Below are 144,179 nucleotides of genomic sequence, written 5' to 3' on the forward strand. Positions count from 1 at the left end.
AACTTCAACAGAAAATAAAGGAAGGTCCCATGTCTGCCCACAGTAATTACCTATCAGATACACCTCTATTCATGTTGCTCCTGTTATTACCACTATTAATTTTATAACTATGGTTGAAAGGGATCAAAATCACATTATGTTTGAAATAGTACCAATGAGAAACCAAGGCCATCCTTATCCAAGAGAACCTCTAACTGGGACAAAGAATTCAGTAATACATGGACAAATAGACTAAGGTGCCTGTCAGGTGCAATGAAGTCATCAGTCTAGCTGAGGGCAAGGCTGTGCCTGAGTGCACTGTAATTGAATGGTCAGGAGTCCAGATGATCTGAAGATGCCTACAGACAGGACTCTGGTTCAGGAGTATCATTCCAACAGGTCAAAACTTCTGTCATACACAATTTGATGATACACCATAGTTTGATACAAGCTATAGGGATGGCAGGCAAAGAAGGAAAGAAAGGGAGAAAAAATAGAACCTTCTTTCTATTCAACTATGCTTCGCCAAAACCTATCTTGCTGTAGTACTTTGAAAGCTGTTTTAAATTAACTGTAACTATTTATGCAGCTACAGTCTACAAAATTTTTAACATATTTAAGACTTTCTGTAAAAGGTGCTATATCATTTATCATTTCCCTTCAGAACACTTGAAACTGATTAAACATTTCACTTGAAAGCTACTTCATTTTATTTTGTATTTTAATTTATTTCACTGCATAATTAATTTGTAATCAAGACTTGTTTTGATTTTCCTAACTGTATTTTAAAACCAACCATGAAGCAATAACTTGCGAATGGCTTGCAAAATAGTAAAAATGTGTTCCATTAAGAAAAAAATGAAGTTAGTATTGTGCAAATTTCATGCACCACAGAATTAACCATTCTTTAGTAAGACTTCTGAAAGTATGATCAAAGCATGCCAAAGGTCAGGTGTTGTGAGATGGTGGTAAAATTTTAAGGTCTACAAAGTCAAGAAAACATGAATGACTGCATAGGCACAAATGACCATTTTATCTTAGATAATTGCCTTTTTAAAAATTTGACTGGACATTTAATGTAGTTGTGCTCGCCAACTATTTGAACTTTTGACAAATTAATCTCCTGCAAGTATGCATGCTCCTTGCATTGTTTTTAACAAAAATATATGTAAATCTCCTTCAATTTAAATTATTCAACAAAATATCATCCCGTTTCTCACAACCTTTGTCCTTATTGAGACTGTGCATAGGCAGTGTATAAAGTTAAAATCCCTTTTGGTTAAAAATAATGTTTAATTCCTTCTCATGTTAAAAAAACCCAAAACCAAAAACAAAACAAAAAAATCACAACAACAAAAACAAAATACAGACCAACTTTGCCTCTTAAGATTTATACAGAGCTGATTCTTGCCAGAGATCTTGGCAAGTGCATATCTTCCAAGATCACGTGCTCAGTGCCATTCATCCATTAGGCTTGCTGGAAATGAGCAAATATTGTGGCACTGAGTCAATCGGCCAACAGAACATTTCAAACTGCTCCAAAGAGATAATTGACCAGCTGAAAGTGTAAGGTAACACCAGAACCAACATCACCGAGTAATGTGATCTCATACTGAAAGTGGGTGTTTTATTTGTTTGATTTTGGGGGGTGAGTTGGAATGAGTATAAGCCAAGTTTTGATTACCAAGGGCTAGGAGTGGGGAAAGGGAGTAGGTACAGAGGCCCAAAGGAGAGGGAAAGAGGCCCAAAGTTTAAATAGAGATGAACCAAGCTCAGCCATTTATATGACTTTCCTGTAGAGAAATCAAGAGGTTGGAAGAAGAAGAGGGAGTACAGAAAAAGGTCAAGTCCCCCAGTGGATTGTTTAAAACTTGTTCATTTTCTTCCATAGTGCTTGGGAAGCAGAGTGAGTGCAAAGTCTTCACTGCCTTTATTTAGGTTCTCTCTGGCTTCAAAGATTGGCAAGTTCTTACTATATTTCTACAAAGCAGACTGCTTTTCAGGCAGGTTTTCTCAAGTTCTTGCTTTATGAGTTTTGGAGAAAGATTCTGGCTAGAGATGCTCAGAAGAAAAAGTGTTTGCAGTCTTTGGAGGTTGTTAATTCCTGGAAAAACTTCTGGCAAACTCCACCTCACCAAAATTTCACAGAAAATGTTTGTTAGAATTTGACCAGTTTAAATGAGTTTCTTGTGTCAGTGTCTTTACCTAGTGGAAGTTCGAATCGTGCTCGGTTTTACACACAAAGTCAGGAAATACTGCCAACATATACAACCCTCTTCTCTCTGAAATATTTTATTTATTTACTCTGGAGTCTGAAGACAGCTTAGAGACGTGTCTCTTGCCAGTGGCATTTGCAGTGGTATTCAGAGAGTTGTCTTCTAATTTTTAGAGTCAGTTTGCACTTATTTCTTAGACTCATGTAGAGATTCAATTTTTAGTAATAACTCTCCTAACCTTGTCTGAGGTTTCCACCATTGTTCTGCTTGGTCATTGAGCTGGCCATCAGCCTCTAATGTTAGAAGGTTTACTAAACTCCCATGTTTAGTAAGTAAGAAATGCCTTAGAAAGTAAAGAGGACATGAACACTCTGAAACCTTTATTTAAAAATAAAGATAAATAAAGTACATCTTCATATGTTGCAAGTTATTATAAGGATGGAGGATGGGAAGGGGCACTTGGGAAAGCAAATCCATGTGACTGTTTCAGAAGCAAGTTGAACATACCTTTTCAGGACTGTAATAGGCCCCATAATGAAACTAATAGGGCTTGGACCTGTGTCGTGATCTTTAGGTTACTAAGACTGTCATCTGAAAGCTCTGACCACTAGCATTTTCTTGTTGATCACAGCAGAAATATCATCAGAACTGGCATGTACTCATCTCCCCATTCATTGAAATAGCCTGAAATGCCCTCTTCCCCGCAAGCACTGAGGGAGAGGTTTTAAATCTCTCATCCTCTGTATCACTAAGATAAACATACCAATCTCATTTTTCCCATAGAAGAGGCTCTCCAGTACTCTTAACAACCTTATATCCCATTTGCTATGTTTCTTTCAATTTGGATAGAACTTTCATAACTGTGGCATTTTCCAGCGATGACAGATTTAATTTCTGCTCTTGAAAAGGAAACCATTGGTGAATTATATCTTGTAACCATTAACTCCATTTAGGATGTGAGGAAAGATCCTTCCAATTTGTCCATCTGTGTGCAACTTGAGACAGTGCTCTTGGACATAACAGGCAAACAAAAAATGTCATTCAGGTGTGGCAATCTGGAATGACCCTCTATAGCTAAGGTCCCACCCTTGAGTTTAGACCAGACCTTTATATTTTAAAATAGGATTTTCATCTGTAAAAAGATAATACAGATGCATTTGTGTATATTTTTTTCTGGGCAGTTTAATATATGTAATATTCTGAAAAGCTTCCTTTAAGGTGTAATTTGATTATAACTGGAATGAGAACTATGTTAATTTCTGCTGGGCATTTGTGAAAATTATTTGTAAAAAATCCTGGTTTTGAAAGCAAAATTATTATTCTCCAAATATTATTTAACAATTTAAATAATAAATTATTCTTGGCTTTTAATTTATATGAAATACATAAGTATCATGAAAAATATCTTCCAATAAGACTCATATTCAAAATAGCTTTGCCAGTTGCTAACATCTGAGGATCTGTCTCTTTCCTGCTCAAACACATATTACTTCTAAAAACTTAAAATCCACAAGACAACAGCTCCCTACCAGGAAAATGAACTATCCACCAAAACGGAAAAAAAGAAAGAAAGAAGGAAAGAAAAACAAATCTGCTTCACAAGAAGAAAACTAGACATTTCCAAGGCATTTCAGGATGACCACACACCAAGTGAAAAAAAAAAAAAGGTTCAGAATGCCTGCCCCACACAAAGGATAACTTCACTTGGCAGAATAAAAACACTATCTCCTTTTACTAAGAGCTACTCACTCATCAGTCAACACCACTTTAACTACTTTACATATTTTTTTCCACCTTTCATAGAGTACATCAAAAGTTCAACACATACTACCAGCCAAGTAGAATATTCAGTAGGCTATATATATCCATCTATATATATATATGTCTCCACATATGTGTGTGTATATATATGCATATAGCATCAGGTATTCAATTTTGAGATAAAAACAAAATCTAGACATTGACAGCAGGTATATGAAAATGTCCATTCTATTATTTATTTAAATTTCCCCCTATTTTAAAGCTTTACATAGCAAGATGTGGAATATTTGCCTTTCCCATCTCGTGCTGCCAGTCAAATATATATACATATACATATACCAAAAACTTCATGCAGTCATAGAATCTTCAAAATTAACTACTGTACAATTGTGACTTATTTTTTCTGCTTTTTATAGATGTTATAATTAGAATGTAGTGAATATAGATAGAATAAAAAAGATGAAAGTATCTGAAAAAAATTTCACTGGTTGTCTAGGGTAAGCAATGGAATAAAACAAAGGCAAAGAAAGAAAACCTGAGACTTTAGTAGCATCACTTTAAGCTGCCTAACTGGGCTTCCCAAAGGAAATGGATTTAGAGAGGGATTTGAGGCAAAGCAATGAGACAGCTTTACAGATATTTTACAGGAAATTTGGCCATCAAAACCACAAGGATCCTTGTCTGGGAAGTTAACAAGGGGGAGCAGGAGTTCATAATTTATGGCAAATGGAAGTAGGTATAAAGAGCTTTGACTCTGACAGTAGGTAGTGCTCTTATTGATGGAATAAAGAAGAATATAACTGAAGGCTATGAAGCCAGAGATACATGAGAGATACACAAAACACCCCTAAACTTTGAAGTAGGGATATTGTTTCTTCTCCTGCTTCCTGAATGATCATTAGGGGACCAATAGGGGTTGAGAAAAATATACTACATAGCTTGTCAGGAAAAAAGAAGAGTAGAAGGAAAAGGCAAACTTTTTAATAGAGGTCACAGTGATAGGACAAGGGGTGATGTCTTCAAACTGAAAGAGCATAGATCAGATATTGGAAAGAAATTCTTAACTGTGAGGGTAGTGAGGCACTGGAGCAGACTTCCCAGAAAGATGTTGGGTGCCCTATCCCTAGAAATATTCAAAGCCAGGTTGGAGGGTGCTCTGATCAACCTGATCTAATTGGTGTCCCTGGTCATAGTGGGACCATTAAAGATGCCTTCCAACCCAAACTATTCTGTGATTCTCTGATTCTGTGACAGGAGTTACAGCAACCTGCATGGCTAGGAAGCATAATGTCTTGGAGATTACATTTTTGTTAATTGTATTGCTTGCAATGTATCTCTTGGCTGTGAGGATCTAGATAACAATCAGAGTAGGAATGTCAACCACACTAAAGTCCATAGTTAGTGAGAAGAACATGGAGAAAAGGTCTGTGGTAGAAAAATCTGTCATTCAGCCAAATTAAGTTTAAATAGTGAATCATTTATAAAGGTGTCAGATTAAAAGTTTATTTAGGACAGAAGGAGACAGGGGAGGAATATATTGGTAGATCTGTGAATCTTCAACAAAGAGATGACAAGGAAGCTTTTGGTTGTGGGTAAAATTACACAAGGCTAAAAACCCTCAATTTCTTTACCAAGAACTGGACGATCCTCCAGAGGATGTATTAAAGAAATTATTAGAGAAGCAGCCAAGGAAAGCCAGACCTGATGAATCCCAGAGAGATTTCAAGGACAGCAGAAGCAGAGAGGCCAAGAGAAGTTACGGTTATAGCAGTGAGTCTGAGATCTGGCAAAGTAGATGCCATTAGATGTTGTGGAAAGAATGGTTTCATTTAAGGGCAGAGGATGGAAGCCAGATTGGAAAAGCTCTAGGAAGAAAAAGTGTAAACAGCATATTCAGAAAGCTTAGAGATGAAAGAACAACTGCAGATGGGCCAGTAGCTAGAGATGGAAGGAGTCAAAAGTGTTTTATTTATGATGTGAGATATTTAACATATGGTATAGCAAGTAGAACAGACTAGAAACCGTGAAAACAACAAATGAGAGGAGACCAAGAGGTCAAGGAAAGGAAGAGAGGGAAGAGAATGGGCACATGGGAGATGAAGAACTGGGAAGAAGGAGGGCAAGAGGATGTAAACAGAAAAGAACACATGAAGTGTGTTTGTGTTCATAACCATGAAGGATAAATCTGCAAAGCAGGGAAAGGGTACCAAGCTAATAGCAAGAGGAGATACCGTGTCATATGTTATAAAAAAAAAAAACAGAAAGAGAGTGAAAGAGTGAGTAGACAGAAAGAAAGAAAGAAAGAAAGAAAGAAAGAAAGAAAGAAAGAAAGAAAGAAAGAAAGAAAGAAAGAAAGAAAGAAAGAAAGAAAAAGAAAAAGAAAAAGAAAATATCAAAGGCAGAAATTGCTAAGACCTGTCAAGAGAAAAGGAGAGTTTAAGCAGAGACTTAGAGGTGGTGAGGAGATGGGCAGAACTGCAGGATTAGAGTACAATTAAATTTGAGACAGCACAGCTGTGCATCAAGACTGATAGCAGAAATGAAAAAGTAAAGTCCAGTGGTGATGAGTATAAAATGGTTTTTTAAATGCAGTTAAAACTATGGTTTTTGTATTCACTATTTTCCGACCTCTCTTCTGAGAATTAGAAAGGTCCATTAGAAAGGGCCACTCTTCAGGACAGGAAGAATGCTTCACAATAGTTTCTGAACAAAATTATAAAGCTTCTTAATTGGCAATGCTATATGAGAATAAGAACATTTATAGTAGTCATGAAATCACAGAAAAGTCTGAAATTAGCACAGGTAGTTTTATGGCATGCATATTTCAGTCACTGAGTTATTTTGTGTAAGCTTAGCCTGAATGATGGCAATAGACACATTTCCAGTAAAACATTTCCAGTTGAATACAGTGTTATTTCCCCACATGGAAGACCCAGCCCTTTCTTTCCATAGCACAGTGTTCCTTAGTGTGGTCTGAGAGTCCTACAGAGCACACGTGCAGCAGCTGCAAGGCTAATGCAAATCACAGAAGGCAGAGAGTGTGGCCGTAAAGCGAGATACAGACACTGTTAGCCATGTTGGCTGCACTATGAACCAGATCAGGAAACCAATCCAGGTTAAAACTAACTCAGCACAAGGTTTATTTTTAAACTGATTCATTTCCCAATCATCTTCACTGACTAGCTGCACAAAGACTTGCAATTGTAGAGGAAAGGCAATGGATGGGATAGTGGCAGAAGAGAAGGGAATGAAGGATGCAGTCTTCTTTCAGGGTAGTCTGGGCATTTTTTGTCTCTCCTCAAGGACTAAACTACCTTGCAGACAGGGGCTGAATAACTACCTGATTTTAGACTGTCCTAAATGAATAAAATAACGTCTTACATAAGTTTTCCAACTTCTCCAAACTACACTAGGTTTTCATCTTGTGACATCTTAGACTTATTCCCTGAAGCAGATGAAACAGTTTGTACCTGGCACAAGCAAAAGTGAACCCAAGTTTCTTAAATAGCCAGCTCATGCTCATAGTCAGCCAATTATTTTTTTTTAAATTGCCCTTCATTTCCTTAGCTTGCTTACAGCGTTCTTTCTCATAAGTCCCTAGTTCCTCTCCTTCCTCAAAGTACCGTCCGCCCCTCCCAAACTTGGATTGCAACCATGCCCTCTTGCTCCTAATCTTAAATGCCAGTATTGTTTCCCTCCACCAAAGAGTTGACCTTACAACACAAAGGCACTCAGGAGCAAACATAATTTTATCTGGTTTGCTGTACAAAAGCTTTTCTATATCCCATCTCATCTATCATTTCTTCTTTCCAAGTATCTGCTCCCTGCTGAATTATCTGAATTTGTAAGCTATAGGTTAGCCCTTGTTTGTCAGGAAATTGTAGGAATCAAAATGATCATTTAACTCATGCCTTACAGCATTTTTGGGGTCAAAAGTTGTTCTAACTCCTTTCCAGTGAGAACAGGCAGTGGGGACTGTTAGCACACACACACTCAGCACCACTGGAGAACATAATCTGAAATGTCCCTTCAAAAGACTCCTTTGGAGAAGCAGTGAATCTGCTAGAGGCAGCAAATTCTGCATAGTCCACAGAAACACACTGTTTTGAAATCATCTCAGAGCCAGGGTGCAACTGAAGAGGGAGAAAGAACACTTGCCATGTGGTATGCAGGACCTGGTGATGTGAACTTTTTGAACAACGTATCTTCCCAGATGTATCTAGATTAAATGTCTCTCCTTTTTTTGTCTTCTTCAATCAACACTGGATTGTTTACATGAACACTGAGGGCTGAAGAGGAGAGACTGCAGAAAGACCTGTTTGGCAATTCTATGGGCAGGGAAGGTGCTTACCAAGAACTTCTAGGTCCAAGATCCAACCATTTGTCTGGCGCACCTTCTTAGATAGCACCTTCTCTCTAAATTGTTTCCTCAGAAAACAAAAATGGGATTATGTTATTTTTGCTCTGATTTCAGACTACATAACTGTTGGAACCCCTAAACCTTTAACAAAAAAAAAAAAAAAAAAAACAAAAAAAAACCCAAAAAAAAAAAACAGGGCACTAATTGTCTTTTAGCAAGTCCTCCCTGGAGCCTTAGTTTGGAATCTTTGAAAATGCTGACCTGTGCAACTGTGTTTGTTTCATGAACAGGACAAAGTATGTCCAATAGATGAACTCCGTAGATGTTAATTATTGCTGATCTGGGTTTTTGTCTAAACTGTCCTATAGAGCTTTAAAAATGAGACAAATTTGCAGTTTCAGAAATTTGAAGTGAAATAACTTTCACACGAGAAATGGCTTTAACACTTTCTGCTTCTTCCAGATCTGGTCTCCCTTTTCAGCTGGCTGGTCCATAACGCCCAATGAATCCTCTGTCTTTGCATATACATTGACAAGGGAGGTATAACTCTTTACAGACTATGGAGAGCAGACATGTAGGTCTGGATAGCCCTTTTCTTAAAAAAGACTGCAGGGAAATGTCCCTCTGGTTCATTAAATTAATGAGCAAGGCAGAATGATTTGTGAAAAACAACTGTTTTATAGGACCACCACCTGCAGTATGGGCTGGATCCCACAACGTGGAAGAAATCCAGAACATTTCAGATTAATTTCTTGACATTTCAACCTTGTCCTGCACCCCATCCACCAACACAGAACATATTCAAAATTAACAGATACTTCTGGCGACACACTGCAGCCATGGGAAATTGGAAAGAAAGTCATGCCATATCTACTGACAGCTAATAAAGTACTCCACAGACTGCAAAAGATGTATTTTCTATGTCTGAAGATCAAGTAGCTTGGTCTGGGTTTTACTAAATAGTGCTGAACTTTTGGCTGTTTATTCCCAACTCTGTGATGTAAGCTGCCCTCCCTGGGAGCCAGACTCCAAGTGCGGCAACCATTCTGTACACACACACTGCATGGAAAGAGTTACCTAGTAATAAAAAACATATGAAGCTGTGAGATCAGTTCCTCTTTCTCCCTCCCCAGGTGTTCCTTCGTGGTTGTGATTTGTGCACAAGTCTATAGAAAATGTTGCATATACAAGCCAAGACATACAAAGATTTCAGGCTCCCAACCCCTACTTAAGCATCTTTGGGATTCTGCAAAAGAAAGGGGAACCTAAATTCCTTTGTAGGTCTGGCCTGCAGGATCCAGTTTGAATGTCAAGAGAGTGAGGTTTCATATGGCTGCTCACTGGCCAACAGGCACCCTGAACTTTCAGCCCACTGAATTCCATTCTGGAATCTAGGCATTCAACTAGCTCTGGTTTTATTACATAAATGCATTAATGTGTTTCATATATAAAGAAATATTTTAACATTGAGCATGTATAATTAACACTCACTCACAAACTGACCATTGCTTTGGATCCACTGTGTTTCAGAACTTCACTATCCCAAGACACTTTTTCAAAACTTTCATCCAGTAAGCTTATCAGAGAGTGTCTTTTATTAAACTTTCTGTTATGATTTACATTTTTTCTTTGTAAAACAAAACAAACACAAGCACCAGATCTTTAACTGGTGGTGGACTTTGGCATTATTCCACTGACAACAGTGTAGTTACACTTCAGTTCAGAATTAAAACCACTCAACCTGCAATTACACGTACCTCTCTGAGGTAAGCAGCTTGCTGCATCAGAAACTGATCTGAGAATTAAGACTATTTGCAATATCTTTGAAATTCTGTCCTGAAGTGCTCATACAGAACTCTATTTCCCTAGGAGATTCTGGAAAGATTTTTCATATTTTTTTCCTTCTGATACCAATTCGCTCACTGACACTTGCAACTCCTTCTCCTTTCATGTCACAACTTTTTCAAGTGTATTATTCAACCCTCCAGAAGGGGTAGCATCATTCATCTTAATACGAATATCATCAAAACCTTTCAGGCTTCTGTCAGAACCACCTCCCTGTTTGTTTGCAAGCAACACATAGTTCCTTTTCTCAGCTCTGTGTACACATAACTTATTTTCTTTCTTTGTGTATGAAAACTCACGAGGCAAAATCCATCACTTCCCAAAATCACAGTTTATCATGTCATCCACTTTTCTTTAATCACTGGAAGAGTTCTGTCATGCAAATAGAACTGCCTTTCTGACATTCTTTTCCTATCAGTCCTGCAAGCCATTTTAATTGTTTTTTTTCCCTTATATGGTTCCTTACAGCACCTGTGCATCAGATACCAAACTCCTTGCTGCGTGATTGTGCTCATGATAAAAGGTTACAGGTGTCCAAGAGGAAACCAGACACAATAAGAAGCTATAAATCCACTGTAGACCACTAAACATGAAAGTATACTTGAGCCACTGGTCACTGAAGATTGGAAGAGTATGCTGGAAAAAAGTTTTTTGGAGTATTTTCCATTTTTATTCTCTTACTGAGTACACATTATTGGCCACTGCAGGGGAAAAGAGAGAAGTCAATGGAGCTTTGGACTAACTCTAAAAAGATCATTCCTCTAATATGCATCGATAATTTAGTACTTTGTGCTGATAATTTCTAGGAGGTAAATTTAAGCAACACAGCCAGTAAGACAGACAATGCCTGTTCCAGTTTCTATACCCCATAAATTCTCAGAACAATCCTGATATTTTGCAGATTGCTTTAGCTAGACATTTGAATGCTTGATATGAAACTTACAGGTCTCTGCTGATTTGAACACAAAAATCATGTATATTATCCTTTGCCTGATCTTTATTTTGGTCTATTTTCTTATGCATTAATAAAAATGTTTTTATCGTCTTTTTAAAATATTCTTATCTACATTTTCATGATACTATCCAGGTTCTCATTTTTAAAATTATTTTTTCACCTCAGTTATTGTTACTTTTATTCTCAGATAGCATTTTTTACATTCACCCTATTTTGTCTTCCTTTCTGAATTTCTGGTCCTCAAACTCCCATTAATTAATTCAGTTTTGTATCTTCGTGTATTTCTTATCTCAGTTTTGGAAATAATTTCCTATTTTATTTTTCTTCAAAACCACAGAAGAAACCATCTTTACTGACTTTTAGGTTAATCAGATTTTTTTTCTCATTGTTTTCAGAGAGAAAGAACAGAGATTTGTCCTTCATATTTACACAGGTATGAAGTGTGCCTACCTACAGGGCCTGAGCTCACTTTAAGGGAAGTAAGAGTAGACCTGTGTGTTTTAGGCTGTTACCCATCCTTGGCTAACCCAGGCCAGCAAAGTCACTGACACAACCATCTATCTGCCAGTAACCTCAAAAAAATTTTTTCACATGTTGCCTCACAGAAGCCATATGATTCAGCAATGCTGTTTTAGGTGACCAGCAAATAGTTGGGTTCTGTGTTTATTTTAAAACCTTTCTCTCTAGACCCCCATGTTTCAGTACAAATTGTACCTGGCAGATACAAGAGTTAATCAGAAAGGACAAAAGAATTCACAAACCGATTTAAATTCATGACATAGTAGTTTGAGCATCAGCAGATGTTAGCCATTATGTGGCTGCATAAAAGTTTATAAGACAATTGTTCATAAGTACTTTAAAAAGTGTGTCCCTCTTTACCAGTTCACTGGCATGCTATGGAAAGATTAGCCTTGAAAAATTGGATAAAATCAGTATCAGTTCTGTGTACTGTGCTCGAATGTATGTATGAGGGATGCAAGATACTTGAAAGAAGAAGTCATTTAGATTCCTCATGAAACTACTGCCTCTAACATGCTTGGCAGATCAAGGCCATCATGAAACAAAAATTAAATTAATTCCTGAGACATCTAAAGAACTTAGGGAAAAAAATGTAACACAGAATTCTGTCATTTTAAATTGCCATATCTTACTTCCTATATTTCTTTCTATTTCAATGCAATTAGATGCCATTCTTAAAGGAAAGAAATTACTAAGGAAAACTATTGAATTGTTGTTTCTTTGTATTATGGTAAGCAGCCCCACTGTTGGGTGATTGGCATCTCATTGTGTTTGGCTCTACACAGAGAAGGAGCCCCAGCCTCAGAAAAATTCCCATATTTAAGCAGGGTTTCTTTATGACTTTATATATACTAGTGCAATGAAATGGATAGAAATATCAGGTACTTTAGAGAGAGGTATCATCTGGTCTAATAAGGTAAAGTCAGAGAAAAGATTTGTCTCCTAGAACAGGAAGTTCTGCACTCAGTCACAACAGGAATATTTTAGCAAGTGCCCTGCAACAACTACCAAGGGAATCAAAATTCCTGCAATTCTGAGTAAAAGGACAGTTATCTTCCTACTGACTACAGCCACTGTTTGCTTCACTTTCTCTCATTGACAGCATGAAAAACCAGCTGAAGAAAGGATGAGAGACACGACTGCCTTCAACAACATCTGAAAGACCTAACTCAAGACTTAGGCAAATTTTCTAGGCTGGTCTTTAAGCTGATGGAAGCTTGGTGTGGTGTCTGGAGTGGATCAGCCAAAGCAAGCATCTTTTCCCTCCTGTGCATGGGTGAGGGGAACCTGGGAAAATCCTCCCCTAGGCTGCCCTGGGCCGGGGCTGAGCAGTGTTGAGAAGCCTGGGTGCTCCTGGTGCCTATCCAGAACAAATCCTGCATTTAGCCAAGATCTGCTGTGCTATTTTCAGGGTAGAAACTCAAGCCAAAAGTTTGAATCAGACATGTTCAATTTTCTGTGTTTCTAATTAAAGTTTGCAGTTTTTATGTTTTGTTTCCAGTGTTTATTTTTAGGCAGATGATGGGTCCTTTTATTATTAGAGGAGATAATTTTGATTAATGTTTTTTTAATTCTGAGAACACAAAAGGAGGTTTCGGTAGAGCTTTGTGTTCTTGGTGAGCGTGGGAGACTGTTGGGGCATGCCACTCTTCTTCACAAATAATTTTCAGTGTCACCAAATGTTGGCCGACATGCAGTGAAGAGAGACATTTACAGCAACTAGTGTGAGTTGTCCAAGGCTAAAAAGAAGGGTCTATCCCTGGTATTTTAAAGTCAAAAATCTCACATACAGAGAAGTTCAAAGCCTCAACCTGAGGATATTTTTATCTCATGATTCATGAAGCCTGTCAAAGATTTTGTTTGTTTCAGATAAAGCTGGTCAAACCTGTTGAAGTAAATCAGAGTTTTTCCATTGACTTCAGTGAGAGATGAGTCAGTGTACTGTTCCCCACAACTAGTTATTGTATCCTCATGGTTTCCCAAAGCATATTTTCAAATATTGTAATTAATGAAATTAACAGAATCAAAAAATTCCTTGCTACAAGTAATGTGTCAATCAAAGGTGATTCATAGCTACTACTGCTTTGGAGCTACCTCGATTGCTTTTGCATTCTGCAAATCCCCTTGGTCCATTTTAGTGTTGCTTGACAGTTCAGAAGTTGTTTCTGAATTAACTTACTGGAAGACACATTGGTGATATTTATACCAGCTCATGGTGTCCTGCCGAAGAGCTGATCTCATATTTCTAATGCCCATAGTGCCCTGTTACCCATTGTTCTGCATTAAATATCTTTGCTTTCTGAGCTATTTTTCAATCTCTAAATGCATTAGAGGATGCTAATCACTTCTGTGTACTCTCAATGTTGTTGATTCACTAACAGTGCCTGTTTCAAGTCTTTACTCTTTTGTTAAAATTCTGAAATAAAGGCCCAGTGTTGGAAAGCATCTTCTGATTATGGAGTGTCTCTGAAACAGCATGGCAGTCTTCCTAGAATGGGAGTATGGAACAATGTGAAAAATGAAAGGCAGTGCTTTAGAGGATGCACCACTTTTGTTAGCACTTAGCATTTTTTTCTATCATTTGTTTAAAACACCCTGAAGCATGCAATTAAACCCTCAAGCATGCAATTAAATTATTTGACACTTGAATTTACTTTTTAAATTATGCTTGTCTGTATAATTTCCATACATAATTGTTTTAAATTAATTCATTAAACTCTTTGTTGCACATGGTTTTAATTAATTCTAATCTGTAGCTCAGGCACATCAGAATCAATATCAAATAGCTTCTGCTTGCACGTCTATCTACAGAAGGAGAACATTTTCTTGATTACAGCACTGAGGTAAGAAGAGAGATGAAGATCCCCAGAAGGTTTTAATAATCGAAAGCACTACAACTGTAAGGTAGAGTGTTTAAAAATTTCTAGTATACTCTAGAAGCATCCAAATGTACTATGTAATCTTTCTATGCACAGTCCTTTATGCAAAGAAATGGTGTTCAATCTTTTTTGAGGTGTCAGTGTCTCAGTGGTACTTATGATTTCCAGAATGGATTTTTTTCCCTCACTGACAGTGGTGAGAACCAAAATACAAAGTCAGATACTTGTGAAGCTGAATATGTTACTGAGTGAAACCCTTTTTAGTTTAACATGATGTATATGTACTTTATATTTCTATTTCTCAGCAAACAATTTGTCATTGACTTAACCTGCAATTATTACACTGTCTTACACTTCATCAGATGCAAGACCATTACCGTGCATTTTTTCAAAAGCTGGTGCATTGTCAAAGTTCTAACTACTGACTGCATCACTCATCGTGTATTGTCATATTACTGCTGCTATTTCTTTCCCATCTTCAAAAATATTGTCCAGAAGACTGATTCTTCCTCTTTCAACTGTGGAATAACAATCACTTGATTTTTATTTTTATATATTTTTTGCAGGTTAGGCATTAGTGATCACAAAGAAAAAGCCTTTTTTTGATTAATTATTTATTTAATTACTTAATTAATCATTTCAATTAACTGTCTTTACAGTTGAAAACTATTATAGTGTTGACTATAGAAAGATTTTCTCTTACGAAGATTTATTATTAATACTCTGTGAGAGAACTTCAGAAAACTGAACTGGTTTAAATTTTCATAATGTTCATAATAACATGAACATACAGTTTTTTACTTTTAAAACTGCCATAACATATTTTTCTATAATTTTACCTTTGTTTCATAAAAAATTCTCTGTTTATTTCTTAGCTACTATGCTGGAACTACTATTATAATTTCATCATGAAGGATTAAAATATTTTTTGCTTTATCTACAGCAAATCTTGATACAGCTATTGTGCTCTTTCCTGGTACTTAAGAAATAATTTTTGAGCAAATAAAATACAAAAATTCATATTAATTAGTCAATTTTTACTTATTTTAAATAATTTTTCTGCTCTATATTACATGTGTTCTGAGTCGATTCTCCTAGATATTTGCCCATACACACAGGTTGTCTATTCAGTTAAAAAAAAAAAACCAACAAAAAAAACAACTAAAAAAATCACAATCTTTGAAAAATTGAAGCTTGGGCATTTTTACAATTTCCTTCACAATGTCTGCAGCTGTTTTCAAAATGCATTTACCACCTTTTGCATTTTAAAAGTCTTTGAAATCTTTGCTATGCATATTACTAAAAAGTATTGGGAGCTTTTGATTTTGAACGTGCTGCATAAATGCGAATTGGTATTGCTTGAGCTCAGTTACACATGCCTCTCTTTTCAGACAGGGGAAATGAAGACACTTTTGGAAAAGAGGCTTTAGATTCAGCACTCATCAAATCTCCCCCTGAGAAGCAAATCCTGTCAAATTTGCATAAATCACTATCAGTCCTTGGTTCTTTTCTTTTCTTTTACCAAATACAAAAGAAAAAGTGTTCCAGCAGTGATCTCAATGTAGGAGCTGATTGGTGTCCACTTCAATTTTTTGAGGCAGAACTTTCATTTCCCTTCAAAAGACTTCAAAGCCTCAACCTGTCCTGCCTAAAGCCCAAAGAAAACCTCTTTGCAGTACCTCCCGCTTAGCTGGGAAGCTTCCTTTTCTACAGCTCCAAGAGCAGCTCAGAAAATGTTTCCATGTTCCAGTCCTGCATGCTGCCCATCAAAACTCAGCAATACACCTAGCAGCATTCATAGGCACCAAGCATTTCCTGTATACAGAAGAGATAATGAAATTTGTCCAGAAATGTTCCTGGGTCACACATGTAAAACTAAAGATCTCTGTAAATAAAATTCTGTCCTTTTTTTGCCTTTAAGAGAAAAGATTTAAAATAAACCTAAATGGATTTTTTCTTATTTCAGGTTTGCAAGACAGTGAGATCTTCAGAAAATCCAAAAGACACTTGTAGGAAGATTTGTGGATAGGTTTACATCAAGAAGGGATTTATTTTGACTGAATTCTACAGTGAAAACAAAGATCAATTAAAAGTTTCATTATTTTGTGTTTTTGTAAAGGACTGGTTTGTTGACTGAGCCTTTCTTTCATTCTGGCAATGAAAGAATGAATTTTGTAATATTACTTTGAAATAAGGAATGGATGGTCTCCCTGTCTGGATGTACCAATATTTTGGCCTTGACACAGCCAACAGTAGCCATAACAAAGAAAAAGGTCGAGTAAGATATTGCTGTCAACCTATCCAGCTGATTTCAGACACACATCTAAACCCACTAAACACCCCTGCAGCACAATTTTCTGGGCTAAAATGCAGCTACAAATTATCTACAGACCCAGACTCACTCAGATTTCTACAACAGAAGCTTTGTACCTTCACTCAGCTGTAGCTCTTTAATCATGTCTTTTTTTGCAAGCTAAATTTAAAAGCAATAAAACACAAATTAAATAAAACTAAATTTTATACTATGCTGTTTGCCTGGCAAATCTTCTGAAAGAAATACTTGAAAGTTTACCAAATAGATCAAGTAATGATATTTTCCAGACTCTGGTTTTATCATCATGTAGTTTAAGCAATGATAGATGGCTTTCAGCCATTATTGGTCAGATAAGTACCAGTTAAAGGATGGGAGGATTGTGGTGGTGATATTTCTGACATTGGTTTAGTTCTAGTCTAAGCTGATCTGTGTCTCTTGTGATGGTTTTCAGTTGTTGAAACACTGCTTCATTTGTTCTCCTTCTGCTGGTAAAAACAGATGGGTTCAGATCTTCTACACACAAAGGAAAGACTGTGTCTGAGGGCAAAGTGAAGCCCATGTGACCTCACAAATGAATTTATATGGTCCTTGACATATAAGAATACACATTTTATATTTTCTCATAAAAACATATCAAAAACTGCATGAGACATATTAAAGTTGCAGATGTGCCAAAGAAAAGAGACTTGGACTTTGTGTGTGTCCTTTGCACACACAATGTAAGATTTCTTTGAATTTTTCCAAGTCCCACATTAAAAAATAGATTAATCTATGATGATACCTAATAATTTTAACAGACAACACCAGTATTTGACAGTCTTCCATAGAATACATAGATGCAGCTTTTTTTTTTTTTTTTCAGAAATTTTGGTATTTATGCTACAGTTTTTTGAGTTAATATTAAGAACAGGATGATACTAGTACATAAGTTCTCATCCCACTCCAAAAAGAATGAGTGCTCTGGGTGTGATTCCAAATATACCTCTCTCTTGGGTTTCTTTTGTATTTACTTAAATTACAATGAGCCATAATAGTGCATATTTTCCCTAGAACTTGGCTGTGTCTCAGGTCTCTCTTATGGCTCCTTCTCTATTCTGCTTCCCTACCCACTGGCACTACTGAAGTCCCTTAACTCAGACATTGAAATCAAGTGTCAGTGAAAAGTTAATTTCGCAAACATGTTGAGATAAGGGTTTTCTTTATCAAGTAAGATCCTCTCAGCAAATAAATGAAGGTATTGTTCTGGCTCCTTCTACAATACATTAAAGCAAGACACAAAAAAAGACTATTGCCTTTTAGGCAAAAGGTGTTACTTATACCTGGTCACAGAGAAAGTTTTCTGCCAGTTGGCTGTTTAAATTCTGGAATTATAACATTATGCTAAATTTTTTCATTCTGAATTCAGATGCAAATTCTAATCCTGATTTGGTTTTATATGAGTCTAAATGTATTCCAGAGTTTGCACACCCATATTCTATGGCTATAAAGGGTGAATATCTATATTAAAAGAAAAAGAAATTATCCTTCCAGGAAGCAACGATGGCATGTACAGGAGTAATTTGTTTTCTTCTAGCATCTTCTGTTATTGTCAGGAACAAGGCTCCAGATCTATGTTTACAACCAACTATTACGGTGTATGTCATAGTATTTCCAAGAACCTCATCCACTTAGAGATTGTTTTGAAGGAGAGATTATTTGGTGCCTTTTGGAGCCAACTATATTAACTGCCTTATTATTCAAACTTTGTTTTCAACCATCTGAGATCATATTTATAAGAGGGAGACATATTAACTAGTATTGAGATGCCACTCCCTGGAAATATTAACTCATCCCTGGAGATTAAATCTTCTAAAATATAAAATCTATTGTAGCAGATCCTGACCTGCACCATCATTCTTTCTTGGGGTGGGAAAAGGCAAAAGTATTAATAGTTTATCTTCTTTAATGAGTGAATTAGGAATGTGTTTTAGAAATTTCTTTATTTTTGTTCAGAAAACAATTCCTTAAAAAAAGAAAAAGAAAATTGAAAAGAGGAAAAAGTAACTAAAAAAAATAAAAAAGCAAAAGAGGAAAAAGGAAAAGTAGAAAGAGACTTTCTTACATTAGAGATTAATAAATTTTCCTGCATTAAATAGACAATGATTAAATATATGGACAAAATTTAGGTTATCTCTAAAAAAATTTTGAAAATCCAGGCAGAAATTTTCTCTAGACTTGTAACACTTCAAAAATTAGATTCTTGCTGAAATTTACTGGTTTATTTCTGTTCTCCATTTGTTGTCACTTAGTGACCTAAGAAAACTGATTTAATATTATATGCAGATCCAAGTCATCCACAATATGGGGCAAATGCAAGTTTTCACTTTGCAAAAGTAAAAAAAAGTTGAATTAAGTTTTGGATCCTAATATTGCTCATATTGTAACCCAGATATGATCTGCTCATCTATTTGAAAGTAGTGTTAAATATTAGAATAGGTGGAAACGCTCTCTTCATGGTAGTGAAATTGTCAACAATACTCACAAAGTGTGCTCTTCTATTACAGTTTTAGAAATTTTTACATATTCACGGTATCATGAACAGTTACTTCACTGGGGTTCATTTAACTTATGAAACACTCAGGAAGAGCTCAGTGAAGCCATGGCTTCAGCAGTGTGGGAATCCATAAAATCCGAGAGTTTTGGGAAAGCTGCAAAAGGCAGGCCTCAGAGACAGCAGAACTGTGATTAGAGCTAAGCAGCAGCCATGAGATAGGTCAGCAGAAAAATTATGCAAAATGTAGAAAAGCAAGGACAAATAGAACAATGGTCTGCGTATTAACACTTGTCTAGAATAACTCCCTAAGCAAAAAAAAAAAAAAACTATCTAGCAATATATTAGGAAGTTTAAAGCTTAATAATGGAGCTCTGTGCATTGTGTTTTAAGGCTTACAAACAGGTATTGTATTTGAAATAAGCAAGCATTGTTTTAATCAAAGGTACGTGTGCTTACAGTGGTTGGATAGAACTACTGTCAATAAGCTTTTGCTTTGTGTGATTGGTCAAAGAACTTATAAAGTAAGTTGTAACATTAAGTCCTTGGTCTGCTAGCTGGGATGTGAGCTGATGGCATCTTCCCATTGTCACAACCATATAATGAGACTGATGCTGAAAAATAAAACAGCTCAAGGCGTGTTCCTAGCAGTCCTGTCCTGTTCATGACTTGTACACAGCCCCTGGCCAGCAACAGAGCAGGAGGGCTCCCAGAGTGAATCCTGCCCATCCTGCCTGGGACCCAGCTGGCACAGCCAGCCCGGCTGGGCTGCCAGCGCTCTGCCCAGTACCCAGCTGCAGGATCAAAGCGCGCTGCTCATGCATTCCACCCTCACAAGTCTCGTTCTTCCAGCGCTGGAGATGAGCTCTGCCATCCTTCAGAGCAAGGAAAACCAAGGTTGATTCGTTTATTTGCCCAGGGCCACACAGCAAGCTGGCGATGGAGTGGCGCGGCCGGAGCGCGGCGGCGAGCACGCCGTGCTGCTGCAGTGGTCAGGCCACGCGCCAGTACAAGCCGAGACATTCTAGGATAAATTGGCAGTATGCGCTCTGAGAAGTTTTCCTCCATTTATTTTATTATGTAGTGAGTGATACAGCAAAATCCCCTGTCTTAAAAGGATATAAAATAACCATACGCATTCGCTGAAAATTTATATCACTGAATGCCAGCCCGAAGAAATTGAAGCTGGAACAAAAAAAATTAATAAAGTAACAAGATAAATTAACATTCTGACACATTTTTAAGCATTTTAAATGTACACATAAACTTTATAAAAACGGTCAACAAACCATTTAGCTGATAGGTGGCATAGCAAAGAAATTTTATTTTTAAAACTCCTCAATAGAGAAAGAAGAGACTGAAGGAATTTTGACATGGTGATTAGCTTGTAGGATGAAAACAATCCATTGATATCTATTCCACGTGTTAGCCTCTGGCCCTTAGGGAGGCAATATGACTTTTCAACTTGAAGAAAACATTATTTAAAAAAAAAAAAAGTACTTGAAAATTTTCCCCAGAAAATCTGCTTAATGCTGGCAGTATTATGGGCATAGCTCTGTGACTTGGGACTCTTGGAGCATTGAGCAAAAACTTGAAACTGGGCCGCTGTGTCCCTGGTGACAGAATCAGTGTAATGTTACAGGAATGCTCATGTTTTTTGACACAGGGAACACTTCAGCAGTTGATCCTTGCTCATTTTCTCTCCCCATTCTTCTTTCCTTTGGAGAAATATAATTTATTTAATTAGAATAAATGGGCTATGCTAAGTATTTGAACCAAATCTGGGATGTAGCAATATTTGGATGTGCCCTCAACCACAAACTCAGCATGCCCATGCCTCTACAATGTTGACTTTGGACTCTTGAGAGCCCAAGCACAACTGGGGCACTTGGGGCTGGACAACTGGATAAGAAGAAGAAATCTGTAGGCCAAGGAACTTGACCAAATATTGTGTTCCAAAAGGCAGCTCTGTACACAAAGAACAAGGGGAGCAGTAGCTTATTCAAGAGGCTCAACACAAAACAGATGGTTAGATTTCAACAGAGCAAATGACTGATGGGTAGTTACAGCAGACAGACACCCTCAGAAGACTGAGACCCCAAAACTGATATATTTAATACCGTGACATCTTACAAGACTTAACCTTCAGCAGCCAATTTGAGTGTTTCACTATGTTAATTGACAAGCAATGTTTCCTCATGGAAATATGACCTGTTTCTAAAAACAGCTTCTGGGGTTTTAAACACAGTGTCACAGGTCAGATTTTGCCTCTTGTGGTTTAGTTTGTGAGGTTTTGGTTTCCTTTTTGTTTTCAAATAAATATAAAAGAATAGAGTTAACCTAAAAGTTTTCATACTTTTCTATGAGACCTTTCCTACTTCCAGGCAAGTTTCCTGCCCTAGGAGGAATCTTTTCCTCTAAAATTTAGACAATTAATATCTCTTGACTGGATGCACTGTTCTTATTTTCCCATTCCTGAGAATCACCTCACTATGTCCCTTCGGTACAGAGGAAGAAAAGTAAACAAGTGAGCTGTAAAGAATAAAAATTAGAGGTACAACTTTGGCTTCTGATGACAGGAGTGATGAGATTTTTCATTTTGTCAAATTTATAACAAACTCTAGAATCGTGCTTTTTGGAGACAGAATGGAACTCTAAACTATTAAGTCTAAATTTCCTTTTGCTTCCGGTAAAGTGCAAATTCTAGGCTGTAGCAGGTTTTTCTGTTTTGTTTTGCTATAATTTTATTCCCTTGGTAATCCCAGAAGCAGGACAAGAATTAATTTCAAACAAGGATCTTTATTGTTTGCATAGCTCAATACTCTGTTTAATTACAAAAACATGTCAGTTGGTTTTTAAATTTAATTTTCTTTGAGAAAATTATGGTTCAAATTAAGGGGAAAATGTTTTTTCAAAACTCAACAGTTTGGTGAAACCTTAAACTGCTTTTCTTTATGTTGTCTAAAGCTTTGAAGAAAATGCAAATGACACCAGCTGGGGAGTTTTGGGACTTTTTTACAGAATCAAATACCTAAATCAGTCATTGATTATGGTCAATTGAGCCCAGACAAGTAGCAGAGGATGAACTTTCTAATCACATGTTAATATATGTATTTATTTAATCCACTATGTATGAAATTTTTCTGGACATGGAGGTCAACAGTTATTAGTCACCAAAATTTCACTGACAGCTCAGGCTTCCATATTGCAATGAGCAGTGTGTAGATTCTCACCAAAGAGAGAAACAGATGTTGAGCAAGGAAGAAGGGGTTAGTCAGCTTTCTTTGAGAAATAATAATGAAAATTAAAGTGGAAATAATCTGCAAATTTAGTTCACAGACCTAAAAGTGAGGATGTGTTAAAAAAATACCAAAGATTCAGCCAAACCTTTGGTCTCACAAGAAACAACATTCACTGGAAGAAGGATTTTGCAAGATGGATTTCCACGTGATCTATGTTGCCACTTGTTGCAGATCACTGGAAGGTCTCCTACTGGGAGGAAAAAAAGCTCTGAATCCTCAGAATAATCTTGAACTTTAACAGAAATTATCTGATTTGAAAATTCAGCCTAGAATACTTTATATCTTAGTGGTCTTTCTAAACGTTGTTGTCTTTCAATCCTGAAGAAATAACTTCAATTTTTTACCAGCATTTTAACAGAAGAACCAATGAGATTTTTCATTAGTGCCTGTGCTAATTGCAGCTTTTCCAACTGTGATGCACTGACAACAAAGGGAGAGATATCCATAGGCTTAAACTGTCTTTTGCTTTTTGATGATCATAGAAAATATTATCTTATGATTCAGGAAGAAACAAAAACATTTGAAAATAACTGTTATCTGGGCACAAAAAAATCTCTGTATTTTTACAAGTCCAATAAAACTCAGCTACATACTGACCTAATATACAGAACTCCATCAAAGCCAAAAATTATCAAATAAGGCAGAAAATAATGTAGCTCTAAGTGTTGCCCTCAGAAAACATCTCTCATTTCATCCAATCACCTCATTTTAGTATTTTTCATATTTTCCAAAATGTTTTATATCCCAGAAATAAATTGTCTACAGTGGGTGTAATCTACCACAATCCAAAGTCTAAAGTTTCCCATTTGACATATTAGAAGGAACAAAAACTTCTGTAAACCATGATGTATATAATCCATTCATCTGAATATTTTATGGTGTTTTTCAGAAATATAACATTTAATAAATGGAACAAAAATAAAGTAAGGCAAATCTTGAAAGATATACAGCACAATTAATTTCATGTAGATTTTGAAAACATGAAATTTACCATATCCAGTGATTCACTAAGCATAAATCTTTTGTACTTGAAAGTCAAGTATTCTAGATTTGAAATCTCAAATCTGTTGGAGAGTGGGAGTTTCCTCTTTGATCTCTAAGGGGCCTGAATTTTACTCTAGGCACATTTTCTCTTTTAAAAGCACAATTCACATGGAATTATTTGAGTGGAAAATTGTATTGAAGCGCATTCATTGTCTGTTTCTGTCTTTAGACACATAGCACATATTGTAAACCTGAAATGGTACCAGAGAGATGCTCATTTGAATGAAAGGATTTCTTCACTTCGGAGGGTCTGTGACACAAAATCAAATCTTCTATTCACACATGTTTATGATATTCAGGAAATGAAACACTTAGATATCTTCACCAAATAATGTACTTGAAAATATATAGTTTATTTCAGAAAAGAAAATAAGCTGCCTTCTATGAGAGTATTTTATCATAAGTAATACTCAGGGACTTTATTTGAAAAATATCCTAGAAATAATGGAATAATTACTTTGGTCATATCTGACAATTATTCTCACTGAAATATTTCTGAATTCTGCATTCTAGCTTCTTCAACTAGAGAAATAAATGTGAAGGTGATAATCTTTAAATAATTTACTCATTGTATGTATCCACATTTACTTGATAAGTGTTTAACCAAATAGGCTGGAGGCACAATTTTTGAAGAACCAATATTAGGCCCTGGCTCAGCTGTGGGGCTTAAATATATGCTTTCTGCAAAAAATGTGAGATATGCATGCCTGAAAAATAAGAGTATTGCTGTCAGTATCAGTTCTTGCATCTCAAATTAGATGTATTCCCAAACCTTTGTTAAAACCTGTGTTTTATGGTTAACTGTTCGAAACCCAATTTTTAAAGGATGAAGCCTGACATGAAGAACATCACTTTGTTTCTTTCAACTTCTCTGAGCAATCTGAGAATTCCTTCATGAGCTTTGCTTTCCTTGGTGACCTGAGATGACTTGAATTAACTATGATGCACTATGTGGAAAACATTGTCTCAAATCTGTCCTTCCCCACTTCTCACTTTTAATTTATTGGCCACCCACCCCTCTTTTTTCTTTTTGTTCTTGTCCAAATTTTCCTATTTCCAGCATATGTTTTAAGATTAAAAAACTCTTGTTTGGCAGACAGTATAAACACTGTACCTCAACAGATGTTTTTAGTGTCAGTGCAAGAAGCGGCCACACGCTGATGCGGTTCTGCTTGGCACCATTTCTTGTCTGGAGAGACTGACACTGCATGAATATATTCATTTTACTGCTGAGTTCTTTTTTGTCATTTTTTTTCCTCCTTTCCACTCTCATGACACTGTGGTAAATTTGGTGTTTCTGTGACTTGTTCCCTCTTTGCATATGACTTTGTTTTATAAGTCATCCAAGTCTTGTTTTTGAAGATGCCAATGACCTGAATTTACCTTTGAGCACCTCTCCCTTTCCTTTAACTGTGTTACCAGGAATATGCTTTCAGGTTAACTTGTAGCCTTTACCAACTGTTTTCATGTGTCTCAATATCACAATTTCTCTCCAAAGTATTGCTATGCAGGCACATGTATCAAAATAGTTAGGACCTCAGTAAGTACAATCCACAAGTTCAACAGGTTTTTTTATTTACTCAGCTGGTCATGTTCTTGTACGAATGAGGTTTTTTTCAAGCAGTATTTGAAACAGGGGACAGGTTATGTAAGGGCATAATAAAAATATGGCTTTTGTGAAGGCAAAAGCATGATCCAAGAGAGACTCTTTCTAAATCTCCTTCCGTCTCCTAATCCGAATGGATTTTTCTGGCTTTCAGATGACAGGGGAGGTTCTTCTGTGCAAATTCATGCCAGGTAACAGCTGAAAATGAGAACTGGAAAAGTGGACAAGAAAAAAAAAGTGAAGCTAAACATTATGAATTTAGAGTGCTTGCTGGCCATAAAAATCTCTTCTGGCTAAGTGTTAGCAAATGGTGCCATATGAGACACCACAACATTTCCCTCAGCTTGCGAAAGGCCATAATTGTGGTGCTCTAGATAATCTCATGTGGTAACTGCTTTTAAAAATTGACCCTTTAATGGCAAATCTCTGTCCCATATATTTTCTTTATTTCACCTTTATACAAAAAGTGAAGCATAAGATACAAGAAAAACAAAGAAAAACCAAGTTATGGGGCACTCAATTTTCAAAGTACAAGAATATCTGTCACATGCACAGCCTCCCTATGAGGATGCTTGATGAACAGCTCTCCAGAGTTCAGAAAAGGCTTTTCCAGCTGAGTCCATCAGCTAGCAACAGTGCTCTACTATGTCCTCTACTAGTAATCTGTTGCCTTTCCTACCACTCACAGAAGGAATATATTCTTTTCGGCCACCTTTGAGAAAATGGAGAACTGGTGTGTAAACCCACTCAAACCATGAGGGGAAGGGTGTTGTGACCAGTGTTGTCCACTTTCTAGTTTAAGCTTCTAACTGCTAAGCTGCTGCTCAAAGCACAGATCTGTAGTACTGGGCTTGTTTAAAGAATGAGCCCCTGCTAAGAGATGCATGGATCCTTTCAAAGGCAGCATCCAGAAGTGAACACACTCCTTGTACTCCCAAGGACTCACCTTCATTTTTTGCTCTTCTTTTTCTTGCTAACCATCTCCTGGAGCTGCTTATCCAGAAAATGGCTGTGAGCTGCCTGCTGGGCTTGGGCCCCTATACAGAACTTTTGTAGCAATCTCATCTCTTTGGAGCTCATTCCAAAAGCCAGCACATGAGGCTGCTGGACAATGGCTGTGGAGGAAATGACGCTGCTGTTTGGAAGGAGAATTGTAAGGAGCAACTCCAAGAGGCAGCCTCATTGCTCATTTTGCTTTTCACTTGCTATAGATTCCTGCTGGACTCCCTAGGTCTTCTTCCTCTCTCGGTTTAGTACAAGTAGCTGAAGATGTTAATTCACAAGCTGAGGGAGATGGAGCTCAGCCTGACCTTAGGTAGCACTTAGTGGAGGATCATACCTCTACTGCAGCTGGCACAAACACACAAGCTTTTAGTGTCAAAGGTACAAGTCTCATTCTTCCGGCTGCTTTTGTTGCAAACAAATATTTATTTTGGAGAAAGCAGGGGAAATCCAATTCTCTAGTTGTGGTTTCGATTCCTTTTGTCTGCAGCATGTTCTGCTAGGGAAGTGATGCACAGCAGTTTCTTTTTCAAATTTGCTTCTGGCTCAGAAAGGAGGTGGGTGCCAGGGCAGTTTAGTAACCTTTTGTATAACTCAGCCCTTCAACCACTGCAGTGGCTTCCTTTTTCTCTGTCCTTACTGGGGGACAGACCCTGGGAGGTCCTGACTAACTTTGAATTTGTCCGAGAAATCCAGGTCTTGAATTTAAGATTCTAAACATAGCACAGAAAAGCATCACAAAATCTTTCTTATCTATGATGCAAAAAAGGAGACAGCTGTAAAACTGGGGTTAAAGTGAAGCAAGTTTCCTAAGGGCACTGGAAGAAGGCAAGCAACAGGAAAATTAACACAAGCAGTCGACAAGGGCTCCCTTATGCTAAGAGTCAAACCCTGAACTACTGGGTATCACTTGAAAATATAGGATCTTTATGAAATATTTATACCCATGATGCAGCAGGTGTCAGATTTTTTTCACCCCAGTAGCAAGCATAGCTGCCTTATTGCTACTAATTAAGCAAATGTCAGCATGAAAAGCAAGTTCAGGAAAAAAATTGCCTCTAGATCCCAGTAGTTGCAAGTGGTTACTTGCTAATGACTAACAGTGATGATTAGTGATATTCATTCATGTGGTAGCCTTTGAAAGCAAGAAGTGAGATTTAGCATCCCTGGCTAATGCTTTCCCAAAAGCAGTATGATGGCCCATTCAATGTGCTAATAGTTCTGTTAGCATTTCTGACATGCAGATTTTGAAAAGGAAGAGAGGCAACTTACCATCAAATGGATGTACTACACAAATACGGTCATGCCATGGAAGAAGGTAGGGAAAATATCCTCTTCTCTACCATGTAATTTTTCTTTCTACATTATTTTCCCTTCCACTCTTTTGTCTGGAGGAAAAGGTTATTCTTTGTCTTTCTTTATGTCCTCTGCAAGCAGAAAATCTCTACACATACTTAGAAGAAAATGTCTTACTTTTAAATAAGCTGGTTTTCTATTTCATAGTGGTTGCACACATGTATATTGACACAACATGAGCCCAGAGGAAGGCTGCATATTTACCCCAGAGAGGTAATGGAAGTTCTTCATACCAATAAAAATTGTAAGAACACTGCCAAGTGCAGCACCATTCCCAGCTGCTCCCGGATGGCCAAAGATCTCATGAAATTGAAAAGAGCACCACAGGCATGCTCATCAGATGACAGGGAAGGTGAAATTTCTCAGCATTACCACCCACTTAGCTGAAGAGCTAGTGGCATTCTCTCCAATCATGGGTGCAGTCCTGACTGCAGTCTCAAAACAGGCCATGACAACCTCTCATCTGTATGAATAGTCTGCACACAAAGATGATAACATCTCCAGATCGTTAAGCTGCTGACAGAAAGAGCCTCAGAAAACACCTGGAATTTCTTATCCTGTCAGAAATCAGAAATAAGAAGAGAAACAAGAAATAAGGTAGAGCTTTACTAGCACTCAATGTGTGGAGGAAAGACATTAATAATTGACAAAATTTAAGTTTCTGACTGAGATGGAATTCTGACCCAGAAATAAGGATAGCTCTTGAAAGAAACTTCCCACGAAGAATGGATATGATAGAAAAACATTGTCTTATCCTTCCAAAGGAAGCACTGTTCAATAATAAACACATCTTTGACAGATATGTCAGTGAGGAAGTTGCTGCAGGTTCACAGAAAGGATGTAAGTGAAGGTCATTAGAACCACCTTCAAGTTTTACTCAATTAATCAATTATGAAAAGGCACACTAGTCTTTTCAATAATATCCAGGGCTTGACTTGTTCCTGGAGAAAGATAAAAGATAACAAAACAGCCACAGAAGCAGAACATGTCAAGCTGGTGTCTGAAAGAAGTGTAAGTATTCATCCTGATACACTCCACATATTTCTAGGAATGAAATTTAGGCAGTTATCACTAAGGGCCAAGGACTCCTTTTCTTCTGCTCTTTCTGACGCCTATCAAAAGACCCAGCAGCAATGCAGAAAGGCATTGTCTCTGCTGAAGAATGAGCTTCCAACAGACATTCTGCCCACCCATGGTTGTTTGCATTCATTGCCTCTCATAAAATGCACTTTTTATTCAGAGGAGAAACAAAGGAACTTCTGCTGGTACTGAAATCTTGGTTTGGATCTTGGGGCTAATGAGGGAAATGTGTTCTTAACACATCAATTCAGATAGTTGGTGCAGGAGACAGATGCCCAAAGGGTTGAGGACATTCACCATGTCAGTGGTGAAGGGCCTGGGTTTGTGTCATGTCCCAGCAATCGTGACAACGCAGAGATTGCTTCCAACCACTTGGCACTATCCCAAAAGATTGTGTACTCACACTGTCTATAAAGACTGCATTACTCACAGTGGACTTGCTACTGTGACAACAGTGACACAGTCAACCTGCTAGGACCCAGACATCTCCTGGGATAAAGACATAGAATATGGTAAGTACCTTTTTTCTTGGAATTACTTTCCTGGCAAATTTAACTGGTGCCTTGATTCTGGGGTTAACAGCCAAAAAAAACAAGGAAGAGTGCAACAAAGTTTTTCAGGGTGAAGGAATCTTCTCAAGCCCTACCAAATTTTGCTGGACAAAATCTTCTGTTGAAGTAGGATGACACAACCTGACCAAGCATATGTGGGTTTCGAAGACCCAAACAAGGTCCAAGCAAGACCACTGGCAGAGATAATTCTGAAGATTAGGATCTCCCATCCTGTAAGATTGAAGCTTGAAAGGTGGACACTAGAAAAGTCTGGAATATGCCTTTGTCCTAAACAAAAAGGCATCTTGTACACCAGTAAGTAGAAGCCAGAAGTAATTCTGTCACTTTCTTGAGAAGATCCAAATAAAAAATGGAGAACGGATATAAATATGCAGAAGCTGTACACAGCTCCCCAGGGGAAATGAAGAATAGTTCAGGGTTTACCAAAAGAAGTCTAACCCATAATCACACACTGAAAGCTGTCAAAAAGCAAAGAACTCCAGCACAATTGTGTCACTGAGAAGGGAAACATTATGAGACTTTTCTCATCATATATATGTGCATAAATCACAAAGCTCACATGCCAAAATGCTAAAGGAATAAAATATGGTGTCTCAAGAGACAGGCGTATGCATATGCTCTGTGTGATGCATATGTTGGTTAACACTTAAAGCCAGGAGATACTTATACATCTATTCTTATAAAGACCATACTTTCTCAATAGATACAGTTTTTTAAAACTAGTGGAACTTGCAATTTTTCTTTACAAAGGTGTAACAAAAAATCAGATTTGGCCTTAATCCTCAAACAGACAAGAGAAATTTTAATATTCATCCTATGAAAAGAGCAAACAATGGCTTTGTAAATTCTAAGAGTCTTAGTTTATATTACTGTCACTTGGAAACCTAATTTTTAAAAATTAGGTGATGTTGGAGGTCATAATCTCCCAAATATTGAAGCATTTGTTTATAGTTTGGTGTTTAATAACCAAGACCATTGAACTCTTTTTGCTCTAAATTAAGCACTTGGATCTTCACCAAATTGCAGAATGCTGCTCCAGACAAGCTCTATCCCAGCTCTGATGACAGTTTAAATTGCTTTATACTTTTAAGACATTCATTATTTGAAATATTAGAAATTAACTGAAAAAGGTGATTAATTACAAACATGAAACAAAGCCTCAGACAGGTATTAATTTAGTTTTGTCAAGCAAATCACAGATTTTTGTTTCATATTTACTTCTCTCTTTTGCTATCTGCTTTTACTTTAGATTTATGGGATATACACAACACAAGTGTTTTTGAAGCACTCTTTATTAAGCCATTCCCAGTGTGACTGATGAATGCCAACCCATATAAATGATGTTATGGTACTGGACTGTGGTTACCATATTCAACTGTGGACGTACTAAAAATAGGCACTTGTCTTCCCCTTTAGTTACTTGAGTCATTCACATCAATAAAAAAGAAGGCCACTTGTTTGGGTGCCTTTAGTTAAGTGACTAAATTGAGACCCCATGTGGCATACATATTACAAAATAACATTAGCCAGTTCCTTAATAGGTTCCCATGAAAGCCAATGGGAATTTAGCCATGGAATTCAAAGGGGACAGACTGCACCCAACTATTGGATTGTGTAATAGCTTTTATTTTGATGTTCAGTTTTTGGTACTTTTTCTCAGTAAAAAGATTAAAAACACAAGTTAATAAATCTTCTAATTAAACCACTTACCAATATTACAACATTAGTGTTGGGATAAGAACAAGCAAAAAGGAAGGCAATTATAAAATAGGAAAGGAAACAAGGGGAGAAAATGCGACAAGTAGGTGGACTCTGGATTTGTCTGTCACTTTGGCTCCCTGTCTCTCTCCAAGGTGTCTTTTGAGGGACCAGGCTAGGCAGAACATTTCAAAGGTGTTGACAAGCCTGGCAGATCAGCCATTTGAATTTGTCCCTCAGCAACAATGCCAGGCAGCTGTAAATGCCTCAAACATGCTCTGCTTCATGATGATTCCAGGATTATGGATAGGCTTTCACTTGAAGTCCAGCATGAACTCCCTGCTAAGAGGCTCAAACTTCTTAAACAGTGAACACTTTCAGTCTAAAAGACACAAGCCTAGCCTCTTTTCTAAGGTTAAAAGGGGCAGAAATCTTTTAAAAGTTGGAAAAGCACTTCAGAAAGTAAAAAAGAGATATGTGAAAGAGATACCACTCATGCACTTTTCTTTCAAGAGGATGTATGCTCAGAAATCCCTTCAATAGTTTGGAAGACTTCCATCATTAATTTGGAGGCATGTTACAAGTTTTGTCCTAGTGCAGATGATAGACAGTTCCATACAATATAGAGCAATAATAATAATAAATTACATCTATTTTTAACAATGTTTTGGGAACATTTCCCAAAATGCCCTTTTGGTGCTTGAACAGCCCTCTCCCCACAAAGTAAATGGTCTCTCCTTTTACTACCTGAGCTCAGGGTCAGATTATGAATGGAATCTGCAGTGGAATGGTATGTCTGGCAATGCCATGGACACTGATGGACAGCACCTGCCCCTCCAACCCCCTGAGAGGCTATGAGGGCTCACACAGGCGTGCTGCTCTCTGTATCACTTGAGGTGTGACCAGAAACACTTGACACTTCAGTCTCCTTTTCCTTATAGCCTGACTGCCCTGTTACTTGGTTTGCAGTGAAAAAACAGAAGGGAATAAAATGACTGAAAAACAGACTAGATTTTTTAATATCTTCATACACTAAAAAAGGGGGGAGGGGGTTTGCCTATATTTTCAGCATTACAAACCTGCAGAAGGAAAAATGAGACTGGCTCAAAACCAAAAACTTTTAATTTGTAGTTGTGAATATTGCACAGTTCACTCTGAACCATTGAAATAAATGAAGTTTTTTCATTGGTTTCACTGGAAACTGGCACCAAGCCTTCATTTGGTAATTTCAAGTCAGTTTTACAGCTGTGAGCCAATGCACAAAGCATATGGTTTCTGATGCGTTACAAGTTAGAACTGCCTAATGAACATCGTCTTAGAAGATCACTTTCTTTTTATGTATAATTTATTGTGTCTTCATCAGTGAAACCAATTCAAAGCACAAATGCAAAGGAAATATATTGGTGTTGAAGTTAGAACTACAACAGAATATACAGTAGTAAATGTGCAAAACATTTTATCTTTCTACAGTGGTTCCAATGGAAACCTTCAAAAAATTGAAGAGTCTGGTATAAACAAATACTGTCTCCTTTCAGCAGGCTTTGGAAAGCTAAGAAACCTGGGAAAATTAGTGTTTCAACTCATTTTTAGTTAAAAAAGAAAAAAAAAGCCTGAAGCGTCATCCCCTTCAGGATTAAATAAAATCAAAATGGATGTTTAGGTCAATAACTCAGGGGGAAAAATATTGCTACTCTGGACAGTATCAAAAGAATTTAAATTTTATACTACTCTTTTTCACTGTCACTTTGCTGTATTCCCAGCAAGTGCCAACACAGAAACCTCATCCAAATAATCAAAACCACTAATTGTTCTGGAATACACATGGCTGACTGATAATAAGAAATACTTTTATCTTATTATTTCTTTCATGGCCAAATTATTAACTTGCAGTTTGCTACATATAATTCAGTTTGGGAATAAAATTCTCTCTGGATATAATATTTCCAAACTGTTGCCAAACTGGTCATTTAAAGTCATCTCACTGTTCAATCTGAGTATAATTTAAAATAAACAGCGGGGGTTTGTGTACATACAAATATGGGTGGGGAGAGTAATATTAACAGAGTATCTCTTATCCTTCCTAGTTACGCTTCTTGTGTTTGTCTAAGCAGCTTCTTGCCAACCTTAAAATTCATTAATATGGGAAATACTGACCTCATTGGCTGCAACACCTCCATTTTAGAAATCAGACTACTACTATCCACCACATGTTCTGGCACAAACCCAGGTTCCTCTCTCCCTGTTCATTCTGCTTCTCCCTCAGCCTCATTAAAGCCTCACAAAACAACCTATGGAAACAAGAGATTCAGAAAAGTCATTTCAAGGATCGTGTCAAACTGCTTCATGGCCAGAGCCACAGCAGGGAAGGACAGAACTCCATGGAGGCCATGAGGGCTCTGAATGAGTGCAGGCATGTTCCCACATGGAAGAGATTACAGAATTGGAGAAGGAAGCCAAGTAATTTGTTCATCTTTCACATGATCATGTATTTTGCATATGTTGTGGAGCAATGTACCTTTCAGTTGGGACCGGTTATGTTATGCTGAAGTTCATCTTATGTAACGCTGATCAGTTAGACCACAGATGCTGATTTAAGTGGGCCTTTAGGAGCTGACCTTCTTGCCCCGAGTGATTACAGAACCAAGAGCAAAGTGTGCACCAGGGGTAAAATAAATCAAGAACTGAAGGACAGCAGTTTATACAGGGCTCTATATGGACTCTTCATCCCAAACTTCTCTTGTTTTTCTTTGCCCTCTGAGCAGATTTTTGATTACTGCAGCCAGACTCCAGGTTTTCTTAGAGTTCTGCCAGAAACAAGGGCTGGGGCATGTTTATTTCTGAGGGCAGATCCAAGAAAGGGATACGTTCAGCCAGCTAGCAGGCGCTAGGATCCAAGGGAATGAAAGAAGACATGGGGAAGGTTCATAAATCCATAGCTTTAAAAACATAAATGGACCTGTCAGTAATTGTTCCTACAGACACAGAGACTTGGAATGGGGAGCGAGGTTAATGGGGTGAATGCACAGGTGGAAAAGGATTTGAATGTAGACAGAAAAAGGGAACTTACAGATGAGTATCCAGGACACAGTGGAAGAGAAAGCTTCAAGACATAATCTCAGGAGTCTGGGGTGACCTGGCAAAGAAAAAGCAACAATAGTACTGGAGTAAACTGATCATGGATGGAAAAGCCTTGGTACATAGAGATCAGGGAAGATGAGATTGCTGGCTGGGTGATATCTGCTGGGATACAGGTTTAGGGGATTTAAGGATTTGGGAACTTGGATTGAGCTAGCAGAGGACCCTTGTGCAGTTTCCCAATTTGGCATCAAGGATATAACAACAGCATAATGCTTTCACCACAGTAAAACACTGCCACCCCTACTGATACCCAGTATTTCCCTCTTCCTTCCCCTCCCAATGAGGAGCTCTGCAAGCACATTTTCTCAAGACTTTTTTTCACTGATGGAAATACAAGAGTTCTAAATTACAGTAATAAGTAGAGTTTAAAACATCCATAAATATGGAAAACCACTGAATATTTCCACAGAGTTGCACTGTGCCTGAGGAGGGTTATGAACCACTAAAAGAAAAATGGTCAACATTGCAGTCATGCTCTTTACTTTCAGTGGAGTTGAAGCATTTGACATTCTAGCAGAAAAAAATGGAAGACCCACAAAATCCTGAAACAATTTTGAAATGCACATTTAAACATTAGGAAAAGAATGAACGGTTCAATGAGTGAGAGTTAGTCTGGGGAATCATTTTTGTCATCAGGAGCTACCCAAATTTCCAGTGCCAGACAATACATGGTATAAAAACTGCACAATACTGTTACTACATGAGAGCTATAATTTATCCTGGATAAGTGTTAAACCACGAACCTGGTAGGTGGTAGGGGGAAAATAGCACCTTAGGCAAGAAGAAGGCAGTCTGCTCTACAGGAAAGTTTGAGGCAGCTCCTTGACTTGAGGGAGCTTGTCCCAGAGGAAGAGCTTCTCCTTGAGCAAAGGAAGGGACAGCTTCTCTGGGGGTAGGTGGTCACACATGGCACAGGTTTGTAAGAGATTACCTGGAGCAGGAGGGAACGTGGCTGCTGCAGGGGGAACAGAGCACCTGCTTGCTCTGGCAAGATGAGAGGTTGTGAGGCTGCTTGGCCTGTGGAGCAAAGGTACAGGGCCATAGGTTTCCAGAGGGGACAGGACAGGTGAGTTGTGCTGATCTGCAGGAGTTTGGGTGTTGGAAACTCCCAGCTCTACAGAGATGGGGCAACTGAGAGGTGTTTTAAAAGATTTTATTCCATTATCAGTCTCGTAGCAGGGTGAGACACAAGAGATGCAAAACTCAATGCTATTCTATCAGAAGCCAACCTATTTCCTGGTCATAAATGTTTTTCAGCCTATTAGCTTTTGCCACACAATGCTGCTAACACTTCTAACACCAATCATCCATTATTTAACCCCACGTGGTCTTGCTTCAATGCATCTTTCACAGTTCTAATTCTCCAAAATATCTGGTTTTTATGTAAGGCCATAGTTTGAAACTTGTTTCTAGTTCAATTCCTCTCTCACAGCATTATCTCTATTTCATGGCCTTTCCAAGTCAGCACACCTTATCTCAGAGTTTACATACAGAGGTACAAGACTGTGTGGGCTTTCAGTCAGGTTTTGAGAACCCTTTACAAATTTATTTCTCACATTTGGAGACACATCTGTTTGGTTCGCACCAAATTCTAGTTCTATTTGTGTAACTGGGCCACCTGACTTTTGATATCAGCTCTGGCCTTTGAGCAACCTTTGAGCCCTGGCTGCTAAACATGACAGTGAGTGCTTGGTGCAATCCAAAAAAGTAACGGTGCACACTTGCCATAAGCATCATGTTCTGCCAACTTCTTGTACACTAGTGTCATTTCAGCATGGTGGGTGGTGGGAACTCAGTGAAACTTTTGGAATTAGAGATGTTTGAATTCAGAAATAAATCTGTTTCTCTTCTTTTTGTTCTCATCATTTTCAGCTAGATATAGATCTGTCTAGACAGAGTGAAGCTATATTAATAACTCCATTATTATTGCTATAGCTAACAAAACATTCTAAGTGCTTTAAAAATAGTTCTCATTAGTGGGAAGAAATTTCATGTCCAAGATCTGGCTGAGATGTCCTTCTCATGCTGCCTAAGTAAAGGAAGGCGATGACTGTCCTCCCACTCCTCTCTGGATGTATCCTAGGAAAGCCCTTTAGAGTTTGTGATTTATCCCTACACCAGTAAGAATTAACAGCTTCTTCTTACAGCAGCTGGGCTTTTATTGTCAGTGTTCATTTTGAGGACAATTTTGCATTGTTTATTTTGCTTTGCTTCAGCCGAAAAAGCAACTGGCTATCTAATTCCAGAACAAAACTAACTGTGGTGAGGAATTCTGAAAATGCTACATAGGAATCCATTTAAATCAAATGGAGTTAGGAAAGCAGCATTTTTGTAGCCTACTTTTAGGATCTTGTAGAACATGCTCAATTTACATTCAGACAGCCTGGATGAAGGTATTAATTCAAGTTTAAATTTTGGTGGTGAAAGTTTAGCTGTTGTACAGCTAAATGACACGATCCTTGAAATAGCCTAAGTATTCAGGCTGAACATCAGATTTTTAAAAACTGCATCACTTTTATCAAAACACAAAAATCAAAGAACAATAATTTTTCTCCATAATTGCATTAGTTTGTGTTTAAACTAGTTCGTATTAATCCAAAATAAGAACAGAAAACTTGGAAGCAATATGAAGCAAGCTGATTTATGCTCAGATGTAATGGCAAAATGCACATTTGCCTTCATTCTCTATTCTTTCTCTAGTACAGCTTCATGAAGCTTATCTTGCAATATAAAAACCGCAAATGTATCAATCTTTGAGAAGCTGCAGGTGACAGAAATGGCAGCCATTTACGCTATATGAACTGAAATTTTCTGACTTTAGCTATTTTTTCTAGTGGAAAATATCACATTTATTTATTAATACCAGCTAGAAGACTGCTATAACCTTTCAAAGAATAGAAATCTGGCCAAGGAATCCAGAATTTAAACTCTGAGTAGTGATATTGCTTGATTCAAGAGAACTACATAGGCTTGTAGAAACTTCTTATGCAAAAAAAATATGCAAAAAGGGTATTCAGCATTAGCAGTGTTGCATGTTTGAGCATTAATTCAGAGATTTCAAAAGGAGCTTGGTGGTTTTTTTTTTTACCAGTTTCTTCTGGTAGTATGTCCTGTGAAATGGACAAAAATGACACCATTCAAAATGTCTTTGAAACACTGCTCTGGGTATTTTACACATATTCCCAAGCTACATGTCAGAGTTAGGTACCTAAACTAGCTGCTTGTGACACCTTCTGTAACTGGTTAAGAGAGACACGTTCCTCCAGCAGAAGAGAGAGTCAATACATGTGAGTTAGATTTTTGGATTGAATTTCTCCAGGAGAAATTTTTCCCATTTGACTCTTCAGGGAGAGATTGGTACATACCTTCAACCTCCCAAAGTAAAGGATGTCCTTAAGAGGTTTTGAGCTGAAACAAGTATTATCACTCCTCTAAAATATTGCCATTCCAAAGAACTTGATGTTTTCTGCCCCATGCTGCCACAGTTTCTGCCAGCCAACTCTGCAGGGGCATGTCTCTAATCATACCGAGTCCCCAGCAAGCATTGTAACACTTATCTCAGGCTAATATCATGCTGATATCAAAAGCAAGTCTCTAAATTTCAGTTCATGTCATTGGTTAGCTATGGAAGTCAACAGAGATTTGTGATGTCTATTTGAACACTTAGCTAAATCCTGAGTATGAACGAGACAAAGCTGACAGAAAGTGAATTTAGAAGCATAGCCCATTATGAAAAGTCGTGCTCAGCAATGACACAACTACTTCAAGACAAAGAGAAAAATCTATGCTTTTGCAACTGTTCTGGATTCTTGCCCCAAGTTGTTGTTTGTTTCAAAGTTGTGTGGTTGCTTACACAAAGTCCTACTGAGCTGAGAAGCACCAAACCCAGAATCTGTTGGATTCTGAGCAATTGCTGACACAGTTAACAATCCAACTGCACCTGGGAAGTTGGAAGTGTCATTTCCAAAGACCATACTTTAAGACACACTTGTTTTGGTGTTTTTGTTACACTTTTCCTGCTTATTTTCTAAAAACTCCCATGGCACTGAAGAATTGCTACTGTGATGGAAATAAGGCTCAGGTTCATTTTTCAGATACTATTAACCTGTTTACCCTAAGTAAAAATGCATCAAATATAAAGTTTTCAATTAAAAATTTGTATATTTATAGTGGCACAGGTTATATATTTAAAACAAAATGTTCATATTTTCAAAATTAAAAGTTTTAAAAAAGAGAAATACAATTTATCAAAAAATACACTTTTAATTAATAAAGCTTATCACCTTCAGTTCAATCATTTAATAGTTTTTTTCTTTTTCAATTACAGGAAGCTTATTAATAACCTCTAAATCATCAGAAATTCCACCCAATGCAGGCTAGACCTTTCCCAAAAAGATTCTGCCCAGATGCATTTTACATATGGTAAATTTACACATAGTCACTGTAGGAAAAATAATGTGCTGTCTTTTTCAATATATCGAAGCAACTTGCAAACTAACAACCTAGTTTTTAAAATTAAAGGTAAAAGCACAGGAAAGGTGCTCTAAAGAACACCTGTCACTTTAGAAAACCTATAATAAAAATGCAATTTTTCTACCATAGCAACATTCAAGGAAACTACCAGGGGAGTGTTTTCAATCAAGGCATTTATTTCTGTCCACAGCTGTTCTGCATTTAATTTTTTAGTTCATATTACTCCTATCTGTTTTTCCAGGGCTAATTCAAACTGAGAAAGAGCTATATGTCACTCACTAAGCAAGAGTATAATTAAAAGTCCTACTACTACAGCTGGTTTGAAACATTTGAGAGCTTGGGAATTGCAGGGAACTCATATTAAAAATAAAAAGGATGTAATCACAGCCTCCTGTGAAGTTTAATGGGAAAAAGTAATTTCATGATTGCAGTTGGTTTGAATGAAGCACATTTCTCTAATTATGTATATCATGTGTATACACATAAAGACTATAATCTATCTATATAATCAGGGTGATTTAAAATATTCCTGAATTTCAGGATTATAGTTAATCTGGAAAAACTATTTACACATCATGAGATCATTTCATACTATGGTGTAAGGTAGATCTTTCTTAAACATGCATCCCAGTTACACACTTAAATTATCCATTTCTGCACGCTGTCCAGCCTTCTGGGTGGATGTAGGGAAACACAGTCAAGTTGTAGCAGTTTCCTTTTTTAAAAACTGCACAAGTAAACCACATGGTTCATTGTTTGGCATGCCACTGCTGAGGATGCCTACACATTATTCTGTTCTTCACCATACTACTCTTTCTGGAAAAGTCATTCCAGACTGATGTCAGTTTGGATATATGAAGGCTGCAGACTCGTTCTAATTGTAGTACTAAAACAAGCTGTGCTGGTGCCAATACTTAACAAATTTCATTCCAATTCACAGCAATTTTTTGCTTACTTTTGCTTACAGCAAAATCAGTTCTGTCAGTTTTTGTCTTATTAGTAGAACTGTACTTTTCCCGTACAATTCTCACACTGAAATGGTTCAGATAAAGCTGAAACCAGAACTATCAAATGGTAGCTATTTTGTAGATCACAGCAGTGACTCAAGAAGCAACTTGAGATTGAACCTCACCAACTTTATGTTCCTAAACTAGACCTATTCTATATTAGCATGTTTAGACTACTAGCTCTTAGAGTGTTGCTTTTTATAGGACTTTAACAGATTAGGACAAACTTGATATTTCTTTAAAAAAGTTTCAATTAATAATGTTGCCATCATGCAAATACACTTTAAAATGTATTTGTTAAAAAGCCATCAAGTTTTCTGTCTCTCTTCATCTCTCAATTAGAAGAACTTTGGAAACTTAAGAAAAAACTCTGATTCTACAAAGTTCTTATTGCCTCCTGCAAAAGCAAAACCAACGGAAGGTAATCGTGGTCAATGCCTCCATAAACAGACTGACCTGCCAAATCAAGAGAAATACTGAGAAATATTGAGAAATCTAAAATATAAAAGAGCTAGTGGAAAACCTGGTTTATATTTAGCAGAAGCACTTTTAACACTTGGAGTTAAACTGTGGAACTGAGAGAGTAAGTGAAAATGTTTCTTTTATGCCAGCATGCAGGGTATGCAATTAAAATAATTTCTGCTGTCCAGAAGAGGGGACATAGAGTTCCTAATAGAAGCCAGGAGTATTCATGGTGCGTTAATTTGAATCATGGAAGTTATCCTGAATGATACATTAAAAACAGGAATGTTACATACCTCACCATTTTGGTTTACTTTGGATAAGGGTACAAAGGACACTGAGTCAGGCCTGTCTTTACTATATACTTGATCAGAACTTATGAATATTTCTCTGATCACAAGGTTTCACAAGGTTTCCAATCTGGTGCTTTATTCAGTGTTGTTTCAAAGTGCACAATGTCATTTTAATCAGTTGGGAACTGCTTAATTCATCCTCTAGTAATGCCATTAAAATTTATTTCATTATTCATATTGGAATTATATGGTTGATTCACAGAATATGTTTTGCAGTCATTTTTTTTCTATATCTTTGAAAATGTAGTCCTAGATGTTTTCTTACTCTAAGGACCTAATTTCAGTTCACACTAGCATTTCACATTTCAGTGAGAAAAATATTTCTCAGAACAAGTGAAAGCACAAGATACTAAATCTGACTATATTTCATCTGCTTTCTCTGCATCAGTTCAGGTAGCTGCTTAGCCAAATACTATATAAATGTAGTGTGCTAAATTTACAAAGAGCTCTATTCAATGAAACAGCAGAATACCCTTTTGGCTTGCCCAACTGGATACATCTGTACAGAGACATCTGGAAAAATGGCTGAATTTCACATTGTAAAAAAATCAGAAAAGTGAGCCCTTCCCCTGTTTTCCTTTACTTACTGAGAATTATATCATGTAGACAACTACAGCCCAAAAGAATATCATTCCACACACTGTTGGTGTTATTTTAAATACTTTTCTGAATAATATTTAAGAATTTAATTCTTTTTTCAACTACACCTGACTTATGCCTGTTGTTATTCTGACTTTTCCAATGAATTATCTCCTCCAAAATCAAGGAGAGCCTCTTAGGTCAATTTTCAGTGTTTAATTTTGTATTTATTTACAGATACAGAAAATAGACCTGCTATGTGTTTGTTTCCTCTCAAGCTGTTTTAGGCTAATTCTTTTCCCACCATGGGGCCACTCTGTCTTTATTTAACTTAGTTTTATTTAAATTTTGTCCCGTAACCTTTGCTATTTTTTTTCTTAATAGAAAAAAGATGATGCACTATTAATGTGGCTAAATTTTCCATTTAAACAATTCTAACTTGGTGTGCTTCACTACTTAATATATTTGAGATTGCCTAAGATTTTCCCTCCATCAAGACCAAAGAGAAACATATTGGTAAAATGAGCAACTTAAAGATGACAAGCTTACTGTCAGTATTCTGCTCAGCATATAAAGTTGGCAGCTGCTTAACACATATTCCAGTTTCATAATGATGGACGCTGGAAAATGCAGTATTTTTCTCTCTCAGCCTTTCCTAATTCACTCCATATGTAAGAAGGACTTACCTCATGCACCCAGATTTCTAGCACCCCCTTCCCAAGTAGGGGCAGGGTCTCCAAAGCAAATAAATAAATAAATAAAAATGACCTTGGTGGTTTGTGGGTTTTATACATACTCTCAGTCACATATACTCAGAACCACTAAAAATCACAAACTCCCCAGAGAGCCAAGATTTAATTTGGATCACACGTTACAGGCCAGACTAGAGACTATCTTTACAATAACAATATTTACTTATATTCATCAACAGATGGTAAAACAGCATAGGGAGAAATGCTTGAAGAAAACTGAGCAGTTTTTCACAGAAATAATGGCCACACCATCTATAGATCATCAATAAAAAGCAAATCAGATATGGACAGAATATTTAATTCTTGTCTAAGTAAGTTGCGTTTTCAAATTACATTATAGATCAGAAATTTCTTCCTTATGTGTCTAACTCAAAACTGAAAATCAAGTTTACATTATTGCTCTCTGGATTTTTGCCAATGCCCATCACAAGAGAGAAATCAGAAACAGCACTAGGATGATATTTGACATTTGCAGCTGAAACCAGAAGTTTTTAGAATTGTTTCCAAAAAGTTGACTTCACCTGCTTCACCTGCCATAGTTACATGTGGCCATACATAGAATTAAGAGAGAAGAACACAAATGTCAAAGCATAACTTTCACAATTATTTAGCTGCTTTTTTATACACATCACTCTTCTTTGCAAGACTGCAAAGACTAATATAATTTCTACTTTGGTTCATTTCCTTCCCCCTAAAATAAGTATTATCACAAATTAATGTATTTTTTATCCCTTTTCAAGAAGGCTGGTTCACACTGGGTTTTCCTCCTATATTATACTAATGTCGTTTCTTCAAATCTTAATGTATAATATGTCTATTATATAATAGGTCAGACAGGATTTGATTATGGGCTTCCACTGAACTTTATACACTTTATACACTATCTGCCTCGAGTTCAAAAAATAAAAGTAACTCTCCTGCCACACATACATACTTTGCAAAATAGTACTATGAAGAAAAGCATTCTTTTGTAACATAGATTATTTCTAAGAGTGTAACGCAGCTCTCCCTCATTCCAAGGAAGATAGATGAAATCTAATACCCCTCTGAAAAAAAGGTAAAGGAATAACTCAGAAAAGACAATTATTTATGTTTCTTGTAGAGAAAGCCTGCAGGAACTGGTGGTACAGGGTCCACTGTTCAGATAAAGGACAATTTGCTCATCCAATTACATCAGATGCCATTCAACTTAAATGCAGTCTGCAAAAGTCACCTGGAATTATTATGTATGATGCAGAAACCTTAACCATCAATCACATGCTGGAAAATTGTCTAGTGGCAATAACACTGGCAGAAAAACTTCTAACTTTTTTTTAATATTCTAGCATTTCATCCCTCAGACATAGAAGGTAGACTGCTCAAAGGGTGACACAAGACTTAGTGAAACCAGATGATCTTGCTAAAGAGACCAAATTTTATGTATTTTACTTGCTGAAATATAATACATAAAACTGGGGTTTTTTTCCTGACATCAACTATAACAGCAATCTTCTTCATGACTCATCTGCCTATCCCTACCATGCTACTAAAAGACAATCTAGTTCTTTTGAATCAATGTTCCTTAGGACAATTTAGTACAGATGTGGAAGGAAACCTCAGCCCAGCATGAAAACAAAGACTTGTTTAATAATTATTTTAAGCATTCATGTGAAACTATAGAGTGAATTTGTTTTTACAACATGCAAAACTTCACTTGCAAGATATGCAAATGTTTCAATGTCCTCTTTCTGATAACTGCTCATTCAAATTATCAAGTAGTGAAAATTACATTTGAAAAAAGAGTAGCAAATCAAGACTCCTGTGGTCACTTTTGGAAATTAAGGTGTATGTTTACTTGGCAGTTTACCACAGTGGAAAGGAAACACTGCTGCTGGCAGTAAACTAGGAGTCCAGTTGCACAGTTTAGCTGCAGCAGCATGATGTTCTGGGTAGGTCAATTTAAATAATTTTTGTAACTATGTTGTAGACATAGCATATCTAAAAGTGAATTGTAAAAGGAGATGGAGAGTAAAAACCTTGTGTGATGTAATTCCTGAACCACTATATGTAAAAAATCCAGTGATGCATAAACAAAAGACACGCTTGTCTGTCTTTTCTTCCAAGGCTGTGAACAAGATTATCTGGTTATGTACACAGGGTCTTCTAGGCAGAACAATTGTTTAGAGGCTCTTTCTTGTTGGTTTTTTTGGGTTTTTTCCCATCACTAGTGACTTTTCCTGACATTATATTGGTTAGCTAGCACCTATAGAAGATTTTAGTTATTAAAATACAATTTTTTTAAAGCATTGGTACAGTATCATAATATTCATCATTTTTTTTCTGTAAAAAAAAGTGTGCATTTGGTTACTCTGGGGCCATCCCTAGAAAGTACTGCTTGTCCTAACAAGCACTACTTTCCTACCCTGGAAACTTTTCAGGTACCAGCCTCTAAACCAGCAAAACAAGTCACATTCAGAACAATATGCAATTTTGGACCAGAACACTCTGCCCCAAGTGTAGATGACATGGGTTCAATAGAAAACTAGACAAGTTCCTGGAAGAGAAATCCCCTGAGGCAAAGACACCTCAAACCCACATGGTTATTTCTGGTTCAAGAAGTCCCTGACTTTCTAAGTTTTACAGAGCTGGGAAGCTGTTCTCAGGAAGTACCACAGCCTGCCTCCCTGCCCTTCCCTGCCTCTGCAAACAGCTTTTATGGCACTGGCAGGAACAGGATGGACTGTGAGCACCAGAGCCACTCCAGTGGAAACACTCTGGAGCAGGTGCAGGTCAGCGCTGCCCGAGCTCGGCACTTGCTTCAGTGAAAACTCTAATGCACTATTAAGAGAAAACAACTTTTTGAGATTTATTGTGGACAGTAGCTGCTCAAAGAAGATGTAAATTAGAAAATAAGCTTTTCTGGGCAGAAGACAGCTTTTCTGCTATGTGTTTGTCTGGTGCCCACAAAGAGCTCATATAATGAGGACAATAGGTTTACTGGGACAGTAAGTCCTGAACATTTCCAGTCACAGCTTCACTTAAAGGGCATTATGACCTCTCTTTCTGTAACACTTGTGGGATTATGTCACTACTCCTACTTCCTGTGCCTTTTATATTTCTGTGACTATAACCCGATGCAGGAATTACAAGCCCATATTTGGGAATTAGTGTCCATGACTGCTACTATAAGAAATAAAAACCCCCAAAAGACTAGTTTGTTAGCAAACAGAAATAAACTTCTTAGAGATTGAACCATAATTCGCTCCCATAAAATGTCTGCCATTGTCTTTTCAAAGAAACTGAAACAATAAGCTAAACAAAGACAAGAGTTAACCAGAGTGTTTTTCATAGTTAAAAAGAACAAGTGTAGCCATAGATTCTTGCCAGCTTCTGTTGCCACTTAAATAGTACCAAAGATACAAGTATTTGGAAAAGGAAGGTTGACTGTGAACCTGCCAAGCTGTGACAACAGTGCTCTTATCTGTGGTACAATAATATGAACAAATTAGTACAATAAAAGTAGTTTATAAGGGCAAAAATATCAACTTGCCATAACAGTTAAGCTTTTTCTCCCTTTAAAAATTCCTAGTAAACAAAATATAAAGATGTTAAGAGTTATTCTTTCCCTATTTTCTTTTGTACATCTGTTATCTTCTTGCAGCCAATTTTTTACTGAAAAGTTGATGTTTTGTTGAAGCAAATCCAGTAGCTGTACAGCTGTGCTGCTGTGCAGAACAGCATCCCATTACTCACCATCCTGAGAACCATACAAAACTTGGGAAGAATAATTTGCTCTGAATTTCAAGGTTCCCCATATTTTTTTCCCTCTTACAGTATTCTAGAGATCAAGGGGTAAAATACAGCAGCCTTTTATAGTACATCATCTAGTTCTGCCATGAATGCAATGTAGGTTCTTCCACCTTACACCATGGAGAAGTGGCTCTTCATTTAGTTTGCATTTTCGAATTGGCAACAGCCTGGATATGAACAACCCACATGCCATAACTGACATATTGCTAGTTGACATTCTAGCTTATCTCTTTCAACATTCACCTTCAGGAAAAGAAATATGAAGGTCACCTATTTTCAACAGCAAAATGGTGCAGTTTTGGACTTTTTTTAACCTTACACACAACCCAGAAAAACAGGGTGACCAGCTATTTTTAATTTTACTAATAATGGTTCATATATTAAGTACAATTTTTATTATATGGTAAAGTGTTTATATGTGTCTCCAATATCTAAATCTGAATTTTTACCAGCTCCTATGCAACTAAATCTAAAATAATAAAATTTTCTAGCATCCCCTCACATGGAAGATGAGAATTTTTGATAATTCATGCTTCAAAATTTGTATTCCTGCTTCGTAATTTTTTCCTTTTCTTGACCAGCTTTTCTTCTGTGTATTTCACAGCTGTACTGGTCCAAGCAATGTCCACTGGTGGAAAAATATGTGTGTGTCAAGTGGATATTGAAAAGGCTGCACTCTTTATGTCAAATGTATTTCTACTCCTCTAGAGGAAGATGTTCCCCATAAACGTTTAGGTATGCAAATAAGGACACTTCATTGATACTGGTCAGGGATTCCAGGAATGCAGTATCAAAGGACACATTCATATCTGCTAGAGTGTGGACTGAGTTTTAGTTGGTTACTGGTTCAGTTGGTTAACAGTTAAGGATTTCTACTTTCTTACTTCCCAACAATCTCTGAGCATTGCAAACTTTGCTGACATGAAGTTTCAATGTACTGCTGTGCAAAAGCTCTCTGGGTTATCTCATGCTTCTGCTTATTAAAGAGGCCCACAGATGGGTTTTAATGATCATCCTTTTGTTCTGTATATGAAACCAATGTTCTTTTCTAAAGAAAATAACACTGTGGAGATGAGGTATGTTCCAGTTAGTGCTAAATTAGAACCAAAGTATTCAAAAATGTCTGAGTGTTCCTGCCCTCAAGTGTTGGCAAACTCTGTAGAATACTTTTATGACTTGCTCATGTCGAGTGTTTCTTTAGGAGGAGATGTATAAACCAGCATTACATCAAGTTTAAAGGGCAGTAGGAAGAAGCCATGGTTAATGACAAGAAATAGCACACAAAACAGGTATATGAAATCCCATAAGCAAATCTTTCCTTTGTGGAACAAAATATTCTGACATCCAATCATCAGAAAGCTATCAGTTCTGAAAGGCAATAAGCAGTGAAACACACTGGAGAAAATACACCAATCAGTGTGAAAATAATTTCCTCAGTGACATATCACCCTAACACAACCTTTCTTTTATCTGCTGCCTCCTTGACATTTCCTTCATTTTTCCTTTCATGCTATTCAGTTCCATAATAACAGAATTACATTCAGCTTTCTCATTTGACTCCCATCATTCTCATATATAATTTCGACAGAAGTATTATTTTCATTTTGTTAACACCATTTCCACATCTCAATCCACCTCATTAGCTCCTCTTCATCACTTTGCATTTTTTGCACTAATTTCTGCTCTTTTATTTTGTATCTTCCTTTGCTTTCTATTTAAGCTCTTTTAACTACACCAAAGAAAGGATGTGGGACCATTTTTCACAACAAAGAACAGCTATTTCATTCTGCATCTGTGATTACATCATGTCTTGCACTGCTGCAGATATCTGCCCAAGCACTCACACCCCTGATGTGCATTTGGGTGGTTGGAACCTGTCCTGCTCGGCATGTCTTCATCTCCTTCTCACAGTCATTTTCCAGAAAACTGTATGCTTTCTTTTCCACCCCAAAGCACAGTCTTTGCCAGCATCTTCATCACAATTAACCTGCCTCTTTAGCTAGAGTCACAGATTTCCTGCACAGGCTTCTTTCCTTCACGTGATTGTATCAGTACCGGGCTTTTTTCTCCATGTTACAAGACATGGCTCCATACTTTGCCTTTAAGCTAACAAGCTAGCATTCCATCAAAAATTTCATGAGGTGTCTGACAAACCTTTACAGATATTTTTCCATGTACCACCATGTGTATGGAAAGCCAATCTTCTTCTATGGATGTTTCATCAAATAATATGAGACATGGAGTATTTTAAAGGAACAGATTATCTGCAAAGCAAGATCTAGAGGGTGACATTAGTGTGAATACCTAAATATTTCTTGGGTTTTCTGTACTAAAAAGTACAGGTGTAGCCACACAGACTCCCTGGTACAGGTTCTGCTCCAAGTTATTAAAAAATTGATGATTAGAGAAATGAGAAATTATGGAGAAACCTACTTTTATAGTTGGACATGCACAAGTGGATGTTAATTGGGAGTGAGTTTGATGGAAATAATAACCAGTTAATATGTCTCATATCTTAAATTCTAGGCCTTCATTGAAGGCAAGCCTTCCAAAGGGCCACCTAAAATTTTATTCAGATTTTAACAAAATGAAGCAGGCAAAGACCAATCAGCTTGGAACTGAATGAAAACACACAACACCTAATGCAATGTAGATACTTTTGTGAAAAAAACTGTGTGTATGCATGTATGCACAGTATTATACCACATGAAAAAATACACATGAATTTACTAACTTCAGGCCAACAATTATGTTGCTATTTTTAAAGAAGGTGATAATGATAGGATTGCACCAGCAATCAAACAGTTGTTAAACTGGTGGAAGAAATGTTGGGAAACTCCTAGCTCCCCTTCAGAATATTCATGCTTAGTGTCCAGTACTTTGGACTCAAATGTCTAATTAGAGAAAAGTAGGTTTTAATCAAATCTAGCTGAGGACTATGTCTCTATTAAATATAGACACGTAAATATGTGTAAACTTATATAGATATGCATACCTACATAAATGCCACAGCAATAGAGAAAGCAAAAGCATAGGAGATAAATCTTTTGCTTCTCTCTGTGACTTAACAAGAGTAAGACATTTCAAAAGAATTTCATCCACGTTATCCTTTAGTTATCCCTCTTTAAAATAAGAAAGAACTTGCTTCTATCTCAAATGGAAGAACTTGGTGATAATTGCATTAATAGGACTGTTTGTTAAAGCTGACCTGCACTAGGAAATTGCCTCCTATTTCCAGTGGAAAGGAAAACTTCCAGCAATACTGTTAAGCTACAAAGAAGTAGCTCTACACTAAGTAGAGCAGTATTCTGAATGCTTATAGGATCTGGAGTGAGGGAGATCTAGGGACACTTTACAGATAATTTATTTTCATTCACTTTATGTTTTTTTCTATTCAAATATTAATCACAATAAATGTAATACACTGCACAAAGAATTGCATATAGACTTGTAGTACTGCTAGTTTTGACCTGACTACAATGTAAACACATCACTTCTCCAAAAACAGAAGATGAAATAAAGCCACTTCAGATTGTATCTGCCTTCCTGACCTAATTCGTTGGAGAAAGACCTCTTTTAAGCATTTTTTAAAGACTTTCTCTTTAACCTGCAACATAAGTTGCACACACATGCATCTCCTTTCAATGATATAATTTATTATTTGTGATGTAACAAGAGCATTCCTACACTTTTTCGATTTTAAAGTACCAATAATGGGAGAAAAAAAAAAAACTGTGCATCTTTTATATATGTCTTACCTTACAAATATATAAAGAGGGTGTAGTTCCCAATATGTGATGCTCCATGTTTTTGAAATTACAGCACTTAGCAATTTTTTTGGCATTAAATTAAAACCACTAACAAATTGCTAGTGGTAAAACATTGCATGAACATTGTTTCTTGCAAAATATTGGAAATAACTATTGTAGCATTACTCAACAGTTAGGCAACCTCTGTTTACTGTAAGTATTAGCTCCTTGAACAACGTGTCCTGCATACGTAAATTCATTCCCTTTGGAACCGAACTCCCAACTCCTAAGACTTGGACCAAAAAGGTAAAAATATATGAACAAGTCCTCTTGCTAACTGGTCTAATATCCATAGCTGGAGGAAACTGCTTACTTCAAATAAATAACTAAATAGAACATGGCTAAAGAAAACCATGATTATTTTTCAAACATTTCCCCGCAAACATTTCATTTAATGAAAGGAAGGATAAAGGATACATTTCATTTAATGAAAAGCATTATTTTGTTTTTCTTCTTGTATGTATACCTGAGAATCAAACTGTGTAGCAAACTCTCTTTGGAAAAATAACTAGAGCACTGTCCATCCTACAGCCCAGAATCCCTTATTGGTCAATAAAGTTCCTTTTTCAGCAAAAGAGGATTAACATGTTCTCTTATCTGTCTCTATGAGGGTAATAGGAAAAGAAGTGAAAAATTTTAAGAATTTACTCAATCATTGATAAGTTCAGCAACATGATGGAAAAGTATAAACTCATTAAGTTTATCTCCTTTTCCTCCACAGAGAGCTTGATCCAGAAAACTAAATATTGGCTTTTCTTGGAGGGCAGGATCAGAACTGATTGGTTTCATACTCTCTCTAGCATACTTCTAAAGTATTGTACTGTAAATGAAGACAGCCTTGATGTGTAACCTTAAGTCCAATTTCCTAGTTTTCCTCACACAGATTTTTTAGACTGACCTCCTTGGATTTTGTAAACACGGAATGGAAGAAGCCTTTTGGATTGAAGTGTTTCCAGTTCTAATCCATCCTTACAATGAAGCTAATATTGACTCTTGTCAGAGTTCCAAGAAGATTTCTAATTATCCTTTCACACTTTATTCCAAATATATATTGTAACAAATAAAGAAGAAGTGGTGCCTTTTTATCCGTGTCTTTTAGCTTTATTTTTTTTTTCTCTTTTAAGTCATCATCACATATAACTTACTGATTCTAAAAACATCAGTCTTAGAGGAGAGCTTGTTATTTAATCACTTCTACTGTGGTTGACAAGAAACATACAGAAAATTATTTTAGATCCTGCATTAATCCCAGAAGCTTAACAAAACTGGAATTTGGGAAGGAACACAACCATCTTCACTATACACTGAGAGGAAAGAATGTCACAACACATTTAGCACATACTATGCCAGCAGTAGTAAAGCAGAGATGGGAGTTAGCACCTGCTTAAGAGGAGAACAAGCATGCTAACACTGGGAGTCAGGGGAATTTCCCACTAAACTACAACATATAGAAAGTAGGTCACTTTTACTCTTTTGAGAATGATAAAAAGCAACAAAATTCTGAATTATATATGAACCATTACATTTAATTTTGTTCTTCTCCAGCAGCTCCCAGGAGTCTTGAAGACAGAAAAATCTGGATTTTATGACTCTGGCAATTATCTAAGTTAATGCCATAGAATTCTCCACAACCATTTTTATTACAGTTACAGATCTGTCAGCCTTTCTATTTCACTCCCCTTTACAATTCTTTCTGTACTGCTTGCTTCTGATTTAGTGCTTGCTATAAAAGTTTACTCCAGACATAACTTGGCACACAAACATCTTACAAACAGCCTTTACCTAAAATAAATCTTTACTATATCTGCAATTTAACTTACGTAGCTCTCTTGCCAGGTGCTGTTGGCAGGAAATAGGGCCAAGTTGAAATGTCTGAGATCTTCTTCAAGAAATGTGATTGGCTGAAGTGCCCCGCCCAGAAACCTGGGAAAACAAAATATCTTCCCTGAGTGACCCTAAAAGTCCATTATTTTCTATTCTGAAACATGGGGTCTATGCAAAACAAGTAAAATTTGATGTGGGGGAAAGGAGAACTGCAGTTTGACAGCACACAAAAAAAAAACCCCAGTGACATTTATAAATAGGAATAGCTAATCTCTCTGATAGTAGAGTTGAATTTGGGGGTCACATTTTATTGAATACAACGTAGTAGGCTAAATGTAAAAAGCTGGTTACAACACTTACATGGAAGAGAAAAAACACTGAAGGTCAGCACCCAACACAGAGGCCTAGTAAAAGAACCAACCACTGCAATTTTCCTTAGGGACTAAGTTCAAACTCGGGGCAATGAATGTTGTTCAGTTGAGTTCACCAAGGATGAGAAAGGGCAAAAATACAGGCACAGATAGAGCAGGCAGCAGGAAAGCCCCAGAGACAACTAGAAAGCATGTAGGATGATTTTGATAAAGAAATGAAGCAAGAAAGAGGGGCTTAGGGTAGACAATTATCTGAGGAGACTGTTAAAGCAATGAGCCTCTCATGTTTACTTCTGACATTCAGGGAACTGGAAGTTTGTAAATATAGACAGAATTGCAACAAAGAATGATTACATTTCATCATAAATTTGTAAAAAATATTGCCCTCAGATATCAGCTAATCAGAATGGGCTAAAAAGAGTGAAAAATACTCAAAATAGCTCAACAACCTTGCACCTGAATCCTACCTCTCCCAGTGCAAATATCTCTGTAACAGCCCCTCCACCTGCTGAGCACCGCATCACTGCCAGCACAGCACTGAAGTATAAAGGCATATTTTGGCAAGTCTATTCCCACTGGAAATGCCTCCCTGACCTCATGTTGAAACTGCTCCAAAATGAAGCCAGGGGAGAAGTCAGGGGCACTGGTGTAGCACGGTTAGCTCAGGCCCCTCCATCCCTGTCAGCCATCAGGCCTCACTCACACTTTATTCATTCTTTGCAGCCTTTAAAAATTAATAGCACCAAAGGCCTTAAATGTAGTCTTTCCCATCTGGGAACACTGGCTTGCCACAAGGCTTCAGTTCTGTTACAGTTCTCGCAATTTAAAGCCTTAAGAAATGTGTTGTTTTCTTATGTTACTACTCAGCATGTGGCATATGGAAGATGACAGCAGAGATCGATCTTGTGAGTTCCACAACAATATAGAAAACACAATTTACAAAGAGACAAAATAAGGGTGAGAAACAAAGGAAATCATCAACATGGAGTGATGCCAGGTATGGTGGATTTCCAAACAAAATCTGTGTCCAAGCAGTAAAACTGAACACCAGAACTAAGTCTCCCTGCAGAATTTATAATGGAAGGAGAAAAAAAAATCATTGGTATAACACTGAGGGGCTATAGTGGGGGGAAGATGATCAGGACAATCCTGCTGGAATAATGCCCCCAAATGCTGGAACAGATTATCAACATATTCAAGAAGCCCAGTAGAAAAAACAGCAGATACAAAAGTGTTTTGTTTTGCCTTTACCTGAATAAGTAATTGCAAAAAAAAATGTTTATACTGCAGAGTTCTCATTCTTGGCACTCACATTTAATCTCAGAAAGAATAGAAGCAAATAAATCCTACATTTTTAAAGCAACAGACCCAGTCTAAACATGCCACTCATTGAAAGAGCAACTGAAGTGATCAGTGAAAGAAATATAATGATAATGTATTGATACAGAACTAAGCAAACAGTATGGAGCATGCAGGTGCCATGTATTGTAGATGCCATCTAACACATATGCTCCACACTGCAATTTGACAGAAAAATTAATGGCTAACCTATAAACTGCAGTGACAGAAACAGAGGAAGCAGAAACGAGGTATCTCCATACACCACTGATATGCCAGGAAAAACAACCACAAGCATCTATTCTTGCTGCTTCTGAGACTATTTGGAAAGACTTCCACTGAAGGGAAAGCAATCTGCAACATCAGTTAGCAGATGCAGAGATTCTTTATGTACATTTATTACAGAAAAAGGCAGACAGACGCTCAGCTGCCATTTTTGCTCATATTATTAAGTCAGCAATAGATCTAAATCAAACTAGATGGCAGAGCCACCTTCACTTCAACTTCAGCCACATCATGAATTAGCAAAATCAGGTGCTGATGAGGTGTTATGAAAATGTTTCAAGACCAATAGGCCAAAATAAGCTGTTGATAAGAAGCCCATGAAACAAGTGATAATAATTCTTGGATTCAGTAGCAGATGACAAGATTGGATTTTATTTAAAAGGGACCATAATCCATTTGGATTCAGCAGCTGACACCAGGAAATGGATAAATACTTCACAACTGAGAACAGGCATGCCAAACATAATTCAGGAAGCACAGCTCTTGCCAGAGATAAATTCTGGTTCTGAGTATATACAATACAGCATGAGGTGTGCAGAAATGACTATGATCTTTGTAACAGAAGGAGACTGAACATTTCATCAACCCCAGGCTTCAAGTGGGAACAGATCAGAACAGACCTACACAATTTCACTGAGGAAACCGCATGGTCCAACTACACCACTGCAATTTCTCCAAGAAAGACCACCAGAAGGACACAGACAAAAAGTTTGATTTGGAAACTGAAAGCTGGCACAACTAGCAGACTGTTATCAAACTGCTAGTATGTCAAATCTTTTCCTGCTGTAGTCCTTAAACACCACATTTTAAAATTTTATTTGCAGCTATCATAGTCAGAAAGGTAACATTAAAAACTTTATGCATGTCCCCAAAAGAATGGACTTTCAGGCATCAACATGTACCACACAACTCACAATGAAGATACCTCTGAAATCTTAAACTTGTTCTGCCTTATTTAATTTGGTAATCTTTTAACACCTACTGTTTATTAATATGATGTTTATATTAAAAAATCCTCTTTCTTATACAAGCACTTTATTCTTCTCTTTGATCAGTACCTGTATAAGACAGGAAGCAGGAGCAACATAACTTTACTAAAGGTAGAAGAATATAGGAAAGGATCAGAATATGAAGCTCTGGTCCATTTTCCTCACATAACAGTCTGTGGCTGATGACCACCATATGAAATCATCCCATAATTCACTTACAGTTTAACTCCTACTCAAATATTACTTAAGTAGCACCCAATTATTATACCAGTCAAGCTCCACAAATGATATTGTATAATACAAGCAGACCAAATTGGCCAGATCACAAGCTGTGAAAGAAATTCCAGTTTTATCCCAATAGCCGCAGAGGTTTTATACAGAATATTTTCTTCTGAAGAATCTCAGTAGATCTTCAACTTAAACTATAATTTTGAATACCAAATGTGATGTTTGAAACCAAAAGTGATCTTTTTTATTTTGCTTCTCAATGCAACTCTAGCTAATATGCCAAAAGGAAGATAGGAGTTGTCCTTCCCTCAAGCCAACAAATACACTACCCAGGACAGTGCAAAATGAGGTGCAACACTTCTCTCCAAGCACATTCCACTGCCATTTTGCTTGTGAGTTCTTGGGTTCAAATGAGACTTCCTTTAAAGTAATATGGTGTATACTTCTGGCGATAGAGTTTCATTAGTTTCATGGATTGAAGAAGCCCATTAGCAGTTTAAAATTAGTAATAACAGTTCTGCTTTCCTTCAATCTGTTGAAAACTGTATAAAGGTCACATCACTGCTGATGCCCACATTTTTTCTGTTTTACACAACTGAGTAGATGAAGTGACTCATGACAGCCAAATTCTGAGATCAGGCCCTAAGCAATGATGACATCGGATGCTGCCAAAAGACATTTGATTCCTCTATTGTGAAATGCCAGCTTGGTACTGGGACATGGTGAGAAGCCAACTCTAGTTTAGAAAATTCTATAGTGAGCTATTGTTTGATATTAAATACAAGATCATCACTCCTGCTGCTGCTGCAAGTCACAGGGCATCCAAGGACATGTCTAACAATATTGCCACTTTCTACTGTGTTTGCAAAATACAGCAACAAAGCTTCCTGCACCCAGACTATAGAGAGTGTCTGTGAGAGAATGGAGAGAAGGACTTGATGGCGGGAGTACAAATTAAGAAGCTGAAGCTAATAAAGCTAATGAAAGCCTATAACCAGCAGTATACAGCATATTGCTTCAAAGGGGATCTCATCTCCCACAAAATTCTCTGCACCTGACATTTTGCAAACTCTTTTGATTTATTTATAAGCAACACAGTATTTCTATTAGGTTTTTTATGCAACTAAAAGGACCAAATATTCCTTCATGACTCTCTGATACTATTTTAAATGCCTAAACAGAACTATTGCTGATTTCCACCAGGGAGGGTCCTGTCCTAAAGCATGAGTGATGGTACTGTGGTAAATTTACTATAATCACAGAAAAAGCAGAAAAAGAAATCTGAGAGAGCAGCTCCTTAAACCTGAGTAGTCTTGCTTGTGGGCTTGCTTGATTGGCAACTGTGAAATTTATTTTGCAAGACAGCTCATGATATGTAACATATATTATGCTTTTAATTAACTAATTTTCTATTTTCAGTTTTGACTTTGGAACAGAGGACAGTTACCCAAAAGGAAAAAAATACACAATTTATTTGATTCCAAATAAAGTGATATGAAAAGGTTCTCAGAGTGCAGAGTGCCAAATTAATCTTACTAAAGCAATTGTATTGTCCTTTTAAACATATAGAAATATGACAAGCGTAGCAAGTGTTATGCACTGATAATGGCAGTATTTGAAAATTCAAATAACACCTATGCATAATCAGATACACTGAATATTTGGTTCTTTTTTTACAAGATTAATTCATAAAGACCCTCCCTTATTTTATTTTACCAGATCAAGCTTCCAATTTACCCAGCAGCCATTCCTGATGGTGTCTAAGACAGATCCCAGGAAAGAATGTGAGAACAGTGTAATATACAGCACTAATTCCCCAGAATATTTTTCAGCCTCCTGGGATTTGTGGCTGATGCAGCAACTAACCAGATGTAGCAATTCTATCTTTAATAGTCCTTAATGGTTTCTTCTTGGACTTTTCAAGTTCTTTTTCACTGTCCACAGCATCTTGTTGCAAGAATCTTGACAGCTTAAAAATGCGATTTGAGGCAAAAGTACGTCTTTTTCCTATTAAAAAAATTGACACTTCCTGGTTTCACTTTACATATACTACTCCTTTCTATAACTCTTCACAGTAAAATTATGTTACATATTCACTTCTGTGCCTACAAAGCTAATGGAACAGATCCTCATAGAAGCTGTGCTAAGGCAGATGGAGAACAAGTGTTGGTGGCCTTCTACAATGGCATGACCACTTCAGTGGACAAGGGAAGGGCTACAGATGCCATCTATTTCTGTAAGGCCCTGGACATGGTCCCCCAAAAAGAAACTTATCTCAAAACTGGGAGGGATGGATTTGATGGATGTCCTGTTTGGTAGATGAGGAATTGGTTGGGAAGTCACATCCAGAGGGTGGTCGTTGACAGCTCAGTGGTATAATGGATGTTCAATGCCCAAATGGAGATCAGTGACACACAATGTCCCTCAGAGGTTTGTACTGGGAAAAGAACTGTTTGATATCTTCACCAAAGACAGAAACAGTGGAACTGAGTTCACCCTAAGAAAATTTACAGACACCACCAAGCTGTATAATGCAGTTGACATGCCTGAGGGATGGAATGCCATGCAGAGGGGCCTGGACAAACTTGAAAAGGGGGCCTTTGCCAAGCTCATAAACCTCAAAAAGGTCAAGTGCTGGTGCTGCACCAGGGTCCAGGCAACTCTGGTGTCAGAGTTGGGGATGAACAGATGGAGAGCAGCTCTGCTGAGAAGGCTTTGGGGTGCTGGTGGATGAGAGGCTGGACATGACCCAGCCAGGGGCACTGGCAGCCCAGAAACAACCTGTGTGTGGGGCTGCATCCCCAGCACCGTGGGCAGCAGGGCAGGGAGGGAGGGGATTCTGCCCCTCTGCTCAGGTGAGACCCCACCTGGAACACCACATCCAGCGGTGTGGTCCTCAGCACAGGAAGGACATGGAGCTGTTGGAGCAAGTCCAGAGGAGGGTCACAAAGATGATTAGAGGGACGGAGAACCTCTGCAATGAAAGGCTGAGAGACTGGAGTTTTTCAGCCTGTAAAAGAGAAGGCTTTGGAGGACTTATTGCAGTCTTTCAGTACTTAAAGATGATTTACAAGAAAGATGGAGACAAACATCTTAGTAGGGCTTGTTGAACTTAGGACAAAGGTGATTGTTTTTTAACTTAAAGAGGGTAGATTTACAGAACATACAAGGAAGAAATTTTTTACAATGAGGATGGTGAAACACTGGAACAACTTTCCCATTCAAGGTCAGGTTGGATGTGTCTCTGAGCAATCTGATCTAGTTAAAGGCCCCTGCCCATTGCAGGGAGTTTGAACAGGATGATCTTTAATGGTCACTTTCAATCAAAACTATTCTATGATTCTATCATTCCATTTAGAATAACTTAGTATTGTCAGCAAACTAAGATACCTCACAAATTTCTCCTACTCATTTCTAGACCATTTATTAATATTGGGAACAATGCAGGCCCCAGGACAAATCCCATGGATACTTCACTGGTAACCTCCTTTTGCTATGAAAACTGACCATTGATTGCTGACTTCTGTCTCTTTCCTTTATCCTCTGACTTAGGTTCTTTAAAAGATATAACCTAATAGGTTAAATAAACCATTATTCCTTTATCTACAAGCTTATTGACTTCTCTGAAGAATGCTACTACATTAGTGAGGCATGACCTAAAAAATCCATATTGACTTTTTGCCAATACACAATATTAATTCCTGTTCACTGGTCCTTCAAAGCAGTTATTTACAGTAATCCACCTTCCAAGCTTCTCTAGAACCCTTGGGTGAACATCATCTATTGCTGTTCATTATTAACAATTTCTTCTGTAAGCACTTCTACAGAAATATGGAGTTTAATAACTTCTTGGAAACAATGTGCATTTGAGTTTCCCACTCCTTACACATTCACGAGGTTATGGTTATAGCCAGGTAACCAACAGCTAGAGTGAAACCCAGCAGAAATTTATGGCATGTGGAGAAATGAATATTATCACTTGAGAACATAAAGAATCCAACAGGACCTTGACTTCTTCAAGACTTATTTTCTACACTCAAAACTTAAATTAATTCTAACCTAACCTGAAAAGCAACTGTAGAACTAATCCCTGCAAGAATCTCTAAACACGAAACATCAGCTATTGATATAACTTGTCATCCTAACTTTCCAGGTCAAACCTTTTCCTTCCCAGATATGATATAAACCCCAAACATAATCCCACTTATTATATGGGCAGGAAACTAGTTCTTGCAGCTAAAGAGCATTACAGAGAGTAACTGTATAGTCACCAATAGTCTCCCCAAATAACCCTTCCCACTCCAGTGAACAGGGTATTCTGTAAGGAATAACAGCATTCCCCCTTCATGATGCTAACCTGCATTCCTACCACTGAAGCCATTCCAGACCCAGTGACAAGCTAGGGTCAATGGCAATTTCTTCTTAAATCCTGCTTTTAAGACAAAAAAAAAAAAATAAATAAATAAAACTGAGTGAACATTTCATTAAGAAAAATTGAGATTCATTAGAAAACAACATTCTTTATAATCTTTGTTGATCCTAAACAGTGAGCTTGGCAGAAGAGGAAGATTCCCTCTTTTAGGTCATAATGCCACCCTAAACCTAAGCCTAATTTTCTTTTTATTTTCTTTTTATTATTATTAATATTTTTAAAGAGACCACTTTGTATAGTAAATCCAATTATAAGGCATTTGTTCCCAATTATGCACACTTTCATCCTATCTCTGCCAGCCTTGCAAAATGCAAGAATAAAAAGGCTTTCTACCTTTTTTTCTGGAAACCTGATTCCAGTCCTAGCCCTAAAATTATCATGTACTGTAGAGAGAGGAAGAATCTGTACTGGAATACCTAATATGAAGCATATGCTCCTGCCTACGCCATAGTACTCTCTCTGACATGTTTTTTTCCAGTTCCCCAGCCTTATCCCAAGCCTTCCTTAAATGGAAGATGTGTCCAGGAATACTGAAAATAAAATATTTGCTTATGACTACACTAGCTTCCTTCTGAACTCTTCCAAATCCAGCAGAAATCAGACTTGGTACAACCTTCCTTTCTGATACCTTATCTTTCCCCAGTTCCTAACCAAAAAATTAAAGATATTCACCCCCAGTGATATCAACACTCTTATTCCTGCCAGTCATGTGGATCTGACACAAAAATAGGTTCTCAAGCCTTCTCCCTTTTTGTTTTTTAATTTCAAATCTAACTATAGGTTACCTATATCTATACCAGGAGCCTTCTGGAACAACTGAACATATCCATTTCCTTTTTAATTCTTGATGGCTACACAAGTATCTCATCATAAGATGACCTTTTGAAAATTTATTTTAAATTTAAATCCAAACCTAATGTTAGAAAATTATTAATCCAGAATAAAGTTCAAGAACTGGTGAATTAAACCACAGTGGTATTAAAAGGACTCCTTCAAAAGATCAAAAAACAGTTACAGAACAGTAACTGTTCTGTAAGGCAGAACTGTTCTATAAGGCAGTGGGTCAGGTAAAACTCTTATTATAAGTACATTTTTGGAAGTTTATAGCTGAACTTAGTGAAAGAGTGCTTAGCACTGAACAAGGAATAAATAATGCTTGCCCCATGAAACTCAGCATCTAAAAGAGAGCCTTGAAGAGGACAGGATGCTATAGAAGGCTTAGAAGGCGACACTAAGAATGAGATTTCATTGCAGGTATGCCTGAGCCATCCAATTAAATAAATTTTAAGAGTAAAGAGATTATCTAACTGATATTGCTAAGTATTTATATGTTTTAAAAAGACACAAGTTTAAATGAGATAGCAGCATCTGGTATATCAAATTCAGAGGTTAGTTTGCACTTGGAGCACTTGGTAGGCAATCCAAAGATGGGAATGAGAGATAGAGTGGGATGTGAGAACCCCTGTGTATCATCTGTGCTTTTGCTCATTAGATGGAAAAAAGGTACATTATATTCAGCAACATATTTGTGGTTCTGGCACACATTCAACCAGATTCAGCTGTTGCCACATCACTCTGCATTATACAACCCACAGGGATGACAGAAACCACTGACAAGGTGGATGCAAAAGACTGGACAGTTTTTTACTTTGGCGGGTTAATACCAGCTAACTATCTCCAATGCATCTGTCATTCCAGAAATATCTGTTTTTAAAGGGATCTAAAAGAGCATTAAAGACTGCACTACAAATTGTCTGCAGGCAAAACTGCAAGTGAAATTTTGGACATTTTATGTAAAACCATGGCTACCAAGATTCCATTGCTCCAAGATAACCTCGGTGATAATTTAAAGTGTGGATTAATTACAGACAAATACATCTACAGCTAATGTTATCTTTGAATCAGCCTCTTTCTCTGTAGAATTGACATTTTTCTCAGGAGGTGCACATGTTTTATTACACATACAATAATTTATAATACTAGAAAGAAAGTAAAGCCAGATTCAACTGGAAAGACAAAAATCCATCCAAACCGCTTTCACTGGATTACTAAGCATTCCCTGCAAGGAAAGCTTCCATGGTCTTGTCAGGAGTGGAAGCAATTTACCACTGAATCCAGCCCTTAGGTATCTGCACAGAACTTCAGATTTCAGAAGTGAGCTCTATGACTTTCTTTTACAGGTTAAAAATACTTGTTAAAGTCATCTAAACTGTTGCTAAGAGAAATGACACATTTGGCAAGGATATGTGAGTGATAGCTGGAGATTCTTGAAAATAAAGTAGATTTGGCTTCCAGGTTGTTTTTTTTAACTTACTTCAGAATCGTTAGTAATAGTTACCAATAAAATTCAAATCATTATATAACCCAAGTTCAGTATACATTCACCAGAGGACTTCTGTGTCTTCCTCAGAATCTTCCTATGAAGCCACATCAGCTGAGACAAAAATACAGACAAAAATTTAGATGGAAATTTAAAAACCTTTGCACAAATGTAAAATAAACACATCCCATGTCATACATGGGTTTAAGTACAGATTTCCTCTTGCAATAGGGAACACTGAGCCAAACTCAGCTCTTCACAGCTCTCTGCACCAGTGTACCTTGGGTGTTTGCCATTCAGATTGCTCTTAACATACACTGGAATAGGTGTGCTGGGATTTAGACCTTATCAGGCTAAATTGGTGTAAGAACGTGACTAGGAACCAATTTCACAGGTTATGCATATCTATGAAATCCTTAAGGAAATAAGAAGTTTGATTTTTTTTTTCCACATTGTTTGGAAGAGAAATGTGATGTTACTCTGTGTACTAAATGGTAAATGGTACTATAGAAATATGGAGGCAATGACTTAATAGAAATTAAATTGTTACTTCAAAACTGTAAGTGAAGTTCTAAACCACTCCTTTTCTAGAAGTACATAACTATTCCCGCTGGCTTCCCTTGGGTTTCCTTGATGGTTTATGAGCTCCCTGTTGGACTATATAATGATCATGTACAATATTCTGAAGCTCAAGAACAGTCCTGTAACTGGGTTTCTAGCACTAACATCTCAGACTTTCCTTTGCATTCTTAAGTGTTATATATTTCTTAATATAAGGAAAAAAAAAAAAAGCCTTGATCTTGTTCTGTAAACACTGTTGTCAGTCCAAAACAGCTCCAAAATCTTTAATAGAAAGAGAGGAGTATTGCTTGGGATTTTCATGCAATCAGATGCCAAACTTCTTTAAGAACCTTTGCATTAGTTGTAGCCATGACCTCAGCTAACCCAAAGAAAGCCACAGGCATGTCTCCTTTCCCTATTGGCAGCTACTTTAATTGGCAGGTTCACAATGAGGACTTTTGTTTGCATCCTAAACATGCACAGCACGATTAAAATGTTTAATACTTTCATCCTCAAAGTGCAGCAATCAATATGTTGGGTTTTTAACAGGCCAAGTCATTACACATTTAAATAGCATCATTCAAGCCCTTAAGGAACTTGTTTTACAAGGACTCAAAAGGTTCCCTATTGAAAATTATATGGATTTAGCTCAGTTTAAAAATAGACATTTTGTTTGTTTTCCATTCAGTTGCTCTACTATTTGATGCTCTTTTCTTGCACATGTAGTCTCTGAGTATTTTACTACCCCCTGCTGTATGGAAAGAAAACTGTATGATAGATGTGGCCTGCGCTAATAACACCTCTTGAGGGCTCCCCATCAGCTGGAACACCAAGGGGATGCATTCAGAGTGGCTGGAGATACAGGGCTCTGTGTGGGTCATCACATGAAGTTCCTAGTGGCTGTGGTGTGGGTAACAGAGAACAAAGTTTTCTTGACAGCTCCAAGGTTGTAGACTGCTAGAGGAGCACGGCAGTTTCTGGGTTTCTGTAGTGCATATCCTCATGTTTCCCAAGCAACTAAAAGTGCTTTGCGAAGCAATGAGTCAGATGCTGGTTGTACAGTAACCACACACAGGGATTTATGTTTTCAGGAACTATGTGTCCAAGAGCAGGATATTCTTATATAGGTCTCTGGCACTAAACCTGTTGGGCAGCCACTGAATTAGACGGAACACCTCTAAAGCTGTGTGAGCAACATTTGGTGTACTACTGTGTACCAGCACAACCCACATAATATTCACTCACTTCAGCTGCTATATTACATGAAGAAACTCTCCACTTTCAACCCAGATGAACTGCCTCCCTTGGTAAAGGGTATAACATTAGATTGCCTTCCACACTTGCACAAGAAAATACACATTGCACATGCAGTTTGTAGGTAAAAAAAAGTGCACACTCAAATTTTGCTCACCCATCATGAGGAGCCAAAGAACATTTCTCCTCCATTTTCTTCAAGAAGCAATTTGCCAGAAAATCTCCTTTTTTTTCTAAGATCAGTTCCCCGTGCAGAAGAAAAGGGGTTTTTGCTCATTGGCATTTCTTCTCCCACTACAGTTCACACTGGGTTAACCTCAAGTTAACAGAGGGTAAATTTGTTTCAGATTGAGAATCCCCTGATATCAAGGCTGGTTGGTGGCTGGTTCACAATTACCCTGTCCCATCTGCCTTGCTAAGCAGTAAGGTGGTCTGTTCCTGGACTCCTCAGCTCTTTGTCCTAGCCATGCTGCCTGGGAGGTAGGCCTGGCTTTTTCAGTGTTTCCAAATCCACTGAGACTTTCCAAGATCAGATTTAGGGATTTTTAACACATGCCTTACTGAAAACATCACATACTTGTATTCTTTTCTGATTTTGGATGCACATTATCATTATTAGAAATTACAAAATTGCCTATGAAAGAGGAAGCACATTTCTCACACTACTATTTGTCATTGACTACAAGGGTGGCTTGCACAACTTGGCTGGTAGCCTTGAGAATAATACATTAGGAATATTTTTTCCATATTAAACTGCAGCACCCTAAAAAACTGGCTTTTTAAAGGTAATAGAGGTTGGACTGTAACCTAGCATCAGGCTGGAATCATGGTAATTTAATATATGTATTCCCCAGCAGCGGAACAAGTCCCAAATGGGAACTCCCAGAGTTTCAATTCAATGAAATGAGGAAATTACCCGCTCCAAAACTTTTGCTCCACCAGTCCTTTCCTGGTCTGTGTCAAAACTGATGCAAATCTTGTGATAGTCAAAAAGTCTGCCAGGCCTTCAGTGCTGTTTACAGTCAAACATTGCCTGCACAGGAGACAGAGAGCAGCTTGGCACTGCCTGTTTATCCCCACCACCTCTGACAACAGGCTTAGGCAGAAACAGAAAGCAGCCCCTTACAATCACTGGTTCCTTTGGGTGAGCCGGGACCTTAGTCCATAAATCCTTTCTGTTGCCTTGGCACAGTGACACTGTCTCTGTGTAAGCCACCACTGTACCACCCTCCCTTCAGGGCAAGCCATTTGCAAAGGGCATGCAGCAATTCATGCGCAGCTTCCACCACTGCAGCAAAATGAGCTCAGCAGGTAGACACAGACACCAGCCCAAATCTCCTTCCAGTCCCTAAAACAGAACTGATAATCCTTGTACCTTGGGTCCCCTGATGACATTCAGCACTGAATGATGCCAGTGGATGATACATGTGCAACAGGCAGGGGGTATATAACATATGCTGTGGAAGAGATGGATTAGCCAGACAGTTTCACACAGCCAACTCTTTGCAAATCCAGTCATGTCCAGCACAACTGATTTCTCTAAATTCCTATTAACAATTCTTTTAAGAAATAATTCATTTAACTGTATTTTGCTGTGATGTCAAATACTTTATTTGATGATTTTTTTTTTTAAATTTAGTATTTTTCAGACTGTTCAGCTAGCCCAAATAATAAAAATGCCTTATTCTGTCTTCATTTAATTCACTTCCCATTTCAGGAAAAAAAAAAAAATCAAGACTAAACATCTACCAAATGTTATTCCTCTTCAACTGAATGTGACGGATGGTCTGACGATCACATAAAAATTAAACAAAAAGTGCATTGTTCCCTTCCAGATTTTTCAGCTGGTGTAAATCAACATAGTTTCACTGATGCCAAGTTGCAGAGATGTACATCAATTGAGAATCTTGCCCTTCATCTTCAGAGAGAGAGATTTCACCTACAGTTTAGTTTCTCTGTCTTTCTAGGCTTAGGAAAACCACAACCTATTTCCTTTCATGCTCTGCATATCACCATAAATAATCAGTTTTGGTTTAAGTTCATTACTTCTCTTAACCTCAGAAGAGGTATTGTGGAGAAGGCACAGAACAGATGTAACTGGTCAGCCACTCTGTCCAAGACTGTCTGGCTAAGATCCATGTATTGTAATTACTCAGTGTTGCAGTTCCGACCTGTGAAATACATCTTTAGCAAAGATAAATATGGACAGGCTTTGCTCACCCCTGGCTGTCCATTGATCAGGTCCCATGGTACCATCAAATCTATAAAAAACTTAGTATCAAAATTAAATAATTCTTATTTAATCTGAAATGAAGTCTTGAAGGTACTATTATTTCCCATTCAGTTTGATCCTTCTAGCTCCCTTGTTCACTCTCCCTGAAAACAGAGGAGCCCAGCTACAGCAGGGACCAGGTATCCTCTTCTGACCACTGGGAAGTTGCAAGCATGAGAGGAAAGGAGCCTTTAAAAAGTACAGCTCTAGGATTCTCAGGCTTCCAAAGCCCCTTGCTCAAGGTGCCTCATGCCCAGGCAGAAATGTAACTGCAGACTCAGAAACACATCTGCAGCACCATTCCACTTCTCCAAAGGAGCTGGAGAGACCCAGCCCTTGAACAATCCCTGAAATGCTGCTCCAGACTTTTTCCCCTCACTGGCTGTAGCACCATTGGTTGCTTGTCTTCCCTCAACCTTCCCTGCCTCCATCCCCATGATCCTTTTCTCTTTCCCATTTTCAACCGCAGTCCCTCCCAAACCAGACTAATGAAAGTTTTGTTTTCATTATATAAGCCCAGTTCATAATCAAATACATTTTAAAAAATAACAAAAACTGGGGAACTGACAAGACATGTGTCTACCATCACCCCATATCCAAACACTGAGGTTTGAGCTTGGCTCAGACATCTCTGAAAATGCCAAATGTGGATTTCCACAAACACAGGGAAATGGATCCACAGCTGATGTAAACAGAATAAAGGTGCTTTGCCTAAAGTTGCCTAGCAAACACACAGAGTAAACCATAGAGGAGAAGGAAGTTGCAGACTTCAGCCTGACAAACTCTTACATACCTGTTTAACATTAAGCAAGAGTTCCACCTTCAAATGGGACACTCACAAGGCTAAAGGTAAGTAGTTGCCTAAGAACTTGAAGAACAGAAGTCTCAGTCCTGTAGGGTTTTTCATGCTGAAAACTAACCCACATGTAGACCTTAGATATTCCTGTAATAATTCAAATCAGGCAACACCAGACAAACTTCTTTTTTTTGTTTTAATTGGTTTTGAGGGTAACATTAAAAACACATTAGCTCCCCTGTAATAGAATTCAACTAATTTGCTTAAGTTTACCAGTGCAAGTGAAAACAGAACAGAACTCAAGGGATCATTCAGGATAAATTACCGAGGGAAAAAATGCAAAATTTAGGATTTCTCACAGAGTTTTAATGGAGGATCAGATTTACATGGCAAGCACTCAATCTGGCTGCAGGGTGTCTGGCCACATACAAAACAAATGCCAAGTCACCTCTTGTCCCAAGGATCTGACAAATTTGGACAACAAAGCACACTGGCAGCCCCCTGGAAGCTTTCAGATGTTTTAATGCCATTGGGATGTAGCATCCAGTGTAGACATTATTAGAAGCACAGCAGTTGCACTCCCACCTCCAGGGTGTCCAGCATATGCTGGGTTCTGGCATTGCTCATGGCAAGTAAGTTGGTGAGTTCGCAACTAGCCAGGTCATGTCGTCACTGCAGCAGAAAACTCAACTATGGGCATGTCAGAATGAGAAAAGTCAATACAAAGGAAATGTGGGGATGGGATGGGATGGGATGGGATGGGATGGGATGGGATGGGATGGGATGGGATGGGATGGGATGGGATGGGGGGGAAAAATGAATGGAGAAATAAGGAACATAATTTATGGAGAAGATGTTTAAAACATCAGCTTTCCCTGATGTTTTTCCCTTTCCCTGAAGACTACAATTCTCTTTGTGTTTGGGGTGTTACTCTTGGTTTTCTGTTTGCACTGTTTATGGTTTTTTTATATTGCTACATCTAACTTTGCTTCCAGTACACTCTTCTATATGGTAATAAAATGCTTCGGCATTGTCCATTGCTGAAAATTATTTTATGGAAGAAGGAGACAGCACGAAGTACAATTCCTATCACACAATAAGGAAAATTTTCCCAAAGGGTCTCTGTTCATGATAATATACTATCGGAAAGAAAAGACTACAAACAAGCAGTATAATAAATAGCATGTGCAAAATGTACAGTATTGTAAATACACTACAGGGACTACTTACAGAGTATCTTCCACTCCATAAGCATCATCAACCATCTTCTGTGGTTTGGCACATCAAATAGTTGCTATGTACTGTACCATTTTAAAAGCATTGCAAATCCTTGTCTGGACACCAAGCAGATGCTGTCCATTACATTGTCAATTGTTGCCTTGCATATTCAATTTCTGAGCTCACCTCCCTCCACAGTTAAATGTGTAGGAACACCAATAAAATACATTATGTTTATTTCCAGTGACATATATTGTTAAATGGGTCTGTCATGCTGACAAAGGAATTCTCGTTAAGGGGAAGTCTCAAAGCAAATCCACCCTATTAGGAGACAATGACTTCAAAATTATATTTCAGAATCAATTCTGTTATTTTGTTAAAGAACTGGTTTACAAGTTGGGTAAGGTCCATTATCTGAGGAGCAACATAGGACTTTCTGTACTGCTGTGGATGGACAGACATACAAGTGAATCTTATGCATTCCTTACACACTACACACTAATTAATAAATGTGTCACTAATGTAGATACATACTCAGATAGAGCCATCTGCACACATAAGGTAAGGGAAGAGAGAGAAGAAATTGCAAGCAGGCAATCTGGGACATTTACCCTTGCAAGAGGCTTGACTGGGCCAGAAGATCATATTCTGGAGCAGCTCCCAATACTAAAGATGCGTCAGTCCATCCTCTCCTATCAGGCTGGACAACCTCCAAGGGTTTTCTCACTCCTGCCTGCCTTGGGCACATCAAAAAAATCATCACAGTAACACACGTTGCAGATTGTAATATCATGCAGATTCCAGCAGAGAGAAGAGGGAGTGCCAGCTTATTGAATACAACTTAGATATCAGGAGGTATCCATCATAAGTAGGAACCAAATTCTGGGATGTTGTCAAGTGACCCTAGCTCAGATCAGTAAAAGGAGATTAGAAAAGGTCACCCTCATTGCAGGGTGATCAGGGTTCCATGATCCAATGTGTCCAATTTCTTATCAGCACATCTGATATTGTCTTATCAACTCTGAAAGATATTTTCTTACCAGCTCTAAAAGACTTTCACTAGTGGTCTGGCCTGGATTAAAGCTGGAACCTGCAGCAAGAAGATTTCCAAGCATTAATCCTTTGGGATTAATTCCAAATCAATCCCAAATTTTTTAGTCTGTACTTCTTTTTAAATAAATTTTCTGTGAATAAGAATGAATTTGCTGAAATTCAAGGAGGTGTATACAAAGAGTACTTCTTCATTTCTGAAATGAAGAAATACATTCCAGATTTCATTCTGGAAAACAGTATCAGGAAATCAAAACATGTACAGAATGCATAAGGATGACACAGGAACTAATATTATTGCTATTATATGTCAGTCATAATGTCACTAAAAACCTTGTGAGTTCTCATGGATTTGAGTTTGTATGGAAACTGCACTTATTATGTACTGCTTTTAAAACACAATTGTTTAGCATATTACAGTTTCTCTTAGGTCACTGAGTTTTTTTTCTGAAATACATTAAAATGTAATAATAACAGCCCCCACAGTTCAGTACAAAAGTTTAGGATTTTCCTCTATTATGACAGAGGACACATCTAAGCATTACATTAGCAAAGTGTTTACCTCACTATGCTGAAATTATATCAGTGACGAATACCTGCTCTAGGGCATCTAGCTGTCTCTGTACTCCATGACAATCTTTCATCAGAAAGTGCATCCCCAGCAAGTGCATTTCTGGAGCATTAAGTTATCTGTATCCTGTGTGATATAAATTCTTTCCTTAAGGTCAGCTGAAATGTAAATTCTGCCCTTCCCCTCAGACTCTATTTAGATCTGCAGACAACACTGTATTTGTCAAAATATCTCCTCGTAGAAATGTGGCCAACTCTATTTACAGATTGATACTTATGCACCAAGGACTGATACCAAATCTTGGTTTGAGTTATTTAACCCAAGGAAAGGAGCCAGTCTATCCCTGTTTCATCAGAAGATTGATTACCAATGGCCACTTGCCAAGGCTAAACTGATCCAATTTGAGAATAGATTTCAAGTCCAGACAGTTTTTTCAGGAGATTGTTTTCTTCTATGCCAGCTTTCCGCTCCAAAAAATATAGGAATGTCCAAAGTTCAGAGTTGTAACGATAAGTTATAAATTCAGAATCAAATATTACCTGACTCTGCAATGTGTGACTGAAGCTGCAAATAAAAAAAAATTAAAAAAATTTAAAAGTGCAAATAGCTTTTGAGAAGTAGAACCTGAAAGTCACCTCAAATCAAGTCAGCACTGAACCCTAATAACAGCCCATATCGAGTGAACGTCTGCTATTCCACATATGTTTTATGTATATATTTCACATATGTTTTATGCATATATTTCACATGTCTTAAGCATGTTAGAGTGATTTCCATATTCTTTTGAGAATGACTTCTTATTTCAGTCACTCAATATGTCAATAACTATTCAGAATTACTGAGAGTGGGACAGTAGCCCTCAACCACATACTAGCTTCTCTACAGTCCTTCTGTAGGCAATTTTCCAGAAAGGCTTTGGCTCCCCAAAAACCTACAGTCTTTGCTGAAAAGCAGGAAATATAACCAACAACGTGGGACTGCTACAAGTAAGACAAAGAAAACTTTGAAGATCACTAAATCTGAGATCCAAAAAGACATCTGATTGTATAACAGAGGCCACAGAGTTTCATCCAGGTACTTTTGCAGTGAGCCATATAATTTCTGTTTGAACAAAATATATCCTCCATAAAGGCATTTTGTCTTATTTAGAAATGTCAAGAGAGAAAGAATTCACTTCTGGGTAGTTTGTTCCAGTGGTTTACGCCAACAGTATTTCCAGAGCCTACAGAATGAAGAGATATTTTTTGCACTTATATAATTCCAGCCCTCATCTCTGCAGACAGAAATTCATTAAAATCAACAGACTTCAGCCATCACTGATTTAAGCCAAAAACTTTAAGTTTCATTGACTGTCTTTACTTTTAATATAATCAAATTTTTTTTCATGCCAAGAATCCCCAAGATGTTTACTTGTTTGACAGGGAGTAGGAAGAGGTGGACCAATTTCCTATACTGAACTGTTTCAATTGGAAAAGCACTGCGGATGCTTTGGTGTGTGGAGAGCAGGAAAGATATGGATCTTCAAAAAATTACCCAAAAAGGCATGGTCATTCATCGTTGGCAAAAAAACTCATGATGGGGCAAGTACAGCCTGGAAAGAAAGTCAAGCATTTGCTAAAGGACTGAATTATCTAGATGATGAGTTTAGCATGGACCAAGGAACACAGAGGGTGGTTGTTCTCAGTGCAAGATCATCCTTTTCCTCTGCTTTGGAAGTGCCTTCCCACCAACCCACTTAGGTGAACAGATTTTGTATTGCCTTCAATTAATTCTTGCAACCACTGTCTTCATTCATTACACGCTAAACGTGGTCAGAGTCTCCTCAGATGTTTGCAATAAAGCTGGTGCAGTGAATGGCTCTGTGGGGTGGGTTCATCATCATTGCAGTCAGCAGTTACTGCAAGCACTCCTAACTCCAAAACTGCCATAGATGCAGCCAGCTTCTGCTTGTCTCTCACAGCCAGCCTTCTAGCAAACAAATGGAAATGGCTCTGCTTTCCTGCAAAGAAGCACAGAGTAACAGCCCTTCACATCAGCCAAAAGCTCCAGTTCAGCTGAGAAGGGAAAGAGTTGAAGTTTGGATGGGACTTGCAGTTAAAGTTTGGATATGGAAAAGGGAACTCAGGGCAGCAAAGGTTCATGAACAAGAATAGTTGGAATGAAGAAAAAACCATGAGAGGAATTAACAAAAAATTATGTAACAGGCAACGTCATCTTCATCAAAGATTTGTGGATACTCCTGAAAAGCACCCTATTGTAGGCTACAATGTTGTTCTTTTAGATTTTATATATAACAGGGTAACAGCCCTTTGGGGTCTTTCTGGAGCACAACAAGCATGCTGCTAGAAGGTGTCCCATGTATGGGTTCAAGAAGAAAATTTATAGGGATACCAATATTGCAAACATGGGCTCCACCCTGTCTATCATGGTAGTATTATTAGTTATTTCTCCTGGCGTCTCATAATTCTGTTCTGCTGGGGATACATTTGGGGAAAGCAACCTTTAACACCTGAACTGCCACTCTACTAAGTATTTCTCACAAAAAATTCACAAAATCTCTTACATAAGCTAAATTGCATTTTCCCATTCTTCATAAGAGCAAACCTTGAAAACTTTCATTTTAGGACTAGCCTCTGTCTATGCTTTGGCGTTAAGAGAAATACGAGGAACAACCTGATGTTGAATGTAAAATCACTACTTGGAACTCCAGAAATTTCCTTGCCATTTAGCCTTTAGACACAAGATGGCAGCAAGAAATTCATTTCAAGCATTTGCTCCCAGTAGCTCAGCATTACCTGGCAGTAACTGTTAAAGATATGGGTTTGTGGGCTTGGTTATTGTGAGTACCTGATGGCACACACAAACACTCGTGCCCTCACACTCTTCTCCTAACACCCATGGCCCTGAACTCTGCTGTTGGCTCTTGTCATAATGACCAAATATTTATTGTACTGCATACACAACTGTGCACAAAAATACTTCTATGGCAAACAATGTTGTTAAGGTGTGTTAAGCACAGCCATTCTAGTGGACATAAATCAGTGGCAAACTCATTCATTAAGTCTTACTTTATTAAGTGGCCCTTTGTTCCTATTCTTTCCTACTGTGATATTTTTCCTTTCTCATAATTTTAGCTTTTAGGACCTAGAGTCTTTAGCAGTCCTGAATATTTCCATCTTTCTTTTTTTTTCTTTAGATTTCTCCAACTTGTGGTGTTTTAGAACGCATCTGATCCAAAGTACCAGCTTTAGAGCTGTTCAAGAAAGATTTTGCATATTTCTAAATATTCTGTGTCAGAAGGAATTTCTACCCTTTAAATTCAAAAATGAATTTAAATGAAAAATGGGGTTTTCCATTACACAGAAAAATTATCTAATTTTACTCCATTGAGGAATGAACAGTTGAAAAACTCAGATTAGTCTACAACTCAAAAATTTCCTTAGCATTTGTGAAGCATTCACAACTTTTGTTGATAAGATAAACTGCTCCAAGGACTCCTATGACCAATGGAGTGCTCTAAAATTAAAGGTTTTGAACCAAACTTGCCACCTACAACCTGTAACAGATTCAGATATTCTGTGTATCAAAGGAACTTACATATAATACAGACACACCATAATACCTCATATGAATTAAATAATAAAGGAAGCTAAAGAGAACCCAGGGCATTCCCTCAAATAAGGCAACATTCTGGAGCAACATTTCTTATGCTGCAAACAAGCCAGAGCGACACTGACATTGCTTCACCTAATGCTGAAATAACATGACTAAAACACATTAAATGAAATGTTTTAAAATGTAGGAAACTCTAATAAAGGTAACCATATATACATCTGGTTTTATCCATCCACCTCCTAAATTGATCAAACTTCCTTGTAGAGAAGCCACTGATTTTAATTACACAGCCCATCAATGATGTATGTCTGTCTACTTTACTACATATTTTCATTGTCTTCCTTTAAATCATTTTCCTCAGACTGTTAGCAATTGCTTTTTTCAAGTGTCTTGTTAAAACAGGACTGTCAGATAATACATATTTAATCCTTTAATATCTCAAAATAAATATTCTGGTTCATAGTAGCCAGACATTGCACTTGACATTACAAGGACACACAGCTATTATATCATCTTGTTTGGGAAACATGTGATACACAAGTATACAGAAAATTTGGCCCTCTGTTTAAACCTTGTAAGTGTTCCTTTCCCCTCAGAAATACATATTTGTCTTCCAAAAAAAACATCTCACAAGATTAATGAATATTCCCTTTGTTAAAAACTTTCATATTCTCTGGTCAAGAGGAACTATGTCCAGCTAGTAATTAATCTACACTCTGGTTCAAGGACAGAATTATTTACTTACAAACTTGGAATGCCAGAGATCGAAAACACATTTTTATCAGGATACTGACAATACTGAGAGTTGAGGTGAGGTCTGAAGAACTCAGATGAAATTCTTAAAATATTTACCACAAAATATCTTCAATTATTTACCATTTTTAGCACTGAGGTTTTCACTGAGGATCAGTATGTCTGTCTCAAACTAAATAAACCTAAAATGAGACACAAAACTACATTAACTTTTTTTTGCTGGAAGTAGTCCTGATGTTCCCACAAATACTAGAAATATGTGCAGCATGTATTGTCTATTTAGATGGAAATCAATTCTTCTTTTCTTCAGGAATATTATTTCTAGCATAACATTTTAGAGACCCTGCACTTATTCTTTTCTATTCAAAAAGTTCAGAATATGTTCTGATTTGACCTGCATTTGAATAGCTGAAGACTGAATTGCATTTTTAACTTTTCCAGATAGGAATTCCTATTTTAAAAACATTTTTTTTTATCTTCTATATAGAGAGTTCCCTTCAGAAAACAAGCAAAAATCTCTCCCACCAATCTAATTACAACAAACAGACTCCCAGGGCCAAAACTTCACACCCCATTGTCTTCCTGAAAGATTTTGTCATGACCTGAAATCTTCACACCTTCTTCTGGTAAACTACAGGCAAAAGATGGAAGCAGAGATATAATTTTTATTTGTCATCCTGGGAGAAAAAAATCCTGGCACTTTTAGTAAATTGCTGCCCAACTTCAAGGTGAGTGAGATTTTTGATGAATCTCCTTAAGCTGCAAATCATGCAAGGAGAAGCACAGACCTGTCACCGGGATGCCTCACATGGAGTAACTCTGGGACAGTTTTCCACTGACACAGCACAAAGCAGGCAGACTCAGGAGAAGAACCAGAGCCAAAAGGTTCAGCTGGAAGAGTAGAAAGCTGTGCCTGATTTTTCCTCATTGTCACCTGTCAAGGGTAAAAATCTCAGCATCCAGGGTTCCAGCAGCCCCCCAGTTCTGAACTTGGTGCAAAGCCTTCCTCCACTGAAGCTGGCAGATCTGAATTGCAACAGAGTGCAGCTACCAATTACATCATTTATAAAGTCAGCCAAAATAATGTAAAATTAATAGTTTGTTTCCCTTCCCATGTATTTATGAACAAATACAAGTTGAAAATGTTCAAATATTGTTTATATGTGCTTTCCACAAATGCTCAAGCAATCATATGGTACAAATACTATATGTATATATATATATATACATATATATATCAGTGAGCTCCTCAACTGATGCAAAGCATTCATAGAAACCATATTTTAAAGCTTCATGATGAACAATGGTGCCAGGCACTCAAGAATTTATCCAATGTTTTAGCAAAAGCCATCTTTTACATGCACCAGAAATTAAACACTTAAAATTACACTTGAGTTTCAAATTTATCTGAATCAATACTCCCAGTGAAATTATCAATAACAATCTTTTTTTAATTATAAAATTCGTTAAATCTGCATCATGAATAATTCAAAATATCTGCTTTGTTCTTAAAATGTAGTGAAGTAAAGTGAGAATCTACATTTATCAAATAAATTATTCATTGCAAGATTAGTCATTCTGTTCTGCCAATACACATCACACAAACAGATTCAATTACTAGAATTATGGCTCGAGAAGAAACCTTGTCTGATCTTATCTTACAGTTTCAGCAAAATCACTTAGTCAAACATAGGACTTCAACACGAAGGCTATCATTAGGATAATGTCACATATCAGAGAAAATAAATGTAGGCTGAAGAAACCACTTAACCTAACAAATCTTCAAATAAAAACAAATAATGTAGCTTAAAAAATAAGTTATTTGACACCAGTGAAATAATAGGCTGTTCTGGAAAGAAAAGGGTATTATAAATTTTTGAAGAAAAAGATAGTTATTAGAGAGTATGAATATTATAGGCACAACATTTTTGAATACTGATATGAAATTTTGCAAGAAAGTAGGAGTCTTTAATGTGGATTGCAGCCTGAGACTCAGTTACTTTAGAAACCATGACACAAAGAAACTTTTAATATTAGCTATTTAAATCCTTTGTCCCATTCTAGTACATCTAGTGAATCAGGTTCCTCAGTGCAGATAACCTGCAACAGAGCTACATAAAACTATTTTGCTGGAAAACAGAGATTTCAATCAACTCAAAACATATTAAATATGGAAACAAGAATAATTTTTTTAACTATGTGACATTAGAGATATATGATATTTTAAACTGAAGTGAGCCCTTATCCCTTATTATTTGTGCAATATTTGTTATAAATCATAAATGTAATTTGTTTCATTTTACCTAGACTTTTTTATACTCAAGAAACATAATGACTGCTCAGAATCAAACCGAAACTAAGTGGCACACACAGAAGTAAAACACAGAGACCAAACAGGTATTAATTTCAGAAAATACAAGTATTTCCTACCAAGAGGTTAAAAATAACATAATATTGGAAGAAATTATTGAATGGTTTACAACAATTTTGGTTTTTCCTTCAATCTCCAGGTCTTAAAAATCCTAAAGAAGAGAAAATTTAATTTCAAATGAAATAACTAAATCTCAAGTTGTCGCAACTGAAAAACAAGATCACAAAATTAAGAAAATGGTTTTTAAAAATTAGAAACCAGAATGCAATTAAAACCAAATAATAATAATTTGTTTGTTGGGACAAACAGATTGATACTGAGATTAATCTGATTCATGATTTTTAATGTCTGCTGCAACAGATTACTTTCAACTAACTGACTTACTTTTATTTCATATCATATAGTATCATAGAATCACAGAATGGTGTGGCTTAGAAGGGACCTTAAAGATGACCCCATTCCAACACCTTCCACTTGACCAGGCTGCTCCAAGCCCCATCCAGCCTGGGCTTCAACACTACCAGGCATGGGGCAGCCACAGCTTCTCTGGGTGACCTGTGCCAGTGCCTCACCACCCTCACAGAAGAGAATTTCTTCCTCATACCTAACCTAAACATCTCCTATCTACTCTCTTTAGCATGTTTGATGTCATTCCCTGTTTTCTTATCACTCCACTATAAATAGCCCCTCTCCTGTTCTCTTATAGCCCCCTTAGGTACTTGAAGGTACAAAAAGCTCTCCCCAGAGTCTTCTCTTCTCCAGGCTGAACATCCCCAGCTCTCTCAGCCTGGAGAGGTGAAATCCTTTCCTCCAACCTGTCAACTGCACCCCACAGCTTCATGCCGTCTTCAGACTTGCTGAGGGTGCCCTCAATCCCAGTGTCCATGTCACCAACAAAGATGTCAGGCAGCACTGGTGACATTTTGACCCCTGAGGAAGGCTATTATCATTAATATCATTAATAAAAGGCAGCAGTTCTTAAAAGCCAGTGTTCAACAAAAAAAATAGAACGAACACATTCTAGACATTGGCTTTGGTCTCATTGTAGTGCAAAAGTTCTTCTCATTAAATCTTATTTGAAGACATAATATTGAAAAAGAAATCACCCAAGAGAGAACATTGTCTAATGTCCAAGTGTATTTGCACTGAGTTCGCAAGTGGAAATATTTTTCAATGCCTCAGAAAAGCTTCATTAAAATTAGGACCTGAAAAAAGTACTATGCATTACATTATCTATGCATTATTGTATTTATATTAACAGTCTTATCCCATTGTTCAGACTCTTACACAGTAAAGCCTTGCTCTACAAAATCACCACAAAAATTACTAGATGTATCTATCTACATAACTAGAAAATACTCCAGCACTATTGAAGTCAATGGTTCTTTATAAGGAAGATTTAGTGGAGCCAGGGAAAATAATATTTATGAAAATTAGCAATATATATAGTCCTTTATATTGAACATATTTTAATATTGCACTTTACTTGTGGAACTTTACTAAAATCTGAAACTTTACTGATGCTAGGGGAGAAATACCATATGGGCTCCATATTATCCAAGGTGACTAAACTAAATAAAAAGTAGATAGACAAATAAAATGGACAATTTTAAAAAACTGAAACATTTTAAACCCACCCATATTCAAGGGAAATCCAGAGTCTATTTTGATAAATATGAAAATCTAAACATTTAAATCTACAGTGGCCATTTTAAAAATAAGTAGTTCAAATGCAAGGCTTGAATGAAAAGAAAGTAAGCAGCCAAAAACATCACATGAAAGAAATGCAATTAGAAAAATATTGTAAACCATAGAAAATTGTGTAGTCCTAACTGAGAGAGAACAGGAAAGAGAATGTGATAGGAAGGCATGTACTTTTAGAAGCAACACACTTCATTTTGTACAAAGTGTTCCCTTGGCTCATCAAAGTGTAAAGAACAAACACCAACCAGGAATCTTATTCACCCAAAAAGGATTTGTGTTATAGATGAACTTAATTAACCACCAGCTGAAGAATTTCATCCAAGATGATTAGAAACCAAATTAGTGAAACGCAAAGAACAATTTTTAAATATTTTAGAATATTTATATTCCAGGAAAAAAAAATAGAAAGGATAAATTTAGGGAAATAAATATAAATATATATATATATTCTCTCAAAAACAATTTCTTCACTAAGCGAGCTAGTGGAACATTCTCTAGATATTATTGCTATAGTTTAAGTATACAACTCTATGGAAAAAAGCAAAGGCCAATGTCTCATTTTCAAACTAGATTATGCTTGAGAAGGCCTCACAACAGTTGGAGTCATTAATAACTTGGTGGAACAGGAAATAGTCCTAAAACTTGGGCAAAGAGAAGTGGAGGAGACTGAAGCAATTTGAAAGAGAAGATACAAAGTAAGCGTGATAAATTAGTGGGGAGAGGGGAATGAAATCACTTAGATGAAATTTTATGAAGTTCAAATTTCTGCAATAAAAGAAAAACTCAAATATACAGTACTGAAAAGGGAAGGCTGGAAAAGAAAAAACTGGGTAAGTTGGACCACAGACTGAATATGAGTCAACTGTAGATGAACGTTTCAAAACAGAATAATATAATTCTGTGTTTATTAAAAATAAAGCTCTACATAAAACATGGAAGGAAATTATCCGCTGTACTAATGACTGGTAAAGCCACTGCTACATCTATTTTGGTCTCTCAATTTTAAGAAAGATGTGGTAAACTGGAAAGAGTCCTGAGGAGAACAAAGAACAAGGGGAAAATTATAAAATGTGACCTATCAGGAAAAAACAGAAGACTGAAGACAGAATTATAAACATCAGGCAATGTTGACTTTAAAAATTCTAAATTCATCACATATCCTGTTTCCATCAAAGGATGGCAAGAAATAATTCGCTTCATGTGTGAGAGAAGACTTAGATTAGATGTTATAAAAAGTCTTTAGAGCAAGGAGACAGGCCTTCCTAGTGTGGGTGCAAGAAGGCTGATAGGGAAAGTAACCACAGCATTACTTTGCTCCAAATAAAAATTTTCAGCTGAAAATGAATAAGTAAAATGACTGCAATGAGAATAGGAGGAGGGAGACTCTGGCTCTCCAGCGAATAGCCTCTTTCACTCACAGCCTCTGTCTGCCACATCAAATACTCATGACCAGCTCTGTCCTGGTAAGAACTGGTACAGCTGCAATGGCTTGACATTTTTCCTGGTCTGTATTATCAGGTGGCATCAGACCCTGGCCTTTGTCTATGAAGTGAAAAGTGGGAAATGCTCTTATCAAAAGACAGCTGTGGAGAACTTTGGACAGTAGCCTTGCACCAGTGGTCAATTCCCTGACATCTGAACAGAGAGAGCTCCACACAAAGCTGTGCTTGTACTTCAGGGAGGTACCACACTAACTTTTCAACTATATTTCCCTCTTTGATACAGCTGTGGTTACATCCAGCATCTTTCCTCCTGCCCTTCCATTACACAGGCCATCCAAATTTATGGTCAAGTCCCTAACAAGCAAATACATTGGACAAGATAACAGCAGCAGCAAAAGAAACCACAAAATTCACCAAATGAGGCATAAGGATATTAAATCTAAAACCCTGCAGTTGCAGGAGAAATATTTATTTGCCTCCATCTTGGTATTTTGGCCAAGCATATTTGTTTGGATTTGTAAATAGTCTGGTTCAAATAAGCTGTTTTTCTGAGTAGCTGATTTTAAAGTTTCCTCTTGTGAGGAAATTTTCTTGTTGTTTTGCAGATAAAAATTGAATATATTTTGAAAAGACTGCCTACATCCATGGGGGAAGAATAATATTTTGACAGACGAAATGCCAATGTTTCTCTGCCTCATTCCTGGCCAAAGTCACTCACCAAGGTATGGGAGGTGCTGGGCAAAGGTCAGGCCTTTGGGTGCACTTTGGCTAAGTTTCTTCCTGGCTTAAGAAGGTTATTTGGGAACTATTGGCTCCAATGAATGCAGATAGTATCTGTGATTCTTTTTTTGGGTAATTCATTTGTTTATTGCCCTTACCAACATGGAAGACCTTGTTTTTAAAGAGTCAATGACTGACAATTTGACTTATGCTCATGTCTTTTTAATCTGCCCTGGGCTACAGTCGCTGCTGAAGTGTGTTATAAGGAGCACACTGCAGTGTAGAATGCTGTTCAGGTGACAGCAGCTGACTGCTTCCCTTTAGGATCTCCTTGGCAGTAAAGGCTTATCCAATCTATACACAGAAAGTGGTATCATTCTAAGGTGACTGACCTTCCACACAAGAGGTATTGATAAGCTTAATTTTCATGTTTCTGCTCTATGCTTAGGCTGAAGAGTTATAGCAGAGGTCAGCTGCTTCTCCACCTCAAATCTGGGGTGCCCCAGGGTGGCATCTGGCTCTTCCTCCTTCTGCCACAGTGCAGGATCTGAGGGCCCAAACTGCTGAACTATAACAGCCTCAGTCAAGAGCTGAGCTGCCTGGTGTGCAGTCCCACCCTGACCCAACCAAAACCTCCCTCTGCCCATGTGTGATAGAGGGGATGATAGGGGCTTTGTCAGATGCATCACCAGATGCTGCCAGATGTTGTTGGACGCCTTGCCAGAGTTTCCCCTGCAGCTGTTGGCTGTCACTGCTCCTTCTCTTACCTATTCCCAACACAGTACAGCTACATCCCACCCTTCTTGGAGCAGCTTCTCCAGTTCCAGTCAAGGCAGAAGCTTTGTGTAACACGCAGTAAAACTTTAGGCACTGAAGTGCAGCACAGGCACGACAGTAACAGACAGAACAGACTGACAACTTCTTCAAGCATTCCACCTAAGCAGGAGCTGACTATAAAAAAGCACTGGAGAACTGCATCAGCAAAAGGTTCAGAGATAAAATAAACACTGTAAACATAATACAGCCTTTCATAGTAGGAGAAAGACCGAGGGAGGAGGAACAGTACAGCCTTTGCTGTTTTGACTGGCATCACTGCTTGTCTCACTCTGACAGGTTGCCAGGTTAAGGTTTTGTTTTGAATAAGTCGTTTCCCTTTGAACAGTGGCAACTGTTACCATTGTTACCCTGTTACACTGAATATAAAACAAAATTTCCACCAGCAGCTTTCCTGCCATATGTTTATTCTAGGAGGCAGCAGGCAGCTAGGATTTGGTAGCAATCACAGTGAGGAAACATTTGCAGGACCTGTCTCAACAATATGATTGCCTCAATCACAGTAATATCATACAGAAGGAGATCTGAATTCACAACTGCTGTCCGTGAGACCTAACCTAAGAAATCTAATAATGTATTTTTTTTCTCTTTAATTGAAAGATTACTATTTCAAGAATCATCCCTCTAAAGTGCAAAGCATACACTTGAAGAATTAGTCCTGAAACTGTGTCAATCGTGTTTTAACTGCAAAGTTATTTGACAGATTTTTTTTAAACACTTTCACTTTTTCTCCACAATAAATCTAGACACATCCTGGTAAAAGCAGTTTCCCATAGAAAAGTGATACGAGGGGTGTAAAATAGGATTTCATAATGGTTTCATATTAGCACATCTCATATTAGCACATTACCATTAGGAAGATGTCTTTGAAGATCTCCAAAAGCTATCATGATTTCCCAGTTATTCATGGAAAATATTGTTATAAAATTACTCCAATTTACTTATGATGTAGGTCTTTTCTTTCAAATCATTTAGATATGAAGAAATAGATAAATTAAAGCAAATCTAATCTCTCTTTATAAGAACACCTTCACAATTAAATCAGATTATCATTACAGTGCTCAGTAGTTCATTAAAGCAGTTCTGTAAATAATGAGTGCTCCCTCTTTGCCTGAATTCCTCAAATGGACAACAAATTACCAGTGATCTCTCACTCCTAAACAAATTTTCTTAAATATTTGGTAAGATAGCTAGAAGTTCCTAGAAGTGGTTGAGAATAAACTACCCATATGGTCTCCTGGACTTAAAAAACCCCTAAAGTCTGATGTAATGTTACAGGCATTGGATGATAGTTTATTAATAACAGCTTACGTTTTTGAAAGAACCTAGAAGAGTTCGACTTTCAAATCCAAATGCCCTTTAAAGGGAAATTGTTGCTAAATCCCATAGGTTCTTTTGAAATTCCAGACATCATTAAAAACTAGGAGAGGAGAAAGATACATTGTTCTGACCTTAAAAGAGATCTACTGTCAACAATTTCAGCTGCTTGATACTGAATGAAAGGTATTAATTTTTTATGAATGAGAATGAGTGGTCTTCAGCAATCCTAGAATTTAGCTAACATTCACATTGCCCATCTTGTAGGTAAAATAAACTTCCTATACCAAAGTAGTGTAGTTTATTCATTACTCTGCAAGTAGCTAGATAGCCACCTTTGACTTGTCTAACTGCATTTCATTTTTTGAACATTAACAGGAACACTTTATACGTGTGAGATTTATGTCATGCTGAGACACTTTTTACAAGATTTATAGACCAAAATGTGAAGAAAGCAGATCTTTTGGAAGGTAAGAGAAACAAGACAAGGAAGAGGGTGTTGAGCTTTTAACGAAATATAGATGCAGATATAGTTGCAAAAATATATATACAAGGAAAAAAACCCAAAAGTCTAATCAGTCAAAATTCATTGTTATGGCAATGGATTTGCCCCAGTACAGTCTGCCTGCCCTTGTTTTAACAAGTAATTGGTCATTTCTCAGTGCCAAGTGATTTCTCTGAGCATTGAAGTTGTTGCCTTCAGTGCTTCAGCTGGAGGGAATAAGCTATTAAGAAAAATTACTATGAAAGCAGATTAAAAAATAAATTAAACACTGTATCAGAAAGGGGCCAGTCTCCACTTTTGCAAGTGGTAAATACGAGACAGGAACTCTTTTTTCCCAGTTTACCTCCTCTCCCCTTTACCTATTTATTTCCAAGCTCACAGAGTACAGGAAAAGCAGCACTAAAAAAAACAGGAGTAGGCAAGAGAGGAATACGCAGTAGATGTTAAGATATGCAAAGAAAAACATGCAAGTAAAAAACACAAATTAAATTCAAGGTTTTTGAATTTCTTTCTTTTATTTACTTGTGAAGACTAACAAGCTTTTCATTACATCACATTATGATCCCATTATGTGTCATTAAAGTGTGTTACATTTACAGATTCTGAAAAACTGATGTGGTGAAGCAAGTTGCTGGAAAAAATGTATAAAGATGTTTGGACTGAAGTATTTGTATCCTTTCACTTAATAATGCTCAGTAAATAAAATCTGACAGCTTCCTTATTAAAACTATGAAGTGATGTAGAACATCCTCCCTCAAGGACACCTCAAATGTAAAATAAACAGAATGTAAAGAGGGCACACTTTTCTCTCTCCACAAAACGTTCCCATCTTTTGGCTGAAACAAAGAAGCTGCATAAAGTTAGCTGCATGTCCCAGTAATGAAGAGAAGGAATTGGAAAATAACCCTGCCAATTGAAACTGCAGGAGGTTTTTTGGCCAATGTAGTGTCAACACAGTGTCCCTTTGGCCAACCGAGAGGTTATGGAAACAACAGGAAAAAAAAATACATAGAGTTGTCAAAAATGTCCATGAATAGATAGGGCCAAATTTTCCAAAGACAAAAGTCTGTTTCAAGCAGACAAAAGAATCAGCATGAATTATACACCTGTATATGCCAAAGTGCCACATGAAAACATCTGAGTGTAAGTAGATGGGAACAAAGACAGAAAATAAACCAGTGGAAAATGTTCCGTCCACACTTTTTTTTTCTTTTTTTTTTCTTTTTTCTTCTTTTTTCTTTTTTCTTCCCACAGAAAGAAGTACAAGAGGAATTTTTTTCTGGATGTCAAAGCTTTCAAATTTATAAGAAGTGAAAATCTGCAAATTTCATCCACAGTATAAACTCAGCTTACATCTGCTCTGGCAATTTGCACATAAGGAAATATAATCTCTGAGTTTTGTGATAATAGTTGCACTTTCAAAACACAAGTTCTTGTATGAATGAACCAGTCATTAAAGACAGAGCGTAAAAAGTGATCATGAAGTGCCAGAATCTTCTATTGCAGAATTCTTCTAAAAGATGATGACCCACTGCTAAACATTGGGAGAGATGTAGCATCTACTGGAGCCAGTAACACTCCCTGCAACTAATTAGTTAGAAGGCTGACGACCAAATAGTTGTGATTTTAGAATTCTCTGGAGACTTGACTGGATTTAGGGGATGAAACTAAACATGACTTAATTTCTTTTCAAATGTATTCTTACATTGGTGGATCCCCTATACCCTCCCAAGCCCCTTAAATGAAACAGAAAATTATTGACTAAGTCAGAGATATCTGGCAGACCTAATGGAATGCACTGTGTTCAATGACATCTGCTCCACAAAGAAGCATTACCTGTCTCTGTTCAGAATAAGCCAGCTGTCCAGTCAGCTGGAATGAGCAGTGAGAGGCATCTGAAGAAATCAGAAATAGGATAAATGCAAACTGCCTTCAGATTAATCAAGAAATGGTCTTTCCTGGCAAAAAGCCAGGCATCCAAGGGGGAAAAAAAAAAAAAAGGATTGCCAATTGAAGATCATGTGTCTCTCTAGAGGTATTTCCATAGGGACATTTCTTTGGATCAGGATGACAGGAAGGAGATTTGTCAGTGTATACACTACATCCAAAAGCAGCTTTCCTTTGTGGCTTACATGAGATTTACATTAAATAAATCTGCTGCCAAATCAAGATTCTGGACTTTGTACACTCTCTTGAGGGACTGTTTCTTGAACAGGGGAATAAATTGTTTACATCCCTTTATGGTAAATGACAATATTTCTACAAATATTCTAACCTCTTGCCACAGGGAAAAAAAGAACCAAACCATGTTATGATTCAGGTCTGACATATACCTTAAATAAAATAGTAAAATAAAATAAATATACCAGGTAGCATTTGGAGAAAATGCCCACATGAAACAGCCTCTACCAGAGTTCTTGAGGGACTGATTTTGTAAGATTCAAACTAGCATCACCATTCAGAAGCTAAGGGACCCAAGGAAGAAAGCTGGAAAAAAGTCATGTTCAACTCTCCAAATCCCACTTTGCTACACAGGCAAAAGAAAAACAGTTGAAAGCGTTCAGTAAAAAAAAAAAAAATATCAGCAGAAGCAGAAAAGAGAAAAACATAAGCAGAGAATATAGGAGTAGTCATGGAGACAGTTCAGTTACTGAAAGGATTATAAAGAATTGAGTTGAAATGGGTGAGGTAACACAGAGACAACTTTGCCATTTGGAAACCAATGAAAGGTGGCAAAGTTACAAACCAGAGGAAGTGAAACCAACAGGGGAGGACCTGAAATTATACAGTAAAGCCATAACAAGACTTGGTGGACTAACATTCATTACTGGAAAGTGGATCTTGAAATATATGATAATCTTCTGAAAGCTAGAAAAAAAATCAGGAGTAGAATACTGCCATAGTTTAATAAAGAACATTTCTGCAAATAAAAATCTGTAGTAACGTGGACAAAACCATAGCTTTTAAGGTCAAAATCAATTTGAATGAAGGACTTTAAAATGAATTAGGGTCAGAAGTTTGCCATCGCCTCACATGGATCAAATCTGAACCAGGATGAGGGCCTCATTAATATTTTGTTGGAAGGAAAATGGCTATCAGCAATTGTATCATTGTGTGGACACATAAATTTCTGAGACATATTGGAAAAAACATGCTACCAAATATGGTAGGACCTACTTATTTCTGAATATGATAGCCAACATATTTCTTCACTAAATGTACCGTGACTAATAAGTACCATTACAAAAAATGTTCTGGTCAGCTGGAAATGAAAGATCCAGCAGAAGACCTGGGCATAGAATTTAATCACAAGATTACAGTGAGTCACCAGAGTGATAATAAAGTACAATGTGATACTAGCCCATGGCAAAAGCAAAGTATTTCCAATAGAAATTGGGATGTATTAATGTCATTATAAAAGATAACAGCAAACTGAAGACAGTGCTCTGTCTTACGTTGTGTGCAAAGATGAACTCATACCAGAAGAGGTGGAAGGAAGGTCCAGTCATCCTTGTTAGGGAACTGAGAGTCTACTTTGGGAGGACAGAAAAAAATGGGAGCACAGATGAAATGTGGCTGCTCTCTATGAATTGTGTTAGCATGAGGTAAGAACTGGAGAACTGCAGGGTTATGTTAGGAGGGAAATAAAGTGGCCTGAATTAATTTAGGAAAGAAAAAAAGAACAAGTTTCCTTACAATCAGCTGCACAAAGCCTTGAAAGAGCTTCTTGAAAGAAGTGCAGGAGCAAAAAGTAATCATTGGCTAATGATGAAAGATAATGAGGTTAGGATGGGAGTACATGATGAAGTTCATCCCCAGTGCAGAAGACTTCAAATAATGGTCCACTAAAACCTTTCCCCTGTTCAATGTCCACATAAAATTATTAAATGTATCTAAGATGCAGATTTTCACCAATACATACCAAGATACTCACACACAAAAATTTATACCTGTGTAATATAGCACACAAAATCAGAGAATCATAGAATGGTTTGGGTTGGAAGGGACCTTAGAGATCCTATTCCAACCCCCCAATATACTTAGTTCCCCTACGCAGAGTACAAAGCTGTAGTGATTTATATAAATGCAAGACACTGTTTAATATGTTAGGGGTTTTTTTGCACTGTATACAATAAGATTCATAAGACCTACACTAAAGAAAATGTGGAAATATGAGCTAAATCTGTGTAGCACCAGCTAGTATCAAACACCACTCTCTTTTTACAATGGAAATTACATTTTTTCAGTCCATTGTTTCCTTCTTTCTTCCTCCCACCTTCTGTTCAAAACATGAACATTAAATAAAACAAAAGGGTCACATTTAGAAAGCATAGATGAAAATAGGTGTTAACTTAGACACACATAATTTAGGCTACATTTAAAAAGGAATAATACACTACACAATGTACTTTTTTCTCCTCTGTCTCAAAGTCCCACACCACACAAAATGCTGTGTGAGTAAAATTTTTTCAGATATTGTTGTCACAAATGTTTCAAAGTTTAAAAATGCTGAAGACTTTTGTTGTGTTATCTGTGGTGGACCTGAGGAACAAACTGCTCCTAGCTGTCACTGAGTCAGTGGACTTTTAAAAGGAATGAATCATTTATGACTACTAATAATTCCTGTAGCTATGCAAGATAGAACAATGAATTCAGCATCAAAATTGCATTTTTCAGGAAATAAGTGTCTGTGAGTATGGTGTCAGAAAATAATTTCTTCTTAATTTCTGCTATTCATTTTGACAGATATGGGGATATTTCAGCTTTCCTTTACTGTAGGGGTAGTAGCTCTTGTATGAAGGCAAGACATGAGATATGGATTGAGGCTCCAGTGCAATGTAGTTTTCTTCCCTTTCACACAGAATATGAGTCTTTCTTTATACTCTACATATGAGGACCAAATTCAGAAAAGAAAGCTATGTAAAATTGACATAACTGTAAGAAATTTCAGGGCTGAGCTGAGAAAGAAACAGGGAAGATTTTCTCTAAAATTCAAGAAGCTGTTTGTATGAACTTTTCAACAGTAATATACAAAATTATACAAGCTGTTGAAATTTCATGACTACTATCAGAATCTCAGTGCTTGAGCCTCTGCTCTCCAGACCTCAGTTAAACTCAAAATTGTCATCTTGATGTAAACTTCCTCTCTAGTCCACACAAAAAATAGCTTGACCATTCCAGGTAATGAACAGAGTTACAGAGCTTGTATGGCTCACTCAGAAAGAGCTAATATGGAACTTACACATTATAAGTGCATTTCTGCATCTCTACCTGGTAGGCACACATGACATACAGAGTTGGATAGGAATGAAGGAGGGAGGAAAACAGATTCCAAAATAATTTGCACTTGCCACTTCCAGGTATCTACACTTTTAAGGTCCACACATGAGATTTTAAATATCTGCAAACCACATCTCTCAAACCACATACAGAACAACAACAATATTACTTAATTTCTTAACTTGAAGTATGTAAAATCTCAAAGACTACTAGAGGGCACATATATGAAAAGTCAAGCTTTGGGCCTTCAGTCTGCTTCTTAATGTACTCATCACAGAAATGTATAAGTCTACAAGATAAGTCACAGAAAATACATTCAACAGCAGTCTTCAAAATTTCACCAGAACAGGAATAGAGCAGACCTCCACTGCCAAGGACAGTTTTGGTCTATCTGCCTGTGTTGGGCTCATTGGGGAATATTTTCCACTGCTTTCCTATGGCAGGACATCTAAGAAAATGTGGAGAATTACATAAAATCAGATCCACCAAAATCAAAACACATAACGTATTTGAGTAGAAACTAAGATTTTTTTCACTATTACAGCAAGTCTTCCGTGATAAATGTCCTAATATTTTGAGACATGTGCTTGCATTGCAACAAGTGATTCAAATCATTCTCAAACTTGAATCATGAGTAGATTGCTTGCAGTACATCTGTCCATCTGGAAATTTCAGATTTTGTTTCTCTATTTTCACAGGAGTTTTGACACATCAAATACTTGGGGTAGCAAAAAATGACAATTCATTTTGACCACACACTGTCTAGGTAAACACATGTCAAATGAGGAATGCTGAAATCAAAACAGGCTTTAGTATTTGTCTCTCCATCAATTGCAGACTTCCTGGCTACTGGTCCAAATTTTAGTTACTGCTTCAATACTGTTCAAGAAGAAAAGCAGCACTCAGATAATTGTCAATTCTGTAGCATGAAGAGTTGAATGGCATTATATGTGTCTAACAATAATAATATTTCTACGCTGTCCAAAAATACACAGAGCAACTGTTGAGGCCTCTTCACTGCAAGCCATCACACTGGGGCTGAGAGCAGACCAGCCCCACAGTGAAATGATGGAAGCAAAGCTTTTGAAAATTCATGTACTTTGTATGCTGGAAATTTTAGTAGAACTGAACTAGTCCTACCTGGAGCTGGGAGCTAGTCAGCAAACTTTTAGTCATCAATGGACACTGAGCTCAGGAATCAGGGCTCCCCTTGAGAAAAAGTGAAATCTCATTACATACCCACCCAAACAATTGTAAATCCCCTGTAACCAGATGTTCCCACTATCTTAGATTTACACAAGACATAAAAAAGAACCCAAGAGGAATTTAAAAGCAACCAAAAGCCAGAGCAGTAGGAGAAGGTTTGGATTCCAACCTGCCTGAGCTTGGAAAGGCTTCACACACTCTACTTTTCAGCTTGAGCCCATCTGCAGTTTTCAGTGTGTTTGTCAATTTAAATTAGACCTTTAAAAAAATTATCTTACCACTAACTCTTTAGGTGTTATCTTAACAGCTGGGTAAATCATTTGCACTGAAATTCTGACTCCTTCCAATGGGCCCTGCCTCCCAGGCTACACGAGTTTATGAACCCCAGAGCATTCAAATGAACTCTGCAATGTAGTTGTCCATAAACACAACAAGCTCCAAAATCTCCCTCCACAGTCAACATCCCTTTACTCAATACATACTCTGAATTCCTCTTCTTCTGCTGTCTCTAATCCTCTCAAACACTTCATGCTTTCCAAAATCAACTAAATGGAGACCTGAAATTTAGAGGAGATGAAGAATTAGATAATGCAGTGTTAGTCTGATTCCCTTCCAAGCACAGAAAACAAAGCCTGAAGGTTCACTTACCCTGTGGAAATTAAAGATGTTTAAGACTAAGACAAGCCTAATCTGCAGCCTGCACCAACCATAGATAAGGAAGGGCCTTCACATGTATTTATCCATATTTATTTTTCAGGTGCACAAACTGTATGCACCACAATTCTCTGAAAACTTTGCGAAACACATCACACCATGGCAAGCAGCCATCAGAAAATGACCAGGACAGCTAAAGGAATAATTTAGAAATCAACATTTAAAAAAACCCACTTAGTAGATTATTTGCTATAAAATGTAGCTAGGATGATAGCAGAGAGCTACATAAAAGCCTTGAAAATATTTGTTTGTTTTTAATGGTTTGACTTTTCAAAATAATTGTTTTATTTAAAAATGTACTTAAAACTAAGGAGAATTAAAAATCCCACAAGTATATGAAATAAAGTATTTTGGTGTAGAAAATGTTTAATGTAAGCAGAAACAATGTCTTATCTGCGTTACATTTGGATTTTTCATTACAGTGAGATAAACAATTTTTTTCACTATGAGTCAATCTGAAATACTTTCTAATTTTTTTTTTTTGTTCAGAAAGTAAAGGGAAAAATTAATTATGCATAAGACCTAATGGCAAAGTTTTCTCTGAAAAGAGGCTGGAACTTTCTACCAAGTTCAAATTAAGTCTTATTTGTTTATTTAAGTTCAGTTCAGTAAGTGACTATGTCCATGTACATATATAGAAGAAAATAATTGAGGTTAGCTTCTCATTTTGTCATGTTTTAGGAAGTGTGCTTCTCCCTTAATGTGGCATTCACATATATAATTCTAGCTGACATATATCACACATCACATTACATGTGGATATCAGGTTGCCAATGTGTCCTATAATCAGTGCATCATGTCCCCTGCCTGAACCCAACCTGGTCCTAGTACGATGAGGTCACAAAGTAATTAAAGTGTTAATAAAGTTATGAATTTGATGTTAGGTTTTTACTGCTGAAAGACCAGCCAGAAATTATGCTGTGCATTTTACCCTGTACAAGTGTCTGTCAAACAGGCTGAAAGTAGCCATTGGAACAGCTACTTTAAACTTCATCTTCAAGCACACCATGCAACCTGGCTTAGTGGAAAATGCCTATGAGCTACTATGCAAGGGGCCTGACATACTAAATTTATAGAACAGAAAACATGAAGACATTGGTTTTCTACCTCAAGATATTAGACAGCTGTGTTTATTCTGAGAATTTTTTTACAGGTAGGAAATCAGACATTTTTTTCTAATAGGAGTAAGAATTCTTTTTAATTCCTTTTCTGAAGCCATTAGTTTCTGTCTTAGCCACTGTCTTAGCACTGTACACGCCCTCATCAAAATGACTCAGCCATAACTATTTTCACTGGAGTCAAGCAGAGGCTTCATAGTTTCCAATTCAGTGCTATTCTTTGTCATCTTTCTTATTCCTAACTCTGAAATTAAGGCCTTATGTTTTAATAAGCTGTCTTAGAAGAACTGCTGAAAGAATTTATCTGTGACAATACTTGGCAAACTCAGATTTCTGGGTTTAACCCACTGAATCACTTCTAAGGACTTTGCTATCCAGGTACTGCAGCATTTGAAACACCACCTGCAACACAGGAGTCCAGCATGTCTGACAGCTTTTTTTTACAGGCCAAAATTACCTTAGTGCAGATAGAGAGCTGCCCATACAACACACTCTCATTGCCCCAGACAGCTCACAAGAATCCAGCCAGTCATGGATGTATCCTAACAAATCCTCTGAGGATTTCCCACATGCAGATATTATCAGCAAATAACATAGCTCCTTTTGTGACTAATGCTCCAAATGACACAATGGCTAAGGGATGGCATTCCTCATTCACTGCATGAGCCAAGCATAAATTAAACTGTTTTCATCTTTTTTAAAATATTATATGGCCACCCACCAACACCAATTTTTAGCCTTCTTTTAGTCCTCAAGATCCTGTATGTTTTTTTGTTTGTTCACTGGAGCCTGATGGCAGGCAAAATTTAGTAAAAAAAATAACTTAATAACCTCTTTCCTGTCTAATGATTGGCACTGAGAGGAACTTTTAAGTTCTGGAAAGTCTGAAGGTCTTCTTCATAAAGCTGATTAGCTTCTCAGCATTCTACAGGCATTTCTGTAAAATTACCTAGGCAAGAGTGATCATAGCCAAAACCAAGATTTATTAAAAACAGAGAAAAGGGAATTCAAAGAAACAGTTTCCTGAATAGCAGTGAACTTTACACTTCAATAAACTGAATTTCTATGATGGCACATGGTAGTGATGGGATGAGACACATAACTTCAGGTAGTTTGCAAAATAAGGGTAACCTGACACAAACATCACACTGTTAATATGTTTCATCCTCACCCAAATATACATTTGAGTACACATATTCCTAATAAAATATCACAGTTCCAAATTTTTGATGGTAAGTCTAAATACTTTTTATGATAGATACACAAATTAAAACACAGTATCAGTTTACAGAAGAGTATATTCCTCAGGATCACTTCACATTGCAACATCCACACAAAGCAGATGGTTATATTGTTTTGTCTTCTGTCTTTAAACCTAATTAATAACTAATGGTAACAAAAACCAGTGACTTTACCTGACTGCAGACATCACTGGAGCAACTAAAGTAAAAGTTGGGGAAAAGTGACAAGCTTTGATCAAGTGAGAGTTGCTGTTTCTTTCCAGTTCTATCATTTCACCTAGTAAAAGGCATTAGCTCTCTATACAAAATTTTGACCTACCTCACTTTACCTAAATATCTCAGAAATATTGAAAGGTCAAAATATCTGCTGTTCATCTGCTCATTAGCTTTTCCCACTGTTAGTTACATCTCTAACTGAAGGAGAAGGGCAAAGATTAAACTGTCAATGTCCTTGCTAACCAAGTCAAAGACTGTATGCAGTGGGAATGCTCAGAGATCCTGGCTTGCCAGCACAATAAGATTTTCAAGGCCACATTTTTTAGGATCACTGTTGTGCTAAGCCAGAGCTGTGTCACTTCTCTGATATTTCCTGAACTGAATGACATCTTCCCATAGCAGGAAAGAAAAGGTGAATGTCCACTACTGGCAGATGTGCACAAGAATGGCTGGATTTTAAAGACATACCATGTTCAGTCTTCAAGCTCTTTCTGGCCTCCACTTTTCCTAGAGTGTGGGAAAGAGAAAGGAAATCTATACAATAGTAGACACCTTCAGGGCAAATGAAAAAACTTTACACACCTTAAAATATTGTTCGCAAGTTTCGTCATGTAATCATTGCCTCCATGGGTTTACATATATCTATTCATTGAATTTATTGGCCACACATGCTTCCATCAAAATGACTTGGCCATAACTGTTTTCACTGGAGTTAGGCACAGGCTTCATAGTTTCCAATCTAGTGCTAATCTTTATCATCTTTCTTATTCCTAACTCTGAAATTAAGGCCTTATGTTTTAATAAGTGAAGAAGATACAAGATACACTACTTCCACAATCCAATAAAATTTCTCTTTTTTTAGGCATATTCACACTGGACTGAGTCTTTGTTTACAAAATGGTTAAGGTTTCTAGTTATTGAAAGAGATCTAATATATACTGAACTCCACTTTATCCATTACAGAAATCAGCTTCAGTGTTTTGTTATGAAACTGTAAAACACAGCACCAAGGAGAACCACAGATTCCAAAACTCTGTCAGAGAACCCCTTGGGCACTTCAAGAGAGATTAAATCTACAGATTGTTCAGGACAAAATAACTTGGCTTGCTTTTTGGCACCAGAAAAAAAAATACCACCATTTCTAAGACCTCAGTTTCAGTTTGCTCCTGATTTCCCAAACATCTCAAATTCTCACTGCTGGAATTCCTCATGGCCGAATTCCTTCCAGTTTTTGTTGAAGAGCCTTCTTCACAGAAATATCACAAAATTATCTCATGGCATAAAATGGGTATTTTCTAAACCCTCATCTTAACTATCTAATCCCTGCACTTAAGCCTTCATCTTCATTTCAATCATAACTGAAGGCTCCAAGCCTGATTTAGGGAAGTCAGGAGGAACAATCCCTTGGTTTAAAATAAGAAATAGACAGAACAGCAACAATACTGTACTCCTGCATTCTGAAAAGCAGTTTCAGACTCTGTAAATGTATCCTCACAGTCTACAGAGACAAGGATAGGAAAAAACCCACCACCTGAGAACCCTTTCCATGTGTCTAGGAAAGGCAACACAGACCAGCACAGACTCTTTCACTCACTAGGGAAAAAGATTCATGACCAGGGCTGTCCCTTCCTGCTGTCCTGCTGACACAGCCCAGAAAGCACAGCACCCAGCAGGTATAGCATGCAAGCCTGGTTTTAAACAGAACTGCCTCATAAAACTGAACACCTGTAATTCCCTGAGGCACCCACACTGCCTAATCTCAAGCATGTAACATGACTGCACTGCAATTTCAAAGCAATATCAATTCAGACTTCAACCAAATTACATTATCTCAGTTTATGCCACTCTCTCTGTCCACATTAACTTTCTTTTTTTCATATTATTAGCTTTCAGTTGGCAAAGATTTCTTATCTGACACATTTTTCACAAACATGAACACTGCAGCAATCACTGCAGCAGAGGGGTATGAAAAGGGCAGCTGATCCCTTTAAGTAATAGTACAGATTGTTTAGGCAACTGCAGCCTCTGTTCCTCACTGACTGGTGTCAATGGCAATTAGCCATAATGGTATTTGCAATGTTGCAGAGGAAGAAACACTAATCTGTGTTTGTATTTATGTCAAATTGTGAGCCTGATGTATTGGCACTGACTGGGGCTGCAGCAGGCAAAAACCCAGAGACTGTAAATCTTATTTTCTCTTTGAAATTTCATGACATAAGAACTGTACTTCCAGGCACTTTTGTGCTCTTTTGCTTGTCAGAAATGTGGAAAGAAAAAAAAAAAGCAATGCTAAAAAAAAATGGGACTTTTCTATATGGAAAGTATTGCCTTTCCTTCAGAAAAGCCAACTATTCAACCTTTTTGAAATTTGGTAAGAGAAAACCAAATAATTTTGGCCAAAGCCACATAGAAATAGTTTGGGGGTTTCCCACAAAAAGCCCTGCAAGTTTCTAAGAAATGTAGATACTATCTGGAAGTACATTCAAAAAAGTCTTTTTTCCTTTCAAATAAGGATTCAGACACATAGGTCATTTGGGGTAATCTCCTCCTCCTTATTTCATCCATTATGATACTGAATTTAATTTCATTAGAAGGAAGCCTCTCATCAAGCACTATATTTTTTTTTTTAATTAACAACTGTCATGGCTTGCATGGGAAAACAACACGAGCCATTTTTATCTGTGTCTGTTGTTGTCTGCTGTAGTGGGAAGCTCTAAAAAATAAAACAGCCCAGCATCACTGGTAAGTATTATCACACATAAATCCAACTGTCAATTATAAATTCTGACAATGCTTAACTGTTCAATTCAATCTCAGATGAAGCTAAAACCAGGCAGTGCTACTGAAGAGAAAGATGGTGACAAATTCCAAGTATCAAAATATCTAATGCTGACCCAGAGGATTTATGATCCTGAAAGCATCTGACCTCAATTTGAAGAACTTTGGAAAATTCTACTGTTGATTTGTCCGGCAGTATTTGAGGAAACAAGAATAAAATGCATAATAAACCATGATCTATGCATAAGGACATATCTAAACAGCTAAATATATAAAGAAGAGTTTTTCTATAATCCAAGAAAAACAGCAGCAAAAGAAAAGACAAAAAAAAATTTTAAAAAGCAGACCAAGAAAAGATAAAAGCTTTCACTTAATTTTTCTCCATATCCTTAACAGGTTCAAAAGTCACATAGAGGTATAAAACTTATATTAAGAGAAATATGGAGAAGAACAAAGAGAAATATGGAGGGAAAAAATAAAACCAGAGAGAAAAAAACTGAGACTTCACATATACTCCTATAAAAATGTCCATGCAGAGAAAAAAAAGAAAAGTGAACTAAAATTTCAGGAACGGAGCACTTAGAATTTATTATTGCATTTCCCAATACCACAGATACAGGCAAAATCAGAGCATGTAAATGAGTTCATTTAAGTCTCATATTCCTGACACTTTTCCAATGAACATTTCAGGCTCATTTTGAAAAACACACCCAAGACAGATTTTCTTCTGGTGTTTGCCTGAGTGGTAGTCTTGCCTCTGCATAAGAATGCTGCCCTTTTTACAGATCCATTCCAACACTTTTCCTAATGTTTCACTTTGAACTGAAGAAAATGAAAATTCTCAAGATGCACCCTTTTAGAAAACTGAGTCACATCAGGTCACAGTGATTTGGCTTCAATGACTACATAAAACATTGCAGTTGGCACAGATGTATCATAAACAGCTTGGTAGTGTTTTTGAACGAAATGTGCATGCTTGGAAGCCTGCTGAAAGATGAACATGGAGATGTAGATTTTCACTTCTCATTTCTGTTCTTCATGCTGGCAAAGCACCTGCATGTTACAGGCAAATGCTAAACTCTGTTTGGATGCAAGAGTTTACTCCCTCCCTCATTTGTATCCACTTTCATGGCATTCTCATGTAGGCTTTCTTCTCTGTTTACTCTCAGCTTAGTGGTGTGACAGCCTCTGGAGTTCCACCTCAACAGTAAATCCCATTTTCAAAGTGCCTTCTCAAGAACCACACTGTAAGATTCATGTGTCTGTCTTCACCAGAAAGCATTTTTAAGGATTACTTGGCAAATCTGGGGTTCAGAAATTTCTGCCAGTACCAGGAATATATCCCAGCTCCTCTATGCAATAATAAGAAGCTTTCAGCTCCCACCTTGTCACAGCTGGGTATGAAGAGGACAGAACTGAAAGTATTGATGTGGCTCTGTGGAAGAAATTCATGCAAAAAGCAAGAGGAATGAGGCACTATTTTCCCCCAGCTTTACCCTATGATAAATTCAGTCACTTGAATGGAGTCACCATGGAGTAGAATTAATATAATACAGTGATAAATCAGGCCTATTGATGCACTGACAGTGCCCCTGTAGGACCTTCTCAGGCCGCCAGCCTACTGAACATTGCTCACAGCATTGTCTTCCCAAGCAGTGTGCCATGCCATTTCCACAGACAAATTGATTCCTGACACAGCAGAGACAGATCTCCATGCTTCCTGCTTAGCTAATGCATTATAACCACATTGTTTTGCACTGGTTGCCCTCTAATTTGTGTGCAAAAGGATTTCTGAGTCAAACACACAGCCCTCAGCTGTGGCAAATCCATGTGGAGTTTTGACTCCTAAAGCATCCAAAGATCACAGAAGTTACAGATGCAAAATGTACTTCCCTGCTTTTATGATTTGATTATTTGAAAAGCCAGGAGAAAAAAGATGGATCAGGATATTTGAGCCAAGAATGCTTTCTAAGGAGGCAGTGATAGCCAAACTCATGGCCTTGAAGTCCAAGGTAGCAAAGGATGCCCTGAGGAAATATTTATACATCTCTTGGCCCTTTTTGGACTCCTCAGAAATTTTCTGCTTTTTGTTTTCTGACAGATATTAAACCCAAGAGGCAGTTTTAGACAGTGAAATATTATGTCTGTGTCATAATTGCTTAGTAATTAGCAGCTCTCAGCAGCAGCAAGCCAAATAATAAACGTTTCTTCCAAGTATATCTAGTCATTGTTTTGATGACACCTTTCCAACTCAAGGTTTCTCATTTCTGGCCAATGTCAAAAATGCCACAGGGGTGGGGCAATGTAAAATGAAAATCAGACTCCTCTTTGGAAATCAGATAGGAGTAAAAATACCTTAAGAAAAGAAAGTCCAAAAACCAGGACTGTTCCAGCCTTCTTTCAACAACTCTAAGAGACCTTTGATGGTGGAAACATTCTGGCTTTCTCCTGCAGATCCAAAATGCCAATAGATTATGTGCTGTTCCAGGCAAAGCTACAATGACAAAAATCAAAATTTATGTTCAACAGACTTACTTCATGCCTACCCTGAAAAGTTATGTCAATGTTTAGAGGTGAGAAGGAAGGCAACATGAGCAGGCAGATAAAATACAGATCACCATCTCTACAAACTGTTCCACCACTGTAAGCAGAATACAAAAAATCTCTTATGTTGTTCTTGCCTCACTCCCCCTCTAATTAATAAATAGAGACACTGCTGTGGACAGAGTCCATTTGCTATTTTACACGTTTGCTCTAGGGTAAGTAGAGCCAGCACCTACAGTCCCTTGACTGCATTGGCTTCATATCTACAGATAATAACAGAATGCTCAAGGACTACTATAATAGCATATGTTTGCATTTCAGATGTCTTTTTAATTAAATAAAGTCCACCCTCTTTCTCTAATCACAGAGGCCAACTGCCCTTGTAGGCCTAAATGAAGAAGCCTCCTTCAAAAACGAATGACTGCCACCAAAGAAAAATATGGCTGTTTGTCCACAATCTTCAGGAAACATTCAGGGATGCCAGAGACAGAGAATTATTGGTCAAAAGCTTGCAAGTTCCTCTGTCCCAAAAGGCAGAAAAATAGATGCAGGTCTAATACTAAAGGGGTAGTTCCAACACATCTATAGCTGTTATCTTCCAGACATTTGTCCCACCTTTTCTGAGAGGAGTCTCTCTTGGGTATGCCCACACTCCAGAAGGCCAACTGCATCCTGAGCTGCACCCAAGCAGTGTGGCCAGCAGGTCAAGGGAGGTGGTCCTGCTCCTCTACTCTGCTCTCATGAGACCCCACCTGGAGTTCTGCATCCAGCTCTGGGATCTGCAGGATGAGAAAGACATAACCTGTTGGAGTGAGTCCAGAGGATGGCCATGAGAGTTATCAGTGTTGGAGCACCTGTCCTGCAAAGAAAGGCTGAGAGAGTTGAGTTGTTCAACCTGGAGAAGGGAAGGCTCTGGAAAGACCTCATTGCTGTCTTCCAGTACTTAAAGGGGGCTTATTTAAAAAGAGGAAGAATGACATTTTAAATGACATATAGTGACAAGGGGGAACAAGGCATTTCTATGAAAAGAGGAGAGATTTAGATTAGTTGTTAGAAAAAAGGTCTTTACTCTGAGGGAGGTGAGACACACAACAGTTTTCCCACAGAAGTTCTGGATGCCCGACAAGTGTTCAATCCCATGCTGGATGGGACCCTGAGCCTTTCTATGATTCTATGATCTTCCTTCCTTCTCTACTCTTTCTATGGAAAGACATTTTGTCTAATTGTGAATTGGCTGACAAATAACCAGACCTCAGCCCAGATGTCCCTCACTCCTCAGGGCTAGGAAATTCCATCAAGAGGATGGGGAATATACTTCAGAAATGGGAAGAGGTACCTATAGTGTGGCATTTTCAGACTCCAGAGACACTCTCCTAGAGCCCTCACACACTGAACAGGGTGCTTTGAAGGTTTCACCCATCTTGTATGCACTTCCATTTGTTTGTAAAACAAAGCAACCAATAAAGAGAGAAGGCCTGCAGAAAAAAAAACCCATAGATTAACTAGATATCCCATGTATTTACTTTAGACTTCAGTGCTAGTGACGGTCTCTATGTGAATAAAATAAACTAGCACATTGACAAATTATCCAAGTTTGAAGGAATAACAAGAGTTGAAATTATTGCAATTACACAATGTTCACAGGAATGCCAAACTGAAATTCTCTGAACTGTAAATGAGACCTGAGGGTCAGGTTCTGGTCCAGGAAACACATGAGAAATCTCAACCAAATAAGTGAAGTAGCACTAACAATAATCCAGTGCAGGACTGTGTGGGCCTCTTCCCTGGGGAAATTTTCCCACCATTTAGACTCTGAGTCTTTGACTTCAGCATTAAAAGTACTGTCTTCTTGTGAGCTTAGTCATTAAGCCTTTCTTGCTCCACTATTTACTTTCTTGAAGGAGAAGCTGACCCTGAGGCATGAGAACACAGCATCCTGGGCAGCCTGACCTGCACCTATTGAACTCTGTGACTTCTCCACTGAGACAGATGCCTGAAACACCAAGGGATACCCTGCTTTAAATAACCACAGTCCTTCTGAGATCACTTCAAAGGGATACCCCTCAAACATCATTCTGGAGCCTCAGGTCCACAATTTAAATTCAGTTCTACTTTAACAGCAGATAGTGTGAGGAGGAGGACAAGTAAAGTAAGATCTCCCTAAATCAAAGTAACACTATGTTTGCCCATCCTAAGTGAACAACAGATCCCCCTAAATCAAAGTAACACTACGTTTGCCCATCCTAAGTGAACAACAGATCCCTTTAGACATAATTTCCTATGGTTGCCACAACTTCCAATGCCATGGGGAGGCTTTCTTGGATAGCCTTCAGTCCAAGATAATCAACAGACACTTCACATATTCCTCCTCTGCCTGCCCAGCCTGCTTGCTACACTTTCACCACTGGACTATTTTGACTTTACACACCTTCTGCACATCACCAGCGTGACAGAGACAGAATTGTTTCATCTACTTCCCATTCCCATCTGATACAAACCTGGTAGAAATTATAACTACTTTCATGTGTTATAAGTTGGCAGAGAACTTACCTTGTGATCTTCCAAAAAGGCTTTTATTACTGAGCTTCACATTAGGTGCTAAATTCTTATTCTTTAACACTTTTTATATAACTTTACTTCATTAGTTAAATCAATGCCGATGATATCCCATAGATTTGCAGGGGGTTGCACCTACTTATGCATGACCCTGGAAGCCTTTTTAATGGGATGTTGTGGAATATATTTTGGCAGGACACTGAAAACAAGTTTATTTTACTTGCAAGATCACATAATCAGCTCAGCAGTGCTGAAATGTGGCAATGAAATCCTCTCATCGCGTAGAGATGATGATCAGCAATACTACCAATAGATAGGAAAAACTAACCGAGTCCTCCTAGTCAGTGGATCTTACTTGCATTTAAGGCTGACACATACATAGCAATTTGCCTCTGTTCTACAGCAGCTGCAAACTATTAACTATGACAATGAAGTTGATTTTTAAACCAACAAATATGACGGCTATTATGAAAGTTTTACCACTGTCACATGGTGTGCAGTCTTTAAATTCATCCCTTGCTGTGTGGCTGAACTTTTATTGAATTTTTTTTTAAATTAAAAGAAGGTCATGCGAGGACAGAAAACCTCTTTGTCAATCAGACTGTGCAGTGCACAAAACTCTTCCAGAACTCTCATAAAAGCCAAGACCAGCACACTGCACTTAAAGCGCAGTGTTGCAGAGATACCACAACTGCATTTGACAGATAAAAAGATACTCCCCCTCATTCCCTATTGCTTCTTTCCGCCTCCAAAATGCCATCATCTTTGCTGGGTTCCAGAAAACATAGCACTGAATGATCTATTTGCCAACTGAGAGAGTTTTCAACATAAGAAGCCTTCAAAATTATACCCATGGTCCAAAGCACACACCTTTGCTCTAATGCACTGGTAGAAACAAATCAAATGAAAACAGCTTCCAATCCAAGACTTAGAGAGAAGAAAAAGAAGAATTTTAGCTTCTTTTGACAGCATGTGGTGCACTGAGGGAATGCTTACAGTCAGATATCATAAAAAATGTCTCTCATCACGTACAAATAAATTGTGGCCAAATAAATTTGTAAAAATCAAGATGTAACCTTTAGATCATTTTCTATTTTTCCCCGTATATGCCCAGTGAAACAGGACAAAAATTTTTGATTTCTAGAAGCACTTATAACTATTCAGCTGAAGAAGTGATTCCTCCTGGTTTCTATTTCCATTCATCTTCTTTCTCACCTCATCATATGAGCTACCCTTCTCCTTCAAAAGAACTGTGCAGAAACCCACAGGCAGAGCAGGGGGTGAGCCTCACTATTTTACATAACAAAATCATATGCATCAAAACACACACACACACACAACTTCCCAAATGTCTGAGGTTAGTTATCCTTCATGTCCTGACAAGTTACACCCACCTTTCCCAGAGGAACTAACTCACTCCATAACAAATCCCAGATTTTTGTTAAAACAGCAAATAAATTAGGACCACCTACCACCCAATCCTGCAAGCACTTACTGGTAGACATCCCTGCATGCCTACTGCCATGCACAACCTCAGAGTTTCAGCTGGCCTGTCCGTGACACAAAGTGCCGTATCTCCGGCAAATGTTTCCAGAGTTATGCTCCATTGCTAGGTCAAAATCAGCTCAATTCTCTAACCCCTGTTTACAGTCAGCCTCCAGCACTGGCTTATGTTGGAATAATTCATAAGAATGAAACACAAGTCTGGATTTCAGGATAAGGCCCCCAGTCAACATGTGAGAGCATTTATGACTCTGTGAGACTTACACTAAAAAATAACTTAAAAACAGACAGCATTTTCCTACGAGTGTCCAGTTTTCCCATGTTCCAGTTTGCTCTTTCAAGAAGAGTGGTAGGCTGAGATATTGGTCACTATGTGAAAATGACAACATTCAATTAAAACAATAGCAATTTTCAAGAGACACTTTTTTTCAATAGATGTATGACATTCCTAGACATTCTATTAATTAGCAGGCCCCAGGCAACACATTTTGAAAAACAGAACAATCTGGCCTTTGATTTTTATCCAGGCCTTACCCAAGATCACACAGAGGTAGCCAGACTGCTGATAGATCCCCCACACAGAGCACACACCCCCAGCAAACAGCTGTGCTAAGAACTGCATGTAAATCACTTTGAAGAATTTTCAATCTGCAGAGAAAGAAAGAATGATTTATTCATAAATGAAAAACTGCTGGTGTTGGACTGGGCAATCAGAATTTGCTAAGTCTACTAACAAGTCCCAAATTTGTTTCTGCGTCCTTTTTTCCAGTTACCTGCTTTAACTTCACTTTACAAGCCATTCAGAATGAAAAACATATCCTAGATATCGTCTATATTTCAGGACCAGGAATTCAAACAAGCCCATTACTTTCAAAGTATGGAGGTTATTAATATCCTGATGAGCATCTGAAATTAGCAGCATCTCATGTTCTACACCTACATGATGGTTATCTAGGAAACTGGCATCCTTGTTACACCTTTTCTGGGCGGCTATAGCTATAATCCATCAGTACACTGGATGAAAAACACCATCTCAACAGATGTTGTAAGATGCCAGCTGAAACACTCCAGCTTTTGATACTCCCACCTGCATTAATAATTTGTGGTTGCATTGGATAAAGATCTGTGAGTTCCTTCACTTTTAGGAATTTATTAAGGTAATCAAAACTTTGGAATCTTTCTTACTGGTTGTATTATTCATTTCATCTGTAGACAATAATGGCCCTCTTACATTAAGGATAATTAGGGCCTTAGATGGGTTTTCCACATTTTCAGTGATGTAGCTGTAATTAAAACAAAATCCAAAGGGAAAAGGGGAGGAGTATTTGATCTTGAAAGAAGTCAGACTGTCTGGAGGATATGTATTTTGAAGGTTTTATTGGTAGCCCTCAGAGAAAGGCAGCTATGACCTAAGCTTGAAGGCTAGCAAGGGCTATGTGGGTTTGTGTGGGAGGGGGTTAAGTCTAATTTGTAAATGGTGAGTTATTAGCCCTGACATTTGAGAATAGACACTGCATTGTGTTGATGATGAGAGCAACCCTAGTCTTCTTGTTAATGGCAGTGATTCATTCTTTCCCACTCAACTATTGTTCCCATTTACCTGGCAAAGAGAATTACTTTTTATGTGTTTCCAGTTGCTGATTTCTGGAGAGACTGCTCAGATGAGCAAAAGCACAGGAGAAGAAATGCACAAAACAGGCAGAGTTCTGGGAACAGCACTAGTGGATTTCTGAAAGGCTCTGTAGCCATTCCCCCCTCCTCTACTCCCCTTTGCACCTGAGAAAACCCTAGCTCTTTTCTGCCTTACTCAGTTTTCAGACTCCCTTCCCTTCAATTCAGCATCATTCCTTTAAATTCATGCTTTCAAAACTATTTAAAATATCTGAAGATTTGTAAAATATTTGGAAGCTTTAAATTACCTTAAACCTATGTGTAGTCATACATTTGGTAACACAGAGCAACCAGCCTTGCATTTTCCACTACAGCCTTACCCAGCTGCACAAAAGCAGCTATGCCAACAACTGGCCTCCTATACCACATGAAACCACCCAGAAATCCCACAAGGGGTCTCAGCCAATTATCCTCACAGAAGGCCATACACTGAGTTTTTTTTAAAATGGTCTGAAAGCATGGAATATCAGGACAACAACCAGGAGTAAGTAAATCAAGGCTGAAGCCTCCAGAGAGAGCTGTCTCTCCAACAGTGTGTTTTGTAACATGCCTGGCTACCGCACTCAGATTCTCTGTTTGTCACTTGGCGAACTGCAAACCCAACACTTCTGAGGCTGCCTCCCCTCCTCCCCAGCAGACCGTGACACTGGTAGATGGGCCTGATCCCTTGCTAAAGTGGAAGAGCTGCATTGACGTCAGTGATGAGACTTCTCTTTCTTGCAACTACCAATCTGGCCCTCCCACTTCTACAAATGACCCCGAGGGGACGATATGAAACACAAAGCTTGGAAAAGTACAGAACTATGACTTGGGAACGGCCCATGGCACAGATTAGGGAACAGTAGCCATAAAGAGTTTGAATCCAGATGTGAAATTCCCCAAAGCCAGGACTATTCAATCCCTGCCTCATATGTGAGGCAAACAAGCAAAATTAACTATTGGGTCAACCTTGCCCATAAGACACAGCTTACTGTGAGCAACTCCACAAGAAGATCTTTGGGAGCTCTTTACTTTCAGGACATGCAAACAGCTCCATTCTGTGAAAAGGCTGAAGCATGTTCCACCCTTGGTGCAGCCAGCCAGGACCACTGCAGCAGGCAGGGCAGGGCAGCTGACACACTGGGGTTTGCTGTGTGCAAATACTTCTAGTGCCCAGGGAGCACAGAAACCACAGCTGCAGCTCTGCCAGTGGGGTGGAAGGTGTCACGTCCAGAGGCAGCAGTGGGCACTCAGCTGACCTCAAGCAAACAAAGCCTAAGTGGAATGTGGTATCCTCAATTCCGTCTTGGGTTTCAAGTGACTAAGTGAAGAGATGCATGAAATTCATATTGAGTCCCCAGGCTACTACATGCATAGAGCTACAGCTCTCTCTAAGCTGCCTCAGCCAGCCGTAAAGGTAGCTGGGCTTTGGCCATGCAGAATTCCCACAGATTTCAATGGGAATTTCAGTGTTCCAGTCTGGACTCCAAGAATGCGGTGCTGGACCCAGAGCTCTGATGGCTGGAGCCTTATTCAATATCAGTGTCTGGCAACACCCATTTGTAAAACAGTGACTCATTCACAGGCAGAACTTTAGAGGGACAGACAGGATGACTTTAATCATTTCCATTTCTTTAACAAAGCTCAGTAAAACCAGATGAGCATCCTGGATGATAATAGTTGGTATTAACCTAATGATTGCAGTGATCCACTGGCACAGTTAGGAGTAGTTTTATATCCTACAGAATGCATTGTTTTCATTTGCTTCCAGAACACAGCAACTAATGGACTCCTGAGGCTAAGGACAAAATAATTTTTAAACACTCCTGGATTTATTTAGGAACAGGGCTTTTTTCTGAAAGTCAGAGGCATGGAAATAAATTACAGAAATTCATTTGAAAGAGAACATCTTCAAAAGTACCTAAGTGATTCAGGAGCCTGAAACATCAGATAAATCAGCTGCCACTAGCACTTCCCATTCATTGTAAACAAGGGAACAAGTGTTTTGCATAATGGACTGTATAGGGAGGGACATTTAATTCAGGCAGCTATTACTGCAAGGTGCTCATTTGTGCACAGTCCTTTCCATGGACCAGTTGGGTTTAGATTCAAATACACAGTTTTAAGTCTTTCCCTCTAACACTAGCATACATCAATCCTTAGACCTGAGAGAAAGCATCTGAAAACAAATTGCTAAAGTTGGAATTTGGCACTGGATTTTTACTCAAGATTTCTTTTAAAAGAATGTCCTATCTTTAGGGCACCATTTTTCCAGATCACATCTGGCTAACCCTTTTAACATATTAAGGATGCAATTCCATGGCAGATTTGCAAAAAGATGCAATTCCATCTGCAAATGCTCCAAGATGCCCTGGTAGAAGCTACCTCTGATCCTAAAGTCTGGTAACTGCAACCCTCTAATTCTGATCCCAAGCTAATATACTCTGCTTCCCAGCACAATTTACCAATTCAGGCTCAGCCACATACTAATGATGGCTACATAGATTCCCATTGCCAGGCAGCTTTCATCCAGTCAGCTTGGAGCATGGACAGAGTGAGTTCATATGTGCCTGCCAAACCCTGAGTTGACATACCTTTAGTGATTCAAGCAGTCAGGAGTAGAAATGCAGGATGATCTTGAGCAATATTCTCACAGCTCAGTAAAGGCTGGCTTTGCTCACTAATTTGGAAAGCCTGCCAGAGCATGGTAGTTTCCTTTGCTTCTGGATTGATATGATTATTCTTTATTTTGAGTATCAAAACTCTTCTTGGTTGACACTTTCCCTACTTCACAGTAAGTCTTGCTTCACTAAGAGGACAGAGTGATCTCCTGCTCAAAAGCATGTGTTCCTTCAGGATTCGCCTCCTCGAGAAAACATAAAATCAGCTCTACCAAACTCATTTCATTAATTTAATTTCCCATATTCTGTAGGGTGACAGGTCCCTAAGGAATACCATCACCTCACAAAGTATTACTGAATGGCTGAGAGAGACATATTTAAATTCAGCACTCTGAAAACCCTCTGGTTAAGATCATGTCAATTAAGCAATTGATTGCAAGATTTCCTACAACAGTGCCGATCTTTGAAATGAGATAAGCATCAGATGCTTCAATAGAATTACACTTTCTACATTGCACAAATATCATATTGCTTTATCTTTCTATAGTAAAAAGCATAAATGGGAGATAATAACTGGATTGCTTCTGAATGTTGTCCACTTTCAGCTACAGTCCCAGCCTACTGTGCAGTTCCATCATGTCTGTTCCAGCCCTTTCTAGGTCTCAGGCTACTTTTCACTCACCATTTTTATAGCAAAACACATATCAGTAGGTTTTTCTTCCACCTCTACCCACTGCATATCTAGGTTAATGCAATAAATCAAGTGGAAACTACGTGCTTGGAGATCTGCAGCACTTCTCAGATAGCATCAGGAGTTAAATGTAAGACAGAGAATTCATACAAGCCATTTCTCCCTACCCTTCCAAACATTTCCTGCTTTCTTCTCATTTTTCTCCTCCACCATCATAACAGAAATTCATCACAGTTACATTCTATGACCAAAACAAAAAAGCCTATTTGACCTTTCAACCACAATTCATTTAATTTTGGTTTTTGATGACCCCAGTATGATTCATTTTCCAAGTAATCTTATTAATCATTATTTTTTTAGTAGTAGATTTGTCCAGACTCATTCTTCTCCATACAAGTATCTGTAGTTCATTTATTATTTATATTTTTAAATCATAGGGATAATTTCTCCAGGCTTATACAACACTTCTAGTTGGGCAACACCAGCCTGTCAACACCTTCTTTTCCTTTTTGCAGAAATTCTTCCATCATGACTGCAGCATCCATACATATTCCAACTTTTGCATAACTTTGTCCACTGTCTCTAGTATTCACTTAAATTTGAGTTTGTCCTTTTCAATTTGCTTTAAACAGAGTCTGTAGCAGTCCAGCCAATTCAGCAAAATCTTTCTTTAGGACTAGCAATGGTGTTAAGACATTGGGATTTTCATGCATTTTCTCCTGCATCTCTTGATTTCAGCTACTTTCTGCTAATACTTTCCTTTCAGCCTGGGTAGCAAGATAGTGGCAGATCTTATTGCAGCAGCATAAAAATATATTTAGGCAGTCTTGTGACAATATACTAACAGGTTTGAAAATTAAGGTATGTGAATTCTTTGAATACATTTTATACCTACAAATTCTTCATATTCTCTGACAAAGCCATCTAGGAACTCTAATCTGAAAACATGCAAGAGCTATAATGATGAAACCCCCCAAACTTTTAATATCCTACAAATATGTGTTTACAGGTTGAAAAAAAATAATGCTGCCTTCTTCTTTTACTGTCCTATTTAGCTCTTTGCTTTTTTCTTGCCTCAGTTAATACTTAAAGACCTGTGGAGATGAAAGCATGATGTCTGTGACACTCTGATGTATGGTCCAGGTGCAATACACACTGATCTCCTGCATGTAAGCATGTCTTCCTCTATTGCACAGGCTGAGAAACCATCTAGATTATGTTCAGCAACAAAGGAACTTTCTTTTTACTCAGCCCCTGTCTTAATAACAATGTCACTTAGCATTTGTGATCACAGTTCGTTGTTTGCAGTGCCTTGTTTATGTGCAGCACTATAAGGTGGGTAGCACACACTGCTTCTCACTTATTTTCATAAGCTGAAACTAATTAATGTTTTGCATGCCAGGGATAAGAGGACAGCTGGAAATCATCAAGGGGAAATGCAAGCAGTACATGAGCTGTTTCTTCAGTCAGCTGTTTCACTGCCCAAAGCACACACAGGCAACTCACAGCTTCGTTTCTCAGGTCCAGTCCTGCTTTGCTCTGTCACTCAGCAGTCAATACAAGTATCCCAAATTTGCAGTGGTATAACAGAGAACAGGCTTGGGCCCAAATATCCTATTGGTAGTTCAAACATTCTTGTTCTATCAGAACTTGATACTTAAAGCCTTCTGGTGACATGGACAATCAGGATAAATTAGCAATTAATACTACATAATTGCCTTAGACTATGCTCAGAAATCTCTTCCAACTCACAAAAAAAAGTTCACACACTCAAGCCACAAGTCTCGGACTACATACTCCATTAATAGACACATCTTGTCATACCTCCTGGAGGCCAAACACAGGGTTTGTCCTAACCATGAGGAATAGAAGCAGAGAGCTGAGGTTCACTGCAAATACCATCTTACTGGTCTTCATTACTCAGGCCTGGGAACAGTTATCCAGAATGCTTCTGCTGATCTCAGTTTCTGGTTAGCTCTCCCTCACTTAACCCTGAACCTTTCACATACACATGAAGACAAACACCCAAAGTTCTACATGCTAAGACTTAAACAAACACATTTTGTGCCAGGTGGCATAGGCCAATAACCTGCAAAGGTCCACACCCACACAGAATTACACAATGGACCACACGTAATTTGGAGTATGCCATTTGCCTATCACTAAAAATTATCAAGCACCAGTCATTTCCAGAAACTGTTTGCTGGTCTCAACAGATCAGTTACACTGCATTTATTTTTGCTCTAAGCAATACCTCCTATGCCTGTCATTCATACCAATTTGGGAGTTCACCCAGATACATCACTAACCCTTTTCCAGGTCCTCAAGCGCAACAACATTTAATTCACCAAGTGGAATTTCTCTGGCTCTTCTCTGCAATCCTAATTTCAACTTTTATCCTGATGAGCTGCTGAGACAGTCTACTCCACAGGGATCCCAAATGCTACAGCCCACTGCAGCCCAACACTACATGACAGCAAATATTTTGAAAGAAAGAAAAGACTCCATAAAACATCACTGGAGCTCTAACGCTCCAAAATGTGAATTCATATGTCAGCTGTAACACATTCAAGCCTTGACACTGGGCCAATGCACAGACCTCCCCAAAGGCTGAGCATGAGGTACCTTGCTGGTGGCTTGGGTCTCAGCTTTAATCCACTGGATGGCAGGAGGGTTGAGTCCAGCAGGGCCAGCACTCTGGGCAAGACCAACACAAGAACTTTTTCTCCCTGCACAGTAAACAATACACCATTTAACTGATAGCCTCAGTGATTCTTTCAGAACAAATACAAAGAATAGAAGTTAATTTCCAGGAAGTAGCTCCTGATCTCATCCAGAATAGTAACTTGCAAGGTATTTTGTAGATTTTCAGCTGACATCGGAAAGGCCCGGCTAACAATCCAATTAATCTCAAAACAATAACAGCCCTTAATCTAACATATATCAGCAAATTCCTGTTTCTCTCTTTTCTAACAAAAATAACAACACTGTAGTTGCCAGTGCATTAATAAGATCCTATTTCTGCTCCAGAGACTGAATCGAACCTTTGTTCTTCACAGCAAAGGATTAAGAAGGTTGCTATTTTGGTAATGAGATGTGGAGAGGTACTTACTTTGCAGCTGAGATCCAGGCTGGATGCCTGAGAAAGGAATAAACTGTGTTACCTCAGATGAACTTTATTTGTATAACCAGTATATCAAACTCTGCTAGTGTGATGCATATCATTAGCAATAAAGAGAGACTATTCATGAATAATTACAACTTGATAGAGTGCTTAAGCTCATTTACAAAATATGCCTTATGTTGTCGATAAAGTCATGAATGTAGATTTTAAGATAAGAACATACACACACATAAGAAATTAGAAAAAGTAAAACTACTTACTTTCTAGGTAGCCTATTGGTCAGTTGTTTTGTGTTTTTTTTTTCACAAACAAGTCTAATTTTTTTCCAGATATCTCACTTCTTTTAGCAAGCACATCATGGAGAAACACTGTCATAAAATGACACATGACGGAAAAAAAAGTGTCAGAAAAAACAGCACATGGACAGGGACAAATAGGAGAACACTGAAAAGAAGATCAAATCATATGACACAAATCCAAGTGCTGAGGTACCAACTCAGTGCCCAAAATGATTGAGAAAACTGTTTGTGAGGCTGGAAAAGGAAGCAGTGACCTGTGAAAATGAAACCAACTTCATGAAAACATTAGTCATATAAAAAATATGTTGTTTATAGTTATCATAACAACATTTTCATTAAACAAACATGTTTGGTATATAAAGCTGTTGCAAGTAAAACATTTCCAAAGGACTAGGGTAGGTAAGGTAGTGTGGTTAGGACCTGGCATCACTTCATAATTACATAGGGATCAGCTTCTTGCACTTAGAAATGGAAATGTTTGGGGCTTACATCAGAGGAGGTCTGAATTTCTAAATGAAAAGTATTTTTGTAACAAGATCTAGGAGCATCTTCAGATATAGCAAATACAAACAGCAGTCAAGGCAAACAGAGTCTCAGCATTTCACTTGCATCCTGCCTATTGACTGTTGACATAAGGAAGTACTTTGAAAACATGACAAACAATTAAACTATTTACTAACTCTCATTTCCAGTCTATCAGGCCAGTGTATTTCAAACACATATATCAAAGAGCCACCATGACGCAATACAACCCCAGAAAGAGCCAGAATGTCAGAAAGAAATTGCTCCATCAGTCATTGCTGATATCCTCTGGGAATGATGATTTGCATCTGATGAAACTTTATCTCTCCTTCTCTAATGAATAGTAAGAATAGAATACCAAAAATCCACAGAATTTCAGATATGTCTAACAGGTGCCAGATTTCATAGGGAAACAAATCTTATGCAGTCAAGCTTGGTCTGCATGAATGGTCCCATGCATTTTACCCTTTCAATAATCCTTTGGACACAATCACTTCAGAACCAATTCCAACTACATCTGATAAAAGCAGACACTTCAGAAACAATTAAGTTCTTAAAAACAGGCAGGAAAATCAGTGGATGGGTGAACAGAATGGTGTTAATAAGTATTTTAACCCTAATAAATTAAAGGTTTAGTATGAACATAACCTATTAAGCTTCAGAGAATCTATTAGAATCGAGCTGTTGGGAATTTCCTAGACACTGCCTTGTTAGAAAACCAGAGAATCCGGTGCCATAGGATACAGTATTTTATTCATTTCAAGCTCAGAGCAACTGTTTTTCAAAATCAGCATCAGTACAAAAGCAATTGTGTTCACAAGTTTACATCTACAGGTAACACTTTAATCAAACAGGGAAGGAATTGGCCTCAGTGCAGATGTGACAGAGAAATATTTTTTGGCCTGCAATATGCAGGGAGTCAGAATGTACAAATAAACAGTCCTCACTTTTTGAGTCTACAGAACATGTTGATTTCCTTTTAAATCCTCCAGCAGGTTAACTAAACAAAATATTTATTTACAGCATAAAAGAGGATGAAGCTCTTCAAAGACTGACATCTGAGTATCAGTGTGAAGTCATGACAGGAGGATCTACACATTAAAGTTTTCCACTTTTACTCTGCCCAGAAATACCAGTATTGAGCAGAATCACAGATTATAAAATAACTCCCTCTTTGAATATTTTAAGAATTTTTAGCATGGCTTCAGTTTCATGTCATACTGGAAATGCTTTGTAACTCTAGTGTTAACTCCCAATAAAAAGTGTTAAGGGCCTGGACACTGAAGGTTGATCCACAACAGTGCAACTCTGATAGGTTTCAAAGACAGCTATTCTTACAGAAAAGAAAAAGGATCCCATTGATGCAAGACTGGACATTCAGATTTAATACACAGATTTTGCACAGACATCCCTAACATTTAGATATTCAGCCAACTAATGAAAATTCTTTGGACTCCTCCCTAGGAGGAAGAAGAGGCATTGTGGTTGAACAAGATGATTGAACATGAAATTCTGGAAGTGGCAGTTTCATTAGGGGAGAAAAAGCATATTTGAAAATTAAATTTGGCTGCCATATGGTGTGGGGAACTCAAATGGAAAAAAGTGTCTTCCATGCTGCAGCTGAGTTCTCTGATAGCTGACTGTGCCTGCCCCATGCAGCCTGCGGGGCTGAACGGACACCCCAGGAGGAGGCAGATACACAGCTGGCTGACAGCTTTAACAGCTGGCTTCCATTTCTAATGTACAGTCTGAGTTCTGAGTGGATGAATGGATACACAGATGCAGGGGTACACATACACACATTTTTACAATGATCATCATAAAATCACCTAAAATGCTCTCTCACTCTGTGCATAATATGTCTGCAGACTCGGTCATTTCTATGACAATGGCCTTCTTTGTTCAAATTTTGTATTACCTCAGATTTCAAGACTTCATAGAAGCGTAAAAAATAAACCCTCTGCATTTAAATGAAATGGTTTGGTGATCAGCAGTCTCTCTGCAGCAGAGTGAGCAGACAATTCCTCAAACTGTCTCAAATCTCTCTTACCCAAATATATAAGACAATGCCAAAGTCAAAATTAAAAATTACACTTGGTGCATCATTCTAGGTAGCACGCAGAGGCCCAAGGTTGCAGACACCAGTTACAGGTTATACCAATTTAAGAGCAGAGAAAATGCAAGTTATATGCAAGTTATATTTACATGCATAAATAGAATAGCCATGGCCTTTCTCTGGCTTTGTGACGTTTTATAGAAGCTGCAAAGGCAATGCCTCAGTGCAGCAGGGACACAGAGGGAGAGGGACAGACCTGACACTGGGTACCCTGCACTTGCAGATGTTTGGAAGCACTGGCAGGAGGCAGCCTAGGTCCACCTTCACTGGAGTCAACAGGTGTTAGAGTGCCCAGACTTGCTGAAAATGAAGCCATGGTTGTCTCCACTTGGGCAACCACACTTAGAAGTACTTTTTGAAAATGTAGCCTGCAGGGAAATGAGGGTTAGCATGAAGCTTTCCTTGCTCCCAGGCCTCACACAGAGGCAGCTCTTTGACTGTAGGACTCCTTTTTCCCTCACATACCCTAGTCCTTTGCAGTGAGGTGGGGCCAGAGGGAGGCATTTTCAGCCTTCAGAGGACCTTTATACTGTATTAAAAATATGGGTTCTTTAATGTTTCCTTTCTCAAAAGTAGTAATATAAACTAACTGAGTGTGCTCTTAGGAGAGCTTTTGGCAAGGGTATGGGACAATCCTGTGCCAAACCTCATCTTTGGCATGAAGAAATAAACAGACTGTGGTTCTGCATAAAGACAAAACTTTTGGAAAGCCTTTAGAATATTTCTCATAATGAAACAGTGGGGGGGTAGTTTTCTTGAAATTCTGAATACTCTCCAGAATACAAATCCAACCTTTAAATGTTTTGGTCTCTTCAGTTATGAACTCAGTTTCTTCACTGAAAAATTGAAACAATTAAATTGAATGAATGATGGGTATGATCTGATTTTAAACAATCCTCATTAAGGCTATTTCCATACCATTTCATCTGTCTATAGTAAATAGAAATACTGTGTCAGATAAGAAGTAAATTATTCTCATCACTCTACATTACAGAAAGGGAAACTGAGATTGAAAGATCATGTGCTCTGTCTGTCTAAAGCCACAAATGATCCACTGCCCAGAATAGCAGTGCCAGATTATTTTGCTCCAGACTCTGGCTACTGAACCCTATGCTTCTTGATGGATGATGTTCCCATTCACGGTACCTGAACAAGAATATTGTCCAAAAAAAAATATAATGGAAAGAAAGGCCTGGTCTTGGATTTTATTTCTGCTTGCTCCCAATAGTGTTCCATAATAAAATGAATGGCAATGCAGATTGCATAGGGGATCCAGAAGAAAAGCAATCACATCATTTCAGAAATATCTTCGTAAAAGGTTCCTGACAATGAGATTTCTCATTACATCATACACAATTTTTGTGCTATAGAATAGATCAACCTCCCATATTTAGCAAATGAGGTTTATCACACATGGATCTGAAACACACTTAGATGAAGATTGAGCATCCAAAAGGCTACTGTGGTTTGCCAATACACACAAAATCCTTTTGGACCACCCAACATATCATGAGCGTTATTAAAAGAAACTAAATACTTTAAGAACAAGTTTAAGAACATTTTAATAGTGTTCCTTTTTGATTTTGGGTGGAAAGGGATGCTGTTCTCTTCTTTTTGAGGATTATTTTTTCTAAGTACATTTCTAAATCCTACTTAGTTCTGTTTAACTCCAGCCTAGTAAACCCTTTATGTGTTTCTTTCACTCTCAAGCCTCTTTAAGCACTTTTGGATCTCTTGTTCCAACAAGGGTTTTGCTGTATTTTTCCTTTTTGGTCTTTCAGAAATCAAGTCTCTGCCTACAATTTGAAGAAGTTCTCCCATACACATCCAAGTCTACTGCTGTAGGCAACAGAAAAGTTTCAGAATTAATAACCTATGAAAAATGAATGATGCAATTCACAACTCATAAAGCTTTAAAGTTCTCTGCTTACTCCAGCAGATATGTCTGTAGTGGATTCATTCATGCCAGATCATCAGCTCTTCTCTGAAATAATGGCAATAACACAAAAAATGCTTTAACATAGATGCCAAAGTTCTGATGTCACCATGGGACTGTTCAAGCTGGAGCCAGGACCCTGCTGGAGGTCAATCCAGACCTTGACACCACTTCCAGAAAATGGACATACCTCAACTACACAGCCCTCCATTACAGATACATAGTTGACATTTTTTCAAACATATCACTGCAAGAAGCAGTGGTTAATCCCAAAGCTTTAAGAATTTCACTAAAAAAATGTACCAGTATCTGGTTATGCAAAGGTCTTTGGATAAAGAATACATAAACTCCAAATACCACTGAGGCTTGCGGGTTGAATTTTTGGGGGTTTTGAGTTTAGGAATTTAAGTTGCATCTTACTGTGAGAAAAGAGAAAGCAAAAACAACTGAGACATGGTACCAGTCCACTAAAAACTCAGATTCATAAGCTGTGATGCCACAATAATAAAGAAAAGGTTCATGTAGGACAGAAAGACAGGCTGTGACCTCATTTCCACTAATTATGACAAAGCTGTTTGCTGCATTTTTATGAATGCTTTCCTATCTTCACACTTAGTACACTTTGTTGCAGTGTGGCTCCCCTTCATTATTTAGACCCCTGTTTGATAGGTGACCAGTCCAAGCTGTTATGTATGTCCAAGTGCTTCCCATCAGAATTTAGCACTTCTTATGCAAGAAGGTAAGAAGTTTTCCTTTAAAATTTCCTCCTTTTTTTTTCACTATAACTCACTGCAGTGTCTGTAGACATGGTGTTAGCATATAGAATAGGGCAATATGGGAAGATTTAAGTTTAAGAAGCATATGGCAACATTTTAGGCTGTAAGAGATTTAGAGGCATTACTGTAGAGGTATTTCCTGTTAAGCAGCACAATAACAAAAGTGGTTATTTAAAAGAGATTAACAAAGCAACAGGGTGGAAGTGGCTCACCTGCTGGGAGGTGTAACATGAGGGTGGCATGAAGTCAAGAGCAGAAGACAGCTGTGTAGTACCTTAAGACGCAGGACACTGAGGATCAAATGGATTTATACAATAAAACCAGAGAAGAGGTTCCATGGAGAAGAACTTTTCCTGCATGAGTGAGAAAGCTCAAGGCAGTATTTTCAACTGAGTAAGCACTAGCTGATGCAGGGGGATTCCAAGGCCTGATCCAAGTCATTGAAAAAGGCTTTACTGACCAGAATGGCCATCAGGTGATAAAGAGCCCAAACCCTCCAGTGAATTCAGATCCTCACAGTCAAGTACACCCTGTCAACTGAAGTGCTCCTAGTGTTCAACTAAAATACAAATGTGCAAAGAATATTTCTTTCACAAGTGCTTTTTAGGCAAAGCTTCAAGGCCTATCATGCACAGGCACTGAAACACACAGGCAAGTACAGACTTCCACTGGGTAAACATCTTTAAGGCCATGTGCATGCACAGTAGCTCTGAGGAGTACAGCCTGTGTTCACTCCACTGACCTCATTCTCATCCATCTATGTTTAATGTAGTCCACCACAGAAACTGAGTTCTTTACTTGCTAAATACACAATGTGCATAAATTTTGGCTTTTTCTAAATTGCCACAGAAGGTAAATTCACAATTTTTTTCAGGATAAAAGCGTGGGTTTTATGCAAACTTATTTTCTTAGCAGACAATTGAAAACACATTTTAAATATATTTGTCTACTATTTAACAAAGAAAATATGAGCAGATGTTTTTTGGATGAGCTACATTGTTTATTATTTTCCTAAGATGTCCAAAACATGATACTTATTTAACCCCTAGAGTAGTGACACAGAAATGACATGATGTGCATCATACATCAAATAATGGTCACTCCTGCTGTTCTTTAGACATTTGGGGCTTAATTTGCAATTATTTGCATTTATAGAGCAAAGCTATACAATAGAAATGGGAACACATCTCCTAAGTTGATACAGAATTGATTTTCAAAGGGTGACATGCACCAAAAATCCTCTTGCGTGATTAGTATAAACATGTAAACAAAAGAATGAGGAACAGCATTGTCTGCTAATGGATTTTCAGTTATGAATTTCCATTGTTACAACATGTGATTAATTTACATGTTCAAATTAAGTCTCTATTTTTGCATATTTAATTACGAGGTATTTAAGAGCATGGTTGGGCGTGTTTGATTATAAGCAACATCTAGGAAAAAGCTTGCAATTTTCAATTTGCTTGTCCTCATTTAAAATGTTCACATCATGGAATGAACAAGTTAAAAAAAGGAATGTCTCTGTTCCCAGCTAACAATGCACACAAGTCAAGAACTTTCCTCCTAATATTTCCCATAAGGATCAAAGGTATCTTTTTGACAAGGGAGTGACAGAGGGAATCTCTGAAAACAACAGTGTGTCCTTGGAGAGTCCAGTAATGCACATACTGTGGATGCTATCATTTAATCTCACTTCAGAGTTCCCCTAGTACCAAAAAACTCAGACAACCCTAAATTTTAGTGGGATTTCCATTTCATGCCTCTGTGCCATGCATGAACAGCTCCAGGGACTAATTTTCCTAGTAAAACACAAGGGTTCAACTGCAAAAGAGGGCTTAGGGCTGTCAAATAACTGGTTTTTCAGTTCAGCTGCCAAGCCAAACATTTGAAAAAGAATGTTGTTCAAACTGAACCAAATTCACAATTTTTCCAGGTTTCCACACCAAAACCACTACCATCCCCACCCAGCCCACTGTACTTCATTTGACATGAAATGTTCCATGTGTCTCAAGAGGAAGCATTTTTGGAAAATACAAATATTTGGAAAATGCAAACATAAAAGACAAGGAAATACAATCCAAGATTTACAAAATTGTTGCAAAGGGATTGTTCTCTCTGAGTTTTTATATACAGTTCACTCTTTGTTATACTAAGAATGCTTCCTACTGTATTGAAGCCGCAGCTTCCAAAGTGAGTACCATTAACATAAGGCTGAAGAATCATTCTTACTCTATTGCTCTTTCACTCCCAACTATCACTGAAGTGGTTTACATGAAGTGGCTTATTGAACTGGTTCCATTTGGAATTATACAAAAAGTAATTGCTGAGATACTCCTATGGGGAGTTAGGAACACAAATTCAAATTTCTGTCTTGATTGGACAGAGCAGGGGTTTGAGCTATGATCTGATTTCACTTGTGTGACTCATTACTGAAGGATTGTGAGGCAGGTTCTCACCCCTTGTATTGAAAATGGTTCACTTTGCATGCAGCACTTAAGCGGCCACCACCAAAAGTGGCCCCCCCATCTTTAAAGCCAGCTGACTAGTACAAGCCCCTGGCAGAGAGGCCATCAGACCTGCAGAGAGCTCCTCTGAAGCAAAAATGTGCAAAGAGGAGCAAATGAGAACACATTGAAGCAGACCTCACTGCTGCTCATTGCTCATGTCCTGTCCCAAGAGACAGGACAGCAGGATCTAAACCTCCAGAGCAGAAGGCAGAATTAAACCACAGCATCCATCCTTGCAGATGAACAGCTTAACCACCAAGAGAGGAGGTAGAAGGCCTACTTCCTTCTCACCTCTGCCAGTATTCTCAGATGAAATTTTCTGGTAGATAAGAATCAAATTATCCTAAATAATTCACTCTATGCCAGAAGTGACCTTTTTTGACACTAAATTTTTTCCTAGAAGGTATATTTCCTTATTTTCCTAGAACATATACACACACTTTTGAGAAAGAACAGTCCTTCAACCAGGAATATCCTGACTCTAGTAAAGCAAAAAGTCTGGTAAATATAATACCAAACTATTCTAGATAAGGGTTGTTATATATTATAAATCGTGTTGATCACACACATACTCATGCTAGTATTTGGAAATGCTTGTATACATGAAGCATCAAGGCACTGCATCTCAGATCAACTGCCTGATTTACAGAAAAGTTCTGGAGAAAATCCAGCCTTTGCACCATTCCTACTCATTTCTACAATCTATGCTCTTTTCTGCATCTTGGCACTATTTCCACAAGGCATTGGTTGGACAAGCAGCAAAACGTAGTATCAAATACCTGAATTCATGAAGGCTTGTGAAGAAATGGCCCTTCTGTTTGGTAAGTTCTGTACACCTATAGAGATGCCAACATCACAGAACCACAGAATGCTGATGGGTTGGAATGGGCCTTAGACACCATCTAGTCCCAATCCACCCTGCCACGTGCCGGGACATCTCCCACCAGATCAATTTGCTCAGAGCTTCCCTGCAGACCCTCTCAGACACTGGAAGGTTCCTGAGGTGCCCATACCACCTTCTCTTCTCCAGGCTGAACAGCCCCAACTTTCTTCATCTTTTTACAGGAAATGCTCCAGTCCTCTCAACAACTTCAAGGTCCCCTCTGGACTTACTCCAACAGTTCCATGTCCTCCTTGTATTGGGGACACCAGAACTGTATGCAGTGCTCCAGGTGGGGTCTCAAAGAGCAGAGGGGAACAATCACTACCTTCAGCCTGCTGGCCACACTCCTTTTGATCCAGCCCAGGATTCTTGGCAGTGATAGCAGTAGAAAAATATCTTTTAAATACATTTATCAGAAGCAATGATTTCTAATATGACAGAGAATCAATATCGAATATTTTCACCTCATACTAGTCACTCACACTTGCTGAATAATGGCATGAATCAAAGCAAATCCTATCCCAGAAGACAGATCCTAAGAAAAGATGCTGTAACTATGTACCTGAGCTTGCTGAAATTTAATTCCAAGTATGCTTTTTCCAGGAAGAGACAGTTAAAACCCGTTAAAAGCCAACACCAACCACCATATATTTTGGCAACATTTTCTTTGAATGTACCAAATAACTAGGAGGTGGCGCCTTTCTTTCAGCATCAGAGTTTGAGAATAAGACAAATAGAAATTTTATGAAGTAGAAAATTTTACTTCATAAAATGCCTTTTAAGAAATTATGAGCAGGATTAAATCAAGAAATGACACTTACTCAAGTAGTGGAGATGAGAAGAAAATATATTTCAAAGGGGGGAAAAAAAGAAAACTGAAAGTAGTGCTATTTTTTGTTTGACATTATTAACACATGGAAACATAGCTTTTGAAATTGCATGGAATTAAAATTATTTTGTAAATGTTACTCAATACACTTTAATTTCCTTTGTTCTCTTTTTCATGGAGGCTTAACTTCTAATCTCCGGCAGTTATCATTATAGCTGAATCCTGCATTTATTGCTCAGGGGCAAAAAGCTATTTGCAGAAGGTTATTAGGTTTATTACTAAACAGTAGCTATGTGGAAAAAACATCATGTCTTTTAAAGAAGACCTGGCATGCAGAGAACACTTATGACTGAGTAAATTCCATAATACTTCTCTAAGTAATTGTTTTTGCTTTCTGCCATGTTTTTGTGACTTTCTGTGTCCTTTTCACTCCACTTTAGGCGTTCAAAGTGTACTGGTTAGCTTCTTGGCTAATGATGAATTTTAGCTTCTAAATGTTGCACACAGAGCTGGTGTTCTCACCAGGGCTTTGCTTTACCTGCCACAGGAGCCCAGCTATGGCTGAGGGCATAGTTGGAGGGCACAGAACTCCAGCCACTGCCCAGGAGCCACAAACATCCTCAGTCGTGGAGCTGCATTCAGAACACACTGCTTAAAGACAGACAAGACATTCAGAAACCAGCAACAGCGAGCTGAATTACCACACTGGCACAGCCAGAATATTTCTTCTTCTGTGCTACCTTGTTCAGCAACATCTGAAGGAACTGCCTCTCACTGAACTGTGGCACACTGACCTCCCCAAAAACCCAAACAGATGAGAATGCCTTAAAACACAGCTGGATTGCTCATAGGCAGAGTAATACATTCAGAAAGCATTGCAAGACCTCTAGCTTACACAGCTTTACTGTGGGAGGGCTTTAGTTGGAGCTTTTAAATATTAGCTAAGGAAAAGAGCTGTTTGTATCATTTCAGCACAACTCTTTATTCATTCCATTTGGATTTCTAATTGTTGCTTTGCTCTTGCTCCGTTAGGGGATCATCAGAAATTTGCAGTATTCTGGACATTTTCAAACATTTCACATATTTTTGTGTTACAACTGCTGTGGATCACATGACATGCAGCTGTGTTAACATATTTAGGGTTTGGATACTTACAAACTCCTGCACTCTGGAGTATTATTTTTCTACTTGTTTACATTTGAGAATTACTGGATTTTGTTGGGTTTTCTAACCACAAGGTTAGAATTTATGGAGAAAAATTAAGTAATAAATAGGTACAGTGTCTTATGTTCGTTTTTCATGTCCTGCCTGCCAGCAGAAGGATTAGAGAGATAAAGCTGGTTTTCTTCTGTGAAACTGCAGCTAGTCCAGTTATAAGCTCACAAACACCCCTTTCCATTTCAGCTATACTTTGACCACACAAGTATGGTTTACAGATCATGGAAGTTACAGAAACATATAGCAAAGAGCTTCCAACAGCCTGAATTATGTATCAGCAGGAAGAGCTTCCAAGGGACCTCTCCATCCCTGCAGTGCTGAAAAACTTCCAGGGAAAATCTTCCTGGATACTGACAATCTCATCTAACTCAGGGAAAACTGTACTTTCAGCCAGCTGCTTCATTGTGGGAAAGTACCAGTTCACGGAAAAATTATTCATGAACACAAAATTTTACCACTAAAACACAGAGCTTTTACCTGCTCAAATTCTGTTAACAAAATAAGTCCAAGACTTGCCTCATCACTTAGTTTCATAGAGAGAAGAACAGACCCCATAACTCTTTCTAAAGGTGCATGACTGCACCATAAACTAAATGTACATTATCTTGTTTGAGGATATTTTTTTTCTTTCTTAACTCTGCAAGTTTTTTGGTTGTTGTTCTGCTGGTTTTTTTATAGTGCAAACAGCATTTATGGTGGAATCCGAGGCATGCCAGATACAGATACTGGACACTAGTAATAGAGTTCTTATCACAGATAAATCTGTAATTGCACATATAAAGAAGAAACTAATTGCACTATCTCTGAGGCAAATATCTGAAATTACATAGACAACACTTCCTAAATAGAAAATTTACAACAGAATTTGTTCATAAGGATTGTTGAAAGTGATTTAATTAAAACATGATGGATCAGTCAGTTGACTGCAGATGATTTAATGGTCAGTTCTCCAAAATCAGCATTGTGAAGTTTGGAGAAACAATAGCAAATTGAATGTCTGAAGACCTTGATAGAGTATGTCACCTGCAGTCTCACAGCAAGAGTGCCTCAGAAGAGACTCAGTAAAGGAATAGAGTCCTGTCCTTTAGCTGCTGCTACAGGTGTGTGTCGTAGGTGTTAGTTTACACCTGCCACTCTCAGCCTCACACACTTCAGCATAAAAAGTTTGCATTCAAATACCATCCTTAATCCAATTTCAAAGAATAAAAAAATAAGATTTTTTTTAAATGCTCAAACAAAATTTCTTATAACAACCTCAAGACTTCTTCAAGAGTAAGGGGAATGATACAAATGATTAAATTTTTCCTATCTGAGAATAAGAAGCACACTTTTGCAGAATGAATGACTCCCATTAGTTAATCTATTGTTCAACACTTAGTTCTAAATTAGAGAGCAATACAATTTAGGGCACAGTTCTAACTTGACCTTGCAGATCTGGTATAAGGTCTCCATTTCCAGAGAGTGCCACTGTTCTGCTACAGCTGATAAAAACTTGGACATTCTGCTCTGTAGGGAGGAACTTCACACATTTCCAAACAAGTCTTCATTCTAAACAGAAGTCAAAATATGGCACCTCCAAGTTTCCTGCAAGAAGTAAATGTCAACAACATTCTGTCTTAGAAAAATAAATGCATTTCATTGCCCCAAGACCTAGAATTGCTTGAGGAACACCCCTGGGGAGTAGGTTGCACTCAGACAGGGCAGATTTTCGACATCCTCAGAAATAGAACTGTTTCAGCTACAAACCCATCTGGTTTCACACACAGCCAGCTTTGATGCACTACACATTCCTGACAGCCTTTGAGTTTTGCTCATATATATCAAACAGAATCTGCATTTGAGCTCTATTTTCACCCAATATACATTCTTGCTTTCCCTTTTCTTTCCCCTTTGCCGCACTGTCTGCTTGCACAAAGAACTGGATGTTACCATATATGATCAATAGAATTTTTTTTTTTCTGAGACAATACAGAGGTTTATCAAGTCTTCCCTTCAGTCTCAGTGACAATTGAGGATTTCATTGAAAAGAAAACTAAAACAGTCTGGTACATCCACATGAACCTAGAAAGAACTGGTTTCTTGCCAAATACAATGTCACCATCAGGGTCAAAGCTTTGCCATCAGACACCATCTGTCTCCTTCTACTCCAGGTCAAACCTCTATTTAAATGTAATAAAAATAAAAAATAATAACAAGTTTTTTTCAAAAGCCTATCCAATCCAAGCTATAATGCCTCAAGACTTAACAGAAAATTGTTGTGTCACACTCATGCACCCTTCTTACCCTGATCCAAGAAGATGACAAGCAAGGCAACACCAAGATAAACCCATTAATTTCATATTTTCTGATCCTTTACCTTGTACTATATCCTTATTACTATAACTACCACTCACCAAGGATCAGTTCTGACAGAATTCCCATTACACTTCAGCTATCCAGTTACACTGATTTTGCTTCTGCTTTGCACTTCTGCTTAATTGCCTGATAAAGCCCCAGATGCCCCTTCTGATTCTGGACAGACAAGGAAAAAACACCTTATCCTAATACCAGAACCATAATGAAAACTATAAATAAGATTTGCCACAGAAGCTCAAATCACAAGTGGGTGCAAGGAGCCAAGATACACAGGAAGAAAGGAGCATAGAAGCATGAGCAGGAGTAGCATGATGAACTTTTTAAGTTCATCAGTTTGGCCAAATCAATTGTAGCATTATCCAGAATGACTAGCCTCTATTCAGAAAGAACATTTATCACAGTAAAGACTGTTGGAAGATACATTAAATATTTCTGCTTTCCTTAGTAGTCCTATCCTGCATTCCCCATTGGACAGGGAAACAATGTGATTGTAAATGGACAACAGGATCACAGATGGGAAGCAATGATGTAAGCAGCTGTGAACAGAAGGGATGTGTCCAACAGGAAGGTTTTCTGCTCAGAAATGGGTCATTCTCTGAAAGTATTTGAAAACCTTGCAGCACACTGAAATGATTTAACCCATCTCAGAAATGTTTAATGGTCTGTACAAAAGAGTGTCATGTAATATCAGTCCTAACCACTTTGAATGAGGCAAGTTACTGAGAAAAAAAAAAGCCTGGACAATACAGGTGCCAGAAATGTACCATCTGGATCCCAAGTGCCAAAAGAAGTGACAGGTTAAATATCCAAACTCATCCTTTTCTATCCTCTGGTAAATCAGCATTCCACATTCTTTGTTATACATTGGAAGTAACCCAGTGTCGACAAAGGTGAAAATGTTCCTAACTAGCATCTATCTAGAGATTGTGACAACAGCCATGGCTTGCATAGTCAGTGTACAGTTCTCTTTGTTTTCAGGAGTACAGCCTACTGGAATCAGTTATCTGAAACAAATTTGTCTGGGTTTTGCAAGCAATTAATTTGGCTGAAGATTAAAAGTGTTTACAATGCAGTCAAGTCTGCCAATCAACATGCTGCTCTGTGATTGTCCTTCACGGAATTGCATACTTCTCACCTAGACTTGCCATCTCCTGGAAAACAAGGATTCCTTTTTTTCACCTGGAAGGTGTAGCTATCCACAGTGAGGGAATAAAGGGAAGGCAGAAACCATAGAGCACTATCTCATTTTGACAGACACGCTACAGTGGCTAAGAGGCCAAGAACTGAGCATTTCTATCGCATTAAACGAATCAAATATTCACAAGTCACAACAGCTGCGGAGGAAATCAGCCAACACGCTGGTAAACACACAACTGGCACTGCGAGCTGCCCCAGCACATCAGCGATAGTGCAGCTCCTGCCTCCCTGCCTAGAGCCAGTGCCTCTAGGAGGCACTATGGAACTGCAGTGCAGGGCACCTACGGCAGTCAGAAAAGCAGCCACAGCCATAAATCCTCTTTTCACATGTTGTTGTTCATCTGCTCTCTATGAGGAGATGATTTATTTCTGTGGTAGGGAGCTACTCAAAGGAAAGCCTCAAAACATCCTAACAAGGATAAGTGTGACATATGTGTTATGTCAGCCACTACCCATTAGAAGGCCTATTTCCTAGAACTGACATAGTTGCAAGTATTTTCTGTAAAACAGTCAAAGTGCTGACACCTTCTCTGATATTATGAAGGTCATTGTGAACTAGAAAATGCAACTTCTACTGATCTTTTTGTTTAGTCTAATTGTTCAGAACATTCTTCATAAAACAGCCATGTCAGGATACATCATGCTGTATATGCAATATACATACCACATGATATATATCCTCCACCTCAGTATTCTGGGCCAAGCTTTTCTTCACACTCTAGATCCTCATGGATAATAATTCTCTCTCCATGAAGAATGAGCAGTGTTCATCCTCTACAAATCAGCATTCTGGTCAGGGGCAGAATGAGACTCCTTTTCTTCAGATAGTATGGGTGGTAAAGTTCCATCTTTGTTCAGTTGAACTGATCTGGTACAGATCTGGAGTAACATAGTGATGAGTCAAGCTCACTATGTTTGCCCGTGGAGTATTTTATTGTGTTCTTTTTGTCTGTGGTTCATGTACATAATCAAAAAGGTCACTCTACACTGAAAGCAGTTGTTTTGCCTTTGCTAATGGAAAAACAATTCCCCATCTCACAATCCATAACAATAAAAATAAGAACAACAAAACTCCACCCACATGAAAGAACCAGCCAGCAAGAAGATCCTATTGCACAACATCTCCCCATCTCATAGAGGCCAACCCATCCCAATTCTCCCCAGATATCTGTTCAAGAAGCTGGGCTATAAAGCATGCCCTGAAGGTGAACAGCTCCAAGAGCTTTTGGTCCTTTGCTTGATCCAAGCAATTTCTGTGACTCATTGTTCTTATTTCATGACTGACTTTAGTTTAAGGTCAATGTGACAATGAGGGTGTCATGCTTGGACAGTAAATGATATACAGAAAAACAGATGTTAACAGGTGTCTGCATAGTATTCCCAGTTGCCACTGGACATATATGCTTGCTGCATGCTATGGTACAGAAAAATTTGGATTCTGAGCTAATTAATTTGTCTTTAAAATTCTTCATAATTGTTTTATTGGAACTCTACTTTTATTGCAACTCGTGGCAGTCATTAAAACTTTATGGCTTTTTTTGTACAAAGGTCAAATATGCATATGATTTAATTGAAAAATAGACATTTTCCAACTGAAAGAAACAACATGTCTCAGTAGCTTTTAGCAGACATTTGGGGTTGATGGTTTTCTTCTGATTTTTCTTCTATTTTGCTGTGGTTTCAACCAGAAGTTAATCCACAATCTTTCAAAACGTAAAACACATTACCTGGAGAGAAGAAAGTAAGTTTAAAAATTCCATTTTTATATCAGCTTGGAAAAAAAATTCCAGGATGTTTTCACTTCTTCCCCCAAAATTTTCCATTTATGATACTAACAGAGTTGACATACATCAGTAGCAGTAAAAGCTTTAATTTCTTTGTTGAAACACTTCTTTATGAAGTGTTGTTTATGAAGTCTTTATGAAAACACTGTCAAAATCAGCATTACCTCCTGTGAAGGAGAGTCCAGGGTAAAGTCCAAACACAGCATGGAGATTATTCTGTAATCAGAATCAGAGATCTGATTCACTGCTTGGTCACACAGAATTCTCCACCCCTCCATGCCATGTCTCCCCCTTTCCTCCATCAGGAAATGTTTTGCAATGGCACAAATCAAGCTCCTGAAACCTTCATTGCAAATCAAAAATCAAGACAGCTCAAGGCATATAATTTGGGTTATGATTTGCAATATTCATTAAGAGAACAGCCAATTCAGGCAAAGAAAAAAATATCCTAAGCAAAAATAATGAATACAGAGTTTGTTACAGCAACAAGACTGATGGTCTCATCTGTAATGATCTAACAGTGGCTGCCTTTATATGGTACCTTGTTTTGATTTTCATATCAATAATTACATTATGTGCCTCAAAACATCTGGCTGGCTGGTTGGCTTGATTCATGTTAAAACCATCCTGTCTGTGGATATGCATTGGCATAGGAGCTATTACAGAGTTACATAACAGATTGCAGAAGCAGCAATGATTCTTCAAAATTTTGTGCGACACCAGGTCCGGGGAGCGCTCACCGTGCTCACTTCTGCCCTTAGAAGCTACGACTTGAATACATGAACTGAGCTTCCCAATGCCAAATGAATGCAGTGGCACAAAAATTCCTCCTTGTTCTCTTCTCCAACAGCTTCCCCCAGGCACAAAGTCAACACCAGAGCTAGTACACTCTGCATGATGTCACCTTGTCACCTAATGAAACATAGAATTTCTGCTGCACATTGTCCTGACAATTCCTGGTCAGTATGGTCATGCTGGGTTATAACTTTCAAATAAATTGCACTTTTCTTTTGGCTGTGAGGGTCCACATGGCTGCCCATTCACAGGGTTTTGCATTTACTACCTCATGTGTGGCCTTAAGCACCTATGAGGCAGCCTTCAACTAGGTCAGCTAGTCTAAAACACTGCCATGGATTTGTCTGGCTTCTTCACTTCTTAGTATTGAATGGATTCAAACAGTTTAAGGGACTGTTGGATATTTCTCTAATTTGTTTTGAAATTACCATATACTTTTTCCTCATATGCAGGGCTACAGAACCTCATTGTGAGCTAACATGTAGAATAACTTTAAAGCAATCACTAAAAAGCCTGTATTTCCTTCCCCCTTTTCCTGACTTCCTAGACTCCAACCTAAACTCTCAAAACAGCTTTTTCTGTTTGGCGCTTCAGTATTTACCATGTGTTTATCTGCTAGTTCTAGGACAAAAGCACAGGTTTATGTAGCATCAGCTTTCAAATATCTTCTGACCTAAGGGCAAAATGTAAATTCAAAAAATGGAGCCACAAGTAAATCATTACATTATTTGCAATAACCATTTCTTACAACTGTCAAAGTTGCCAGACCACCAGTTCTAATTTTATTTACATTGAAGAGAGAAGCTATAAAGTGAGTGGGGAAGAAGAAGAAATTGTCTCTACCTATTATATAAGTGGTCTTTTAAGACATTTTTAATATTATCTTTCATATTTACAACCAAAGTACTTTGAAGCCACAAGATGCCTGTTCTGACATCTCCATTTAAACAAATACAAGTAATTACACTGCTCAGCATAGTGTATACAGTCATTTGTGTTTGCCCAAGGTTGTTATCAGGAAGACTAATGAGTGTTTGACATTCTACAGCATCTGAGTTTCCTTGTATAGGTCAATCCCTTCAGAGCAGGTAGTGGCTGACAGATGTCCATGTGCATGGGCCACTTCAGAGCACATGGTCCAGGGAGAACACTTAAGCTTAAAATTGGTTGAGCAGTGGCTGGTTTTGTGCTGGAACCATGAAGACCTGCAGCACTGAGTTGACATTCTGGGAGAAGAGATGGTTTGACTCTTCTAGAATTTCCTTCATTCCTCTCTAAAGCAAGAGCAGAAGGCAGGGAGAAAAGCACAAGTCAGGATCTCCACGAGGTCCCTATTCTGGGACCAGTGGTGCTAGATACTTGGGGCACAATGCAAAGACACACATTAGTTCTAAAGGGAAGGATTTAATTTTTTGCACGACTTGTCTGGATACATGATTCATTCAACAGATCAACAACAAGGTCCACTGATAAAATATAAAATATCTTTTAATAAAACTCATTTCTTGCACCAAAGTTAAATCTTTGCCTGAGCTCTGATTTCCACAGTGATTTTACAATGTGAGGTTTGAACAGTTTGTATTTTCTAAAAGGACAGATTGTAGGTCACGGATAAGAAATGGTTATAGACATCTGAGTCAAGATTCTTTCCACTTAATTTTTTTAAGACATACAGCTCTGTGCAAATTCACAAGCTTCTGACAGTCTCTCTGATCAAAATCTCTATTACTCCTCCAGTACATTTTCCTCTGCCTATTCCCCACTCCTCCCTGTATCCTAAGGCCAAATTATGCAAATAAATGTCTTGGGTTTTATGACATAGACACTCTTGAGAAATATTAATCCAAAGTCACATTAAGTTTTTCTTGCTTCAATTTCCCTGACAAACTTGACAGACAGAGTAATTTTTCAAAAACCTCACTAAGATACAAGTTATCTTCCAAATAAGTGCTAATGCCTAATAAGGCAAAGCCAAAACAATTCTATGATTTTGTACAGAGAATTGTGCAAGTCATGCCTTTTAATCATCATTAAGGTTTTTTTTAATTATCTTTAATTCTGAAAGGGTCTGGTTGAGCATGTAGAGGCAATAAAACTTTTCATTTAAACTCCCTAATAGATGAAAATTGTAAATTACAATGTATAAAGTCAGGGGTGCCTGATTCACTAGACCTCAATGTTCAAAGGAAAAGGCATGTCCTAAGTCCAGACAGATTAAAAGCAGAGAAAATCCTAAGCCAGCACCCTACTGTGAAACTACAAAAGACCAAAGGACTCGTCAATATTTGCTGGGCTATATAGACCCACCTGCCTTTGCTGAGCAAATCAGTGATATAAATTCACAACCCTTATCCGACATACACATGAAAATATGTGTTTGCACACACACCTACATATACATGAATATGTACACAAATACAGCTACTTGGGGAAAAATCAGGCTAGCAGAGCTACAAGGGATTTGGGTAAGGAGTTAGAAAGCAACTAAATGTCATGGAACATATATAACTCTGACTTCTTTAGAGATACAATGCTGCTGAATCGAACATTTGTGTTACCTACTGTAGCCCTCATATTGCTATGGTTGCAAAATTGGTTTTCTTGTAAAGGTAGTTTGTCTTCCTGAAAGGACTTTCCATCCCAGCCTTTACTCGGTCAGTAGCCCTATTAAAACCAGTTCTAATCTGTATTTGCACAACAGAGCAAGACCATGTTTCAGTACTGAAACTAAGATATACCTGCCCAGAGAACCTGATCCTGTTTGCCTCCTGCATGAAAACAGCTTAGTTAGGAACAATGAAGCCACTAACACAGCCAAGGCAAGAAGTTCTCACCTGAGAAGGATTAGTAGGAAATCACAGGAAAAAAGTTTTGAAAATCCATTTCTAATGCCCAAGGTATGAAACTATTGTATCATGTAATCAAGACCTTTAAGAGTGGCAACCAAAGACCCGTGTTATGTTCTTATTCAATTGCAATCAGCAATCTGTTATATAAGTCAGAGCAGAATGCCATGAAAGTTACCTTTGACCTTAAATGTAGTTGAACCCTAGTGACCTATTATGGGCATTTGTTTTTCTCTCTATTTCTATTAGGAAGAGGAAATACATTTCAGGTTACCTGTATTTCTCCTGAGCAATTTTTTTCAATTCCAACCTGTCTACCTCATCAAAACTGCGTCTGCCTTCCACTCATCAGAGCACACAAGATACTTTCCAGGACACAGAAGGACTGCCACAGTACTGCTGTGAAAACAATACTGAAGTAAATTCAAATTGCATGTATCACTCCTGGTCATTATTATTTTAATATTTAATTCTGGAGTTAATATTCTGGATGATCACTGTCAGCTGGGGATGTATATTTACCATACCAGCAGTGTTGTTAGAGTAAAGAGAAAAGATTTAAAATTCTTTCAGGATGAAGGTCATGAGGTTTTGGGTTGGGGCATTTTGTTGGGGGTTTTAATTTTTTGAGACAAACAAATTTGTCTCATCATATAAAAAAAATAAGTCAATAACATCAATCCTTTTTCCTCATTAGTTCTTCACTAACAACATCACTGTGATGTTTTCTCAGATACTTCACTTGCATTAGAGCAATTTTGTTGTTTTTCCAGTTCCAAAGCAGAACAATAATGACAGTAGCATCCAAAAGAGTTTCTTGTAATTGCCTAAATTGTACAGCACCTTACCAGGATGTTAGTAAAACAGCCAAAGAATTTCACATTATAACACTGGGCATATCATCTGATATAGCAATTTTGAGCACATTTTCAGACTAGTCAGAGTTTATAAGCTTTCCCAACTCTAGTTTAGCCAAAAGTCTTTCATGGACCATCTGGTTCTAATGAAACAAAACTAGAATATTTGGTGTCTTTTTCACTATGTTACATTAAATTAAAGCTTAAAACATCAGTAAAGTAAAATCCATTCTTTTTCTATTATGTTTTTTAAATTAAACATTAGGTATTTTGGCTAAGTAAATGTGTTTATTTTAGTAAAACTGTACAGCATATACTGTATGATACAGTCAGCAGAATCCTCAGTTCACTTACTCTTGCACATATTCCTGGTCCATAGCCCACTGAGGCAAAGGGAAGTGTTTCCACTGACATCAATGGGCTCTAAATGAGGTTCCTGCTGTGAGTGACACCACATCCTTACTCATCTTAAAACGTGAATGAGGTTTCAGTACTTCTCCTGAGAGAAAAGGTTCAAATTATGCTTACAGTAGCTCTTCCTGAATTATGTAATAAAAGGACCCAACTGCTCATCCCATACACACTTGGTAACCCAGCTGAAATTCAGTGAAATCAAAAGATAAATATCATAAGAGGTGTTATAGTGAAAAGGCATTGTGAACTATATAATCTTTGTACATACTCTATCTGGCTCTAAACTGGCACTTTGGGTGCAACTTTCACAGCTACCTGCAAGACTGTATCTTCCAGCAGTTGTTGAACAGCAATGGAGTTTTGAGAATCCCACCCTAAATGTGGCTTATCACTTCTGAGCTCAGCCACAACAGGTTACAATTCCCTGCTCTTCACCATCAGTCTTAAAAATTTGTTCTGCAAATGGAAATACAGAACAGGATTTCAGAAGATGGGTCGGAGAAAACTCCATTTTTAACATCAAAAGTGCCTAGTTCTGTAGACTCAAAAAGGCCACATCAAGCAACCAAGAAGGTCAACCAGCCACTGCCTGAAGAAGCTGCCATCTTCCACAACTCAGCTAAGGTCAACTGACAGCAAATATGATTTCTTACTTATGAAACCAGTTTGTGTTACTGCAGCAAGTGGCCATCATCTTTTTTCTCTCTATTTTTCTCTCTATTTTTCCTTGCAGTTCCTATCACTAGGAACCCTCACTGCACAGATTTATCCCTCTTGTAGAAAACCCAATAGTAAATATCCCACACACAAATATCACAGAGGTTGACAAAGATGCAGATACTATTCAAAGGGGCTATCACAGCCTGTTCTGCTCTGTTCTATTCACTCCCTCAAATTTTCTGGTAAGGTACCCTTCGTTTTGTTTCTTCTTTCTGTTTTTTTCTCTTTTCTCCTCCGTAGTTTCCAGGTTATAATTACAAAATAGCTAGAAGAGATAGTTCCAGCCCTGAATTCCTTACAAAGTCCCCTAAACAGGAGTTTTTCTGCAGGAAGAAAGGGCTGAGAGAGGATTGCATGAATTGGCCCATACGGAGTTACATGCTAACTGTTGTTATTGTTCTCAGAGAGTGCATTTAAGGTTTTGGGAACAAACAATAAAACGAACAGCTGAACAATTTTAATCATGGCCCAGTTCCTAGTTACAATTATTTTTAAGCTGTCTCACCATTAGCTAGACTCTGATTTTTTTTTTCCCCAATGAAAAAATACATTATGTAAAACTTAAAGAAATACTGACTTTAAATGACAGGAAAAGTAAAAAACAGATTAAAATAGATTCTGAAATCTAGCATGCTATGACTTGTGCTATTAGCCCTGCATTTTTGTATGAGTTACACATGATTTTTAAAATATTCCACTCTCTATATACCTCATGTACTAGCCAGTTCTCTAGGAAAATATGCTTTCCTAGATAAGTTGAAAGAGCGGCCTCTGAACTATAAGACTAGACAGAGAATATCAGATTTTGACCACAGACATGTCTGAACAAAACTAGAATTCATGCTCATATGAAAGGCATATTTCATGCAATCTGTATTTCAAAATGCTACAGCAGGGACACATCAAATCAGAGAAAGATGACAGCTCACACAAGGAAATGGGAACGGGAGAATAGGATGGCACAAGGACGTGAAGACATTTGGAGAGACTACTGACCAAGAATATGCTTTTAAGATCCCCTTTTCATTCATTTAAGGCCTGATTCAATTACTTCCACTGGAGTCAACAGGAAGACTTGTGGTCTTCAGTGTCTGTTATTGTGGCTTATTATTTGTGTTACAGTAGCACACTGAATATTGAATTAAGTTCAAGCACTGTAATACCAGGTGCTACACAAACACCCACAGTGCCATAATCCCTTTTTACCAGTGCTTGCATCAAGCAAGACCTTGAATCATGTAGGGGAAAAAATACAGGGAAAAAAAAAAAAAAAAAAAAAAAAAAAACATGGGAAAGAATCCAAAGGGAGCCCAAGGGATTTAAACTGGATTACAAAAAGAGTCAGCGGCAAAGCAAGACTGGTTGCCTGCCCTTTCTATTAACCCATTCTGCCTGTTGATGAATTTTGGGCCAAACCCACACCACACAATATGAATGGTAATTGAGTGAGTTTATACCTGCTAAATAAAGTGAACTGCCACTGTCTTTCTACTCAAGGAGATTCCTTGAATACTGCAGATACACTGCTGTAAAAATACTCAGTGTGTAGAAGGCAGGAATCACAAGTGCTCCACTTGCAACTCTTGTTTTTAATAAGATTTCTGCTGGAAAATGTCATAAACAGAAATACAGAGTCACTCCAGAGGTTACCCATTTCTCCCCAGCCCACAGTACAGAAGGATCAGCTGTAACCATGTCATTCCTAACAGCTGTTTGTCTCATCTGTTTATGGGTGCTCCAAGCTAACAGTAAGCAATCTGTTCCAGCACTTCACCTCCCTTGCCATTAGAACTGTTTTCCTTACTTCTAATCAGAACCTTTCTTGTCACAGTTGATGTTATTAGGTCTTCTCCCACTATGTCCTCTCTTAGGTCTTCTCTTCTTTAGGTTAATCAAGCCAAACTCATTCAGATCTCTCCTTAAAATCATCTTGTCAACTGGCATTCAGCTTCAGACCCACTGTTACCTTAAAGATTGTCTACAATTTCTACTTGGGTTGTCCATTCTGCATTTATACCGTTGATTACTCCTGGCTAAGTGCAATAACTTCTACTTGTCTGTCAAACAATCTCTGAACTTCATTTCTAAATGTATTTTTGAATTCTAATTATTTTCTTTAGTGCATATAGAGTTAGTATCAACTGCAAACTTTATAAGCCTATTCAATATCATCATAAAGGACACTACTTAAAACCTTGAATACTGGGAGTCCTCAACAGATACTCATTCAATACATTAAAAAACTAATAAAAAGTAGTATTTAGATGCACTTAGTAAGCCTCTTTTGCACCCACTGAGAATATTTGCCTTTATTCTCATTAGAATGTTATATAAAGCAATATCAAAGATCTTACTAAAATCTGTATATATTTTAAATCTTGCTAATTCTGCAGTATCCAGGATCTGCTGCTCTGTTGTAGATTGGCTTGACACAGAGGACTGATGCAATTAGTTACTGACTGTTCTTCATACATTGGGTGCTGTTGTCTGTGTATGCTATGTGTTTGAATTTAGGTTGTTTGTAATTTCTCCAGAATTTGGAGGGAAATTGTATTTATATTGATCAGTCTGTTCTTTCTAACATTTCTTTCTCCTCCTTTCCAAAGCTAGTCACTACCTTTTTCCTTTTTCTCACCTATCTTCAGTGAGTTATCAGTTATAATTATTCTGAACCTCACTTTCTTTAAAAATCTCTAAAGGTGTTACATAAATTCCAGACAATCTGAAACCATTAAGTTAGTTAAATACCATGCAGTTAAAACCTGCAACTTCGTGAAAATACACAGAGAACCATGAAGGTTCATTTTGCAATTTCCTGAGTTTTTAAGCGTTTTATTTCGGAATTTTAATTGCCCCTTCAATAAAACCTTTCTCCCCTTTTTAAACAATTGGTGGAAATGGCTGGTTATTTTTAGCAGCATGTGTTATTTATTGCCTAGGAACAAAGCTGGATCATTCACATACAGATTTAGTCTTATGGCTATGAGGAATAAATGCCCCGTTTGGATTCTCTGATGACTAAAAAAAATTATTTCATATCTTTCCTTCCCAAAAACTATTGCACTGTGCAGAAATATCAGTGAAATGTGGCATCTGAACTAGTTAAACCTATTCCACGGAGCAATTTATCCCAGACACAAAATAATGCCACAGAATCATAGAATCAATTCATTTGGAAAAAACCTTGGGGTTCATCGAGTCCAGCCTACAATCTATTAACACCTTATCAACTAAACCATGGCACTAACTAACCATGTCACATCCAGTCTTTAAGCATCAATGCTTTTAGATGGCAAATAAAAATCTTCAAACACAGTCCAGAGGGGTTTTTTGCACAGTGAGGCATCATTGACTTCAGCCAGAGCCAGGTCAGATTCAAAAATGGCAATGCCCTCCATCTACTGTCTTTCCTCTCAATCAAACACAAAGCCAAGATTAATCTAAGCAATAGTCTTAAGCAAATGAAAGGGTTGCTTACATGCTTGCATACAGTCTTGACACCAGCTTACTACTAAATTTCATGAATGTGTAATTATGAGAGTCCAAAAATTCCTACCTACCTTGGCAACATAATACACACATTGAAAGTGGAAAAAGAATCAGCAGAAATAGTCATAATAATCATCAACCTCATCTCATAGTTAGCTCCCTTTCCATCCTACATTCAATGTGGAGAGAGTAATTAACAAGCCATTTATTTCTTTGTAACTCTATATTTCCAAGAATTTTAGAAAACAAAAAAGAGTTAATTGTGAAAGCTTAAATCATTTTCATATTGCACAATTAGAATAGTACATGAGAATATTTAGGTGAAATTGCCTCATTTATTTTATTCTTTTTCAACTGCTGATAAACATGTGTCTAATGATTCCAACTTCTAAGAATCTCCTGCCCACTAACCACAGCTTTTCAATGCAATGTCCAAACTACTTAATAGCATCCTGTAAGTACAGTTGTTTTCAAAATAAGAGATTATGGAATAAACTCTAGACAGAAGGAAAAACTTATAAACAATTCAGATTATTTTTTATACAAATATTGGCTGGAATATCAAACAAACTGCCAAAAGTTATGCAGCCAGCAGTTAAAGTGACTTGTGTACATTAATTCAAGAAAAAGTTGGATTATGCTTTGGAAAAGAAGGAAATACTACAGTACAGCAGCCACTAGCCTTTTTTTTTTTCCTTTTTTTTTTGGTACAGCTGGGATTATGGTTAGACTGTTCCACATAGTTAACAAATATACTACAATTAGCAAACTTTCTTCTTTCATTTTCTGTAATCTGCAAGAAAGTTTCCCATGGTTTTACAAGGCTGACCAGTTGGTTCCTTTTGCACAACTGCATTTATATCTCTACTTGCTGAAGTAAACATGTCTCTTTTTTTTGGCTTAAGAATGCCTAGCAGCACTTTAAAAAGAAATTTGAGCCTGAAAAAACAGATGAGAAAGACCAGATAAAGTAGAACATCTTAATGAGTAGATAATTCAAGAGATACCTGGAGAACAGAAAAATTGAAACAAAGTGCATCTTCATTTGTTACATGTTCTGTCATGTCCCACCCTTTTGTGGTCATCAGGACTTATCACACAGCAGGAAAAACAATTAGATACAGGATAAATAGTTCAGGGAAAAGAACAACAATGTGAAAAGTCAAATGCAAATTCATTCTTCATCAAACTTTTATGTCATTATAAAACTGATAAAAATTGTTTTTGTTGGCGATGTGATCACTAACTTTGCCAGAAAATTAAAACACTAAGATAATCACCAACCCAGGAAAGAAGAAAATGAAAAAGCAGAAAAAAAAACCAAGATTTCATGGAGCTTCAAATTTTTGTTGGGAAAGAGAAGGCTCAAAGATTCCTGGATCAGTAAAGACCTGTCATTCATTCAAGCTGTCCTCCTGGTGCCACAAACAGAAGGAGTAAATACAGAAGAAGTGGTCAGGGCCCTGAAGGTTGGGTAACTTGATTGCAGTGACCATGAGATGGTGGAATTCAGGATCCTGAGGAGAGAGAATCATCAAGAAGCAGAATCACAACGTTAGACTTCAGAAGAGCAGATTTGGCCTGATTAAGTAGTTTAGGAAGAATCCTGTGGGAGAGTCCTGGAGCAAAGAGGGGTCTGGGATAGAGGGTTAATTTTCAAAGACCACCTCCTCTATGCTCCAAAACTGTCTGTTCCCACATTCAGGAATTCAAGCAAAGGTGGCAGGAAGCCTGAATGGATGAAAAGAGTGGTCCTGAAAAAACTCATCCACAAAGAGAAAGTATACAGGATGTAGAAAGAGAGGCAGGTGAACCTAGGAAGAATACAAAGGCAGTGTTTAATCACACAGAGATTGGATTAGGAAAGCCAAAGCCCACCAGCAGCTGAAGGATGGGAAAGGGAACAAGAAAAGACTCTACAAGTACAGTGGCAGCAAAAGGAAAACCAGGGGAAAAGTGGGCCAGCTGCTGCAAGATACAGGGCACATCAAAAAGGCCAACTCGCTCATTGTGATATAGGAAAGACCTTTTTCATTTTTCATTTTCATAAGAACAATCAGTCACTGGAATAACCTCCTAAAGGGTGCAGTGCAGTCCCCATCACTGGAACTTTTCAAGATACAAGAGAACAGGGTGCTAGATAATCTCCTCTAGACTCCCTTTTCTGCAAAAGGTTGGACCATATATATGTTCTTACAACGTCTCCTTCAACATGTGTTGTTCTACGGTTCTCTGATTCTGTGATTCCATGATTTTATATTCAATGCCCTCTTTACCTCAGTCTTTAATAGAAGAAAAAGGTTTACCTTGATGTATCCTAGTCCCTAGACACCAGTGGGAAAGTCTAGACCAAGGATTACTCTTTCACCACGGGTAACTAATATCAGGAAACAGTTAACCAAATTGGACACCTATGAGTCCATGGGACTTTATAAAATGCACACATTTGTGTTGGCCAATGCCATTGTGAGACAGTTCTTAATTATCTATGAACACTTAGGGTGCTCAGAACAGGTTTCTATGTGAGAAAAATTCTGATTCCTGTATTCAAGAAGAATAAGAATGAGATTTTTGAGAACTACAGACCAGTCAGCCTCACCCTGGTCCATGGGAAGGTGTTGAAGCCAATCTTGAAAGCCATTTCCAAACATACTCAGCACAAAAAAGTGACAGCCCCTCGTCAGTATGGATTTAGGAAGAGGAAATCACCTCTTCTATGATAAGATTAGTCTGGTGGACAAACAGACTGGATGAAATTTATATTAACTTTGGGAGGGCTTTTGACACTATCTCTGATACCATTCTTACAGAAAATGAATATGAGTTAAATAAGTGGAGAGGAAGGTGGGCTGGCAATCAGCTGAATGGCTCAAAGGGCTGCAGTCAGTGATAGAAGTACAGATGAAAACAGAATCCTTGTTACTACACCCACACTAATTAGTAAATAAGCCAGAATGAGAATAGAATGTCTGTCAGGTAGCTGCAATGTGACATCATCAGATGACGTTCTACATGCTGGAGGGAAAATCTATCAGGTTTAAATTAAGACAGAGAGTAGATTTACTAGAAAGTTTTTGTTTTGTTGATTCAAACATTTATCATAATTTTAGACCAACAGCTAGAGTTCATCTTTTGTAATTATAAATTATGGCTGGATGAAACTTGTCTGGGCCTGCCCTTTATTTCATTCTTAGTTGCATTCCCTTAGTCTTTGAGGAAAAAGTAGTCAAATTAGGAAGTCCTCTTACAAAATGGTTTACAAGAAAGCAGGGTTATTTCTGCAAACAATGAAAAAGTCCATTTGTTGAATAGCTATTCACAAGAGAGGAAAATAAAATGAGGTTATTTGGGAAAAAAATATCATGTCAAAAGGTCTTCACAGTGATGAAGATGCCACAGTGATGTTGCGATTTACCTTGGCATGAGGTAAAAAATTATACACTGAAGCTCCAGAGAGTAAAAGATTCACAGTTGCACACTCAGAATGTTACCAGAAACAAAGCTGTAGAAGAAAATAAAGATCAAATACTAAATTATGGACAAAGGTCATGGAGAAAGGCAACATTTCTAAAAGCGAAAGCCTGAGATAGTATCTGTAAGCAATGCTAGTGACAAGGGAGAAAGGGAGAAGAATTGTGCCTGCACATGTTTATTATTGCCAAATAGGCTGAAAAAAATCAACATCACTGTTATGGTATTTTCTTTCACTGGACCTAAAGGACAGCAGCAGTGGAATCTGCTGTTTGTGTTAAAGTGTCAGGAGGAGAAAGATCAAAGACATGGAAACATCTGCTTTTAGAAGCCACTTGAAAAATAATTATGCAATAGCCTGTGAAAAACATCTGTTAGAAATGCTGCTGTCCACCCATCAAATAGAAGAAAGACACTTCAAGAAAATATAAGAGAGACCTGAAGAGGATCAGGGCTCATTTTTCTCTTGAAACATCCATTACTTCAAACCTAAACTGAAACCCAAAGGTAAGTTAGCAATAGAAATATACAACGGAAGCAAGCAGCATGATAGACCACTGCCAAACAGATGGTACAACCTGCTATTACATAATCAATACAAATAGTGCCAGAAACCATGCTTAGCATGTACTCTTTCTGAAGACAAACAAATTGCTTCCTGGGAATTTTCAGCCCTCCCATTCACACAATCTAAGGCCTTCCATTTAGTCAAGGAGTCCTCTGTTCCACAAGAGAAAGACTATTCCAGCTCAGAGCCTCCCTGCCAATCACTCAGAGGAGCTGAAGTTCACACCAGATCTCCACTCATTATATGTGATTGGTTCAACATCCAAATCTTTCAGGAGGACTACTGAGCCCAAAACAGAGCTGTGTTGACATCATTCTACCTGGATTTTAAAACATGCTATCTCCTTACCCCTTTGATGTGCTGTACACACTCATTCAGTACTGGAATACATGTCCTGATAAGGGATTTTATCTAAACCATTTTAGTCAGCAATTAAGATACAGAGTGAATATGTGCTCTTCCCAGGTTCCTGCTGATTAACAGAAACTGGCTGAACTATGAGGTTTAACACTCTTCTACCCTGTGCCTACTTTAGCAGAAGTAAAGGAAGAGTTCTCATTTTAGTTCTTAAAAATCAAAAAAAAAAAAGCAATACCTTCAATCTTCTGCAACAAATAATCAGCATAGCTACATCTACATATCAAATGCCATATTGGTGAGATTCTTCATTGCATGTGACAGAAAGAGGATGGGGATGAGACCTTGCCTCTCTTGTTCCTCAAGTTCATGCTCAAATTCAGTTGCATAAGAAATTCTGCCTTTCCTACCAAAAGAAATTCCCCTTGGGCCTCAGAATAGACCCCTCAAATGAACTCTGATGTGTTGCTGCATTTGCCTCACAAGTGGATATTTTTCAGTAGGAAGCAAACCACTTGCTACAGATACAATATGGTATCTAATATGCTTTAAGATCCTCGGGGGTAAGGAACAAGACAGAGTAATGTAAAATATTATTTTCATAACAGTAAAAGAATGACTTTAAAATAAAGTCACTTTGCTGCTTATCTGCCAGAAGAAAATAGAACAGAGGGAGGAGGTGTGGTTTTAAACATGCCCAAAATAACTTTAAAGTAGATTTTTAATCCATAGTAATTTACAGGAATTATATTCTCAAAACAGTGGTTTGTAAAAACCATCATTGCAATGTTTTCTGAGGTTATTTGTATAAATAAAGAATTTATATGAAAATTTTTAAGCTATGTTACTCCCAGTTCTTTTCTGACCTATCAACAGTGCTTAATGCAGATGGTTTAATGATTGTTTTGTTTTCTCTAAATTTTTTAAAGGAACATTTTAGTGAACCCAAAATTCAACCCCAGTCTTCAGGGTTTGGTAAAAGCATCCATGGTTTTCTGCCTAAAAGCATTTACAGATGAGGAGTAAAATGCAGTGAGTATGACAGATTTAGGTATTTGTCAAGGAGTGGGAGGGCAGGTGGGAGAAAGCTATGAGTATGTGCTGCTGTCCTCAAGTGTTTCCTTGAAACCCATAGACTCCCAGCAGTGTTCCAAAACAAGATCAGTGTCAATCTTAAACATTCTTTTGCACATAGATCTCTCTTCTAAGTCCCATAGAAGAATACATGTTTTGGAGATCTGGGAAGGAAATTTATGAAAGTAAATTCTCTAGGTTAATATGACAGCGGAAGAGCTCTGCCTATCATGTCACTTTAAATAACTGCAAAAGAGAAAAGATATTGAACTATATTGCCCTTTGAATATTTTGCTCAATTAAACAATGCAAAATTTGGCTCAAGTAAGCCATCTTCAAATTCCTCTCTCCTGCAGCTGGAATGCAGTGAAGACATCCACTGAAGAACAAGTATTTTAACAGAGCATGATACATTCTGGTTTTGCGCTCCAAAGTACATGGAAGTTTATATCATGGAATGAGATTCCCGGATTAGAGCAGGTTTGCCTGTGGCATTTGGGAAGTGTAGCAATTGGCTTCAGTCTAGAATTTCCACAGCTAACACAGGTCAAGTGTGTCAGAACAATTTCCATGTCAGTAGACCAGCATATGCACGTAAATGCTATAAGGTTGCTCCCTGACTGTAAATGATCTAGTAACAGTTCATTACAATGCTGCCACTGACTTCTAGTGCCAGTTAATTTAACAGTCAGTGTAATTTATTCAAAACCTTGGGTACCATGTCATCTGTATTAAAAGCAGAAATTGCCATTCAGTGACAATTTCAAGTTGCCTCGGATGGCAGGGGGAACAAATAACTATGCTTACTAATACATTTTTGGGGTTTTTTAAGAATAACTAGAAAAGGAAGTTCCAGTATCTTGACAGATGTGAAGACTGACTTACACAGAGAAGCTAGTTTGGGTTACAGCAGAGCATGAATTTAAATGCAAATCTTCCAGATTAACCCCTCAGATAGCAACTTCTGGTATGATTTGTCTTGCACAGACTTGTCTCAGAATTTGTGCAGAAAATTAATCTGAGGCAATTTATCAGAAGAAGTCACTCTTTAATAATTTCCTATAACAAAATCCCTGGGACTTCTGGTTCAAATGATGTTAGTTTGTACCTTCAAGTCCTTTTCTACACCTGACTGGGCTGTCACCTATACTAGACTGGTCAGTTCCACCAGACTCTGATCCCCAGCTCTACTAGGGAAGAAGAAAAAGTGTGATGGAGGCTCCCCTGTGCAGAGGGTCACACTCATATTTCCACCTAGAAGTGCTCTCTTTACAGTTCATGCACATGGGTTAATTCCTAGGAGACACCAGAGTAAAAGAATTAACCACTTTCTCACATATGAATGAGATGCAATCAACACATCAGTGAGACAAACTGTGTAGTTCCTAACATATTGAGCAGGCATTGCCCCTGTCCAGCAAATGGACTTTGGCCCATGCTATAAATCACCACAAGCAGTGAAAGCCCTGGAAAATCTTGGCCTCTCTGGAAGAAACAGATTTAATCTGGTCTTCAGACATTTGGGTGAGGAAAATACAATGTATAAAGCTGCTCACAGAAGGTCATGAACCGCTTCTGTTGTGTCATGTTCTGAAAGCAACACATGAGAGTCAGTTAAATGTACTTAGACCACATGAAATCAGACAGGTTTGATTTCTGTCAGCTGCTTTATGAATCCTCTAGTCTTACCACTTGCTCATCTTATGGGTCTCAAAAAATTATTTTAACTTAATCAGCCATCAATTAATATTATGACCATTTCCACTTAGAAATCTTGTAGGATTTTCCAGCTTATTCAGGTATCCTCCAAACTATCCACTTTACAGCAGAAGGAAATAGCTTATCAGCTAAAGAACAATGATGTCACCAATTTTTCTTACATTTTTGCTACTAGCAAAAATGTAAGAAATCTATAGATTAATCTATAGATTAATTTAGATTTATAGATTAATATAGATTAATCGATAGATTAAATTAGATTTTTTTTAAACTATAAATCAATCTACAATAAACAAAAATATGTAGTTCCTTGTCTGGGACACTAAAGATGTGAACATAAAGTTCCATGGCACTTAGAATTTTGTGGAAACTGTTACAGAGTAGAATGAAACTCTACATATGAGTGGAGCCTTGCCAAGACAGTTTAGCTCCCCAAGTAGACAGGTAAAATTTAAACTAGCAGCATTTCAAAGACAAAACATGAATCTCAGTACAGTTTTTGAAACCCTTTTGCTATTTTCTTAGCTCCACGTACCATTCTTAAGTATCTTCTCACTGCTAATGCATAAAAACATTATGTCTCTAGAAATTGTAAGTAACATAATTAATGAATTTTAGTTTATTTGTGGAAGGTAGAAAATGAAAAATTTACTGATTTCTTCCTTCAAAATTCTCCTTCTATCACTTTTCCATTTTCAATAAGGCTGAAATAGATCTTGCATCAACGAAAGAAAGCACAAGCCTCTGCAATTTGAATTCAAGCAGTAACTGCATTCAGGTACAGCAGCACCAAATTCTTGCTCTCTGTGGACTGCACATGTTCTCTAGCATGCCAGGTCTGTAAGAGCAAAACTGTAACAAGCTGGTTGTATCAGGTCTTCCATGCCTCATTGGCTGCAGCAGCTCATTTTCTAATGCCCATTGTATTGCCACACCTGCATGACACTGCATCCTCTGTGCTACAGACACAGCTCTGGGGCACGTGCAGCAGCAGAACCTTGGGCTCTCAGCAACATGAGAAGCCTCAGCAGTGCAGTCTCTGGGTCTCTGCACAGAGCATTTGGATCACTCCCTTGGATTTGGGTATCTAGATTCTGCCTAAGCTTTTCTTTATGCACCTAAGTGCTTTTTTGGATCTCACTCTAAATTCTTACATATCATAAAACCTTTTCCAAAAACTCCATTAATTTCTCCAGCAATTATCAAAAGAATATGAGATTATTTCACAAAACAACAAAATAAAGAATGTATTAAATTGTTTTTCTGGTCTGAAATGAATTATGAAAGAAAACACATCTGCAAAATAAACCTAAAACACTGGTTCTAGTGCTTAAACCACTTTATAATAAAAAATATATGTAGTGACTTCTGAGACCCTACTGTTGCTAGATCATAAAATCTAATGCTTAACTAGTATCAACAAATGTATAAAGACACCTAATTAACCAGGTATATGCACACACTTTGCTTTTCCACACCAAGAAATACAAACACTGCACAAAAATCTTTGCAATGTCCTCCACACTACTGAGAGATTACACAGCATCTGCATGAAAACACACTCCTTCTGCAAGGGAACACAGAATTAAATAAATACTGCATGATCTAGAAACAGCAGGACATCTAGTCCAGGCAAGTATAATGACTTTGCTGTGTTTTCTTGGGAAACAAAAATACTCTCCTTCATCCTTTCAGAGCCCCAAGATGGAGATAGCCAGCATCATTTTTCAGGGCTGGTGTCAAAAAATGAATTAAAATAGTAGGAACAGGTTGCTAATATTAAATAAACCTGTTGGAATGAGAAAGTATTCGTATACATAGGGATTAATAAGGACATTCTCCCCTTCTCTTTACCATGTAAAATAAGAAAAATCTAAAGGCTTTCAACTCATCACCCTTACAGGAAGTATCTTTTATTCCTCCTGGCAGACTTTTAGTATTCAAGCTGGAAGATGTGGATTCTACTTTCATCTTTTTTTTGATTTATATAATGATCCAGTTTGTTTTTATGAGCTCAGTATACTGTCAACAACAACGGGACTCTCAGCTGGGCTT

The 144,179-nt window shown here is 37.8% G+C and overlaps 1 long non-coding RNA gene across 1 annotated transcript; it reads right to left on the reverse strand.

Moving 5' to 3' along the window:
* Nucleotides 1-25,262: 25,262 nt before the first annotated feature.
* Nucleotides 25,263-109,479, reverse strand: LOC118687086 (uncharacterized). The gene is made up of 5 exons (XR_004980286.1): nt 109,381-109,479; nt 108,894-108,997; nt 51,201-51,303; nt 34,086-34,151; nt 25,263-25,521 (listed from the first exon to the last, which is right to left on the reverse strand). It is a non-coding gene; the product is annotated as an uncharacterized LOC118687086 (long non-coding RNA).
* Nucleotides 109,480-144,179: the final 34,700 nt, after the last annotated feature.

This window comes from Molothrus ater, chromosome 6 (assembly GCF_012460135.2).
Source record: "Molothrus ater isolate BHLD 08-10-18 breed brown headed cowbird chromosome 6, BPBGC_Mater_1.1, whole genome shotgun sequence".
NCBI classification, from domain to species: Eukaryota; Metazoa; Chordata; class Aves; order Passeriformes; family Icteridae; genus Molothrus; species Molothrus ater.